Source organism: Esox lucius, chromosome 17, assembly GCF_011004845.1.
Source record: "Esox lucius isolate fEsoLuc1 chromosome 17, fEsoLuc1.pri, whole genome shotgun sequence".
Taxonomy (NCBI): Eukaryota; Metazoa; Chordata; class Actinopteri; order Esociformes; family Esocidae; genus Esox; species Esox lucius.
The window spans coordinates 8,271,144-8,383,869 of NC_047585.1; the positions used below are offsets into that span (position 1 = coordinate 8,271,144).

General features: G+C 40.0%; 4 protein-coding genes across 6 annotated transcripts; all 4 read left to right on the top strand.

Moving 5' to 3' along the window:
• Positions 1-1,029: 1,029 nt before the first annotated feature.
• appl1 (adaptor protein, phosphotyrosine interaction, PH domain and leucine zipper containing 1) lies at positions 1,030-29,655 on the top strand. Its single transcript, XM_010882090.4, has 22 exons — positions 1,030-1,222; positions 2,148-2,246; positions 2,410-2,469; positions 2,796-2,867; positions 8,224-8,311; positions 8,617-8,658; positions 8,750-8,808; positions 9,088-9,234; positions 13,105-13,187; positions 13,634-13,792; positions 14,054-14,242; positions 14,381-14,423; positions 14,556-14,612; positions 14,823-14,914; positions 15,281-15,466; positions 15,719-15,768; positions 16,043-16,217; positions 16,309-16,345; positions 16,462-16,608; positions 27,262-27,312; positions 27,494-27,583; positions 28,328-29,655. The coding sequence occupies exons 1-22, from the start codon at positions 1,169-1,171 to the stop codon at positions 28,481-28,483; spliced, it is 2,136 nt and encodes a 711-aa protein (XP_010880392.1). The 5' UTR covers positions 1,030-1,168; the 3' UTR covers positions 28,484-29,655.
• A 1,484-nt stretch (positions 29,656-31,139) lies between these two features.
• hesx1 (HESX homeobox 1) lies at positions 31,140-35,500 on the top strand. The gene is made up of 5 exons (XM_010882113.2): positions 31,140-31,384; positions 31,483-31,667; positions 32,508-32,609; positions 34,502-34,635; positions 35,389-35,500. Exons 1-4 carry the CDS (start codon positions 31,246-31,248, stop codon positions 34,607-34,609), a joined length of 534 nt encoding a protein of 177 aa, XP_010880415.1. The 5' UTR covers positions 31,140-31,245; the 3' UTR covers positions 34,610-34,635; positions 35,389-35,500.
• Positions 35,501-47,264: 11,764 nt separating this feature from the next.
• LOC105017463 (transmembrane protease serine 6-like) lies at positions 47,265-53,192 on the top strand. Its single transcript, XM_020055322.2, has 9 exons — positions 47,265-47,279; positions 48,165-48,342; positions 50,375-50,470; positions 50,635-50,806; positions 51,056-51,234; positions 51,774-51,869; positions 52,177-52,319; positions 52,400-52,555; positions 52,880-53,192. The coding sequence occupies exons 1-9, from the start codon at positions 47,265-47,267 to the stop codon at positions 52,937-52,939; spliced, it is 1,095 nt and encodes a 364-aa protein (XP_019910881.2). The 3' UTR covers positions 52,940-53,192.
• An 8,747-nt stretch (positions 53,193-61,939) lies between these two features.
• il17rd (interleukin 17 receptor D) lies at positions 61,940-108,114 on the top strand. 3 transcript variants are annotated; one of them, XM_010882089.4, is made up of 14 exons: positions 61,940-62,342; positions 88,252-88,318; positions 89,101-89,226; positions 95,178-95,296; positions 95,510-95,627; positions 95,954-95,998; positions 97,298-97,449; positions 98,553-98,618; positions 98,760-98,814; positions 99,012-99,122; positions 102,284-102,468; positions 102,949-103,123; positions 103,281-104,150; positions 106,203-108,114. In XM_010882089.4, the coding sequence occupies exons 1-14, from the start codon at positions 62,226-62,228 to the stop codon at positions 106,322-106,324; spliced, it is 2,328 nt and encodes a 775-aa protein (XP_010880391.1). In that variant the 5' UTR covers positions 61,940-62,225; the 3' UTR covers positions 106,325-108,114. The 3 variants fall into 3 exon arrangements, with proteins under 3 accessions (XP_010880391.1, XP_010880390.1, XP_034143390.1); XM_010882088.4 differs by having other exon boundaries at positions 61,941-62,342; positions 95,507-95,627; XM_034287499.1 differs by lacking the exons at positions 61,940-62,342; positions 88,252-88,318 and adding an exon at positions 94,091-94,146 and having other exon boundaries at positions 89,184-89,226; positions 95,507-95,627.
• The last annotated feature ends 4,612 nt before the right edge of the window (positions 108,115-112,726 follow it).

Sequence of the window (112,726 nt, forward strand, 5' to 3'; positions counted from 1 at the left end):
TCACCGCACCATGACAAATGTTTACACCATAATACTTAGTTTTGATTTTGAAGGGCAATGGAGTTAACCTGTTATGGTTGAGACACACCTGATAGCAGTATTATTTAATGAATTTATAAAAAAAAAAATAGAAAGCTTACCAGTGCTTGAGCAGCAAGTTATACAAGGGTCCTACTGTAAGGATATAGCTAACAACTTTCTATATCTGATTATATTATGTTTTTGTCGAAAAAATAAATCTGGGACACAACTTAAAGAGACAATATTTTCATAAAAAATATATTTTAAAACAAAGATGATTATAATTGTGCATTTTTACACCTATTTTATCAGTATGTATTGTTAGTTTTAGATTTTGAAGGCTTTTAACAAATGTTTTCTTGTTATGAAGTTGTGAATTATTGTCTGGGACAAGGGTGTTTTCTGGCACAGGTCAAGTTTACAAGTTGAAAAAAAATTAAAGATGCCCAAAACATTTAATAAACTATATTTATTTCATTTATACAGATCCTTAAAAAAACAAAAAATACAATTTAAGTGTGTTGATAAGTAATAATTATAGGTTTTATTGGTAGCACATGATTTGTCCCAATTTCCAAGAATGATCTAGTTATCTAATTATATACATATGTGAATTTATTATATAATTTCTTTGCCTATTGATGGGTGCATTTATTAATTAATTAGTTTGTTTGTGTGTGTGTGTGTGTGTGTGTGTATTTAATTATTTATAATTTATTTCGAATTGGCAGGATGGTGCTCCATATAGTAACTCATGAAATAGGTTATCACTGGTAAAACGGGTTAAAATAATTTTAATCCATATGTAAGTAACTATCTGTTTATCAGCATTACCACAGCTTTTTATTAGCATTACCTTCCAGAGGTTTTGAAAAGACTGGTAATAGTTTATGGGCGACGATTGTCTTGACTCAAATTGTCTGTCATTACAGCACAAAGAACCAATAAACTCTTGCAAAATATTTCAATCCAATCATAACCATTCTAGCTAACGGCGAATATCCGCATGTGGGCGGAGCTGTTCGGTTGTTGTGCATCTGTAAGGGGGAAAAAAAATCTGTGGGACAGATAAGCTAGCTAGCTATTTTGTTTCTTATCGAGTGATTACATTTTGCATTGTTACAATTCGAAACAGCTAGCTATAGCTATGCCTGGAATAGATAAATTACCGATAGAGGAGACATTCGAGGACAGTCCGCAGGTAATGCATCTGACGCTATATCCTGTTTAGCCTGTTAGCTTGATCTCTTTAGTCTTGGTACGCTAATTCGATCCTGCTAAAGCTGTCATGGATCAAAAGTGAATTCTCACTTGTGATATTTGGACAGCTGTCAATGGTATTACTTTTTTGTACAACTTTATAACCGGTTTTGCCTTTGCTCCGCGCCAAGCAATGCCATGGTTTTCTAGTGAAACAATTAATTGCACAAATCGCACCGTAGTTAATGATGAACGAAACAGTGCTGCTAGCTACGTGACTGTCCTGGCTGTAGTTGTCTGGCTATGGACGAAGTAACTGGCTGGCTGGCTACTTTACTGTACCTACGTCCACTGCCTGGATTTAATACTGTGTATGTGTGGAACTACTGTACTAGGCCCTTTATAAATGGTCGTTATAGGTTGTCTATGACAACTAAGATTGAAAGCCATCGCCTACACGAAGTACCTGTTCGATTTTTATTAGACTTTAACATGAATATGATGGATGGCAATCCAATACCTATCAGCTGCAACATATTGCAATCTAGCTACACCAACACCAGCATTACATACTGTGCGTGACCAATTTGAGAATGTTGCTCAGGCGCAATCTTTTACCCCTTAAAATAGCTCGGATTTGTCTGCATGTATCTGCTTGATTTGTAGTATTACAATGCTGGTGGATTACCTTCTGCCTAGATTGCTACTGGTAATGCATTTTTTGTTCTTGCTCTACACACTTCATTGATGAATGGTAGCTCTGTAGGAGGTCACCTTTAATATGGTGTGGAATTACTACATTGGTCTGAGGATGGTTATAGCTATTGATCTGGTCCCAAGTTTGCATTGCATAAGATATGGACATCTATGGTCTTGTCCGTTTTGTAGACCCAACCTGAATGTTTTCTGTATTGTTCTGTTGCCAGACGCGTTCCCTGCTTGGTGTGTTTGAGGAGGATGCTGCTGCTATATCCAGTTACTCTCAGCAGCTTTTTCAGGCCATGCACAGAATCTATGATGCCCAGGTGAGCAGTGAGCTTGGGGATATTTTCATGCCAGTTAGTGTACAAATGTACGAAAATGCAATCATGCTCTCTCTCTCTCACACACACACACACACACACCCACACACCTTTATTGTAAAATTGTTCTGCAGGTAGACAAAACCAACTTAAATCCTTTTTTCAGAATGAGTTGAGTGCTGCTACCCATCTTACCTCAAAACTTCTGAAGGAGTATGAAAAACAGGTAGGTTTATTTTCTCACAGTGCCAACATGCTGTTTTTGTGTAGATTTATCGTGAAACTTTCAGTTAGACTATGTGTTACATGGTACAAAGTACAAACTAAAATGTAGAAATGCATTGCCTTCAATCATGGTATTTTTATTTATCACCTGATAGTGTCCCCTGTCAGGAAATGCTCTTTTCTCCACATCTTCCAAGAAACCCTTATGGTTTGAACATCGCTTTTATGTACAGCACTGTTTTTAGGTCTCTCATGATAGGGGTGTCTGCTAAATGATATTCATGTGAATATAAATGGATTAGGGATGAGTTTTGGCCTTCTTTGCAGCGTTTCCCTCTATGCAGCGATGACGAGGTCATGAGCTCCACTCTGCAGCAGTTTGCCAAAGTCATAGATGAGGTGAGAACACAGACACCCATATCAACACCTCCCTGTTTGGCACACTACTGTTGAAATAGGACTACACCAAATTTCCAACATGTGTCTGTGCCTATAAGTTAGGCATTTCATTTGCGTTTAAGGCTGATGGAAAAACATCTAATTAGCGTATATTTGTTTTAATAACTTAGTATTAGACAATGAGAGACTCTGCCATTAATATGCGTTATAAGTTACATTAGCTAGCTACAGACGTTGACGTCTGGCTGCGTGTCATCTTTTCGTTGTCGTCAGTAGTTGCTAGATCGGGATAAGGCAAGATGGGGAGATGAAAGTTCAATGAAAAATGGTTGGAGGAAGATGTGTTTTGGAGGTGGTTGGCGCTGACAGGAAAAGAGTAAAAGGCAAGATGCAGTTTGGTGTAGACCGTGAAGTTGAGAAGAGCGCAGCAGAGCTATGCCACAAGTCTTGAGGAGAGTTTGAGGTGGAGTTACGAAACAATGGTGAGGGGTTATTGAACAGCTTACTTAGGAGCTACACTTCAGCCATCAAGTGTTCAGCGTTGCCATCAAACCTTTAGGCAACAGAGTAGATTTGGTTTGTACATTTAGGGACAACTTGCAGCGTTTAGCCTTGAATTTCTGGGTCTGTCAAAATCTCAGATTTCCTAACAATTTAGCAGCAACAATCCTGGACTCCCATTGAAGCCTGTGCTATTGTAGGGGAAATGCTGACTTTCTATATTACTGTCAATTTAAGGACAAAATGTAGGTATTATTTGATGACGGGAACACATCCATTCACATATACCAGCGTTCATACCACATTACATAATACATTGTATATTGCAAAAGTTTATTCACAGATCATATTTGCGGTTTACAAGACTACAGTTAAAATATTATAGCAAGATATTTTATTACAAAGGACACCTGCCAGATTTATCTAAATGGAACCACATTTATAAAAACATTTTCAATTGGTGACAGATTTAAAGCAATTGAACAGCAGTATTTATATTAATAACCCTGCTTGCAGTTTTGTTAACAGTAGTTTTTAAATTTTAACCTAAGAAACGATTGTAATAGTAAACTAAACAAGAAACCAGGCAAGCCTAGTTCAGCCGGCCTGCAATAGAAAGTGATGCCCTCTTGAGATTCAAACCTGGGTCTCCCACATGAATGACTGTGTTGTTAACCACTGCTGCATAGTTGCTGGGTGTCAGTATAGCCTCTTGTGTCTATCCTGAACAGATTCTCTTTTGCCACTGGCCATTCGTAAATTACATTGATATAGTTAAACCGTCTAACGTTTCTTACTAAGTTTACCTCCACCACAAATAGCATCTAGGTATGCCGTTTGCCACTGCCCGTTTTAACAGCGTATTAGCCAGTAATAAGCTTTACCGGTATCTACTAACTTACTGGAATAGTCATAAGAATTGAGCAATTGCTAGCGAGTCTGCCAAAGCTATTTCATTTCAAGGCATAAGAATGTATTTTTTTCATTCATAGCAAAACAACATACTTTTTTCTTTCATTTGTGAATGACATTGATACAATAACTATCAATAAAGGTGACAATAACTCACTTTTTCATCAAGTGAAAAGACGAGAGAATTGTGGACTCTACAGAAATAATTAATAAATGTTGTTGCTCTCAACAGATTCGAACTCAGGACTTCCACATGAGAGTCACTTTAACCACTACACCTCGGCATTACACGTTTCAGCAGTCGCTAGACTCCATTGAGGATTGTGTTAAACTGACTAACGTTATTTATTAAGTATACCTCCACCATAGCGTCTATGAACTGTGTGGCTTTTGCCACTGGCTGTTTTAACAGCTTATTAGCCATTAATAGGCTTACTTGTATCTACTAACTTCCTAGGAATAATCATAAGAATTGAGCAATTTCTAGCGAGACTGAAGATTAACTTTTCCATGCCAGAAACAGTCACAATATGACTGCATACAATTTCAGTTAAGGCTTCCATAACGTAACTACTGTATGTTGTAGCCAGCGAATGTGTGTGTCTATCCTGACCAAAAACGCATGTACGGATGCGTAATTCGAAAATCCACCAGAAACAGTCGCAATATAACCGTAAACTATTTTATTTCAGGCTTACGATAATGTAGTTACTGGAGGTTTTAGCCAGCGAAGTTTTCATCTATATGGAACAATTCATAATGCATACTTGGCTTTGCCTGCGAGGAGATACTAACTCGGGACCTATAGTTCACAGGTCCGCTTCTCTAACCTCTACGTTATTTAACAAGGGTCAGTCAGTCAGTCAGTCGCTCTTCTTGGCTGGCTCCTCTTACGCAGTCCTGCAAAAAGGATAGGTTTGTTGGTGCCATTTAGGGGAAATTGAATTGTAAGCATCAATCATGCCAGAAGAGACTCAGTGAAGGATTTTTTTCAATTCAATTGTATGGCCTCGCGCTAGCATTCCAGCTCAGCCAGCGTTCTTTGGTCGTTTTACCTCAGTGGGTAAATTTCTATGCGTTCTATTGTCCAGCCTATCAACAAGCTAAATAAATGATGATTAGCTAGCAAGTCGTTTCTCAAAGTAAAGTTTTTGCAATAAAGTAGATGTTCTCTTGTTCCAATTAAAAAAAAAAATCCGGGTATTTCAGAATCCAATACATTTTAAGGTATTGTTAATAGTACTAATATCTAAAACTTCAAGTCCTCCTTGTTCTTGGATATAACTCAAAATATACTTTTGTAATTCATGATGATTATTCTTCTGAATTAAATTGGAAAGAATCTTATCTAATTCCTTAATGACTTTGGGTGGCAAGTCATGGGACAGTAACACATATGCCGATCTTCAGCTTTCGACAATCAAATCCAACCATATAATAAGATATCTCTTAGCAGCCAGAGGTTCAGTTTCTTTTTTTCCTCAATAATTGGATAAAAGTTCAAATTACATCTTTGTTCAACATCCTTGCATATAATAATACCAAGATATGTTACCCTATCTTTAACCATAATACCTAATACATCCTGTAATACACTATTTTTGAGTGGAAATAAGAGATGTATTTATATCCATTCTTAAGCCCGAAACCACAGAAAACTCTTCAGTACAGGCAACTGCTTTAATAATATCATTCCTGTCCTTAGCTGATTGTGTCATCAGCTAGTTGACACAATGTAAATTCCTTGCCAAGTGCTGTAATACCTCAAAACCTTCCCTTCTTGATAGCTAGTAAAGCCACTATTTAAAGTCTGGACTACTCGTATTGCTAAACCCAAAAAAACGTATTGCTTTGAACATAAATACATATTCTATAGTATCAAAAGCTTTGTAGAAATAAGTAAACCTAAAAAGGCTGTTGTCAGTAATAAGGTCACGATAATCAACCATATCTAATATGAATCTTATATCATTACTAATGTGATGACCCAGATTGTTCTTTATCAATTCTATAATTTAAGCATTGTTTCATTCTATTAGCAAATACAAGAGCAAACAACTTCATCAGTATTCAACAAAGTAATTGGGCTCCAATCCTCTATATAAAGGCTATCCTTACTGGGCTTGGGAACTATGCCTTGTTTTAAAGGCATAGTTCGTCCAAAAATCATATTTTGGTGACAATCCCCTTACTCCCAGTTTGTCCTTCAGGCACATTGAGTCATTTTTTTAAAACAATTCATTATTCAGCTCTGTCTCAGTCAGTAATTAGTGTTATTAGCATTGTACAAATTCATGAATGGAAACCGTGCGTACCTTTATCACAAAGCTGCATTGCAAATCCTCTTCAACACAGCACGGATTCCCCTGGCATTAATAGAGAAAATAGAAATAGGCATTCACTTATTGGCTAGTTATAACAATATAAAACTTGTTTAACTTCACAATAATAGGGTTTTCTTACAACATTAGCGCTTTCAGCAGTTCCTTACTGGTAAAGTCAATCTGTTCTCCATAAAGTTAGTAGGTCCAAAATAAGAATGATTTGAAGTGAGAAGAGAAAAAAAAACAGTTCAACTACAGCCTTTTGTACCAACCTGATCTCAGGGGACTATGTAGAATGTTTTTTGTAAATCCATGGCAACCGATTTCATATGATATGTTATGTTAGTTTACATGAAAATGTGCTACCAAAACGTGTAATACATTACCAATTTCCTTCCTTGGTAGGGTGCACACGGAGTATTTTCTGCATTATGTATCACCTCATTTGAGGAGAGTTGAATGTGTAGACACAAGAATATAGACTTGGTTTCTAATTTAAAGCGCTATGACGATGTTGAGGTGTTGATGCTCGTGGCCCATCTGTACTCTTTTATTCATGCAATTTGCAGAATATACATGCACATATGCGAGTATGCAAATCGTGTGAAATGGCCTTTATATCTTTACAAAAACATATACCAAAGTAGGACTCAATAAATTCTCTTTTCTATCAAATAAATTGTTTGATTGGGTCAAGTGGTCCCAATGTAACCTATTCTTAGAGCCCTGAACAGAAATGGGGCCTGTGCAATAAATCCCACTTTCTTACATCTCTGCCATTTAATTCAAAATCTGCAGACATCTACACTAGACCAAATCTCAACCAATTACGGTGTTTACACTCCGATTTGGTCCAGTCGGAATATCTGTTGATGTTGAAATTAAGGCCAGATGTATTTTATTTTCTGAAGCCGTTAGTGTTGTGGAGTAACGACTGACTGGACTCATATTGGTTTAGACACATTTTAGAAATGTGCCGTTGTTGACCTTTCATAGTCGCAGTGTACACCTTTTTATTTTTTACATGTTAACCTATACATTCTTTCTCTCTCTCTCTGTCTTAAACTATCCTTCATTCACTGTAAGAGTTGAAACAAGACATTTTTAGAAATGGCATGGGAAGAAATGCCTGCTATTCCAGTGTTTTAAGGCTGGATGAAACTTGTAGATTTTTTGTGATGTTGCAAATTTGATGTGATTATAATAGACCCCGTGTCTGTTCATGTGGGCAAGGGGTTGGACTGTAGACCATCCTATCAGCAAAACCATGTTGTAAGTATCTTAAAACGATTCCTAATGGCAACACAATCAGACTGAGCTCACAGAAATAAATGACTGCAAATATAGTTGTTTTTATTTTATTTTTACTGACATAATGATAATAAAAAATACTAAACTGCACTGGACTTTTAATGTCTCCTATCATTCCCTCCACTTCTCTCTCATGCTTCGCTTCAACCCATCCCTTGCTGCTTTTACTCTGAATGTTCAGATGAGAGACAGGACTCATTTCCCTGAGGATATGAGAGACAGGACACATTTCCCTGAGGATATGAGAGACAGGACACATTTCCCTGAGGATATGCGATAATGGCTCTACCATATCTTCTGTCTCATAGCTGAGCTCCTGTCATGCAGTGCTCTCTACTCAGCTGGCGGATGCCATGATGTTCCCCATCACTCAGTTTAAGGAGAGGGACCTAAAGGGTAAGACTTTAAGGAGTTTTCTTTCTTTTTGGTAATGGTTCACAGAGTGTAAATAGGATATATATATATATATGTGTGTATGTGTGTATGTGTGTATGTGTGTATGTGTGTATGTGTGTATGTGTGTATGTGTGTATATGAGGGATTCATGGTGAAGAGGTGAACCTGGGAATCAATCCCTAATTTCCAAGGTCAAGGGGTCTAGACCAGCTTGTGGCATTTAGTATAGTTGACAAGTGCCAGCATGTGAGCAGGAATGTCAGCAGTTTGAAAATGGACGTTAACTTTCTTTCTCACTCCTGCAGAGATACTGACCCTAAAAGAAGTTTTCCAGATAGCCAGCAATGGTGAGCGAGAAGGATTCAGTAAAACAAATTGTGTTGGGATGTGTAGGATATTGTAATTTTAATAACCCCTCTACAAATCTGTTGCCTGCAGATCATGATATAGCCATCAACAGATACAGCCGCCTGTCTAAAAAACGTGAGAATGAGAAGGTACCGTGTTCTTTTTCTAAGGGTGGGGTTGATTTAATGAAAGTTCAGGCGATTGAGATATTAAGCTGCAGCTGTACATGTGTACCAGAGGCAGCACAATGCAATATTCACTTTGGAACAAGATAAGGAAGTAGATTTATTTATTTATCACAAAATAACAAAGTTGCTTTAGAACTCATGCGCCATGTCAATTTTGTTGTAGAATTTTATTCATATAATATGAGATTGTTGTAACAAGAACATCTAACCAAATGAAACCACCATCTGTCTTCTTTCCAGGTAAAGGGTGAGGTGATGGAGGATGTGTACACTTCCAAGAAGAAGCAGCACCAGACCATGATGCACTACTTCACAGCCCTCAACACGCTGCAGTACAAGAAGAAGATCTCCCTGTTGGAGCCACTGCTGGGATACATGCAGGCACAGGTACCAGCCTTACTTCCTGTCTCTCTTTACCTTTGTCTCTCTTGATCGGTCTTGCTCTCTCTCTTATAGCTCTCTTTTTTTTATCTCTCTCGCCAAATGTATCTGGTTGCTTCCGGGGCCCTCTCAAGCAGGGCCGGTGTGTGGAGCCTGTGGGCGGGACTTATAATGACAGTTTACACACACAAGTTTCAAGTTATAGTTTCAAGGTTTATTTGTCAAATGCACCTGATCCTGCACAATGAAATGATTATGATGTGGCACCCGACAACTATGTAGTGAGAGTTAAGAAGACGAGTATATAAGCAAAAATATAGACAGAAAATAATAATAAAATAAAGCAACAATATACATAACACTGTACACTAGCAGCAGTTTAAAAAGAGTACTGTAAACTTGCAGCAATATTGGTAATAGTATTGAGTATTGTAGGTATGGCAGTAATATACATAAAAAATTTAAACTAGCATCAATTTTTAAAGATTAGGATGGGGGACTATGAACCGTATGGTATAAGCATTGAGTATTATAGATACGTATGAGTGTAATATGCTTATGAATGGTACATGCAAAGTAGTATTCTAATGACCATTAAAAGTACCTGAAAGGACATCAGAGCATCTGGAATGTTCAGTGTTGCTGGTTGAGGGGGAAATAATTTTTAAGTGGATGCTCTGGTAGCGTTTACCAGATGGCAGCAGTGTGAACAGACCATGGCCTGGGTGGCTGTGATCTTTGATGATGTTCAGTGCTTTCCTCAGGCATTGTGTATGATAGATGCCTTGCACTGAGTGAGATGGCAGCCGATGATGCGCTCTGCAGACTTTGACACCCTCTAGAGCAGGGGTCTCAACTTGCGGGCCAATTGCGGCCTGTGGGATGATAGTTTGTGTCCCCCGCCTTAATATGAAAGTTCAATGTTAGTGCGGCCAGTGAGTTTGATATGTATGGCACTTTACAGTGTTGTGTGCAGAGCTGAACGAACCTACCAAACACGGTGGGGTATATTGCTCTCGGGGGCGGAACATCGGCCAGGCAGCCATTTCTCAATGTCAAGGATCCTTCCTTGGTAGGACTAGTCCTTCCAAGTCAGGTCCTTCAGAGGCTAGGCCAGGCTCCTCCTGAGCATTCGGAGAACACGTACAATGGAACAGGCTAGCAAGTACACGTCATTGCGTGCTTGCGTCATTGAAAATGTTTCGCCTTTTCTTCCGCGCTGCATTTCAAAACACTGGACGAAATCGAGTTGGAACTGTAAACGGTGCTGTTCAATTTTTTGTTGTGATGGAGAAGGTGAATCAGCATCAGTCTGCTTGCAGGCGTAGAAATACTCTATCGACAACTTTGCCCGCAACGTGCGAAGGTGGGTAACGTTACCGACATTGTTAAGCTATAATATAAGCAATAGTCGTTTTCTGTTATTAATCTCATGTCAATAAAGTAAAAAATCGTGGGATTTAATGTTTGTAGTTTTCATAACAATTACCGGTAAGGAGAATTGCATGAATTAATCTTAATTACATTAAGCTTTCAGTAGCTAACCGTTTACATTAGCTTGTAGTTTACTGCATGTATGTAACATTAGTTCATTGTCCAGTAGCTTCTAGTTTTCAGACAAATGAGGTGCAAAACATGAACAACAACTACAACAAGGTAAACGCTACCTGCTAATAAAGGTTCCCACAGGCAGTAGCAAGAGAAGCCATGTTCAGAAGAACAGTTCATGTTCTTCAATGTTCAATTCATGTTCAGGACAATTCATGTTTAGAAAAATATTGAAGACTGAGGAAACCATATATACTCACTGACTAGAGAAATCTATTATTATTATTATTTTCATTATTATTATTTTATTTATTTATTACTGATTTATTGATTTTCTTATTAATTCTTGATTTGTTTATAAATTTTGTCATCTTATTTTGTGTTAAAAAATGAAAATAAAGATTAGCATTTTTTTAACAAAGCTTTTCTTGTGGAAAACCTGATGCGGCCCAGCCTCACCCAGACTCTGCCTCCAGCGGCCCCCAGGTAAATTGAGTTTGAGATCCCTGCTCGCTCTAGAGGGACTTGCGATCTGCAGTGGAGCAGCTGCCATACCAGGCAGTAATGCAGCCTGAGAGGATGCTCTCAATGGTGCACCTGTAAAAGTTGGTGAGAGTTTTTTCAGACATGCCAAACCTCTTGAGTCTCGTCAGGAAGTAAAATAGTTTTTGGGCAGTTTTCACTGCTGAGTTTGGACCAAGTGAGGTCATCCTTAAAGTGCCCATATTATGAAAAAATCACTTTTTCTGGGTTTTGGGGTGTTCTTTTGTGTCTCTGGTGCTTCCACACGCATACAAACTTAAAAAAACAAACATCCATGCTGTTTTGAGTGAGATTTGGGTTTCTGAATGTCCTCTGTCTTCAGTCTCTTGGTGAGCTGTTAGAAAACTCCTCGGACTGTGACGTATTTGAATATTCCCACCCTCCACCCCCTCCCAACAGAGCATACCTATGTCTCCACCGTCTATAGGCTCCACCCACCAGGTACAGCAGTAACTTCTTCTCTGATATCCTCCATGTTGTTACTGATTCAGAAGCACAATGTCGAAGCACCACTTCAACTGTGCTGTTCAGCAAACTTAAACTGTGCTGAAGCAGGAGGGGACTACAGAAAGAGACAGGGAGAGATTGAATAAAAGCCTGCGCTACTTGGTCAGCAAACTTAAACTGTGCTGAAGCAGGAGGGGACTACAGAAAGAGACAGGGAGAGATTGAATAAAAGCCTGCGCTACTTGGTCAGCAAACTTAAACTGTGCTGAAGCAGGAGGGGACTACAGAAAGAGACAGGGAGAGATTGAATAAAAGCCTGCGCTACTTGGTCAGCAAACTCCCTGAGGACACGGCCTGGAATGCCTTCTGAGGGTTCACTGTCTGTCGAGGGTTTTGGTGATTCACGGTTCTGACTTTATCAGCAACCGATGCAATCTCCAATGTATCCTTCAATTCAAACGCTTGGGGTTTCTATGAAAACCTACATGATAAGAGTTTGAATTGGAAATCTAGCAAAATGAATAGGAAATATAGTCATTGATAAGATTATAAATAATTATTTTTAATTGAAATGGTAATTGTGTCCTTCAAACTTAATGCTTTCGTCAAAGAATCCTCTATTTGCAGCAATTACCGCTAATGATCAGTTAGCCTTTTAAAATGATGAACTTGGATTAGCAAACTATGAGAAAGAATGTCTGATAGTGTCGCAATCCCAGACGGGGGAACACATTGGTAGGCTATTTAACTAGTCTGCTGGTCCATAGATGCTAATGAAATGTACATTCTGAATTGCGATTGTGTAATGAAATTATTACGTATTCCAATGAACACTTATTGAAATTATTACAAAGAGGAAGAATCTAGAGTCATAAGATGTCATTTTATTTATCAATCCATGCAACACGTAAAGCAACCGAAGGAAGGACATACGAAGGAAGGACATATCTGTTAAGCAAATCCATATCGTAGTTATTTAATATGAATCGAAAATATGTACTTTGGACATTGCATGCCTATAATAACGTTAACTTTTATTGGTTGCTAATAATCAACAAAATCACTAGGCGACAGTTTGAGTCATCTGTAGTTATAAGTCCTGCCCAAAGCCTCCACACTGCCCCTGCTTGAGATTGCCCCTGCTTGAGATTGGCCCTGCTGCAGCCAGATACTTCTCGCTCAGTTTCGTTCTCTCACTCCATCTGCATCTCTCTTGTTTCTCTGTTTTATCACTCTCTCTCACACTGTCTAGCTCCCTTTCTGTCTTGCTCCGTCTTTCTATTTCTTTTTCTCTTGCCCTCTGTCTCACCAGAGCTTGTCTGTCTCTCTGTCTCTCAGATCAGCTTCTTCAAGCTGGGATCAGAGAACCTCACACAGCAGTGGGAGGACTTCCTTAGCGACATAGGAACCAGTGTTCAGAAGTAAGCTTCTTGATAAATCTCCTAACACCTCAGAGCTGGTGAAGGTCCCATAAAGATCAGACAACTGTAATCAATTGCACTGAGTGAGATGGCAGCCGATGATGCGCTCTGCAGACTTTGACACCCTCTAGAGCAGGGGTCTCAACTTGCGGGCCAATTGCGACCCGTGGGATGATAGTTTGTGTCCCCCGCCTTAATATGAAAGTTCAATGTTAGTGCGGCCCGTGAGTGTGATATGTATGGCACTTTACAGTGTTGTGTGCGGAGCCGAACGAACCTACCAAACACGGTGGGGTATATGGCTCTCGGGGGCGGGACATCGGCCAGGCAGCCGTTTCTCAATGTCAAGGATCCTTAATCAATCACGGTAGCTCCATCTTGCCAAAGGAATTTGGGGCCTTATTGCATATTATGTGTAAAGTTAATTTGTGTGTGGTTCTGGCAAGTGTCCGAAGGGAGATGGATGGGGAGGTTGATGTGATGCAACAGACCATCCAGGACCTGGAGCAAGCCAGTGACTTACTCTACATGCCTGACCCTGACCCCACCCAAGTTCCTGTGAACCGCAACCTCACGCGCAAGGCCGGCTACCTCAACACACGCAAGTAAGTCATTACTGTCCTGCCAAAATAAACCCACTCCCCTCGCTAAGCCCAAAAACTACTTTACTTCAAGACCACCAGTATTTTTGATAAATACTTGAGTTAGTTCGTCGTAGACTCAACTATTTGAAGACTGTTAGCGCCAGCTTGTTTTAACCCAATTTATTATTCATTTGTAATGTAGCTGAATGATGTCTGAAAGGCCTACACCAGAATGGGAGTATGGTAATACCTAGTTTTGTACTCTCTGATGTGGTCCTCTAGTAAAACTGGCCTAGTGTCTTCGTCCTGGGACCGGCAGTACTTCTTCACCCAGGGAGGAAACCTAATGAGCCAGGCGCGAGGAGACGTTGCCGGGGGTCTTGTTATGGATATAGATAACTGCTCTGTCATGGCCGTGGACTGTGAGGACCGACGCTTTTGCTTTCAGATCACATCTTTTGATGGCAAGAAGTAAGTGACTGCATATTAAAACTTCGTAGTATCTAAATATCGGCTTGTGATGCATTACCACCTAGCAGCAACAGTTTATGTTGCTTAAGAATGTAGACAGAACACAGATTTTCTCTGATGTTACTGTCATTGTTTCAGAGTGGCCATCTTGCAGGCTGAAAGCAGGAAGGATTGTGAAGAGGTGAGATGACAGTTCCAGCTAATGGAATTGCATTGTGTTGCATTTCATTTCTCTACTGTGTGAATATCTGTCTATACTGCAAGTGTGGTTTCTTTTCATAACTCCCAAATGTGCTCCTCTTTCATCCCTTAGTGGATTGCAACCATTAACAACATCTCAAAGAGGATATATCTTAGCGAGAATCCAGAGGTGCGTGTCATACTGTGGGAACCCCGGGTTTGCTGTTATGGTATTCAGAGCTTCCCTGTGACATCTCTGTTTCCGTCTGCAGTGAGACATTCACAGAGCCAGTGCTAGATAGGATGTGGTTGGCTGGCATCTCATCTCCCCTCTTGCTCTCTGGTGTTGAGCTGTTTCAGAGTGCATTTCCTCTCTGCTAAAATTCCCTCTTATTGCCAGGAAATCGCTGCCCGAGTGAACCAATCAGCTCTTGAAGCAGTGACGCCATCTCCCTCCTTCCAGCAGAGACATGAGAGTATGCGGCCGAGCACGTGGGTTGCACTACTGCTCTTCACACATCAGAAACTATTCAATAGCTAGGACTGGATTTGTTTTCCCCAAGTCATCCAAAACTCAGGTCCTACCGTCTCTCCTCAAACAATCAATTAGTATTTGCTGATCTGAGTAAAAACATTTCTAGGCTTAAATACAGTTTTAATACAATACAGCACCAATAGCCTAGTCTGGGTTCAGCCCATACCTTTTCGACCCGTGTTTTTCCCTGTTGACATGGTCTGGAAAAACTCCCAACCCTATTGTAATTAGAGATTTAATGATTATACCTTTCTTTCTTTTTAAAAAGCAGCTAGCATCTGTGCTCCATCTCTTTTCTTTGTTCCATCTGTTGATGAATCTAGGCATGGGCGGCCACGAGCAGCACGGACCAGCAGTGTGAGCTCAGGGGGCTCTGAGACAGCTTCCCCAGCCATCTCTGTCCTCTCACTGGACACCCTGGTAGCTTCAGACACACCCATTCAGTTTGACATCATCTCCCCGGTGAGCGAGGACTATGCAGGGCAGGCCAAATCTGCTGGACAGGGCAGGTCGGTTCTAGAAAATTACGTATTATGTAAAATTATGTAAACTATAGAGTTCCAAATTACAATCTGGAATGAAAATGTACTCCGTTGGGAATTTCTTAATAACACATAAAAAGACTTTGAAGGTTCAAGAAGTTGTTGAATTAGAAACAAAACATAATTTTACATGAAAAGCTGAAATGTATTGGTTGGGTAAGTATTTAATTGTCAGTCACGTTCATAAGGGTGTGTTTCTTTGTTCCCGGTTTCTGTTAGGACTAACCCGTTTGGTGAATCAGGTGACATGCCAGCTGAAGAGAATGAAGGTACGTGAGGGTGTGTTTGTGTGTGTATGACTCTTCTTGTGAGAAACAAATGTCCAAAAAGCTATTAAAGTTCTAATTTACCATGGATTACTATACTTGGGAACATTTTGCGTGTCCTCACTTTGACATATGGCTTTTCTAGGCTTGGGGTTAAAGTTAGTGGTTAGAGGAAATAGTTATTTGTTTTGTTTTTGTGTTTCTTTCTTGAGCAGTCTGGGTAAAGGAAATGTGAAAAGGAAAATGGACAATAAAGTGTGTGTGCGTGTCCATCTAGACTCCATCCTGCACCAGCTGTTCATTGTGCGTTTCCTGGGCTCCATGGAGGTGAAGAACACAGACAGCTCTGATGTCATCTATGAGACCATGAGACAGATCCTAGCAGCTAGGGCCATACACAACATCTTCAGGATGACAGAGTCCCACCTGCTGGTCACCTGCGAGTGCCTTAAGTGAGACACATGCTCTTTACCCCTTTTTATGTTGTCATGGAAATGTGTTCAGTTCAGCCTTCTTAAAGCCCTGTGTGTGTTTGGTTTTCAGGTTAATCGACCCTCAGACACAGGTCACGCGGCTGAGGGTAGGCATATGACTGGCTAACGGGCTGAGTGGACATATTGGCATTTGTCAAGCTACATGCGATTGCTGAGAGCCTAGACTTTGTGTGTCATATGAGGACTTGATTTTCTCTCACAGTTCCCTTTGTCCAGCGTGGTGGTGTGTGCAACCCACCAGGAGAACAAGCGTCTGCTTGGATTCATCCTGCAGACAGCAGAAGGCCAAGGGGACGGACGACCTGTCACTGTCTGCTACATCTTTGAGTCCAACAACGATGGAGAGAAGGTAGGTTGTGCTCGGCTGTGCAGCCTTTGGTTTTATTGTTGTACATGTCGCGTTTATGTCTGTGTCTGTAAGGTCAGTAGATAAGTGCTGTAACTAGGGCATATAGCTTTACTTGTTAGCCACCCGATTCTTGGTTAGGAACGAGTTTCGGCTAGACAAAAGCATCATGTCTTTGTACTGATGGTATTGCACTAGTGAGAGAGAGTTTGTGGACCATTTATTATTTTTCTCTATTCCTGCATATATTTGACTTAAAAGGTGATCAGAGCTCCTAATAATAGATCATGTGAGATTGATTAATCATTTCTAACCTGATCCAGCATTCAATTGCTTTGTTGGAACCTCTAGATTAATTAGCTCATTAAGGTGTGTCAGCATAGTCAAATTAATATTATATATATGCAATACTCTGAATGCAACTATAAAACACTGCGATACTCTGAATCCAACTATAAAACACTGCAATACATGGTTCTCCATAGGGACGGAGTGTCACTGTTCAGTGTAGGCAGGACACAAGGCACAGAGCTAATCCTTTTAATGCTTCTTTTTGGCAACAAAGAAAACAAAGAAGAGGTACAAACCGTTAACTGAAGAGCAGCAAAAATGTCCGACAGCTGAGGCAAAAACAGAGGCATTTGGGAGCAGCTGCCTCTGATTGGGGATAATGAAATAGTAGTGCACACAGAGATGCCACGAGGCACCCCAGCCAGGACCTGACCCAGAATGGGGCTCATTTTCATCCCGGGAGTTGCATGTTGCACCAGCCCATTTGGGAGGGCGTTGTAGTAACGGAAACGACACGCTTTTTTTGGGCACCTCACAACTATATTATGTATTATAATATACACATTTAAATACAGATAATACAGAAACGCTTCAATTGTTTTTTTGAAATAACAAGAACACAAAAATATATAAAAAGAAACATTTTTTTTATTGTATTGTACACTATGGCCATTGCTTGAATTGGATTTAACTAAATGCAAATTGTCACAGCCCTTAAATGTCAGTCCATAACTTACCACACTAACTGGTAGCTTCAATATGTAGCCCATGTAAAAATTATTTTATCCCTTGCAGATTTTGTACATTTGCCCACTGACAAAGAAATGATCAGTCTATAATTTAATGGTAGCTTTATTTGAACAGTGAGGGACAGAATGACAACCAAAAAATCCAGAAAAACACATGTCAAAGATTTTATAAATTGATTTGCATTTTAATGAGTGAAATAAGTATTTGATCTTCTATCAATCAGAAAGATTTCTGGTTCACAGGTGTCTTTTATACAGGTAACGAGCTGAGATTAGGAGCACATAGCTTGTTACCTGTATAAAAGACACCTGTCCACAGAAGCAATCAATCAATCAGATTCCACTCTCCTCACCATGGCCATGACCAAAGAGCTATCCAAGGATGTCAGGGACAAGATTGTAGACTTACACAAGGCTGGAATGGGCTACAAGACCATCGCCAAGCAGCTTGGTAAGAAAGGTGACGACAGTTGGTGAGATTATTCGCAAATGGAAGAAACAAAAGAACTGTCAATCTCCCTCGGTCTGGGGCTCCATGGAAGATCTCACCTCATGGAGTTGCAATGATCATGATAACTTCGCCGCATCAAAGGGTAAATAGAAGATTTCTGGTCCCATACCATAGTTTTTGTGCACCTGGTAAGGCATACGAGAGGATGCTGTTCATGGTCTACAGCTCAGCGTTCAACACAATTGTGCCTGCCAAGCTTGTTCCTAAGTTCTGGACCCTGGGATTTAACACCTTCCTTATCAACTGAATCCTGGACTTCCTGACGGGCAGACCCCAGGTGGTGAGAATGGGCAACATCACCTCCTCTACACTAACCCTGAGCACTGCGCCCCTCAGGACTGCGTACTCAGTCCCTTCCTGTACTCCCTGTTCACGCGTGATTGCGTGGCCCCACACAGCTCCAACATCATCCTTAGGTTTGCGGACAACACCACCTTCCTGGGTCTCATCTCCAACAAAGATGAGACCAAAAACAGAGAGGAGGTAAAGAACCTGGCTACATGGCGCCAGGACAACAAACTCTATCTTAACATCTGCAAGACTAAGGAGATGATCATGGACTTCAGGAAGTGGCAGAGGGGGGGGTAATGGCCCCATACACATCGATGGAGCTGAAGTAGAGAGAGTTTCTGCCTTCAAGTTTCTTCGATGTGTTCATCAGAGATGACCTCACCTGGTCCAGGCAAGCAGACTTGGTGGTAAAAACTGCCCTAAAGCGCCTGTACTTCCTGACGAGACTCAAGACGTTTGGCATGTCGGCAAAAACTCTCACCAACTTATAAAGGTGCACCATTGAGAGGCTGCATTACTGCCTGCTATGGCAGTTGCTCTGCTGTTGACCGCAATGACCTCCAGAGGGTGGTGAAGTCAGCTGAGCGCATCATCGGCTGCCATCTCCCCTCTGTGCAAGGCGTCACAGTCCATGCCGTCTGGTGGATGCCACTGGAGCATCAGTATACGCTCTTCCGCCCAAATGATAAGGCTCCTCAACCAGCAACACATCTGTTGATCATATGTACACTTCATATGCTCTGGTCACTTTCTATATACACTCACCTAAAGGATTATTAGGAACACCTGTTCAATTTCTCATTAAATCAATGATCTAATCAACCAATCACATGGCAGTTGCTTCAATGCATTTAGGGGTGTGGTCCTGGTCAAGACAATCTCCTGAACTCCAAACTGAATGTCAGAATGGGAAAGAAAGGTGATTTAAGCAATTTTGAGCGTGGCATTGTTGTTGGTGCCAGATGGGCCGGTCTGAGTATTTCACAATCTGCTCAATTACTGGGATTTTCACGCACAACCATTTCTAGGGTTTACAAAGAATGGTGTGAAAAGGGAAAAACATCCAGTATGCGGCAGTCCTGTGGGCGAAAATGCCTTGTTGATGCTAGAGGTCAGAGGTGAATGGGCCGACTGATTCAAGCTGACAGAAGAGCAACTTTGACTGAAATAACCACTCGTTACAACCGAGGTATGCAGCAAAGCATTTGTGAAGCCACAACACGCACAACCTTGAGGCGGATGGGCTACAACAGCAGAAGACCCCACCGGGTACCACTAATCTCCACTACAAACAGGAAAAATAGGCTACAATTTGCACTAGCTCACCAAAATTGGACAGTTGAAGACTGGAAGAATGTTGCCTGGTCTGATGTGTCTTGATTTCTGTTGAGACATTCAGATGGTAGAGTCAGAATTTGGCGTAAACAGAATGAGAACATGGATCCATCATGCCTTGTTACCGCTGTGCAGGCTGGGGGTGGTGGTGTAATGGTGTGGGCGATGTTTTCTTGGCACACTTTAGGCCCCTTAGTGCCAATTGGGCATGGTTTAAATGCCACGGCCTACCTGAGCATTGTTTCTGACCATGTCCATCCCTTTATGACCACCATGTACCCATCCTCTGATGGCTACTTCCAGCAGGATAATGCACCATGTCACAAAGCTCGAATCATTGCAAATGTGTTTCTTGAACATGACAATGAGTTCACTTTACTGAAATGGCCCCCACCGTCACCAGATCTCAACCCAATAGAGCATCTTTGGGATGTGGTGGAACGGGAGCTTCGTGCCCTGGATGTGCATCCCACAAATCTCCATCAACTGCAAGATGCTATCCTATCAATATGGGCCAACATTTCTAAGGAATGCTTTCAGCACCTTGTTGAATCAATGCCACATAGAATTAAGGCAGTTCTGATGGCGAAAGGGGGTCAAACACAGTATTAGTATGGTGTTCCTAATAATCCTTTAGGTGAGTGTACATTCATGTACATTAGCACATTTTAATGTATCCATTTATAGGCACTACAACACTTTATATTTATAGTATTTAGGATTTCTATTCGTACTATACCATATTCCCATTTCCACGTTATTTGAAATTGCTTATGCATATTCTGTATTTTCTGTTATTGTTTTTGCTTTGTATATTCCTTAATTACTACGCAGATGTCACAAGAATTTCACTGTTCAGAATGACGCATGTTATTCGGTGCACTTGACAAAAGACTGACTGTTTGAATACGCTTTCATGGAAACGCGACTGGTGATCACATTAGGCTAATGCTTAGATCAGATTAGCAAAAACAAATAATGACAGCTCACCAATCTACCAGAAAGGCGTTAGCAGGTGGATTCACGCAACACAATACCTCGGGACTGTTTGTGAAGAGGGTCCAACTTAAGGGAGGCACGGCTGGCCTTTTCGTTCTATGGGGTTTTGGTGGAAGATTTAGTTGCGGGACGCAACTAACTGGTGTTTAGCTTGCTAATGCGTTGTTATTCATTCATAAACTAGAGCCAGGTAAACACTAGTGTCGAGCATTCAAGACACGAAAGCCTTATCTCCAATGATATATTGAAGTCAAACGCCAAGACACAAAAGCCTTATCTCCAATGATATATTGAAGTCAAACGCCAAGACACAAAAGCCTTATCTCCAATGATATTTTGAAGTCATACACCAAGACACAAAAGCCTTATCTCCAATGATATATTGAAGTCAAACGCCAAGACACGAAAGCCTTATCTCCAATGATATATTGAAGTCAAACGCCAAGACACGAAAGCCTTATCTCCAATGATATATTGAACGTAAGTGCAAGGAAGTTGCCTAGAGCAATCCTGACAGCTCCAGCTAAAGTCTGGTGAAGTCAAGCATTAACTACAGTATGAACGGCTCTGAGGCTCAAAGATTACCAAATTAGTCGTAAGCGTTAATGCTTTAACTTTGATAGCCCTAATCAAACGTTAAATTACATTTGGTCACGTCTTGCTTCTATGCATGGTCATAATTATAATATATATTAGAGGGGACACATCTCCCCCAATATTCAGATATGGTTAACATGTACCCCCCAATATATTGATATAAAAATATTAATAAAATAAAAATACAGGCAACAACGCACTGCCGTCCTAAATAATCATTAGCAAATATAATCAAAATCATAACTAAACTCAACAAATGGACATTATTAATAATACCAGGTCTAGTATTCCGGTGTTCTGTGTGTGGTTTGTCCAAGTGGTGTGGCTGTGCTCCAGCAGAAGCCATTGGTTGACTGCTGTGTGTAGGTGCAATCAATGTCAAACACTGTACTGTCCATTTCATTACTTTCAGTTGTATTAAAAAGTGGAAAACGAGAATGTAATATGAGTGTCACGTTGGCTATATCACTGTCAATTGTGATAGTTTTAACGACAATGTCAATACATGATTTTGGGTTGGAACTGTAATTGTGGAAATTAATAATATTTTGCGAAATTAATGCAGTAATTGCATGTGGATAATCAATCTGCCATCATTAACATTAGCTTTCATAGCTAAGTCACCTGGACAGTGAATTAGCCACATGTTAGAAAGCCCACTTAAAGTCTCAGTAGTGTGAATAATTTATGTTGCCCTGCATATATAATTTATGTAGACAGTAGTAGCTTTTCATTTATTGCGTGTTCGTGTAGTATACTGTATAGTTGATAAATAGCATTATTAGTGTTTGTTTGATTAATGTGCAAGCAGTTTTATTACAGTCAGCTTTCATTCACAGTGCGTGTCATCATGAACAAGAGGAAGGGTGGCAGTGACATTCATCAGTTTTTTGGGCAGCCTCAGCAAATAAGAAAAGTAAGTTGAGTGCAGGGAGAAAATGATTACCAGTGTGGTGATAGTAGTGGGCTATACAATAGTACAAGGGACAAATCAATGTTTCTTGATAATAACATAATTGCCATTCAGATTAGAAATTATTAGTAATCCATTCCTGAACATCATGGCAAGAAACACTGATTGTTTACTGATAATATTGATTTAATTTTCACTCTTGTGCGTTGAGTCGAGAGGGAGGTCATAAGGATGCTGACAGGGCAGGGTCAGCAGGTGACATGGAGGTGAGCGAGAAATAGAGAAAATATTGATGACTGATCTGACATCACCATATAGGTGTTGTCATAATTAATGTTGGCACAACTGAGGTTAAGTTTAGGTCTCTGAGGTTAGGGTTAGGTCAAAGGGTCTGGGGTCCCCATTAATTATGATGTCGTAAGAACAACAACATGGCGATATCAGATTGTGCAAATATTGATGGTTAATAGTCTTTTTTGGGGGACCCTGTGTGTGTGTGTGTGTGTGTGTGTGTGTGTGTGTGTGTGTGTGCGTGTATATATGTGTGTGTATATATAATTTATTTTTGCTACCACCAGTGTTCTTAGAGTAGTATATAAACAATTAGTCTTTTCGTTTCTATTGCTCTTCTGTCTATTTTTACGTTCAACGGGTTTAATAGAACAAGTTTATATAGTCACCTGAAACCAAATCATTATGAACATTGAAAATAACTCATTAACGGTCATTATTTTCATTATAGGTAGGCTACTGTATGGCTATTAGCTAGCCATCTACAGTAATCGGTTTCTAATTTAACACGTTAAATGTACATTTTTGATTCACAAATGGTGTTCCATACACTAGGTTTCAGATTATCCACTTCTCACAACAAAGATGGCATTGGCCCATGAATAGCTGTCTTCAAACCCCTCCTTTGTACATCACAATCACTTCTACTTGCGGACCGGCCAAACTAGGCTTGTCTAGTTTTTCTTTTTCGTTAATCAACATCTCTATATCCATTTCCATTGTAGTGTGCTGGAATGCCCAAATGCTGCCAAACTGGAGATATAAACTAAGCTGGAGGATTCAAAAATCTTGGTTAATCAGTTACACCTCTCGCCAGTGAAGAACTAGCTTTTCCTCTTCGGGTTTGATTCACAAAACAACATTTAGATATGTGGCAACAATTATTATTTCAATTACAATGTTGTGGAAGATGGACAGTGTTCCCAATTTATCAAATAAAAACTCTTCAGTCGTTAGCAAAACAGTCAAGGTTTAATCATATGTACAGGAACAAGTATCATGACATAAAAGAGTACAGAGTACTACAAAAAAGTACAGAGACCAACACAAAGTAGTGTTGTGACAGTTCTGATTTTACATCAAACCAAGGTTCAAACTTATATTCCATCCCAACTGTACTGATGACACCACTAGTTCTTGCTGAATGCACATGCAAGGAATTGTTGCCACCATGGTTTGTTGCCCGGACAACTTGGTGAAAGCTCACACATGACAGCGGGGGCATGTTACTATTGGTGGTTTTGCTAACTCTGCTCTCCTAATGAGGAATAGAGTCCGGTTCACCTCTACAAAACAAGGAACAGGAGCCCCCTGCTGCTATTAAGACCTTCCCCCAAAAGGGAGACTTCTAGTGGTTTCTGTTGGACCCAAGGCCTAGTCTTCCACACATAGGTGGACTAGGAGCCTTGCTCAGCCGACATTCCATTCATTACAATGTGCCTGGATACAAAGAAGGGAAAGACATTGGCCACGGAAGACTTAGCTATTGTTATTCATAGTACATTATAATTTTTGTATCACAAGCCCAGGAGCTGTCTATGGATGTCAGAAAATGTGAACTTTAAAATCTGTGACATTTATCACAAAATGTATATGGTATATACCACAATCAGTTGGGGTTTCCCAATTTTTTATTTTTGTTGTGAAAGACAATTATTTTCAAAATGTTTATCAAATTGCATTAGTGTGGGGAGAGCAATAATCAAGTGATGCTGCACTCATGCTAGTTGGAGCATGCTCTCCCAGAGAGGACTGTTGTGTGCTTACAGACACAGTCCATCAAATACTTCAAGCGATTTATGAACATAGACAAATGTTACCCTTCAATAAACCAAGTAGTTTGATGCTTCGAGGCACAAAAACATGTTGCTGACCTGACTCACTGCAGAGGCTGGGTTTCCCAAATTCAGCCGCTATAACGGCTGTCCGGATGTTGCTGAATGCCCGTAGGTTACAACAACTACCATGTTGCAGCTATTTGAGAAGTGAAATTCAAGTACAAATTGAAAAGTGTGTAAATTGAAATGCACACACTGGAGATAATTATTTCAGAATCGAACAGTGACAAATATCCACAGCAGGAAAATGCACTTACAGTTCATCATGTTGGAGAATGCCTCTCTACCACAACTGCCAGACGAGTGTGGAACTGTGTTACAGAGACAGAAATGTTTGGATACAATTGGGCTCACGTGATGTGTGCAAAACATAGAACACAGAGAAATGGAAAGGGGCGTTTTATGTTAGGCTAGGCCTATAACATACAGTACCAATTCACGTTTGTTGGAGAATAATATTACTTTTTATTAATGTTGCCCCATTTTCTTACACAATGTAACCATGTACAATTTCAGTAGGTTTTAGGTGACCAATGCTCCAGCTCGACTAAAAATATCTTAGTCGACCAACAGCCTAGTGACCAAACAATCGCCAGATCAACTGACTGCGCTCAGCCTTAAAATGAAACAATGATTTTGTGGTTAAAGTGCAGTCTGCCAGCTTTAATTTCTGGGTATTTACATCCATTAACCATGAACTGTACAATTACAGCTTTTATACATAGAAATCAAAATTTTATGGATACAAAGTTAATTAACATCTTAAATAAAGTTGTCATATTTACTACTTGGTTGCAACTCCTTTGCAGTCGATGTCTCCCTGAATCTTGCGACCCATAGACATCACCAGACACTGGGTGTCTTCCCTGGGGATGCTCTGCCAGGCTTTTTCTGCACGCTGGCGAAACCACTGGGGTGGCAGCTGCCGCCCTAAAAAAGCCTTGCTAGCCCACTCAGCACCACAGTTGTCAGGAGTGTCTGCTATAATATATTCTATTTATTTTATTGAATAGTTTTCATATTTTTTCTATTTTCGTTGTTAATCTCTATGGTAACTGTTCCAATACGAGTCCCCCTTCCCTGTAAAATGTTTGAGTCCCGGAGTCCTCCTGCTCCTGTCACTATGCTGCTCCTCCTCCCTTTCACTGAAAACACTCGGTCCGTGATACTCTAATGGAGCAGTCAGGATGTCTTTAGACTAGCCTAGCAGTAATGAAAGAAGATAATGTTGTACATATTTACTAAATATACAACACAAAATGTAATCTTATAATTTTGCATTAGCAGCAGCAATTAATTATAGTTAAGATATGTCTGATATCGTCTACTAGCTAATGTTATGCAATCGTCAATGTTTTTGGTAAAGTTCGCAAGCTAGCAAAAAAAAGTAGCTTGCCACCATTGCCATGTAATGTTTGTCCTGATAGCTAGCTAGCAAAGAGGCATTGAACAATGTTGATGTAGCTTGCTATTGATAATTAAATGGTAATGTCAGCTGTGGTGACAGTTAAGGTTTATCTACACTCATTCTAAATTAGACATATTTGTAACATCAACAAAATGTGATTAACAGTTGTAATTTAAATTGTGTTAGTATATTCAATTGCTACTCTATAACATCAGTAGCCTATATTCAGTGTTTGTGTATTTCTGTGTAACACTCATTGAGATTTTGCACACTCGAAAGGCTTGAACTTTGAACACACAAACATAAGTGTAGAACATGTATGATATTTACTAGCAAGACATTATGCTGTCCGTTTTCAGTAGCTGGATTTGTATAATTAAAGTGGACATAACCAACAATAGAATGATATGCCATCCTAGAATTTCAACTTGCCACTCTCCTGCTACTTTTGTAAAGTTTTCTAGAAATGCCACTGGTACTGCAGACATCTTTAGGACCTTTATGTTTCTGGACATTTTTGCCTTTTATTTTTGTTCATCAGCAAGTGAAACAAATTGGATTCAGACTGGGTAATTCACTTTACCAGTCGAGCATTCCAGTTTTTGGATCAGAAAAAAAAGGTTGCTTCAGCACTTTGTTTGGGGTCATTGTCCTGCTGCAAGGTGATCCAATGAGTTCTGAGACATTTAGTTTGATGTTTCTGTAAACTTCAGAATGCATCCTATTGCTGCTGTCAGCTGTTGTATCGGTAATGAAGACAAGTGAGCCAGTTCCAGTAGCAGACACACATGATACAGAAGTTGGTGTGTCAGTTCCTTTTTGTTCTCCACACTTTCCTCATGCCATCACTCTGGTACATCCTATTTGTGTCATCCATCCACAATACTTAATTTTTTAGACTAACTAGTGTTTTTGCAGTTTGCAGTCCAAATTTAATAGGGATGTTTTCAGTGAATGGTAGTGGCTGACACATCCACCCCTACCTCTTGAGTGTTCCTGATATGTCGGAGAGTTCTTTTTTTTTTTTTTTACAATTTTTTTGGTCATCCAGTGTAGAGGCCTTGGTCTATAAGGAAATGTGCCATTACTGAGTTTTTTTCTTAATGTACCAAACATTTGATTTTGGCACACCTATTGTTTTGTTAAAGGGGGTGGACTGACTACATACAAAACATGCAGTTATTTCGAAATGTTTTTTTTTCAATTATGCAAATACCCTCAATTTAAAGCGGACAGTCGGTGCTAAAACGCCATCATCATTGTATCCTTTGAAATACAAAGTGCCAGAATTTAAAGTTAAAACAAAACTCATCACTGTCCAATTAATTATGGGCTGCATTATAGTTTGCAAATTGTGGTGAAAGTTTGTCTACAGTTAACCGTGGTTATTTCTTGTTTAATCTGAGAGTATATATTTCATGTTCACCTTTCAGATCTGTGACAGTGTGGGGCTCGCAAAACAGATAGCTTTCCACTCGGAAATGGTAAGAAATGTATATTTAGTAAATGCTAAAACTGAACCTCTGAAATCACAACAAATCAAAATCACAACTTTCTGCATATCCTACAAGAAACGTTAATTCATAATTTTATGTTGAGCGTGATAGATTTGTTACAAATAATCTTATTTACTAATGTTTGAGCTTTTTATTGTTAATGATTTAGGATCGCAAAGCTACAGAGAAGAAGAAGGAACAGGATAAGGTCAAGGAGAAACAGCAGGAGGAGCTGAGTAAACAGAAACAAATAGAGAAGGTAAAGGCAGTTTCCCAGCAAAACTAATACATTTTTATTAGTACTGTGAAATGATGAGAATAATACATTTTGATTCATCACAAAAACTTCTGTAGTTAATCACAATTTTAGAATGTGTTCAAATTTGGATAAATAAAAAGCAGTGCATTATGTTAAAGACATTCTGTTTCCTTGTAAACTATGGACAGTGCTTTATTTGAAATTAAATAAGTGCAAGAGCTGTCTTTTTCCATGTCATGACCCTTATATTTCTCCCCTCAAATTACCACACTAACTGGCAGTCTATTTGTAGCCCATGTGAATTGAAAGTAACTTTTCTCTGATCCCATAGTTCTACCATCTCCTACCATTGTGCTCTTGATCAAGGCACAAAGTACAATAGCTGCTATTTTAGGATTTAGTGAAAAACACACATCAGTCCCCCTATCTGGAAAGCTGCAGGCGTGTTGTCCAATGCTGAATCATACCAGTGCATTACGTAGTTACCTGACATTAATGGAGACAGCAGGTTCCCTAATGGTTTGAGCGTACGCCCAGTAAATGGAAGGCTGCTGGTTTGAATCCCTCATCTGATATGAAGTCAAATCTGTTGTGCCCTTGAGGAAGGTTGTTAACCGTAATTTCACACGTTTCTGCTAAATTACTAAAATGTAAATAATCATAATTGTATTACCCTCTGTCATCACTCATGTTACAGTAAATTGACATAGATTTTTTTATTAATTAATGTAAATTAACCTACAGGACCTGGAGGAACAGAGCCGTTTGATTGCGGCCTCCAGTCGCCCCAACCCTCCTGCTGCTGGCGCTGACGGACAGTTCCTTGTACTGAGCCACAGCCAATCAGAAGACAGTGATGCAGGAGTGGAGGGGCGGGAGAAGAGAGAGTCGGAGGCCTAACAGAATTAAAGACATAGAATGCTACAGTTGGCTTTCACCAGATACTACTTCAGACAACCAAACTAAAGCCATTTTATTGAAATGAAGCAACTGGAGGAGACCTTGAGAGATGCAATGGTTCAGGACAATTTTACTGAAGCTTAACAAAAGTTCAACTTCTAAACATAGTACCAAGAACCCAAGCGCTGGCCATGACTCTGAGCTAAATAGGGTACCAGCCAATGTGCTCTTGAAAAGATACACACAACTGAGATGACCTGGTACTAGTACTCTTTGTGCTTTGCCGACTCAGTTTTTATTAAACTTTTATTTTTACTTGAGACCAAGGTCTCTTACAGATTAGCTCTATGATTGCAAAAGAAACACATCAATATCCATTAAACAGAAAACAATTCTATAAAAGCATCGCATATTATAATTAAAAAACATATAGGCACCAATTCATTCCATTTTGAAGTGTTTTGGAGATTATTCCATCTGAAGAAAAAGGAAAAAAATATTCCCCAACATTCTCAAGTACGGAGCTGGCAAAAGAGCCGGAACAGCCCGGTACGCAGGCTAATAGGGACAGCTTGACAGTGTGTGAACACAAAGTAGTGTCTGATGTGAACTGACAGAAGAGGACTTTTCCAGAGCCCCACCGTGGCTCCTCAACCCCCAGGCCTCTGCAGACGCACAATCTATCTGCTTAACTCTGGTTCCTACTGTTTGTTGGTGAAGGACCAGGATTCAGAGTGCAGGTCACCTTAATGAAGGAGACAAATTACTTGCTAAAATAAACATTAGTGGGGGAAAAAAATAATAATGTTTGACTGAGCATTCAAATGAATCCATCCGGAACTTTCCTCATGTAAAGAATCATGTATTTTATACCGACACTAACATACAACTTGTATAAGAAAGATAATGGTTTAGGGGGGTTCTGTTCATTTGCAAAATAAGGTGTGCAGTTCTGACTAAATACTATGGCTTCCTAAAAATCTGAATATTATAGTGTTTTAATGGGGAGGGCAGACATTGCACATGTTAATACTGTAATAACAGATTTCTGTATTGTGTGAACAGTATACTACAGTACTACATTATTGTCTAATGTACATTAAGCCACTCACCGCTATAACAGTCTTGCATGTGCTTTGGATCTTATCATTAATATAAATAATTGCCACATACTTGTCATTTATCTTCTTTTCATAAATTACCTGTATTATTTCAATCAACCATATTGTTGTTTTGAGGTTTCACGATAATGACTTTGACCATCTATCCTTCCAACATTGATTATTGTAAGCGCTTCAGTATCAGACTTGTTGCCATAGTTTAACAGTCCTTTTGCCTGAGAAATTAATTTGATATGTTTAAGCCATGCACTGTACTACAAATGACTAAATCAAGGCATTGGTTCTAGCAAACAATGTTTTATCTATGTATCCGTTTAACAGTGACATTAGTCTAAATCAACAATGTTTTGGAATGGTTTGTATGTTTCTCAGATAGTTCCACAAGCGGTTTCTAAACTTTTACCCATTGCAGGTGTAGGTTTTTTCTAAGCTCTGACATCAGGCTAAACTATTATCAGCATCACACAACTATAGATAGTATATGAAACTATCTTTATCAAACGTGATATTTATTTGGCTTATTACTAACTGCTCAAGAAAGGTATTGGTTTGGGACATTATAAAAACTATATTTGTTTGCGGACAGGTATTCCAAAAATGTTTTAAGTCTGTTATTTCATGTGATTTTAGGGAAAGGTTTGAACAATGCTGGGTTATTGAGATATTAATATCAGGACTGCACTTTAGTCCTTATGCGGGGGAATGTAATCATATTTACTGTACATACTTCAGTAACTGTTGCAGTGTGTTATATAGCTTTTTAACAATAAATATACACTAACTCAATGCTTAGGTTTCATAACTCCTCGTTAAGATGTGTGGATAGGTGTTCCATGTCTCCTTTTACCATACCATGTTAAGTATCTTTCAAAACAAAAAGATGGGTGCGCCCGTGCGTACTCTCATCCCGTGAGTCCTCTGTTCCTTTCAGAGCGAAAAGTAAACAAGTGTGCTATTAGTTTTAAGATCGCGTTGTTCTACTAAAACACCTAATCTGCTGATGAATAGGTCGATTCGAGGAGGAACGATTATTACACTAGGACTTCCAGCAACATTTCAACCCGCTGCTTTGGCGGCTTTTGTTTCCCTCTTAACATAATTCACCGCACTATGCATCACAACGGCAGGCTAGCCGAATATTCATCAGGATTATACCCAATGGCATTAGAGGATTATTATTAGTTTACATTTACATGTCAAAAACAACGAAATTGGTTTATGTGATACTTGACTGGTTCAGCATAATGACGACTGCAGACAGTATGGGCCTGTGCTAAAAGCAACGTTGACATGGTGCCCAATCTTGACGACGTGTGAATGGGTTTTTTCTACCTTGGTAGTTTTGAAGAAAAGAATGCCACTGGTTTTTGTTTCAGTTATGAAACTAGATTTAATGCATGCACTCCACCACAAGTGAACACCTTTATGTCTAGGTGTTTTTGCATTCTCTAATCTAAATCGTGTTACCCGCGACTCAACGCGCCCTGTGGTGGGGGGTCTTCGATTCACATGCTAAACCTTTTAGACTCCAAGTTTTAAATTAGTGACGTTTAAGGAAAAAAAACAATTCCTTTAAAAGTCGCCACTTGAGGAGCAAGTTTCACAGGCCATTGCAATAACCTTTCCAAAGACATTGAAATAATGGCTTCATCTGTCGTTAGTTGCCAGATCAGGCGCGTTGAGGCAAGACCCGTTTTCACCATAGACCACATCCTTGGGTTGGATTTGAACCGGCCAGAACTACGCACAGTGCCTTTGAAGCTGTATCGACCCTGGGCAGGTAAGATACTATTTGTTTCGCTGAATTAAACTTTGATAATTCATATTGTCTGTTATATTGGGGTTTGTCTGCTTTTATTTATTTATTTTTTATTTTAGAATTGGAACTACCGCAACAAAGAAACCACACCATATTAAATGGTGAACATTTGTTAATGATAAAACAGAAAGAAGATGCACATGATTTCAACGGTAAACCACAGTTTAGGCCTACGGAGTCCTTCAGCAGAACATTGAACTGGTATATTGGGCGCAGGCCGCGAACGGCTTTCAGTAACGAACAGGTAACAACTATTTTACGCATAGGTTTTCCGCACATATGCCAATTGCGCAAAAGACTCCATTAGGTTGCCTCTGTGAGACCGGGGTTGGTTGGCAACAGGGGTTGTTTGGCACAGCAATTTTCTGTTCCCTTGAAGGTGTCAGAAACAGAAATATATCAAAATGTTACCTTTCCTGACCAGCACTCATCAACTCTGTTAAAATATCTGAAAGTCACTAACTTCTTTGGTGAGGGTAACATTTCAGTTTTATAGTGTCAAAAGGATATAAGTGGTCTGTATTATAAAACTGTTAGAGGTATTGGAAATGTTACTTCTGGTTGATATACATAGGAATAAGCTCCATTTTGATAAAATATTTTAAAGTCTGTGATTAATGGTGGCAGGTGGCTAAAATAATTTCATCACCAAGTTTGGTCAAATGTGAGTGGGGTTGGTTGGCACTGAAGGTATAGGTGTTTTATGAAAAATGTGGTAAGACATGTATTATACACGTGTCTCTCTCTCTGTGTGTGTGTGTGTACATTAATTTGTAGAAAACATTAATTGTAGAAAACATTTGTGTACATTAAAACATTTATTTATGGCTGAGATCTTAAACTTTCATTAGCTACAGAGAAATGTGGCAGAGAGTGAAAAGGGTGCCAACCAACCTCGGTCTCCCCTACATTATTTAATATGCACATTAATACGCAGATCAAGTCTTTGTTCTATAATTCTTGTTTTTGTGTTTTTGGTATCATACTGTACAGCCTCTGGGCTGTTGGTATTTATGGCAAATATGTTAAGGAAAATATAATTGGAATAATATGATTTATTAATACGATTACTTCTTGGGGTCAGATTGAAGTCTTGGAGAGTGTGTTTCTCATCAACTCTTACCCGGGAATTGGAATCAGAGAAGAACTGGCTCAACGGCTGCTTCTGGATGAGGACAGAATACAGGTAGGCCTAAAATCAGTTTTTAATTGCATATTAAATGCAGAGGTTTTTACCCTAACTTTATTTGTTTTGTGCCTTTAATTATTCTGTTATAATTACATGATGCATTGTAACAGTATTCTGCGGTTTTTCTATAGATACTCTGAACTAGTTTTCTAATAAAAATGAAATCACAAATCACTGAATTACATTCTTTTAACATGTACATTTTTTAGAGTACTTAAAGCAGTAACATACACAGGAGTCTTGAAATGATTATACAAAGGTTTTGCATAATTTCAGCCCTAGTTTAAAGGATACATATAAAAAGTATTGCTTTTTTTATTTTATTTTATTTATACAGGGAAAACCAGCTGAGACAGGTCTCATTTACAATGGTGCCCTGTATTACAACAACAAACAATAAAAACATGAATAAGAAAATATTTTAAAACTGATTAAAAACAGCAAGTACAATTCACTGTAAAATGTTCAGTCAGACTAAAAAATGTGCTATGAACAGTATCCATCAACCTAAGATAATCCTGTGGATTATTCCAAGTTTTAAGGGCAGAGAAGGAGAAAGATGTTGTACCTATCTTGACTTGGCCTGGGGTACTTCGAGAGCTATCCAACCTTGCGATCGTGTTTGATAAAGAGCTGTTTTTCAATTTAATTTTGGAGGTAAGATAATTTGGAAGTTTTTGCAGGATGGCTTTATAAACAAACAATAAAAACTATCTTGCCCTCCTGGAATACAAAAAATCACAACCAACAGCAGTATATAAATGACAGTGGCATGTATAAAAGCTTGACCCAGTAATAAAATGTAATGTGGCATGATAAACAGAGTCCAGCCTTTTAAAACAGAAGCTGAGGCATGCATGTATAGTATATCACCATAATCTAACTCCAACATGAACAATTTAATTTCTATGTTGAGATAACAAGCATGTTTATTTCTATAAAAGAATCCAATTCTGATCTTCAGTTTTTTTTTACCAACTCAGTAATGTGGTTTTTAAAAGAGAGTTTTTATTATATAACAAAATACTAAGATATTTGTATGAAGTAACACATTCTAAAACCAATTTGTCTAGAGTGGTAATTTGTCTAGAGTGGTATCCACACCTATATTTCCAGACCTTGAAAACACCATATACATGGTTTTTATTTGCATTTTAAACCAATGTATATAAGGGAATTTTGTAAACCTTGGAAGTCAGACTGCAAGTGCAAATATGGTTTGCAAGAGAAGGGGCTGTCACATACAATAATGTGTCATCTGCATAGAAGTTTACAAATATTTTTGATATACATGGTAAACAGTAATGGACCCAAATTCAAATCCTTTATGAACTGCAATAAATTTAGATTCACACCCATCCGAAACAACCACTGGAGTCCTATCACTAAGATAGTTTTGACCATAAACAAGTAGTGGACAATTTTTCCTGCAAGACAGAGTGGTCAACAGTGTCAAATGCCTTGAACAGGTCAATAAATAGAGCAACAAAACTCAATTTGGCGTTCAAGGCCTTAGCAATATCATCTACAACCAACATGGCTACAGTAATAGTACTGTGCCCTGGTCTAAAACCAGATTGAAATTTGTTTCAATATGCCGTTTTCTGTTAAAAAAGACAGAAAATGGCATACTACTAAACAATGTTGAATGTTTAGTAGTGACTCCAATATCTAGCAAGACAAGACCATTTAGAAATAGGTCAATAATTATCAAGGACACTAGCGTCTACACATTTATGTAGAGCCAGCACATGTTCAGTTTTCCAAATCATTGGAATGATCCTTGTTGACAAAGATAAAAAATATGCGTTATTGCCCCTGAGAAAAAAAAAAGAAAAAAAAGATTGATATTATAAGAAACGTTGTTGACAATGTTCCATTCTCCACAGATCTGGTTCCAGAATCGTAGGGCCAAGTTGAAACGTTCTCACAGGGAGTCACAGTTTCTCATGGTGAAGAAATCCATTGGAGATCTCGAGGAAAAAGAAGAAGAATAGTAGAGCTAATAATAAACACAGACCCTGTAAGAACTTTCATTATCATTATTACGGATCTGTTTTTCTCGTTCCCTCTCTTTTGATATTTAATATATTATATAAATGTACATTTCTCGAGGTTATGTCAACATTTTAATAAACAGATGACCATTGCTAAAGAAACAATAACCAAATACAATTGTTCAGCATTTCTTCATATTTTTGACTATAGGCTGAATATTTATTTCCTAAATTACTACATGATAGTTTGTAACCAGCTGTAAGCAGGTATTACCCAGAACATCCATAGATAAGCTCTCATTTCTGAAGAAACCCCCTGGTAGGGACTAATTTGTCTCCTTCTGTAGATCAGCCAGACGATTTCAATTCAGGGGAGCAAAGAAAAAAAGAAGTTGCAGGGAGCCAGTATGCCCTGCAGGCAACAGGAAGGATAGAGAGGGTGTACAGAGAAATAGTTTTAAAAACTGCACACTATATTGTTTATTTGCTACATTGCTAGCCTATTTTAATTTTGAATTACATCAAGAAATCAAGAAAGTTGGGATGCTGTGTAAAATGGAAATAAAAACAGAATGCAAAGATGTGCAAATAATTTAAACCCTATGGTAATTAGCCCCTGTTTAACTTCAGTCACCATTACACGTTAAACTTTCATCAAAATCAGTGTCTGTGACCATGGCAACAGTGACGTTGGTGCAACCTGGGAATAACAGTTTATTACTCTGTTTAAATGTATACATTTTGTCTAGATTATAACATTTTTAAACTTCTCTCCACAGATTGCATTGGGAAAGCAGTGATTGGAAAGGCTAAAATTGAGAAGTCAATGCCCAGATAAAGCCTATATGCCAATAGAGGCTCAAAACTTGGTCTTGAGAAAAGATGACTCGAACGGTGGGAAGAAATTGCAATCACAAGAATCAAACATGAAAAAAACGTCATCCACTTTCACCACGTTTGAATCACATTTTTTTCTCTATATTTAGAAATAATTATTTTAGTTAAGTTTTTCTTTACGGTCAATAAATTTTGAGCTCAGTTTGGCTCCATAATAGTGCCCCTATAAATCAGAATGGGACAGCCGTCTTACCTGGGACCTGTTGTAAACAATCTACAATACAAACACGTGATAGAAGTGGCATTTCAGTTCTTATAACAGTTACATTTCCTTAATGTAACACAATGGCCTACCACTTTAAAAAATAAATCACTTTAAAGCATGATTGCAATATGGAGAATTCAAAAATGTTGGCTATCCTCTGCTTATTGAATTATTTGCAGTATATAATCAAGCTTGTCATCAAAATGCATCACTCCCACTGAGAGATCATTTGAAAGACATCTTTTCAACTTGATTTCAACCAGGAAGATGTCTTTCAATGACATTTCATTGGCCTTTGCTCAGTGGTCTGCCTCTAAATCATTTTAAGTACTTTACAGATATGATATGAAATAATATATGCAAAATACATCAAATAGCAATGTACTTATGTCATGCAATAAAATGCTAATAAATTATTTAAAAATCATACAATGTGATTTTCTGGATTTTTGTTTTAGATTTCGTCTCTCACAGTTGAAGTGTACCTATGATAAAAATTAGACCCCTAAATGCTTTGTAAGTAGGAAAACCTGCAAAATCGGCAGTGTATCAAATACTTGTTCTCCCCACTGTATGTATAAAACATACTTTCATAATATCACAGCACATAATTACATGTGTAAATAAAGTATTGGGCAATTCAGAATAGATCAAGGCTGTATGATGTTGATTTCTACATGTCACAAGCATGGTTTGTAATTCCAATACAATCAAGACAAACATTGACTTTGAACATAGCAGATGGAAGTCGGTCGCGGGGGACTTTCAGGATTCCAGCACCCTATCTGTAGTATACTGTAGTGAAGCTCCAAGGAAGATATTTAGACAATTATATTGTGTTTCCTGATAAAAGTATCTGTTTTTCCACAGACTGATTCGCAGTTAACAAAAAAAAGAAATCTGTTTTATTATTGATATCCCAGCAAGCTTTGTGGCAGATCATTTTGTTAATGTTTATGTTTGTTGTAATTGATTTGAAGGTGACAAAGCTTTTTGCCATCTTGTTCTTTATGTGTTACCTTTTGGAATGTTTTTGGGGAATTTTGGTTGTGTTTGTGGGCCAACCATAGAAAAGGAGACGATTCTATTTGGTGTGATTTGCTGCTTCATATGATTAGCTTTGGGACCTCTGACTCTTGCGTATTTTTGCCAACATTGAGTCTGGTAGAAGTTGGTGAGGCGTGACAAATAGCTGATGTATAAATGCATTTAACTTGATGAACAAACATTTTAAAAAAGCTATTGATGACAGCAATGAAAGGGAGAATTTCTGGGAGAAAATGGATTCTTGCTGTGAAATTACATCAATATACTTTATTTGAAGTAAAGTTACTTTGCATATTTTTACAGATTAATTAATTAATTAATAATGTTATTGTATGCTTTGTAGTTTTACAACATAAATCTGTTTTTTTATTGTATTTTTCCAGCAACCCAGCAGCTAGTGTAGCTAGCTTGTTGCTTTTCTAAAAATACCTCTGGCATGCAGTAACATTATAACTCGTTAGCTCATCTCATCCTTGGCCGGATTGCATTGTCTATTAGGTGACATGTAATCGACTGCAGACTGAGGCAAACAAACTATTGTACACCAAAATCTTGGGATGATAGCTTTAGTGTCAGCTGTATCAGAAAGATATCACAGTAAATAAACGGCATTTACTGCTCATCAGTTGCATCTTTTGGACTCAATGTAAATGTACAATAAAATATTACATGAGTAGATGAAAGATATAAAATGGATACAGAAAAGTTGCATACCTGTAGAAGAAATATATAACAGTAAATAAAAGGCTTTTGACAAGATGTCACTGCATTCACTAATGGGACAGAGTACATGATATCTTTCAGCTATCTGCAAAACATTTCCTGGTTACACACAATAATCCAAAGGTTCTATAAAACCTAAATAACATTCAACCATATTTTTTTATATCTTTGTTAAGTACAATTGAAAATAAAAAGAGTGAAACTAATAGTGAATATCGAATTTCTAAACACGTTGTAGTTGCTAAACAAAGACTGTACCAACAGATGCCAGCTAAGCATTTGATGATCAGTCTATCCTCCACAGACAGCTACAAGTGTCGATTTATGAACAGTGTAAAAGACAAAAAAAGCATGCCTTCCTTTTTTGGAAAGTAACAAATACGCACTTTCACAATAATCCCTCAATATACCTGAATCATGCATTTAATTATTTAATTTATTTAACAACATTTTTGCATATTGAGTATAGACTCTCTGAAAGCGTCTTGTTTTTGCATTCGAAATGCATGTGGTTACAGACCCAGTTGATACAATTTGAAATAGACTCTGTGCACCAGCGTAGTGGCGAACTTCCACTTTTGTCTAGAAATCGGTATTACAGTTTCCGGTTTACTTACTAATACTCATCCGCATTAGTAAACACCTAAACTCACAACAAGATGAGTGATGCTGTTGTACGAAAAAAAAAAAAGAAATATAATATACGTGACTCATTTGAGTTTCAAGGTACAAGTGCGGCATCATTTTAATCAGAAGAATGTCCTCTTTTTAATAAAATAAAGTAACACTGGTTTAAACGCAATTAATACCATATAGGACCAGATGTTTACTTCCTATGCCAGTTGTTATTTTTCAGTTTCGTTGTATAATGAGGTTACAGTAGTAAAATAAAAGAGGAGACCTGTTTTGTTGCTTTTTTGAGGCTATGGAATTTTAAGCTTCATTCAGCGTTCCAGCCATAGACTGTAAAATAAATGGACGACGCCCTTTCGCTCTTTTCCATTGGTGAAAAATGAAGCCACCAGTGTCCTGATACGGCGCTGACATCTTGGCCTTGCGTCTGCGCAGATAGCGATCTTGGGACCAGTTCTGCGCAGTAGTTATGCGCAGTAGCGAGAAGGAAGTAAAGCCGTAAAGCCGCGAAATCAACGGCCCCACCCCTGTGCCCCGCCCTCACTCTCCCTCGCAGAATGCGCATACCGTAATCAATCGCAAGTCCAAGTACAGTACAACCTTTGCTTGTTAAACCTAGACGATATGTTATAGCCTAACTTACATCATGTTTAACCTTAATTTAGAATAGGCCTAATACAAAAATAATTGGTAACTTCTAGCTAACGATCACCTGCTAGCTATTAACATGGCTATTAACGAGGCTTGTTGTCTTTTAGCTAACGTTAGCTAGCCCATTACATTTATTTACTAATTAAATAGCTTATAAATTTAACTTACCGAAAAAAATTCAAAGATCGATTGGAAATGCCAGATCGGTTAGCATAATGTACTGCAGAACAACCCATTATGTCCGTGTGAAATTATATCAATTATAGAAATTTAGAGATTAAATGTAAAGTTCCAATCTCCTCAGTCCTCCGAAGATTCAGTGGCTCCTCGGCTCAGATAGCTGTCAATCACAGCTGTGAATCACGACGTCACACCACCGTTTTTAGAGCATTAAATAACTAACTAAAAACAAACTTATTTTAAAAACAAACTCTTGAATTTACATTAGCGTGATACAAACTACAGTAAATGACAGAAACCAGCTTCAGAAAAAATATATTTGAAGGGTAATTTAATTGTTTAGTTGGTCTCGCGTCCCATTGAATAACATGGGGAGGGCGGGTTTATGACCTATACTGGGACCACTCACCAGGGGGCGATCGAGACGTTTTGGCTTCACTTTTCAGGGCTTGTGCGGCACGCTTGGTCCTGCCTAATACTACACCAAAAAGGAACACGTCGCTAACTAGCTTAGCCGATAGCCTGCCGGCACACCACAGTAAACTACTTACCCTCGTAGTTGTGCAGATAACTCGATACGTAGAGTTTGAATCCCTTGTTCCGCTTGCTTCTTGGAGCAGGGGACCACGCATCAACACTTTGATGGACATCACTAATGCTTATTTTAGGCAGGTCTTGGAGACATCTACTAAAAACTGAAATTTTGGGCGACGCGGGTGATCGCCTTAAGTAAACCGGAAAATGATATGCCGACATCTGGCTAAAGCGGAAGTTCATCCATACGCTTGTGCACAGAGCCTATTAAGTTTATACTATGCAAGAAAGAATAAATATAGGCTGTCATCTGGATGAAGTGAATGTCCTACTGTACGTACTTCCAAGCTGACATTCACATGCTTCTGCAATGGATGGTTTGAAACACAGATGTCAGGAATAAAAGGGTTAGTTTTTCTTGAAATTCAATCAGTAATTGCCCGGATAGAATACATACATTTTTTTCATGAACAATGATTCACTTATACTTGGACTATTGGCCCCTGGAGAGATAAAAAATCCAAAGATTAAAATCACAGATCAATTAGGAAATTTGGCATAATTATGTGAATGCATTTTTCGGTTTCTAGTCTCTGTATCAATTTATACTACATGTTGGAAGCATTCTGGGTTTTATAGTGCTGGAACCAAGTACAGAACATGATTAGCCTGGTTCATGCTGAAACTGTGGTAGACAAAACTGTTGGCTTTTGAGCAGTTCTCTTTTGACAGATTGATTTAGTCATGCTCTGCCTTCTGTTTGTGATCATGCTCTGGGAATGGTAGGTTTGTAACTTAGGTGGAAGTACATTAGTCAAAAATATTATCACAGTATATCACCAAGTCAATTAAACTTTGGGCATATCTATCTCTCCAGTGAGGAAGCAAAAGCGATTGTGAATCAGTGTCACCTGTTTGGGTGCAAATGAAAGTGACAACAGGTGCACTAGTGGGGAAACAGCAGGAAAGTGGTGGCCACAGACAGTTGCTCTATCCTTATCCTTTCTGACTGATTCTTCTTTAGTTTTGCTAGTGTCCTTGTCACTACCGGTAGCATGAGGTGGTACCTGCAGTCCATTCAGGTTGCACAGGTAGTCCAGCTCCTCCAGGATGGCAAATCCATACTTGTTGACGCAAGAAGGCTTGCTTCCAGTACTGTCTCAAGCATGGTGGATGTTCCAGGTGACGGGCCGTTACACGAGGAGAGCTGTACAGTGTCGTAGAAGGGCATTGACCCAGCAGCAGGACCAATATCTTTGTGAGAGGAGGAGCACTGCCAGAGTCCTACAAAATGACCTCCAGCAGGCTACTGGTGTGCATGTTTCGGACCAAACTGTCAGCTCACTGATGCCCTGATCCAGGTCTGGAAGGAGATCCCTCAGGACACCATCCTCCATCTCATCAGGGGCATATCCAGAGGTTGTCGGGAGTGCATACAGGCATGTGGGGGCTATACACACTACTGAGTCACATTATGAGTTGCATGATGAAATTCTCACAAGTTGGAACAGACTGTGAATTCAATTGTTTACTTTGATTTTTGGTGTGAGTCCAGCCCTCAATTGGTTAGTGATTTTAGTTTCCATTGACTGTTGTTACATAATTTTGTTCTCAATGAATTATACAATGTACAGTAAAGATTTTGATCTTTAATACACATCTCCGGAAAAAAATAAGAGACCACTGCAATTTTTCATTCCTTTCCCAAAAATTTGAAAAGGAAGGTTTTGAGTGAGAAACAGAAGGGTTAAAATTAAGAGACCACTGGAAATTGAACATTTCTGTTCCTCACTCAAAACTTTCTGTTTCAACTTTTTGGAAAGGAAAGAAAAAGGTGCAGTGGTCTCTTAATTTTTTCCAGAGCTTATTTCGTTCATCGAGACCCGATGTGTGATGTAAGTATTCCCTTAATTTTTTTGTGCAGTGTATATAGGACAAAATGTCAGGATTGTGAAATTGGATTTTGTTGATACAACAGACTAGCAATGGTGTCCTTTCAGGGCTATTGTTAGGTCTTAAGGTTATGATGGTTTTGGTTATCAGTAGAGATAATGTATAGCCTGTTATAACACAGAGTGGAATATGGACTACTGGGACCAGCCATAGAAATAATTAACAATCCAGATTTCCTGTACAGTTACAAAACTATAGAAATACCAAGGACCCCCAGCTCCAGAGCTCCACAGCTGGTTCAACTGTCTCAGTCTGACTTGTTTTAGTACTGATAGGCAGTAGCAAAAGATAAAGGAGTTATGGCCGCAGCACAGTTTTTTATTGGCATTTGAAATATGTACATTAAAAATGTAATGAATACAGAGTCGGGAGGTCGGATCCAAGCGCAGAAGCACTGTGTTTAATCCAAGGCACAGAACAATAAGCCGGAGTCATAGTCTGAGAGTCAGGCAGAAGGAGTCAGTCAGTGGAGAGCAACAGTAACAAAGGGAGCCGGCAGGAGACAATGTTACCAAACAGATAAAAGTCGTAACTGGATAACCTAACACTGAAACCAGTGAAACGCTCAGAACACACACAACACTGGCAATATCTCACAAACAAACAGGAACGGAACTGAAAAATATAGGAACAGGAGTGCGTGCACAGGGATTCTGCAGCTACCTCCAATTGGGGAGCACCAAAACGGCAGCACGGAGATGCCTAAAGGCACCTCTGCTGTCAGGCCCTGACTGTGGCCCCCAGGCACATAGAGAAGGCTAGGGGAAACACAGCCAGGACCTGACAAAGGACCATAGATTATGAGATCCCCAAACATTATTCTTAAATTGTTGCAATATTTGCCTGCCCAGTCTGAACCCCTCCCATCTTTTGAAATACCAATCCTCTTCGTGATGCTATTTTTTAGGTTAGATTAGATTAGATTCAACTTTATTATCATTGAACAGTACACGTACAGTACAATAAAATGCAGTTAGAAAATAACTAGAAGTGCAAATAGAAGGGGGCAGAAAATGTATTAATTATAGTGTACACCGATCAGCCCACTTTTGCCGCCAAAACAGCCCTGATCCGGCATGGACAAGGCTTGGACTCCACTAGACCTCTGAAGGTGTGCTGTGGTATCTGGCAAGAAGACATTAGCAGCAGATCCTTTAAGTCCTATTAGTTGCGAGGTGGGACCTCCATGGATCAGACTTGTTTGTCCAGCACATCTTACAGATGCTCGATTGGATTGAGATCTGGGGAATTTGGAGGCCAAGTCAACACTTTGAACTCGTTGTTGTGTTCCTCAAACCATTCCTGAACCATTTTTGCTTTGTGGCAGGGAAAGAGGCCACTTCCATCATGGAATAACGTTGCCATGAAAGGGTGCACATGGTCTGCAACAATGCTTAGGTAGGTGGTACGTGTCAACACATGAATGGCAGGACCCAAGGTTTCCCAGCAGAACATTGCCCAAAGCATCACACTGCCTCCGCCGGCTTGCATCCTTCCCATAGTGCATCCTGGTGCCATGTGTTCTCCAGGTAAGTGACACACACGGCCATCCACGTGACGTAAAAGGAAACGTGATTCGACAGTGGACAGGGGTCAGTCAGCATGGGCACCCTGACTGTTCTGCAGCTACACAGCCCCATACGCAACAAACTGTGATGCACTGTGTGTTCTGACACCTTTCTATCTTTCTTTTTCAACTATTTCCGCTACAGAAGCTAGTCTGTTCGATCGGACCACACAGGCCAGCCTTCACTCCCCACAAGCATCATTGAGCCTTGGCTGCCCATGACCCTGTCACCGGTTCACTGCTTTTCCTTCCTTGGACCACTTTTGATAGGTACTGACCACTTCAGACCAGGAACACCCCTTCAAGGGCTGCAGTTTTCAAGATGCTCTGACCCAGTCATTTAGCCATCGCAACTTCTCCCTTTTCAAAGTCACTCAGATCCTTATGCTTGCCCATTTGTCCTGCTTCTAACTCATCAACTTTGATTAAAGAAAGTTAACTTGCTGATTATTATATCCCTTACTGAGGGAAGGAGGTTGTTGGCCAAGATCTCACGATACATGGCCCCATCCATCCTCCCCTCAATACGGTGCAGTCGTCTTGTTCCCTTTGCAGAAAAGCATCCCCAAAGAATTATGTTTCCACCTCCATGCTTCACGGTTGGGATGGTGTTCTTGGGGTTGTATTCATCCTTTTTCTTCCTCCAAACACGGCGAGTGGAGTTTAGACCAAAAAGCTCTATGTTTGTCTCATCAGACCACATGACCTTCTCCCATTCCTCCTCTTGATCATCCAGATGGTCACTGGCAAACTTCAGACGGGCCTGGACATGCGCTGGCTTGAGCAGGGGGACCTTGCGTGCGCTGCAGGATTTTTATCCATGACGGCGTAGTGTGTTACTAATGGTTTTCTTTGAGATTGTGGTCCCAGCTCTCTTCAGGTCATTGACCAGGTACTGCCGTGTAGTTCTGGGCTGATCCCTCACCTTCCTCAGATCATTGATGCCCCACGAGGTGAAATCTTGCATGGAACCCCAGACCAGTGGAGATTGACCGTCATCTTGAACTTCTTCCATTTTCTAATAAAAACGCCAACAGTTGTTGCCTTCTCAGCAAGCTGCTTGCCTATTGTCCTGTAGCCCATCCCAGCCTTGTGCAGGTCTACAATTTTATCCCTGATGTCCTTACATAGCTCTCTGGTCTTGGCCATTGTGGAGAGGTAGGAGTCTGTTTGATTGTGTGGACAGGTGTCTTTTATACAGGTAACAAGTTCAAACAGGTGCAGTTAATACAGGTAATGGGTGGAGAACAGGTGGGCTTCTTAAAGAAAAACTAACAGGTCTGTGAGAGCCGGAATTCTTACTGGTTGACAAGTGATCAAATACTTATGTCATGCAATAAAATGCAAATTAATTATAAAAAAATCGTACAATTTAGATTCCGTCTCTCACAGTTGAAGTGTACCTATGATAAAAATTACAGACCTCTACATGCTTTGTAAGTAGGAAAACCTGCAAAATCAGCAGTGTATCAAATACTTGTTCTCCCCACTGTACATGTAGCAACTGAAAAATGTCCTTATCAGGCTTTGTAAAGCAGTATCAGAGTCCAGTAGTACAAGGAAAGTAGTCCAATAAGGTCCCTGAGAGGCAGTACTAAGCGGTGAATGGGTGGGAATGGTTAGTGTTGGGCACAGAGTTCCGCTGGGTTACAGTAGTAGAGAAGAAAGTGTTCCTGAACCTGCTGGTGCGGGAATGAAGAGACCTGTACCGCCTACCTGATGGTAGGAGGGCAAAGAGTTTGTGGCATGGATGTGAAGGCTCCCTGATGATGCCGAATGCCCTATGCAGACACCGCTGGAGGTCTACGATGGTTGGGAGTTGGGCACCAGTGATGTGCTGGATGAGATCACAAGGATTGTGGAAGTCAAGGATCCTTCTTCAGCCTCCTTAAAAAGTACAGGTGCTGCTACGGCCTTTTTTGACCAGGGCTGTAGTGTTGAGGGATCAGGAGAGGTCCGCAGAGATGAAGACACCCAGGAATTTGAAGCTGAGCACACACTCCACCTCAGTACCATCGATGAGAACTAGGGTGTGACTGCAGTCTTTAGACTCCCTGTAATCCACAATGAGCTCCTGCACCACTGGGCAAATGACCTCCCCCCTGTCGGCTGACTCGTCATTTTCACTGATCAGGCCTACCACCACGGTGTCATCTGCAAACTTGATGTTTGCAGATGACATCAAGTTCGCAGTTTGCTAATAGCAGCCTACAGCTCTTTCATTGCTAGTTTAGCATTAGCATCCGGAGGTATGTAGGCAGAAGTTACAGCAATGGATCTGAACTCCCGAAGCAAGAAAAAAGGCCTTTACTTAATCATCCAGGACTCCAGATTGGTTGAGCAGTGACTCTCGGTTTGTTTACATGAATGCACAGGCCACCTCCTCTGGTCTTATTGAAGTCCTCTGTCGTTCGATCAGCCCTGAAGACATTGCCCCACTCTAGCCCAATTGTGTAGACAGGTATGATGTTGTGTAGCCACGTTTCTGTGAAAATCATTACGCTGCAATCCATAATAATTATTTTGTGAGATGATTCTTAGTCATATTTCGTCCATTTCATTCACCAGTGACCGTTCGTTAGTGAGGAAAAGACTAGGTAGTGAAAGCCGATGGGTGGTTAGCTTTAGCCTAGCCCAGAGGCCTCCTTGCTTCCCTTGCCTTTGTTTACGATCCTGCCTCCATGCACTTCCTGACGCAATGTAAATTGCATCTCCTGCTGCCAATTATGTAACTGACCTGTTGCCAATTAATCTAATTAGATGTAAAATGTTCTGCCAGGGTTTCTTTTAGCATTACTCAACTTTTCCAGTCTTTGTTGCCCCTGTCCCAGCTTTGTTTAAACGTGTTGCTGGCATCAAATTCAAAGTGGGCATATATTTTTCATGAAACAATGACGTTTCTCAGTTTCAACATCTGATATGTTGTCTTTGTACTATTTTCTATTGTACAGTTTTTTGCACATCATTGCATTCTGTTATTTTTACGCAGCGTCCCTGCTTTTTTGGAAACGGGATTGTAAATGGCCAATTCAAGACAGTTAGTCTTTCTTTCTGCACAAACTCCATGAGCCCTGTCTATCACACATCTCCAACTTCCCTGCTCCTCACTGTGCACCAGCTACCTGTTTTATGGCTTTTTAAGAGGAGTTGACAGTTTTCTTGTAGGGATGAGGGTCTTCACAGTGTTATGAATAACTATTACATAATACCTGTTGCCAAGCACATTATAGCAACTTATCTAAAATATTACAAGATCCTATTTTCCAGTTATCAAGATCACTGATAGCTGAATAAATAAAGTGGTATCCTTTACATCAGTGCATGTATCACATTCAACAGGACAAATAGTGCTTTACATCTGTCTACATTATCCCAGACAGCAGAATTTTGGTGTGTGAAGCAATGGGATACACCGAGACACTCCCTATGCCTGACTGCCAAAACTTAACACTGTCTGTGACAGTAACATGAGAGCCAAACAAATGCACTTGGAGATTTGAAATAGGACACACATGTACACGTTATTTATGAGATGTCATCATATACATGTAGACCAACCATGATTATTCCTCAGAGAAGACATTCAAATACAAGTTAATCGACTTTTTTATTTAAAACGTTACTATATATGTGGTCTAACTTTTTTATTTTGCATACACATCTAATGCTAAACTCTGACCATGGCACACAATTATCCACATGCATATTTTATTACCTGCAATGTCATGAGTGCACATATCCCTTACGCCACTACCCTGTCCTACCCTGCCAGCACTGACCTGCTCCATATCAGAGGTGAGAAGGTTTAGGGAGAGGAACATTTATAGAGGAGAAGCAAAGGATTGACTGAGAATGAAAACATGAATGGAACAGGGAAGGAAGGGCCGACATTCCTAAAAAGAGGTGCTAAAACAACACCTGGGAAAGAAGATTCATTTGACAGAAATGTTGGCATTTTCGCAAGCCTTTTTTTTTATTGTGACTGAAATCATTTTGCTGGAGGAATAATAAAATCACCTGAACAAGCCTTGATAAAACAAAGCTGGTGTGGAAAAAAATATTTGTGAAAGCTGAGAGAATCTGACTGGAGTGAATTTGATGCATAAGATAACAATCGTTCCAGAGTATTTGTTTTGCCACTTTTGGACTAATCGCAATACCGGGCATGTAAAGAGAGAGGCTGGAGCTCCTTGTTCCATTTCTGTTGGACATATTACAAGAGACTTTCTGGGCTGACTGAGATTAAGTGTGGACTCACAGGTCTCATGGCACTCATTCAGGTAAGATCAATTAAGCATATATCTACTCTTTCTGAATGACCAAATGTTGATTTCCAAATATTCCAGTTCCCTATAGCGCTGATTTAGAATGTATGTTTATTTTCTTTACTCTCCTTTATCTCTCTCTTTTTTGTCTCTAATGGACATTCCTCTGGCAAATACTGTATGTTGATTCAGAATTGACAGTAAAAGGACTTAATGTGTGTACAGCTCTCTTCGCATATCTTATGTGTATATCCACATTTTACTCATTGTGCATGTTCTAAAAAAAGTTATTCTCTATCTCAGCCAAAGAGCACCTGTAGTACCTCTGGTACTAGTTCAGCTGGGATAGGCCCAGAGCCCCCCTCTCATTCCTGCTACCTTACACAGTCTCGGCCTCTCTCTGATGGATCCCTCTCAGTGCAAACTCCCCATGGCCAAATCCACCATCTGCCACCAGAAGTACATCTCTCTCCACCACCTCACGGGTCCACAATCACCCCTTTTGCACAATCTCTTCTCTTAACTCCCCCTGAAAACCTCCAACACCCAGACCTCACAGGGGGAGATACCAATATCTCCATTGTCCATCCACATTTACAACATTCATTCCATGAACCCCTTTCCCATTCCCTTGAAACATGCCCCTCTATTTCCCTCCAAGTTGCCAGAAGTAGTCCCAAACTGGAGGGGGTTTCCCAAATACCATCCTTCACATTCTTTGAACTCATGAAAATTCCTACCAACCCCTATGGAATGGACATACTACCATGTAATCCCAATCAGAATGACACAAGCAGAACACCTCTCCCCTCCGAAGTTAATCTGAAGTCCCAACGTCCCCAAACACAAACACGCTTTGGTTCCCCTGCGTACTCCTATGTGGTGCCTACGGATCTCCAGCCACCAGAAGCAGCCTCCTCACCCCCTAACCCCACCGACACGGCCTGCTCAAATGCAGAGACCTCCGACTCGCTCCTACCTCCCAGCAATGGCCCTATGGAGGTCTTACAGAGGCTGCCTACAGATGTGGACGAAAGATCTGTTGGTCTGTCACTCCCCAAAGACGATGAAGTGACAGGTTAGTTACTGTACAATCCAGGTGTCAGGCTATTGGCTCATTAGCTTGTGTTCATGCTTTGAACACATGCTAATGAAATACACAAGTTTTGAAGAACACAAGTTTTGATGCAATGAAATCACTGTCACTATAGTTTCCATAGTTTTTTTTCTGTCACTGAAGCGATTGCTATCCGTAGTGACAGCCTGTATAAGAACTTGAATGGTGGACTGCTCACTGTGCTGGCTGCTAAAAGCTTATTATTTATTGTGATTTTTTTATATTACTGAACTCAAAGTGTCTGTGTTTGTGAAGTACAGTTATACCAGGAACTGTGGTTTTTGTATGCACATCGTTGATTGCATTAATGGGCAGCAAAAGCTTGCCAACATATCAGCCGGACAGGACCAGATAAAATACATTTGAAATGCGCTATTGTGTTTTTTCTATGAAATGTATGGTAAACATTTTCAAAATCTCTGAAATGCTCTGATTCAAATATTATTTTATTGAACACAAATGCCGAAGCAATAACAATCACTCATTTTTGTCTTATAAATAATGAATATATTAAATTCACAAGTAGAGGAGAACGGAATAAAAGCCGTAGTCAGTCTACAGAAGGCCTATGTGTTGTTTTGCCACAGCATGCTGCAGTTCATTCAATACAATTCCATGTACCTTTTCCCCCCATTTCTTTCCTTTCTCACTGTAGATCTGGAGCCCACGCGGCACAGCTGCACCTGTCTGACACTGCTGATGTCTTTCATTGTCATCCTAACGGTTCTGTTAATCTGCTCTGCCATATTAGGTAATATACCTGACAATACAGTGCTTAGCATTGTAGACATGAGTTGTGCTTGAGAAATGTTACCAACTCATTTGTAAAATCCTTGCATGATCAGGCCTTGAATTTTTCACCGAATGTTTCAAGCACAACTCAAAAAGTTTTTTTTATGTACTGTACACACCTTGAGAGGAAGTAAGGAAATATTGCTAGAGGGAGGAATGATTTGACGGCTAGTAAAATTTTCAGACATGCCCTGCATACAATGCCCAGTCTCGGTAGTGATACATTTTAAAGGGGAAAAAAAAAATCAACAATTTGTTTTCAACAAGCAGCTTCTTTTTGCCGGACTAAGAAGAGCGAATGTCTCTTAATGAGTGAGTCACTGCTGCTTGATTGACTACCTTGTTAAATACTGGAGTGGTTAGAGACGCAGACTTGTGAGCTGTAGGTCTCGAGTCCGTATCTCCTCGCAGGCGATGCGTAGTACGCGTTATGAATTAGCAATCTTGCTAAATTCTTACTATTATTCCTAGTTAGCAGATACTAGTAGATACTAATGAACCTATTCAACACAATCCTCAATGGAGTCTAGCGACAGCTGTAATTTGTAAAGCAACGACATTTATTAATTATTTCTGGTAGATTACACGATTCTCTCGTCTTTTCACTTGATGAAAAGGTTAGTTATCGTCGCCCTTATTGATCATTATTGTATAAATGTCATTCACGGATGAAAGAAAAAAGTATGTTGTTTTGCCATGAAAGAAAAAAATACGTTCCCATGCCATGAAATCAAATAGCTTTGGCAGACTCGCTAGCAATTGCTAAATTCTTATGACTATTCCAGTAAGTTAGTAGATACCGGTAAAGCTTATTACTGGCTAATACGCTGTTAAAAAGGCCAGTGGCAAATGCAATATAGCTGCTATCTGTGGTAGAGGTAAACTTAGTTAGAAAAGTTAGTCAGTTTAACTGTTAATAGCCAATTAACTATTAAAACGGCCAGTGGCAAAAGAGGATTAGTCCATGATAGTTCATTGACCCTTTTTGTCCGTGGTGTAGTGGTTAACAACATGGCCATTCATGTGGGCGACCTGGGTTCGAATCTTGAGATGGCTACACTTTCTATTGCGGACCGGCTGAACTAGGCTTGCCTGGTTTCTTGTTCTTTTCTGCTAGCTACAATAACTCTTGTCCTGCCTAATCTCTCTCTGAATTTTGTCTCCACTTTAACAGTTAGGTTTTTGTGTTTCCCATCCAAAGTAAATGGTATCTGTGGTGGGAACTTCAGTGTCCCTACATTACCATCTGTTCTGTTGCCCAAGCAACCCATCAACCAGACATGGAATATCAGCACAGGTAATGCCCTATGATCCAATGCCATATACAGGTTTCCTGGTTACGGTAAATGACTACACTGTACACAGTCGATCCTGCAAAACAATACGAAGCGAAGCACGACAAAAGGGGATGTCTATGTTGATAGATGGTTGAAGACTCCACCACTTTATTCTACTCTTTAGGCTGTTCACGTCCAATCCATGCTGGTCGAGAGGCTACGAGGATTGTTGGAGGGACAATAGCTCAGAAGAAGTGGGCTTGGCAGAGCAGTTTACAGTGGAAAGGGAAACACGTGTGTGGAGGCTCTCTCATTACCCCACGTTGGATCGTTACCGCAGCCCACTGCTTTGTCATGTAAGAGGGAGATGAAAAAATAGTAAACAGAGAAAAAAGTTTCAGGAAGAGAAAAAAAGAAAGACAAAAAATGAAAAAACACAGAGCCAGACAGAGATGCTTCATTTTCCAAGTCCAAGAAATTATTTTGATTATGTGGGGCTATGGTATCTGTTGTAGGAAACCAACTCTATTGACTCTGAAGTTGTCCTGATTTGGATGTTGACTCCCTGCGATATCAGATACTCTGTGACTCCCTGTGTCCTCCAGGTATAACATGCTGCTGGAGTCAGATTGGCAGGTAGTTTTGGACACGCTCAGTCTGACTGATGCATCAGCGGGCCTACGCTACAGAGTACAGCAGATTCATCATCACCCCAGCTTCTCCAAAGACACGGACGACTATGACATTGGGCTAATGCTCACCGTAGCTGAGATAGACATGGGAGGTAAGCAGGACAAATCATAAGGTTTTTGTTCAAGGGAAGCAGACTCCTTTCCTGTTTGTTAATTCTATGAGTCATTTTCATGGTTTTTAACAGGCACTCAAATTGACATCTTAAGACCATGCTAACATCCCAGAAAATATGTTTAGTGCTTGCAATTTTTATTATGAATATCTTTTCCCTTTCTTTTATAGCGTTGATTTTGCGGATAGCACCTTCATTGAGTAAGGTGTACATACTGCTACTGGGTTGTAGCTGTAGTGGGTTGCATCATCTTGCTATCTAAAGATTAATGCACTCTCTGGGTGAGGGCTGCTATGTGACTAAAATGTTTCAAAACACTGACTCACAGGACACATGTTCTTTAATCACTGAGTTTTTTGGGGACATGTGGCCCTGCTATCATTACAGTGCAGTGCTATGTTCATGGCGTTCTACTTGAGTAAGCATGAAACTGAAGAAAACAGAAACTAAGTGAAGTGAAGAAATTTTATAAGAAGCACTTGCATTGTGTCCAAAACAACGTGACTCTATTGTTTTAGGTGGGGCTCAACCAGTGTGTTTGCCCAGTCCTAAAGATAACTTCATCCCTGGGGCACCCTGTTGGGTGACTGGCTGGGGATCCATTGAAGAGGAGGGTGAGTCACATTCACTAACAGTGCTACATCAATTTCTTAAGATTTTATTTTTCTCTTAAAGGGAATGCATGGGAATGCATCTTAAAGGGAATGCATGATCACTATTTCATGACGCCTGTCATTTTTCTTCCTGCACTAACACTTCTGTATGTATCATCTCTTCCTCTCTTGTTATACCGCTTTTACCACTGTTCGTTTTTCCATTACTTTTTTCTCTATTTTTTTCCCCATCTGCTCTCCCACTCCTATCCTTGTATCTCTTTTCCCCTCCTCTCTGTCTTACTTTCACTTCCTCTCAATCTCTCAGGGGCTGTATCAACTGATCTGCGACAGGTCCAGGTGGAAGTGATAGCCCAGTCCACATGTTCCAGACCAGACATCTATGGCTCATACCTCAGTCCCAGGATGATATGTGCTGGCACTATGGAAGGAGGGGTTGACTCATGCCAGGTACAGACACACACACACAAGCATTCATTCATGCATGAATGAATTAATTCATGAAATGATTCATCTTCCCTGACTGTAAGGGAGACAGTGGAGGCCCTCTGGTGTGTGAGACACTGGAGGGGGACTGGAGGTTGGCTGGGATCGTCAGCTGGGGAGAGGGCTGTGGTCGGCCCAACAAACCAGGAGTCTACACCAGGGTCACTCAGTTGCTCCCCTGGATCTACAAATATGTGGAGGTACAAAGTCAGCAGCAGACATACTAGTCAGCACATATAGTCAGTAGAGTTGGTAGTGCTTCATTAGCAATAGGAATTTAAATAATGCCATTCAACTGAATTAGCCTCTTTAGCTTATATCTCACTCCTTGCACTTCACGTCCTAAACTAAAGAAGCAATGATAAGAAATAGCTATGATTGGAATGTTAGCTAAAGAGACTGGTACTAGAACTGGGTGTCTAGAATAATACAAATGTATAAAGGTTCTGGTCAATGAATTTCTTCTATGAATGTGCAAATGCACTATTTAATGTAATATTAATATGATTTTGACTCTTTCACAGATGGACACATTAAATCCACCAGGAACCACAACAGACATTAATATATATGATTACCTCTAATATTTTGATTTGATTAAATATGACAATGTACATTTAGGGACTATAATATTAATCAAGGTGTAAATTATTTTGCTCAGTTATGCCATACCTGACATGCTAACATGGGCATTGACATTAATAATTGATGCACACAATATATATCCATGTATATTTTCATTGATGAATCAGCCATATGCCACTAAAAGTTTCTATCTGGATAATTGGAAGCTCTTAGTTCCGAGTGGGAAATGTCACTTGGATGTTGTTTTCAGAGTTTTCAAATTGTAATGTTTCATAACTCATCTTTTTTACCTTTCCAACCAAATGGTGACAAGAATCACAATTAAATCCTTTATATATTATTTATTTATTTAAATATGCAGATGTGGATGTAGCTAGTGTGACTGTTTTTGTTAATGTTGTATTGATGTTAAAGGTGCTACACAAGAATTTTAGCATTTCAGAAAATGCCCCTCATATACTGAATTGCCAGTTACAGTAGAGTGAAGGTGTTTCACATTATTGCATATTCATGACTGATGGTCTACTAAACTGGAAAAAATTTATATACAAAATATAAATTGTTGCATTACATAAAGCTACAATCTGCTGTGCAATCTGATTAATTAACAGCAAATATTTTGTTATTATGTTTAAATTTGTTATTATCCTACGTTATTATAGCTCCAGTGTATCGAACATCACAATGTTTTTCAGATTTATAACACTTGCTGGTGTGGAAATGGCAGTTTTGAAACTGCACTATCAGCATTCAACTGGGGTATTTTGGATACAGTAAACGCTAACCCTAACCCATATTGCCCTTACAACACTTGTAACATTGCAGGCATGAGGCAGGACATAAGCACAGGGATAAGATAGGACTTTTAATATAAGAACTAAGAAATAATAAATCTAAAACCTCACATGAACAGAACAACATTGCAAAAGGAACGGAATCCAAGACAATGACCGATAAGAAACAAGAAAAGGAGGAACCTAACGAAGGACAGTGAATAGGAACACAGGTGAAGGCAATAACAAACAGATGTCCATGCTCCAAATGAGGGAGAGGGCATTTGACCTATCTGGTATGGCAGGCTTGCTGTGTCAGGAGGTAACAACACTTTTTTCTTGGTCAGGGACCATAAGCCTGGTCTAACTTGTGTTTTGCAATTCATACATTTTCCTGGTCAAGTTTAAAATTGACTGCAGGATTACTGAAGTCATGTATTTTTGTCCACCCAAATATTTGAAAAATCTAACCCCAGACTTTATATTAAAATGCAGGGATTCATGTGTTTGAATGGTGTGGAAGTACCAAAGCAAAATATTGTGTGTGTATACCGGTCATAAAGAATATTGAGCCAGCTCAAATAAGGTGATTAGCCAGCTCAGCCAATGAGCCAGTCAGTTCATTCACCAAGGAAATGGAACTGAAGTTTGGAGGTCAAACATAAATTTTAATTCCCACTTATAATTTATGTTTGACCATATACTAGTATAGTGTGGGAATAGTGTTGGGTATGAGAGATATGAGTTTTTAAAAGCGAGATCTTCAGTGGACAGTTACTTTTAGGTTATTGGTTGCTGTTCCATGTTTGTATTGAATTAAAAAGACGCTTTCAAGGACTCTTGCAAAAAAAGTGTTATTTTATACCTTCCATTTTGGACTGTGTGTAATAGGTTGTTCATATATATGTGCATAATGTATTTGCAGAATTCCTATCATACCTCAGCCATGAAATTCCAAGTCTGAAAGCAAGTAGAATTAATGACGGGGAAAATAGCGGGATTTGCATGACATACCAATTTTTTGGAGTCCCATGTTGGCTATACAGCACCACAACTAATGGCCAAAATATCCTGAAATCCAACTTAAATTTACTGTACCTTTGTTTTGCTTCCCTCGCGTTTGTATAACATTTAAATAACATGTATGTGAGTGTTCAATCAGGCCGTTGTGTATGTGAGTGTTGATATATCAACGTGTATATATCAACTGCTCTTTTGTTAGTTCTGGGTGGTTCTCAGTACTTTCGTTTTTTGATTTGTTTGAATTCAGTATGCCTACATGCATATTTTATTGCAAATTTAAAACATACATACAGTGCATATAAAAAGTCTACACATCCCTGTTAAAATGCCAGGTTCTTGTGATGTAAAAGAACGAGACAAAGATAAATCATGTCAGACCCTTTTCCACCTTTAAAGTGACCTATAACATGAACAATTCAATTGAAAAACAGACAGAAATATTTGTGTGGGAAAAAATCACAATAACCTGGTTGCATAAGTGTGCACACCCTTAAACTAATACTTTGTTGAAGCAACTTTAGATTTTTTTTTTTTTGTTTGAGGACATATCCTGTGCACAGCCCTCTTCAGATCACCCCACAGATGTTCAATTGGATTCAGGTCTGGGCTCTGGCTCGGCCATTCCAAAACGTTAATCTTCTTCTGGTGAAGCCATGCTTTTGTGGATTTGGATGGGTGCTTTGGGTCGTTGTCATGCTGAAAGGTGAACTTCCTCTTCATCTTCAGCTTTCTAACGGACGCCTGAAGGTTTTGTGCCAAAATTGCCTGGTATTTGGAACTGTTCATAATTCCATCCACCCTGACTAAGGCCCCAGTTACAGCTGAAGAAAAACAGCCCCAAAGCATGATGCTGCCAACACCATGCTTCACTGTGGGTATGGTGTTCTTTGGGTGATGTGCAGTGTTGTTTTTGCGCCAAACATACCTGGGTATTTCCCAGAATTCAGGCCTATTTCTGTCCACAGGATGTCATTCTATTAAAAACTAATTAAATCTAATACATTTTAGCACTAATAATTAGTATAAACAAAAACAAGCCTTTATGGCTGCTCTTGATGATTTTAACACATTTTATTGTTGTTTTGTTGTACAATATCTGTGTTTTGGTGTTGTCCGCCACCAGAGTTTTCACTTGTCGTGCCATATCTCAAATATTATTTATCACAAATTAATAAAATAAAATATATGCATATTAATTAAATATTACCTGAACTAATTAACTACATGCACAGATTAAGCATATACAGGTGCTGGTCATAACATTTTAATATCATCAGAAAGTTGAATTATTTCAGTAATTCCATTCAAAAAGAGAAAATTGTATATTATATTCATTCATTACACACAGACTGATATATTTCAAATGTTTATTTCTTTTAATTGTGATGATTATAACTGACACCTAATGAAAATCCCAAATTCAGTATCACCGAAAATTTGAATATTACTTAAGACCAATACAAAAAAAATATTTTTTGAAATGTTGGCCAACTGAAAAGTATGAACATGAAAAGTATGAGCATGTACAGCACTCAATACTTAGTTGGGGCTCCTTTTGCCTGAATTACTGCAGCAATGTGGCGTGGCATGGAGTCGATCAGTCTGTGGCACTGCTCAGGTGTTATAAGAGCCCAGGTTGCTCTGATAGTGGTCTTCCGCTCTTCTGCATTGTTGGGTCTGGCGTATCGCATCTTCCTCTTCATAATACCCCATAGATTTTCTATAGGGTTAAGGTCAGGCGAGTTTGCTGGCCAGTTAAGGACAGGGATACCATGGTCCCTAAACCAGGTACTGGTAGCTTTGGCATTGTGTGCAGGTGCCAAGTCCTGTGGGAAAATAAAATCTGCATCTCCATAAATTTGGTCAGCAGCAGGAAGCATGAAGTGCTCTAAAACGGCTGCGTTGATCTTGGACTTCAGAAAACACAGTGGACCAACACCAGCAGATGACATGGCACCCCAAACCATCACTGACTGTGGAAACTTTACACTGGACTTCAAGCAACGTTAATTCTGTGCCTCTCCTCTCTTCTTCCAGACTCTGGAACCTTGATTTCCAAAGGAAATGCAACATTTACTTTCATCAGAGAACATAACTCAGCAGCAGTTCAGTCCTTTTTGTCTTTAGCCCAGGCGAGACGCTTCTGACGCTGTGTCTTGTTCAAGAGTGGCTTGATACAAGGAATGCGACAGCTGAAACCCATGTCTTGCATATATCTGTGCATGGTGGTTCTTGAAGCACTGACTCCAGCTGCAGTCTACTCTTTGTGAATCTCCCCCACATTTTTGAATGGGTTTTGTTTCACAATCCTCTCCAGGGTGCGGTTATCCCTATTGCTTGTACATTTTTTTCTACCACATCTTTTCCTTCCCTTCGCCTCTTTATTAATGTGCTTGGACACAGAGCCTCTTTAGCTATGACCTTTTGTGTCTTGCACTCCTTGTGCAAGGTGTCAATGGTCATCTTTTGGACATCTGTCAAGTCAGCAGTCTTCCCCATGATTGTGTTGCCTACAAAACTAGACTGAGAGACCATTTAAAGGCTGTTGCAGGTGTTTTGGGTTAATTAGCTGATTAGAGTGTGGCACCAGGTGTCTTCAATATGGAACCTTTTCACAATATTCAAATTTTCTGAGATACTGAATTTGGGGTTTTCATTAGTTGTCAGTTATAATCATCAAACTTAAAATAAGTAATGAAATATATCAGTATGTGTGGAATGAATGTATACATTAAAAAAGCTTCACTTTTTGAATGGAATTACTGAAATAAATCAACTTTTTGATGATATTCAAATTTTATGACCAGCACCTGTATATGCATTTTGTACTTAATTTTGCTTAATTTCTACCTGTCCCATGGTTTAGCCATTACCAACACGCTCTGCATAAAGGCATTTTTCTACAGTTTTTTCATTAAATGTTTATTTGGTAGCCATGGTAACCTAATATAGTGGAGCACATGGATTTCAAGCTGCAAGACTGATGCCTTGATGTAAAAAAAGTAAGTAAGTCTACTCTTTATTCTTTGTGTTGGGCATGAACACTTATTATGCGAAATTACCATATTTGTTGTATTTCTGTAATTTTAAACATTCTTGGATTATTATCACTTTAATAGTTAAAATGGTGTACATTACATTTAGAAAGCTAGCCACACTTGCTTAGTCATCATCTTTGCTAGTAAGGCTAGTTTTTTAACAAAAATGTCATTACCAGCACATTACAGCTTGTGCTCGTAATGACAGGTTGTGGTGGTGATGACGGCAGATACATTAAACATACTGTTCTTTAAAGAATTTATGTTGAATATCTTAAATGAATTAATATACATTTACCAATCGAAAGTCACTATATTTTAAGTAATGCATTTGTTTTTAAAATACTAAATTAATTCATTATAATTGTTTTGTTTCGATCGACATGGCTCCAAAACCAGCTGCCCAAAGGTCCAAATCATACAGAAAACGTCTAAAAGATAATCCTGAGAAATATGCACAGTATCTGTAGAGTGAGAGAGATATCGTAGAAAAAGAGAAACAGGAAAATTGAAATCTGTTTCCCTATTGAAGAAAAGCGATGGAAAGTTCATCAACAAAGGAAGAGAGCTAAGGACAGAGAAAAAACAGAAATAGAAAATGTATCTTTCAACGAATATTCCTCCAGAATGTCCTCATGTCCATACACAAGAGAATCAGAATAGGGATTGGCCAAATGCAAGGAATGAAAGAGGAGTTATGGCGGATTCCGTCCAAACCCCAAAGCAAAGAGGACGCAAAAAAGTCAATAGAAACAGAAGAAACTATGATCTTCAAAAGTCTAAAAAAAATCTGGAAAATGCCTTGCAAAAGGTTGATAAGTATAGGGAAAAGTTAGATAGGCTGACTAAGAAGCATACCACTGAGCAGTCCCCAAGAACTAAAGCAAGAAAACAGATGAGGGAAGGACATGGTAATCTCAGGAAGACCCATAACACATTAGTCTCACAGCTGCGACAAACCTACCATCAAAAGAAAATTAAAGGAAACTAAATCATATCTCTTTTGTGGAAGATTTGGTATCAATGACACGTTTGTAGTTTTTCATTTTTTAAGCAATTATTGAACAAAAAGTTTAAATAAACTGTCAGATTAGATTCTAGTTGTTTGTGATATGTTATATGACTAATGTGTTATTTCAGCGTTTTACCTGTTCTCAACTGCCCTCCTGTTTCATGTATTTTTTATTTAACATGGCTATGAAATGATTAAATAGTCTGTTTAGACTATAATTATACTGAACCAATCATGTTCACAAGGAAAACAGTTCATGTTTGGTCTTCCATAATCAGATGAAACTATGTTTTGATGTTCAAACAGATTTTTTTTTTTTGGTCTGAAGTCACTTAGGCTCTTAAATTACAATAGGTTATGATCAGTGATTTGTCATCACCGCAACAAACTGTCATTACCAGAACTGCAATGTCATCACCATCAACATACATATTTTTGTCAATAAATTATGTATAAATTTCAAAAATATTCTACAATTATATACACTCACCTAAAGGATTATTAGGAACACCTGTTCAATTTCTCATTAATGCAATTATCTAATCAACCAATCACATGGCAGTTGCCTCAATGCATTTAGGGGTGTGGTCCTGGTCAAGACAATCTCCTGAACTCCAAACAGAATGTCAGAATGGGAAAGAAAGGTGATTTAAGCAATTTTGAGCGTGGCATGGTTGTTGGTGCCAGACGGGCCGGTCTAAGTATTTCACAATCTGCTCAGTTACTGGGATTTTCATACACAACCATTTCTAGGGTTTACAAAGAATGTTGTGAAAAGGGAAAAACATCCAGTATATGGCAGTCCTGTGGGCGAAAATGCCTTGTTGATGCTAGAAGTCAGAGGAAAATGGGCCGACTGATTCAAGCTGATAGAAGAGAAACTTTGACTGAAATAACTACTCGTTACAACCGAGGTATGCAGCAAAGCATTTGTGAAGCCACAACACGCACAACCTTGAGGGGGATGGGCTACAACAGCAGAAGACCCCACCGGGTACCACTCATCTCCACTACAAATAGGAAAAAGAGGCTACAATTTGCACGAGCTCACCAAAATTGGACAGCTGAAGACTGGAAGAATGTTGCCTGGTCTGATGAGCCTCGATTTCTGTTGAGACATTCAGATGGTAGAGTCAGAATTTGGCATAAACAGAATGAGAACATGGATCCATCATGCCTTGTTACCACTGTGCAGGCTGGTGGTGGTGGTATGGTGTGGGGGATGTTTTCTTGGCACACTTTAGGCCCCTTAGTGCCAATTGGGCATCGTTTAAATGCCACAGCCTACCTGAGCATTGTTTCTGACCATGTCCATCCCTTTATGACCACCATGTACCCATCCTCTGATGGCTACTTCCAGCAGGATAATGCACCATGTCACAAAGCTCGAATCATTTCAAATTGGTTTCTTGAACATGACAATGAGTTCACTGTACTGAAATGGCCCCCACAGTCACCAGATCTCAACCCAAATAGAGCATCTTTGAGATGTGGTGGAACAGGAGCTTCGTGCCCTGGATGTGCATCACACAAATCTCCATCAACTGCAAGATGCTATCCTATCAATATGGGCAACATTTCTAAAGAATGCTTTCAGCACCTTGTTGAATCAATGCCATGTAGAATTAAGGCAGTTCTGAAGGCGAAAGGGGGTCAAACACAGTATTAGTATGGTGTTCCTAATAATCCTTTAGGTGAGTGTATATTATAGTAGGTTGACTGTAATCAAGACAGAGGAACATTAGTGGGCCTTTGATGAACAAAAAAAAAAAAAAAGGATTTAATGTGTAAAGTGGCCAAGCTCTTTATTTTTATTTTATGACGCAGACCTGACTGAACATATTACATAACAACGCTACTTGTAGGGTTTTTGAGAATTAACTCTTCCCCAAGCCACATTATACATGTGGTATACAGCTTGTACTTCAGTGTGTTAAAATTGACCCCTTTATTTCCTGCTTTAGTGTACAGTACTTTTCATACATAATTGGAATTAGTGCACTCTTCTTCACCTCCAAAACAATTGCATTATTGACCCACCATGATCCAATGTACAGATAGTTGTCTGTACTCTTTCATTTTGGTAGCAGTGTAAGGGGATAGATCGTACACATCCCCAAAGTTCAGCTCCGGCAGGGATTTCACTGTTTTTAATAATGTAAATAACACAGTGGGTCCTGTATATGGGTCACATGTGCCTCATATAAAGGTTTTCATACCTTTGTTTTTCATGTTTTGTGAGGTTATCTAAACACTCACGGGCTGTAGAAGTAGAAAATTAGACCGACTTGGGCAGTAACTTGATATAATTCCCAGTGTTAGCCGCCATGTTTCAACAATGTTTTGCCCGCCAGGCTGTCAGAGAAACCACGTGACTGAAAACTATGAATGTTCCCTACAGGACACTAATCAGATGTAGCAGTATATATGGCAATATGTATTTCATATCCATTGAGTTACATTGTGGCCAATGGTATGGCCTGAGTAAAATGCCAGCAACAATTGCAAATACACAGTGCCCCTTGATTATCCAGCATATAATTACTTTATACTGTCTCCAGAACATTTCCTACAATGCATTCACTGCGGCCTATAGAATATTTTCCTATATGAGGCAATATTTATCCCATGTACAGTTATATTGTTTTGCATTAGGGGCTAAAGTGGATGTGGAAAATATTGTGCTGCTAGATGTAGCACACCATTCCCCATGATTAGACAGGTTTATCTTTCTCTACACACTCTCCTGAACATTTCCTATTCCGCTTTCCTTGTGACACATACACTAGTTTTTGAGCTATGGGGCAATATGTATTACATATTCAGTCATTCGCATTGTCTGAATCTTGACCTTGTAACGTGTTTTAATACCCAGTTTTTATCGAAATTTCTCAAACAAATAAGCAAATATTAATTGTTGTCAATGTTTTGAGAGACACATTTCCTTAAACAATTCATACATTCAATTAATGTGAGTTTTGAAATAAGATCTTTATTTTGAAAGTTTCCAAATCTTGTTAACCCGGAAGTGTTTTCTGTAATGTTGCTCACAATGCGCTGATAATATATTATTATTTAACTATTTGAACCGAGTTTCAGATAATGGAATTGGTAAATAGAATTAAATGCATTACACGCAGATATATGGATTTCACATGATTGGGAATGCATACATATGCGTATGGAAAATGACTAACAAAAAGTAGATGAACAATATAGTTTTTTTTTGGTACCAAAAACAAACTTTTTGCCAACCAAAAGCAGCACTATTCTAGACCGTAAAGTAGGCGTGTGGGCCACAACCCCACCTTGCGGCAAACACCAGCCCACTCCAATATGATCCAACTGCAACACGCAGAACTCGTATCACAGACAACATTTTGAGACGGACCGCTCGTGCTTCATAGTCAGATCAGATGGTCTTCATGGACTAGCGGGGATGGCTACGCGGGCGAGACTATTTTACCTATTCACTTTTTTCCTGTTTGCAACCTACTATTCGGCATCACCGGCCCCAGAAACCAAAAAAGGAATCTCGGAAAAATGCAGTTATAAGGTAAAAATATATCCGAGACTTGTAAGTGATGAAACGCAAACGCTGTCTGAGTGCCGGTCAAGTCAAGTTTCAAGCTTTATATCTAGCGGACCTGCATATTTCTGATTCATTTTTACATTTACTCACATCTAGGAAATGACATCTGTGTTAGTCTTTTTATGACTATATTGGGTGAAACGAAATAGGCCTAGACAAAGTATATTTTGAAACTACCTGGCATATTGAAGTAGGCTATCTCTTTTAGCTTGCCTATGTTAATATTTTGTATTAGACTATCCGGATGCGCTTCAGGGATTTACAACCAACTGTTACCTATGAAAACATGGAAAGAAAACAAACTTTTGTTGGCCATTAGCCTTCTGACAATAATTGCAAATGGCTAACGGTTGTATAAAATGTGAAACTTTTTGTTTCAAGGTAGAGGTGTTCCACTATAAGAGACATTTTTTCAATGACCTGATAATCTCACAGTGCCACTTTACATTCGAATTATCATTATATAATTCTGTGACAGTAGACATGGCATCAGTAGGAAGCTGATAGAGTACAAACGGATGCGACAATAGCCAATTGACGTATTATTTATCAACTTGAACATGTCAATATGAAATAACCAGATATTTATAAACTCACAACATTTGAATGAGAGCTAACTGATTAAAAAAAGATATTGTTAAATAAGGTAGGCTATAGCAAGAACTAGCCGGGGCAACCCAGGTGTTGAAGATGTTTGTTTTCCTGAGCAGTGTCGTGCTTCTTGGTTGTAGCGTGATTGACTGACGTGCTATTGAGTGATTGCCCCCTAATGCATTGTCTCTTTGTCTGTGGGGAACAAGGCGGCCTTTGATGTGATTTCCCATAGGAAGTCAGGGAACTATTTGTTCTGTTAAAATTCCTGGGCATTTCCTCTCCTTGCAACCACAGGCCACCATCTCACCTCAACAGCCACTTCAAACAGCTCTAAGGATTCTAGTCTTTAATCCACAGTGGCAAAAGACGCACTTAAAATAGAAAAAACAGATCGGGCAGGTGTCAGTTCGTTTTATTTTTTTATTATTAAATGGGAGGTAAAAGGCCACTTTTGTTATATGCAGACATTGAATTACCTAAATAATGTTCATTTATTATGCATGCACGTTGCATTTCATAAGGAGAACAAAATAAACATTAATAGAATGTTGATCCAGGTATGGCTCGTTCAAACTGTATCCTTATTAATAAAAGAATACTGATAATTCCCACTTGCTGAGTACATGTTTTGATTTTGTAGAATCTTATAACGAACATAGACTGTGTGTGCAATAAGGAGTTACACCTGGCTACTTAAACGAGCGTTTTTCAGAATAAAAGACTGTAGCTAATTTTGCCTGCTCCATCTAGTTAAGTGTTCCCCATCCTGCATGTTTTAGATCACTCCTTGCTCTGTCACACCTGATTCAAATGAGCAGCTCATTATCAAGGCCTTCATTAGCTACATCAGTTATGTTAGGGCAAGGAGAGACCTAAAACATGCAGGGCAGAGGGTTGTACAGGAGCAGGTTTGAGAAACACTGAAACATTAGCCTTCACACTAGGTAGTTAGTTCCTTGGTTCGTACATTTTATCATGTATTTAATTAGCAAATTTCTGTCAATGTTTAGTTAAATACGCAGATTAACAATGTTTGGTGGCTTAAATATGATAACAACAAGCTTTGCGCAAAAATTTGTCTCAAATAGGTGTGCATTAGAAGTCTTCATCTGATCTGAAATGATATCCAAGCCAAACTGGATTCCCTTTTGGACCCACCCACAAGTTCTGTCAGTTTTTGTGTAATCACTACCCAATCCGAGAGGGATCCGAGGTGGGCTATATCCAATCTGAAAATATGCCAGTTTAATCAGATTTAAATTGTGTCGGATATATATCAGACCCAAATCTGTCTGAAAGATTGAAAATTACTGTTCTATTCCAATATAGGCCTGTCAAATGTTTTAACTTTTATGGCAGTGAATGTTACATTTTGGGGATCCTTCCCCCCACCAATGGGGGATGAAAATAATTTTGTTTAATCTCTCTTTGCCCAATGTTAAAAGTGAAGGTTATTCAAGCAATCAGGATAGTGACCAAGTCAGTTTTTCTCCTGGGTGTATCTTCCCTTCTCTCGCCCTCCATCACTCTCACAATCCAGCTGACTGTATGCAGCAGCCAGTCTACCAAAAAGCATACTGTCAGCTGTCAGAACGGAGTCTCTATTCGTCTCTTTTTTTCATAGCTGACGCTCAATGGTAATTTGTGAGTATCCTCTATATAAGTAGACAAATAGTTGGGCAAGGTCTTACTTAATTAACCAAAGAACAAACTAACTAGAGCAAGGGCTAGCTAGATGAAGGCAACGTTAGCTAGTCGTTTATTCTGAAAACTGCTAGTTTGTAGTGGGGTGTATCCCTTCCTCTCCGCACACACAGTGTCTTTGTTCAGTGTTCTATCTTGTGGATGAAATTTGAAAAATTAAATCAGGCATTGGGAATGATTATCCGTCTTCGTTGATTAATAAGACCATAGTTTGAACAAATGATACAAGGATCAATGTTCTATGTAAAAGTCATACGCAATAATCAGTTTTGTTATTTTGGTCTGGGTAGTGGTTTACATAAAGGATGTGTTACTACAATTTTCACAATATGAAATATAAAGCTCAGGATGATGTTTAAGTAGGTGTAGGAATTGAATTCAGCAGAGCTTGGCTCCAATTTAGGGGAGAAGTCTGCTGGAGGTCCCATGGGGCAGAGATTGGCTCTAGATTAAAGTGCTTATCCTCCGGAACCTCCGCTCCATTCTTGTGCTCACTCCTTCCCCTCACTCTGTTCACCTCAATAGTATTCTGTCTCCACTTCCCCATGGGCTCCCTAAGAATGAAGATTATTAATTTATATTTCCTTTTTCAAAATGAGCTCAACTTTCCATCCATTCCTCTAGAGATTGGCTGTTGTTGTAATACAACTTGCTCATATTCCAGATTTCTGAAAGAAGAGCAATGAGTCACGCATGTCAGGTTTAGTTGGACGGATATTACCAGCTGGGTAACCTTTTTAAACCAAACCACATTTCCCTCAGGTGAAGTTATGTGTATAGTTGAAGCCACTGGAGTCAGAGCCACTGTAATGTTGGCCAAATTACTTAATTTATTTGTTGAAATGTGAGCAAAACTTGAAGAATTTGCCTCTTCCTAGAATTTCTGCGATTGGCATGCTAGATTGCAGGTCTAAACGACTAATGCAATAGGTTTTTATAACAGGATTCTTGGACATATCCAAATGTATGTGTCCCATAAATGACCTTATGCCCAATGTACCATTTTAATTTTTTTTTATTGTTTATCCTCTTGAGCTTTCATTCAAAATATAGAAAATTGAAAGAAAAAACTATAATTATCATAAATATTTGTCTCGAATATGTGTGTCACAATTATTGCACCCCTTCATTTAATACTTTGTGCAACCTCCCTTTGCCAACAGCTTTGGGTAATATGTAATAACCAAAGCTTCTATAATATGTAACAAGGTTGGAGAACACATGACAAGGGATTTGAGATTCCACCATACAGCATCTCTCTAGATCCTTCAGATTCTGAGTTCCATGCTTATAGACTTCTCTTTAGCTCATCACACAGACTTTCTATGGGATGAGCCTTGATTCTCTGGTCAGTGAACAATTTTTTGTGCTGATTTTGAGATGTGCCTTTTGATCATTGTCCTGCTGGAAGAACCAACCACTTCTCTGTTTAATCTTCTTGGCAGAGGCAGTAAGGTTTTGGTTTAATTTACTGGTACTCAATGGAGTCCATGGGACCATGTATCTTCACCAGTTTTCTGGGGCCTTTGGAAGAAAAACAGCCCCACAATATCAAATATCCACCTAATATCCACATAATAGGCAATGTTATTGATAATGACAATGTTAGCAACGTTTAGCAAACTATAGTCACTTGAGTTTGTTTGATGACAGCAAAGTTTTTTTCTATGGCAACCCTCTCAATTAACTTATGGTTATATAGGTGGTTTCTAATTGTAGGATTCAAGACTTTCTGACCCCAAGACCAAACTAACATCTCAAATTCCCCCGCTGCGATCCGGGGAGATTCTTTGGCCTCTAACCATTCTCCTCATTGTGCATGGAATCAATGAAGACACGTCCTCTTCCTTTAAACTTTATTATTGCCCTGGTGGTGGAAATAAGATATTTTTCATAGCCATTTCCTGATTTGTGCAGCTCATCAACCTTTTGTTGCACATCATTACTATATTCTTGGGTCTTTCTCATAGTGATGGATGCCTATGGGAATTTGGCATATGTGTCACCTCGTATTTGCACCCCAATAAAACAGGAAGTCATGGCTTACCACTTAAGTGTTCGTAATCACTCAAGTTTAAAACATGAATGGGAAGATTTTACTTGTATTTCTAGGGGTGCCAATAATTGTGGTACACATGTTTTGTAGAAAAATATTTAATTCATTTCACATTTTTTTATTATTTTCCTTCAATTAAAAGTTCAATTTTTGTTAATATTTTGAATGACAGTCTAAGCTCATATTTTGCTTATATTTACCAAGGGTGCCAATATTAGTGGAGGGGACTATAGGGTGTGACTTAAGACAAGAGGAAGCAGTGCAATGTAATGGGAATAGTGCTCCAGATAGGTTTGAGGATAGGTGAATTGACTCTTATTGGTTTCCCGCGGTGCTTACAACCACATGAAAGTCCATCCATTCACCACCTGGGACAATGACCTAGTTGTTTGAAGAGACTCGCTACCTTTTCTCCCTCCGCTAGTTAAAAATCTGGAAAACCCTGCAGAGAACTCAACACAATTCAACTGAAATATTTTCTGAACTAAATCATGTAGCAATAATATTCTGAAGGGTTGCATGTCCATATGTTATCAATAATTCAGATGTAGTTGGCATAACAAAGAATATTGTTCTCAGTGTGATTTGGAAGACTTTCAGTTATCTGCTTTAGTCCTACACCCTATAATGTGGACGTGATGTGGTGCTGCTATCAATATCAATATCAGCACCACACTAATCACTATACATTTTAGTTTTTTATGGACACAAATACAAAACGGTAAAGTAAGCTGCCTGTTGTGAGTAATTTGGCAATTCATGGATTGCAACACTGCATTTGTTTACATCATCTGTTAATGTCCCAAGATTTTCTGTTGTGCTTTTGCTATTTAGGCTCAAAGGGATGGAAATAAAAAGAAAAGGTGGGGAGAAAAGGACAGTATGTTACAATGTCACCAGACATACACAAACAGAGGCCTGGCCAAATCTTTTATTATGGTAGCTTTGGGATATCCTACCTGCCCTGGCTTGCCTTCACAAGTCGGACACCTTGCCTTTGTTTAGTCTTTTTTAATCACAAAGACCTCTAACATCTGGCTGCAGATGAAGGATATCAAGGAGGAAGGTGCATTTATTTCACATTGTTGGCGGAGGGAGGTAGCGCGAAAGAAGTTGTTTTCGTTCTGGTAGTTTTGTGTGTGTGTGTGTGTGTGTGTGTGTAATAGGGTAACAAGGTTTAGAGTTATTCCTCCCCACCTCCTTGTGGGAGCATTGAAACCCACCCAACCAGCGCGTAACCTTGGAGGCAGTTTTGTCTGTTCTGTGGGAAAGTCCCTGGTTGGCTAGCTCTGAATCGAGACACAGCCATTGCCCTGGAGCTTTTCTCAATGAGACCTGGGCCTTTCAGATGCACGGCTGCCTGCCTTTGACTGGCAGGCATGGAGGGAGTCCTGCTGCTTAAGAAGAATGGCTGCTTGGCCCTGGTAAACTGGAGGTATGTTAAAAGTGAATTAAAAATCCAGGGTGTCTGTTCACCTCTCTAGGGCTGCACTGCAGTGTTGATCAGCAAGTTAGGAGCTAGTAGTTTTCTGCACTACTCTTGCCAACACATTTTATGAATGAGCACAAGGAATAAATCAATATTTCTATTGGTCAAAGTTGTCAATTTCTTGGATTCTGTGCAGTGTTTTAGATTTCTGTCACTTCTCAGACACATGGCACAAGTTAATTCGTTTTTCTTGTTGTGGGGACCAGAAAATGGATTCTCCTAATCCTAAAAACAACCCTAACCTCACCTTTAACCTAACCCTTACCTGAACCTGAATAACCTATCCTTTATGCTTAAACCTACCCCACTAAGCTTAACCTAATCTTAACCTCAATAGTCTAATATATGCCTAAACTAGACCTAACAACTAAACCTGGCCTTAAACTTAACCAATAATGGCTACATCTAACAGTTATCCCAATTCTAACCCTAACTGAAATTGTATGTTTTACCCTAAACCTAACCCCTAAGCTGTAAATAATTTCTGTCAGAGTATGGCCTGACCAAAGAATCTTGTTAGTATCTATACCCACATGTATTGTTAGATTTGGATCATACACAAACACGCACACACACATATACACACATTATTTAAATGACTGTCTGAGTCTGACAGACTGAAGTCATTACAATCAATTAGCTGGCCTTTCCTCTTTTACCTCATCAGTGATCTGCTACCCAGGGCAGTTCTTACTTCCTGCCAAAGGCTCAGAGCCCAGATTGAGATAGCACAGTGGTCTCTTCAAAGGCTTCGGTATGCGGTACCTCACTGTATTTCAATGTGATCTGACAGACCAGTCATTTTATCATGACTGCTCAGTAGTTGTGTTGTCATCTTGTGATGCGGTATTAAATGTTAAAGCACTTTGTCTTCTGTGTTCAGTTTTTTCAATTAAATTAAACTAGTGAAATTAATACCTTTTTATATTTAAGTGGGAAAGGGACAAATGTTATGCATGTTAGTTCCCATGTTCTCCTTAGTTCATATAACAGCATTGTAACATTTTCAGAGAGTGGAAAAGAGGTTCTTACTCTTGTTTCCAGGTTTGGAGAAATGTATGCCCCAGGGTAGCGTGGGGTTGACCACTCTGAATCTCACAAACACTCTCTTTCACCATAAAGACATTTATCCACTTGCTGTGTGTTTGTGCTGTGTTCGGTAATGTAATTTGGTGGCTCAACTCCCTCTCAGTCAAACCTGGCTGGCCAGGACTAGAACAGACAGATTAAGTCCTTGAGCATTTAAAATTTCTTTGGTCCCTGAATCACTGAGTCATAACGCTTTAGATCATTACTTGAAAGTTTACTGATGTGGTTAAACACACCTTATTAAAGATTTCTTCCCTTCTTTCCTACTTCCTAGAGACAATGACTTCCCATATGATATGGAAATGTGTTCCTAATTTTCCTCTTAATGGAAAATAATGAAATCGTATTGCTGTGTAAATACGCCCTTTCTATTTTGCTTTCAGCATTTTTAAAAGGCCTGTCTTAACTTGCCAATATCTCAAACCATTAAATTGAATGTCATAAATAAATCCACAAAGGAAGTGCAAAATTATAAAGGAAATAATTGTATTAGTAGATGGTAAACTGCAGTTTTTTATTTTTTTATATAAATATTTTAACGCATTTAAACTTATTTTTAAATATCCAAAACTATTAGTAGGTTAATGTCTTCAAGCCATTGCTGCTTTTGCTCCTTTTAGCACAGACCATGGCCAAATGAATCGATTTTCCCCCTAGGAAGATGTGTTCATTTGTTTTAGTCTCTGTCCTGCTCTGCCGCTGTCTGGTAGAGGTGCAAGTGGGTCACCCTGCCCTGCCCTTGTTTATTTGATGTACCATAGGGTCACCCACTCTGCCCCTCACCACGGGCGGTCAGCACTACCTCTCAGCCGCTGTCAGTTAGACAAGCCAGGGGGTTGGCTACTCTCTGTCTGCATGTAAGGACATGGGGTTAGCGACCTAACTGTCGGCTAGTGGCACGTGTGGTGTGACTGCTAAGGTCATTTTTGCACAAGCTCCCTGGATCAATTTAACCAGGAGATGAGATGTGTGTGTGTGTGTGTGTGTGCGTGCGCGGGGGGGGGCAGTGGGTCAAAGCTGGAAAAGCTATCATCTCTGCAGAGGAGCTGGACAAAGAAATCAAACCTTTGGAGTGTGTCTGGTAAAGGCATGATCTTGAATGCATGTGTTGGCCTGCATTTCACATCTCAGCGTAGATTTTGGGCAGTCTTCACTGCCATGTTGATTTATCTCTTGTTGATTCCTCTGAGATCCACAAATTGTGTGCGCGCTCATTCTTCCATGTCTAAGTTCACTTTTTGCCAGTGTTTGTGTTAAACCCTTGGGTCCTTTGCAGTCACTCTAAAAATGATTGTGTAAAGTTTTACTAGCAAATTGCAGCGCTTCAAACTATGGGTCAGACCAACAGGCCTACAATAAATGTGCCTTGTCCTAGATGGCACCATATTTACCACATTACTATTCTGGTCAAAAGTATTGCACCAGATTAGAAATATGATTCCATATGGGAAAACAAGGTGGGAGTGAACCAGGGAAGAAGGAACATCAGGTCCTTTTTTGGCTACCAAATGGAGCACTTTATACGCAATAGGAGTTGATTTGGCACTTTTTAAGTCTGTATTACACTGACTGGCTTGCTGCATTTGACAAATGGTTGTTGTGCAGAGGCCTATCAAGAAGCTGGGACTCTGTGTGACCCCTGCATACCTCCCAGCCTGCCCCTGGGGATTTTCTGTGTACACACCAGTTACAGACTGAGGCAAAATCACAAGAATGTCCATGATCAAACAACATTTCCTCCAGGGTGTCTCTCACACAAACAAATTATTAAAATAATCAATTGCAATTAATCTTATGTAGTTAATTGCGATTAATCACAATTTTAGAATGTGTTCAGATTTGGCCCTTTTAATAAAAAAATTATCTTAAAAGGAGTGCAATATGTTGAAGACCTACCATCTTTCATTGACACTATGGACATAGCTCCTGTACCTATTTAAATTCAAGTCAAGCAATCTTGTTCAGTCTGTTTGTTGGGGCAGGGTGTGTCACGGCCCTTAAATCTGTTTTCAAATTTCTAAATTATAAATTATAAATATAAATGCAGCACTTTTGTTTTTGCCCCCATTTATCATGAGCTGAACTCAAAGTTTTAAGACTTTCTCTATAAAACACAAAAGGCCTATTTCTCTCAAATATTGTTCACAAATCTGTCAATCTGTGCAAGTGAGCATCTCTCCTTTGCCGAGAATCTCCATCTACCTCACAGGTGTGGCATATCAAGATGCTGTTTAGACAGCATGATTATTGCACGTGTGCTTTAGGCTGGCCACAATAAAAGGCCACTCTAAAATGTGCAGTTCCATAACACAGCACAATGCCACAGATGTCGCAAGTTTTGAGGGAGTGTGCGATTGGAATGCTGACTGCAGGAATGTCCACCAGAGCTGTTGCCTGTGCATTGAATGTTCATTTCTCTACCATAAGCAGTCTCCAAAAGTGTTTCAGAGAATTTGGCAGTACATCCAACCTGCCCCACAACTGCAGACCACGTGTAACCACACCAGCCCAGGACCTCCACATCCAGCATCTTTACCTCCAAGATCGTCTGAGACCAGCCACACAGACAGCTACTGCAACAATCGGTTTACACAACCAAAGAATTTCTGCACAAACTGTCAGAAACCGTCTCAGGGTAGCTCATCTGTATGCTCGTCGTCCTCATGGATTTGTACCTGACTGCAGTTCGTCATCATAACCGACTTGAGTGGGAAAATGCTCGCATTCGATGGCGTCTGGCACTTTGGAGAGGTGTTCTCTTCATGGATGTATCCCGGTTTTCACTGTACAGGGCAGATGGCATCGTGTGGGTGAGCGATTTGCTCATATCAACGTTGTGGATCGTGTGGCCCATGGTGGCAGTGGGGTTATGGTATGGGCAGGCGTGTGTTATGGACAACAAACACAGGTGCATTGATGGCATTTTTAATGCACAGAGATACTGTGACAAGATCTTGAGGCCCATTGTTGTGCCATTCATCCACGACCATCACCTCATGTTGCAGTATGATAATGCACAGCCCCATGTTGCAAGGATCTGTACACAATTCCTGGAAGCTGAAAACGTCCCAGTTCTTGCATGACCAGCATACTCACCGGACATGTCACCCATTGAGCATGTTTGGGATGCTGTGGATCGGCGTATACGACAGCGTGTTCCAGGTCCTGCCAATATCCAGCAACTTCACGCAGCCATTGAAGAGGAGTGGACCAAGATCCCACAGGCCAATATCAACAACCTGATCAACTCTATGCGAAGGATATGTGTTGCACTGCGTGAGGCAAATGGTGGTCACACCAGATACTGACTGGTTTTTGGACCCCCCCCCGACCCCCCCAATACAGTGAAACTGCACATTTTAGAGTGGCCTTTTATTGTGGCCAGCCTAAGGCACACCTGTGCAATAATCACGCTGTCTAATCAGCATCTTGATATGCCACACCTGTGAGGTGGATGGATTATCTCGGCAAAGGAGAATTGTGCACTAACACAGATTTAGACCGATTTGTGAACAGTATTTGAGAGAAATAGGCCTTTTGTGTACATAGAGAAAGTCATAGATCTTTGAGTTCAGCTCATGATAAATGGGGGGAAAAGTGTTGCATTTATACTTTTGTTGAGTGTATTTGTAGCACTTGTAAATCTAAGTAGAAGGTTGCTGGTCTCTGATCCCGTACTTCTAACATTGCTATTATTGTGTTCTTGAACTACAATGATTATATTCTGTTGGTAATTTGGATTTGGTTGCTGTTCACAGCATTTGGTCATACAGTACTATACAGTACAAGCGTCCTGCAATATTTCAGTTTTGTTGAGTAATGGTTTGACACCCTGTTTTTGGGTGGGTGGGTGCGTGTCTGTGTGTACGTGACGTCCTGTGTGTTTAAATTACAGAACTCCATAATCTGGCCACATCTAGTCCTGAACACTTCCTCTTTCTCATCAGGCTTCCTCCGAGTCTTCTTGATCTCATCAAAGCCACTCTCTCATGTGTAAAACCTCTTCCAAAATATCAGGATGTTTCTAATTGCCTCCCTTCACGTTAAAAGACTTTGGCTCTGAAGTGTAATTGCAAAGATTTGGGAAACTGATGCCTGCGTCATTGATTCAATATGTGCACCTGAGGCTGGATGGGACCAGTGAGAAGAAGCAAACAACTAAATGACCATGCATTTTTCATCTAGAATTAAGGCTGGGATCCCAACAGAAAACAGACAACTAATTTCACATCATCCTGATTCAAGAATGGATTTTCAACTCTTTTGTAAGTGTTACGTTCACATGCAGAGAGAATAAGTTCAAATTTGCTGATTGGAATTAATTATTTCTGCCCATGAATGTGACGTTTATGAATTCCCAAGTTGAAAATTGGTATCTGCACATGATCGTGACTTTTATTTTCATTAATGCTAGTACGTCAGTCCTAGAGTTAACTGTGCCTATACTGAAGCACAATATGTATAGCAAACACGCATTAGTTTACACTGATTGGCTTCACATATTTACACGTGCGTGCACACACCGTTTGTAGAGCAAGGGAGAGAACATTTTTATTCAAGCAGGGTAAAATTTGTAAATAATGAGTGATGATTAATTAGCATTGATAATGCTTGATAAGGGCCATAAAGGCATTTGTCCCAGTGAAAAAAATGGTTGGGAATGTGAAATTAGAGCCACATGTTGTGGTAATGAAAACCGCATGGTGGATTAGGTATTTGAGTGGAGAACAGAGCAGGGAGGGAGAACTCTGATTAGTCCAGCCATGCCCGGTTGAAGAAGAGGACCTAATTTCCTTCTGCCCACGGCCTGGGTTGGGACAGAGGTTAGGCAAAGAACCATGACAGACCGTGGACCACTATGATCAAGGATAGAAAAGGGCTGAAAAAAGCAGTGGGGAGGGCTCACACCAGCTTGGACATCTATGGTAGGAGCTGAAATATGCCAGCAGCACAGCACACTGGCTCCTAATGCTGGTTTGCTTCTGAAATCAAGCTGCCATAGTGCTGATTGGTTCCTGGGTGGGAGACATGATGTTGCTGAAAGTGGTGTAGCAAGGCCAGTAGGGGGCTGTCTTCCCTCTGGTATTAATGTCATATCCCAATGCCCCAAGGCAGTGAAGGGGACATTGCCCTGCATGGGTGGCACGTTTTAGATGGTGTTAGCCACGATGTCATGGTCAAATTTATGGCCGTCATACCACCATGGCTTCCTAATTATCCCCGGTTCATTGCTGTAAATGGGAATGTTTCCATTCAACTTACCTGGTAAAACAGCTGTAAATAAATGCGTTTAAGCATGAAGGGTTGTAGACCGTGTCTAGGGTGGACTCCTCATACTTTCATAGCAAAACCACATTTTAATAAGACTCACCATAGGTATATAACGTGATCTGTCATCACCATTCCGCTGTAAAGCCAGCATCATATCTGCTATAGTGAAACTCTGAAACCCATCCATCAGGCATAATCTTTGTTTATTTAGACTGCTTCACGGATAAACAAAACAAAACAAAAGCATAATTGACCCATTTATGTATTTTTTTTATCAAATAATCCAAATGAAAAATAATCAGATGAGGTTGCTTTGTGTGCTGTAAATTGTTGGTTGGCTTTTCCCGGTGATTAGTTGGACAAACAAGAGATGAAGTGGTCTGCATGGTCGAGTGCCTGGGGTTGTTAGTCCTTCTTGGACCAATCCAATTCGGTCTTGATCTTTGTCCCACTGGGAGCTGGCTAGCTGGATGGATGCTCATCTGAGCCAACCAATTATATCATAACATCACAGAATATGCCTGAGTGTCAGTCTGTTATATAGTTTGGCTGTCCTCAGAGAATGTGGTGAAATGACTGAAACAAAAGTTTCATAATTGTCTCCAACAACACATAATTTGTGTTGTTTCGTTTCTAAATACAGCCAGATGGCATCCATCTGGAGGTCTGCTCGTCCCTCAAAAGTGGGGTGATTCGTCGCTGTAGTTTGAGAGGGTTCAAATCTTACAAGTTCAACAAATGTTACCGATTAATTAAGAGCACGTTTTTCCTTCCCTCCCTCTAGGCAGTAAGGTCCCCTTCTCTTTTTAACCCTCCTCCTGCCCTCTCTCTCCTAACCCTCCCTCTCTCTCCTCATTCTCCCCACCTCCCCTCCTCCTGCCCTCTCTCTCCTTCCTAACAGTGGACTGTAATTTAACTGTAATTAATCAGTGTTTGGGAAGTCTCAAAAATGCCTGCATTCTTTTCCCTTAATGAGAGGCGATAACATACATGTTTCTTTTCAAGAAAATAAAGTTTAAAAAAAAGCCATGTTCAGAGTGGTAGACTTAGAAATACTTAGCAAGGTCTGATTTCACTGAAACAGGACCCAGACAGTATAAAGAACCAGTCAGTTTGAAAAATCTGTAGCCCGTTAAGCTTCAATGTTAGGATGTAAAACTCCTGGCAAAATGTACAGTGCTTAAAAGCAAAAAGCTTTTAGTGGATATTATTTATTCACATCAGGATTATACATGTATGAGAAAGATGACATAGTACAATGGCAATTATTTGAAACAATCACAAAAGAATATAAAGAAAACATACAAAAACATACCGATGCTTTGAATATTAAAAGGTTAGGAAATGTCTTTTTTTTTTTTTATAGACCACCCCCTTTGAGCAGTGTATCCTTGGTATAGCAACTCAAGGTTTAATACTTTAAATGGTCTATACTTCTCAAAGTATTCAACTGTTAAAGATGTGAGAAACAGTGTGGCTAAACTAAAATATAAAAATCAATAAGTCTGTGTTTATATTTGAAAGTTGGCTAAATCAGAATGAGGCTGATAACAAACATTTTGGCAGATGAACCATATTGATTTTAGATTTTTTGATTCTACTGCATACGGTTTACAAACTGATACATGAAAGTCCTTATTCAACTCTTAATGTTGTATACTTAAAATGTTTTGCCACTGGTTGTAGAAGTGCTGCTGTCGAGCCAAAACGTGTCCTCGAAAATGGTGTACTATTTATTGTAAACAAATCACTTAAAATTTTCACCGCCAGAATTTCATAGCTGGCCGAGGTATGACAGTGATTCTACTTATAGATTATCCACATATACAAAAAGAAATATAGTGAAACCCCGACTGCATCTTTAAGATGGGCCTAGAGGACTGAGGGCTGCTCGGGGGAGGGGGGTTGATGGTGGTAGAGAAGAGGCCGGGGATCAAACAAATAGTTGCCTTTTTACAGGTTTCTCAGCTGGTTCGAGTGGAGTTGTCTCCATGTGTTGAGCTGCTAATGGGCTGTTTAAAGAGAACCATCTCCACTTGTAACGCTGCTGGATGGGCTGTTTTCTGCTGTGTACTCTTGAATTCATTACAAGTGCTGTGGGGTTATGGGATGCCAGAAATGAAAAACAAGACCTCTTTAATCCTCTTGGCTCCTTTGAACACTTTATGCAATTGTGACCAACCAACAAACAATGTATCTCTCTGCCATTAACTATGTTATCATTTTGACTAACTTAGGTTCTTTAATGCAGGTGAGAGAGCATGTTTCCCTCGCCAAGAAACTTGAAAGGTCTCCCTGTGCCCCAGGTGGCTGGGCTTTGAGTTGAGGACTGGTGGGTGTGTGTGGGTGTGTGTGTGTGTACATGCGTGTTAGCTAGGAAGTCCGTCTGTCTCTCAGATTATATAATTATAGTTATTATTGGCAGAGGAGCAGGAAGGAACACCTGGTCGAGATGGGTCTGGTTCAGACTGCTTGGGAGAACGCCCATAAATTGTAGCCCTCTCCTGTCTGTGTGTATATGGTTCCGTGTTTCCCTTCACCTGCTGCCTTCTGGAACTGGTGCTATGTTGAGACATGTCCCACCCTGAGAATCTGCACACTGCTGACTTCCTCCTGGCTGGTTGGGACAAAGGGTACTACTTTTATGGCCTGAGTTGTCTGGCGGTATTACGAAGCACTTTGGAGCAGCATAGGTGTGAGGACTTTATAAAGCTCTTAAATTCAACATTAAGTGGGGGTGTCTTTTAGTGGGCAGAGCTATATTATGTAAAGAACTTCAACCCTCTTTTGAAAAAGCCCTAGAGGATAAAACCAAATCTACAGCCCTATAATATTTGGGGCAGTTTGACCATGACCTGACCCCTCTATCCAACCGCAGCAGCCCAACAACGTGGCCACCCGTCAGGACGCCACATGATATGCAGTTAGTTAACCCCACCATCTTCAGCTGTTCATTTGAAGTTTTAAGGTCCCAGTTGGCTCTAGGTGCTGGGAAAGGAGAGCGGCAGATGGGCTAGTGGTTAGTGTTGGGCTGCTGGCGAGTGAAAGGTTGCTGATTTGAAATCCCATAGCTATATATATATATATATATATACATATATATATACATACATACATACATACATACATACATACATACATACATACATACATACATACATACACACACACACACACACACACACACACACACAGTTAGGTCCAGAAATAATTGGACACTGACAAGTTTTGTTATTTTGGCTGTTTGCAACAGAGATGCGTTTGCTGCGTCTCTGTTGTTTCATTTCAAATCCATTGCGGTGGCATACAAAGCCAAAGTTATGAAAATTGTGTCAGTGTCCTAACATTTCCGGACTTAACTGTAATTGTGCCCTTGAGCTAGGCACTTAACCCAAATTGCTTGCGTAGGTCGCTCTAAAATGTAAAGTGAAAGTGAGGGCCAACATCAGAAGGACCAGCGCAGGGGACCAAACGGACATCCTGTGACAAAAGGAACAAAGCCTGGGGCCTGTATATAGGGGCTGTAAAAGACCAGCATGTGGAGAGGTAGAAAGGGTGTGTGGCAGGCTTATTAAGAGTCAACCCCCTCCACACACACACCTCTCGGCCAGTTTCAGAGGTGTGATGCTGTGTCAGGGGTCTTCAAGCTTACTGATTGAATACAGGTGTGGGGGTATCAAGGCCCTGTTGCTAGCAGCTATTTGTCGTGTGTGTATAGTGTTTGGTGTGGGTGGATTTGTGTGAGTTTGGGTGGATGTGTGTGTGTGTGACCTCCACCCTCCTGCTGAGAGCAGGGTGTTAAACCCCACTACATCAGGCCCAGGAGCCCATTAGTACAAGCCCAAGGCACCGCTCCAACACTTTATTCTACTGCTAAATGAGAAACAAGCTACTGGCTTCCTCTCTCTGGCAGTAAACATTTTGTAGCCAAGCTTGGTAGCGTCCTCAGAAATTATACACTACCATTCAAAAGTTTGACCTAACTTAGAAATGTCCTTATTTTCCATTAAAACATACATTAAATTAGTTTGAATAGGAAATATAGTATTTGACAATGATAAAAATAATGATTTTTCATCAATGTAATAATTGTCCTTCAGACTTTGCTTTTGTCAAAGAATCCTGCATTTGCAGCAATTACAGCCTTGCAGACCTTTTGGCATTCTAGTTGTCAATATGCTGAGGTAATCTTAAGAGATTTCACCCCATGCTTTCTAAAGCAGCACACACAAGTTGGATTGTTGGCTTGATGGGCACTTCTTACGTATCATACAGTCAAGCTGATCCCACAGCAGCTCAATAGGGTTAAGTCCATTATAGACAGAATACCAGCTGACTACTTCCCTAAATACACTGTTCAAAAAAAATGTGGGAACACATAATCATCAGAGTATAACACCAAGTACAACTTCAGGGATATCAGTCTGTCCAGTTATGAAGCATTAGAGATTGTGAATCATTGTCACCTGTTTTGGTGCAAATATAGTGACAACAGGTGTACTGGAGAGGCAACAGCAAGACAACTCCCAAAAAGGGAATGGTTTTGCAGGTGGTGGCCACAGGCTATTGCTCTCTCATTATCTTTCCTGAATGATTATTCCCTAGTTGTCTAGTGTGTTTTGCTAGTTTTCTGACTGCTGTTAGGTACCAGGATTTAATTCTTATACCCATTGTCAGACCTTACGCTGGTGCAGTGGGCCCTGGGTTCCTCCTGGTGCAGGACAATGCCTGGCCTCGTGGCCAGAGTGTGTAGGCAGTTCCTGGATGAAGAAGACATTGATGCCATTGACTGGCTTTCACATTCCCCAGACCTGAATCAAATTGAGAACCTCTGGGAACCTCTGAAGCCACCAAGTAGTGCCGCTGACTGTCCAGGAGCTAACTGATGCCCTGTTCAAAGTCTGGGAGATCCCCCAGGAAACCATTCTCTATCTCATCAGGAGCAGGCCCAGACATTGTCGGAAGTGCATACAGGCACGTGGGGACATACTCACTAATGAGTCACATTGGCCCTCATTTATCAAAAGTGCGTACACCAAATTTCCAGCGTACACCTGGCGTACACCCAAAACCACGGTGACTTTGAGATTTATCAATATGGACGTTGGCGTACGGCACTCTCAAATCCTACGCCAGCTCAGGAGGTGGTGTACGCACGTTTTGAGTTAGTGCGGAAATGCGCAGGAAAAAAAATCCTAACGTACTGACAAACTAAAAGATATGATATATTATGACCCACTGTAAAAAAAAAAAAACATAATTACAAACTTCAGTGTTTATTTTTGTGCAACATGGACTTCAAGGTTTAATTTGTGTGACTTTCCAAAGCATTTGATTTATATGTATTCCTTCAGATGCGAGCCTGTGCGCTTTACATGACGTTTCAGGGTTAGGCCCGGCAGTTGCGCACGGACTGGGTTCCGTAATAAAAGGCTTTTAATGACCAAAATATAATTCAGACTGACAAAATAATAAAAATGACATTCTTCTTCTTTTAAATAATAATATAAATAATAATAATAACGACATTCTTCTTCTAAATAACAATAGACGTCATTAATAATAAATATGAAATAAGACGAATATTACAAATTGTCATGCAATTATTAATGTGAATGAATGGTACTCCACATCACATCATCTTTTATTCCGCTTTTTAAACTGCAAAATGAAACAATTTTATTTATTTCTACTTCCCTGGTGATCGTCTCAATCTCCACGTCAGAGAAGTTTCTCTTTTTTGCCGTCTTCTGTGTGTCCATGGCGTAAAATGAGGGCGTGGGGGAAGCGGAGACTTGAATATATAGGGGCGTGTTATTCTAATGACGATCGTTTTCAGCCGCGGCATTTATCAAGGGCAGGTATTGAGTACACCTGGATTTTAAAGGTACGCACAGATTCATAAATCAGGCGGTGAGAGTAGTGTAAGCAAAATCTTACGCCAACATATACGCCCGTTTCTACGCAAGAATGATAAATGAGGGCCATTATGAGTTGCCGTGATGAAATTCATGCAAGTTGGATCTAGTGCTGTGCCCATCCAACGATTTAATATGAAATCGCGATTCTTTTTTTCACAATATTGTAATGATATTCTGATCTCTAGAATCTATGTTTATTTATTATGCTGTCGACAGCAGTCTTTTAAATTACTGTAGCGGTCACTGAACAATAATCGTTGCATATATATCACAAAATCGACCTGATAAAAGCCTGTTACTGTATTCCCATGGATGTCGTCATTAATAAGAAACCAGAAAAGGGTATGCTGTCATTTGACTTTTTTGTTTTTTTGTTTTATTAATTTCATTACTCAAAATACTTACGCCAAAGCGGCCACAACGTTTTATGTCAGAAGAGATTGTTTCTGTGTTGTTTGGTGATACAAGGTTAGAAATGTCCTTGCTCTTTTAAAGCGATAATGATGGCGAGGTGAGTAAGAAATCAACTGTGGTAAGTTTTGTGTTTATGCTGTGAAATGTTGATAATATCTTTTAGGTGACAACTGTAACCCTGTCATGATAACTTGATATACAAGCACGTCAGCTGTGGAGCTCAAATTATTGCTTGCTCAGTCTTTTAATGGAAAGCGATTCTCATGTTTCTTCCGATTTCATTCAAATATGGAAAATACCATTTCTAACTAGACAACTAATTGTCCAGTTTGTTTTGTCTGTCAGACTAAAAGAAAGTTGTCTGCCCGCAAACGTTTCACTTGTGCAGCAACAAACTTTCATTTTCACTAGCTAGCCAAGAAGCAGTAATGTTGTGCTTTGCTGATGATGTTGTCACTTGATCGCAATGATGTCCTGCATCTGCCAAAAGATGTATGCCACATACTTCCCCTTATCATGTATAAAATGAGTTTTGCCTTGTGCTTACTTTATTATAATCACATTAGCTGTACGGACCTAATTTGACTGCTGGCTCAATCTCGTCGCAATATATCTTTTTATGTAAACTTAGACGTTTGTTCTTTCTGTTGATTGTTATTGGGAGAAAACAAATTATATTATTCCAAGTTATATTAATGTGTTGTTAAATTAGAGTATGTGCTCTTTAAAACAAATTTAACTTGTTATTTGGTTTTGGTTTTTGTGCTATGTCTGTTTGTTTGAAATGTGTGAGAAAATATTATTTATTTTGAGAATTGTCGGTTAGGGGTTGCTCATGGGGATTAGCTAAATATTGTCCTTTTAAGTATATAGCTTAATATTGAGTTTTTCTTTAGCATTTCAGTACATTTTTTGATTCAGTTGTGATATCGTGATGAATCGTGATGTATTGAAAATGTGTATCGTGATATATATCGTATCACAAGTTACATGCCAATACCCACCCCTAGTTGGAACAGCCTGTGATTTCAGTTGTTTACTGACTTTAAAAAGGGCTGCAATCGACATTGGCTTGACTCACTGAAAATATTAGGTATTTTCCCATAAAATACAAAAACAAAGGTGTCCCTAATGGGCAGAGGGCTAAAAGTGTGAAATGTGGGAATACCTGTTTTAGAGTATTTAAGAGCATGCTGTATGACCTTTGGGGAAATATGTTGATGAAGGGGCAATGTTTTGGCTAAGAGCAGAGAGGAGTGAGTGATGAGAATGATGAAGGCTTCTACTGTTCAGCCATGGTGGTCTACTCTCTAGCTGCTCAGCCTCTTTCTGCTTCACTTCAGACACACATCTGGAGGTCCCGGTCGGAGGGTGGGGGCTAAGGAAGTGAGGGGCGGGTGTGTGCATGTGAACATCAGTGTGTGTGTGAGACTGTATGTATGACAACCAGAATCTGCAAGAGTGCATTTGTGCGTGTGCGTTTGTGTGTTTAAAAACTTGTCTATATGCAAGTGAGACAGAGACATTTACTGACTACATATGCAACCAAATATTCACGGGATGACCCGGGGAGTCTTAAAGAAAATGCATGCCAAGCAGTTTCCTTACTTGGTAGGGCAAAAAGAGTATTTTCTGCACTATAGATCAGTAAATTTGAGCTAAGTTGTGTGCACAGATCAGCTAACTTGATAGTAGTTATATTTGTATTAGCCTACAAATAGTCGAACACTCACTTAACCACAGCGCTTGACTTCAGATAAAATAAGTGCAGGAATGGACAAATCACACAATGGACTATGTTAATAATGATGTACATTGATCAGCCATAACATTATGACCACTGACAGGTGAAGTGATTAACACTGATAGTCTTGTTATCATGGCACCTGTCAGTGGGTGGGATATATTAGGCAGCAAGTGAACATTCTGTCCTCAAAGTTGATGTGTTAGAAGCAGGAAAAATGGGCAAGAGTAAGGATCTGAGTGACTTTGACACGGGAGAAGTTGTGATGGCTAGATGACTGGGTTAGAGCATCTCCAAAAATGCATCCCTTGTGGGGTGTTCCCGGTCTGCAGTGGTCAGTACCTATCAAAAGTGGTCCAAGGAAGGAAAAGCAGTGGACCAGCGACAGGATCATGGGCAGCCAAGGCAGGGTCATGGGTGGGGATCCATCAGACAAGCTACTGTAACTCAAATTGCTGAAAAAGGTCATGCTGGTACTAATAGAAAGGTGTCAGAACACACAGTGCATCACAGTTTGTCGCGTATGGGGCTATGTACCCAGTCAGGGTGCCCATTCTGACCCCTATCCACTGAAGAAAGCGCCTACAATGGGCACGTGAGCATCAGAACTGGACCACAGAGCAAAGAAAGAAGGTGGCCTGGTCTGATGAATCATGTTTTCTTTTACATCCCTTGGATAGCCGAGTGCCTGTGTGTTGCTTACCTGGAGAACACATGGCACCCGGATGCACTATGGGAAGAAGGCAAGCCAGCATAGGCTGTGTGATGCTTTGGGAAATGTTCAGCGGGGAAACCTTGAGTCCTGCCATTCATGTGGATGTTACTTTGACATGAACCATCTACCTAAGCATTGTTGTAGACCATGGCAACGGTATTCCCTGATGGCATTGGACTCTTTCAGCAGGATATTGCGCACTGCCACAAAAATAGTTCAGGAATGGTTTGTGGAACACAACGAGTTCAAGGTGTTGACTTGGCCTCCAAATTCCCCAGATCTCAATCCAATTGAGCATTTTTGTGCTGGACAAACAGGTCTGATACATGGAGGCCCCACCTCGCAACTTACAGGACTTAACCCTTTGGCGTGTATGATCACACCGGTGTGATTAGAACGTCATGTTTAGAACGCACCATTAGCATACCGAGCTACAAGTGACGTAACAATGGCTGGTAAAACCGCGCTATTATTTACTCACATTTAGCTCAAACAGTGTTTATAACTTTATTTCCTGATTGTAATTGTTTCAAGACCATACTATGATATTAACCAGGTAGAAAGCATTCAAATCGGGACAAGAAGTGTTACTTACGTACCAACAGACAGCCAACACTAATACACAAAAACGAATTATATTAGCGTCTACTACCGATCAAAACCATTGCAAAAACTTTCTAGAAGTTACGTTCCCCGTTGTATGCATTTTATATAGTTTATTCATTTTCACTGCACTGAATTACTGGTCACGATTTGTTAGCTAGCGGTTAGCTGACGTTTTCTAGCTAGCTACAGTAATACATCAACCAACTTTTGCAGCTCTTAGAATTCGAGTCAACGAGAGAAGCTTGCAATGCAATGCAAGCAGTGTTCCTTACCTAGCAAGGTGACTGTTCAAATGCTGGCCTGAGTTCAAATGCTGGAGAGTACTGAAGTCACGTGCAAAAAAACTCACGCTGGGGGGTCGGTAAGGAATATTTGAAACTCACGCGTGAAAAGTTTAAAGGATCTGCTGCTAACGCCTTGGTGCCAGATACCACAGCACACCTTCAGAAGTCTAGCGGCAAAAGGGGGACATACACAATATTAGGCAGGTGGTCATAATGTTATGGCTGATCAGTGCATATGTTAATAGGGCATGCCCTAAAAAGGAACCGGAACGCTCTTTGTCTAAAATTAGAAGGCCCAAATCAACCACTGCTTAACCATGATAAATACCACGTGTTCCAAAGGGTCCTTAGCAAGGTGTCAATATTGCTAAATACAGTCCTGATTGGGGTTGCTTTGAATCCCAGGTTTAGAAAACGTAACTCATTGTATGCTGACGAAGCATTCAAATTCCAAAGCACAGTACAAGCCATGGTACTTGCTGCCAAAAAGGAAGGGAGGCAGGCCAACAAAAGTTAAAATGGAGCCTACATCCCCTGTCCAAGAAGGAGAATCCGCTGTATTGGGGGAAAACAAATGCAGCGCGCCATCCAACACAGGGTTCAACATTAACGATGGCCCGGGTCTGTTTTTACCAATCATAGTTTATAGCGCATTCCAGAGCAGGACCCAAATAAGATATTGTACGAGGCAAAGCAAATGCGAACATCTTTGTTTTCTATGAAAGAACAGGTTGTGTGTGTCGAAAACGATAATGGCAAGGGACACCTACAGCCATTCATTTTGTGCGTTCCCGACGACAGCCGATAAGGCAGAGTCGTTAATAAAGGGACGAACAACTATGAACAATGAATGAACGTCTCACAGTTGCGAATGAATGAGGTGCCGCGTATCCAAATTTAAAATGTAATTACGACCGCCTATCATGTTGTGAAGAGGGACTAGGGACTATGCCCCCGACATATTAAAGTGCATCATATTAATGTGCGTTGCATCATATTTATGTCCATGACATAGTCCGTGAATACGGATAGAGAAACCATACGGACATGGCTGGTAAACAGTAAGCACCTGCAAGTAGCCTACTGTATTGCTCCATATTTATGTTACCATAAATGATATTAACTCAGTTATTTTATTTTCATGCTTTTATGTCATATCAAATAAGCAAGGCTCTTCATGAAAAGATGACATTTATAGCCGCGAATATTTTGATTAAAAAGTAATGATATATGTTGCATTATATTTATGTAAACAGCGATTGCTTGCATCTGCTCTCATGTCTCATATCGCATGTAAATCTGTGGTATAAATCAATATTCTGATATGATATTTACATACTATATGTCTGTAAAATACAATTATATTATTATTATTATTGTAATACAGTTTGGGCCAGTAGAAATTGAGTCCGGGCCAGTACATTTCTGACCAACTGGCCAGTGAGAAAGTTGTGTTGGACCCTGCAACATTGACAAAGCTGGCAAAGTCCTTACTGTGTATTCCGGCAACATCCTTGCCATTAGAGCGTCTGTTCTCTGTAGCAGGAAATATTGCATCAAAGCGCAGAACAAGCCTCAGTTGTTAGCATGTTGATATGCTGATTTTTGTACATTGTAACCACCACATGGTCCTTTAAAAGCTTATACACACATGCATGCGCACACACATACTCTTGAATGTTTGGCCTTGTTACAGACACACAAGGTGACACACGCAGGTGAAAATGTCAATTAAAGGTGACTTTCCCACGCCTGTGGCTTTTTAAATTGCAATTAGTGTCTGTGTATAAATAGTCTGTTTGTTAGCTCTCACATGGATGCAATGAGCAGGGTAGATACTGAGCCGTGGGGAGCAGAAAAGTCCTGTGTAACAAGGTAATGGAACTTTATAAAGATATCCAAAGCCAAATTCGGGGAGCTCTTGATACCAAGCCAAGGTCAGGTAGACCAAGAAACATTTCAGCCAAAGCTGGCAGAAAAATTGTTCGGGATACAAAGCAAATCCCACAGGTAACCTCAGGAGAAATACAGGCTACTCTGGAAAAAGACGGTGTGGTTGTTTCAAGGAGCACAATACGACGATACTTCAACAAAATGAGCTGCGTGATTGAGTTGCCAGAAAGAAGCCTTTACTGCACCAATGCCACAAAAAAGCCTGGTTACAATATGCCCGACAATACCTTGACATGCCTCACAGTCTCTGGCACACTAATTTGGAGTGACAAGGCCAAAATAGAGCTTTATGGTAACAACCGTAACCACTTTGTTTGGAGAGGGGTCAATAAGGTCTATAGTGAACAGAATACCATCCCCACTGTGAAGCATGGTGGTGGCTCGATGTGAGCTCTAAAGGCACGGAAACTTGTGATAATTGATGGCAAGAGGAATGCAGTATGTTATCAGAAAATACTGGCAGACAATTTGCATTCTTCTGCACGAAAGCTGCGCATGGGACGCTCTTAGACTTTCCAGTATGACAATGACACTGGGGAGTGTCATTTTTTGCTTCCTACAAATGCCACAAAGCCTTCCAAGAAGTAAGGCTTATGCCTGAGCTGAATTTTGGTTGAAACGTGTAGTTCTGAAAGTTAAGTTGCACCAACTTAAAGCGTACGTATTTATGTATTATAATTTTTTATTATTATTTAAATGTATGCCTTAGTTTTAAGTTGTCTTTAGCTTAAATTAATTTGAAATTGTATTTATTTGTTTAGATATTTTTTTCTTTAAATCCCAGAATGTGATATGGCATTGAAATGCACTAAATGGGTTTAGTTTAGACGGATAATATTTTATGCAATTTAAGCAATAACATTTTAGATTTTTCATAAAATGGAAACCAATTATTTGTTCATTTTAAGAGACCAGTCTTTTCCCTTGTGCATTTACTATTGCTCTTTAAGAAGGCACATTTATTTCTTATCCGATTCATCAGCAAAACAATCGGTAGAATACTTGATTATTAAAATAATGGATAGCTGCAGACCTAGTATGTTGGTGTATGTGCAAAATTGTGTTTTTGTTTGTGTGTGTCCAGGTAAGAGTTTGTGTGCATAAGTGAAAGAGTGTTGTGGGAGAGGGGTTTGAACTAGTTTAGGACATGAAAGTGGAAGTGGGGTAGAAATGGGCCTATTTGAAGACTTAGAGTTAACTTCTATTTGGATGTCAATGGAATATGTGAGAAAAGGTGAATTTGAAGTTATGTTGATCAACATTTTTGGGTTTTCTTTATTTGATATCTGAATGTAAACTCTGCTCTGGGACAGAACCTTAAACATTAAAAAAAAATTTTAAGGAAACAATTACAATATTGAGCTACAAATTTAAAGCACTGTTTAACAGATTTGATATATTGCACAACTAATCTTTCCTCCAAATAGTATTTCAGTGAAATTCAATTTCTGTGAATATTGGAACACCCTTGTTCAATTTTGGTCCTGAGGCAAATCCATTTCAGAACCTATGTCCAAAACTCAGCTTTCGTGTTACTCATTTGTTTGGCTGTCTAGAAACACTTATTTCACTGGCTGGTTTATTTCATACTGCTGGGAATTATCATTATTAAGTACCAAATCACTGTGGATTCTGTAGTCTGATTAATACTTTTCAGATATTTTGGAAAATAATATTGCTGAAAATAAATTGATATAGGACAACCAATGAAGGAAACTGTATTGTGATATTGTTAAATAATACTGCTATGCATATATTGCCAAACATAATACCTTTATCTATCGCAATTTTCCCCAAGTTATATTGTATACTGATACAAGTATGCAGTACTTGGTTATATTTTGTTCAGGAAATTTAGATCACACTGCTTTTAACATCTGTGAGCTGGCTGATTTTCCTACTTTTCCAGCGAGTCTGCAGACTGACTGTCGGAGGTTTTGCTGGCATAATGAGCTGGTTGAATTATGATGATATTTATCACTGTCTGCCAGTTGTCCTTGTCTTCCTACAATTTCTCCTCCTGTCCTCCATAGGGGCTCCAGGTCCAGTCAAGTTCTGATGAGAATGGTCGGAAGCTTGGGGTCACATTCCGAACAGACAGTGAGTCTTTTTCTCTCACTCTTCATAACAAGGCCTTTAAATCTACGTATATGCAATGTCCAGTTTATACTGTTGACTTTCTTACATGGCCATGCATGAACACTGCCTGCCATTTCCTTTCTATATTAACATTGCTATTTTACCATCTTAAAAATTGCCACTTCTCCATGCCACCCCTGTCCAAGTGAAGTTAATTTCTACAGAAGTCAAGGTTTTTCGTATCCTGTAGCAAATCCCGATTTTCCCAGTAGTCGGCTCCCATTGTCTGTGACTGTCAGAGGGAACAGCTTTGCTGAAAAGCCTCTCTCTGGTTTAGCATTACAATCGAGCCCAGCTCAAATCCAGGGGCGTGGGTGATACAGGCTGCTGCTCCACTACCTCTACCTGAGAGAGAAGAGAAGACATGGGGATCATAGTAAAAAGAGATGGGGGGACCATTCTTTGCATGGCTGCACATCCTCTTCTTCAGGCTTGACTCTGAGAGATCCCCCCGCTCGTCTGTCCTTCTGTACCCCCCATAGGGTCAAGCCTTGATCCAGGCTACCATGGTCTCCGATTGGTCCTCCTTAATATTGGATTGTTTTTGTTCTATCTGTACATGAGCATCAGCTAGAAGGTACTAAAAAGTGTAAATGTCTTGTGATTGGTGAGGGGGGGGCATTCTCTTTGCCATAGAAGATGAGGGGGGCTGGGATATGTAGTTCTCTGTGTAGTTCTGTCCACTACTTCTCTGTTGTTAACATCCTCTAACTGTGATTTAACTTCTCTCTGTTCACTGATAGACTGCTCTGTGACCTGGAGCCAGTTGGGGAAGCACGCCATCCATGAGGTGAACAATGTGACGTTCAGTCACCTCTCCTGTGACAGCCAGGCTGCTGTGCTGGTCCACTGGATGCCCAGTCCGCTAGGTATGAAAACCAAAGGCAATTTAAAACCTTCTTATATGACGAAATAGGGATACAGACTCTATATCAATGGGAAAATCTACACCAGTGACTGGTAATTAAGATATCAGCAGCCATTCCAAGTGAACGGAAATCCGTGGCCATAAGTGAAGTATTCGGCCTATTTGTAAACGCTCCTCTCAAGATTGTTTTGGGGAGTTTGTCTTGCATCCAGGAGACGCCAGAATTTTTAAACCCACACGTGTGCTTCTTACGGCTGGGTGCACAAGGGGTGGGGGTTGTGTTTATCTTATTTCTCTCAGGCCGAAAGAAGTGGAATGTGTAGATGGAAGAGGTTTGGCGTCAGGAGAGGAAGGTAAAAAAAAAGGTTTTAACGTCAAAGCCCAGTGCTGGTGCTTTGACGTTAGTGCCGGTTCTGTCCTGATCAAAGACACCAGGCAGGTTACCTCCCCCTGGCAGGGTTGTTCCTCTGCTGCCCTGACAGTCATGCAGACCTAAGAGGTGGAGGATGGGATCCATACCCTTCACAGCAACGCTGTTATTGGTGTGTGCCGGGTATTTAAATAGCTTCCGTCTACTGAAGCGTTGTTGCTGTTGGTAATGTGACTCCTTGGCTGATCTTTTGGACAATACGGCCTCTTGTTCCCCAGGACAAAGGCCACCACTCTACACTACTCAGGTGTAGGGTTAGAAAAAAGATAGGGAAAAGTAAAGGGCAGAAGACAAACTGGGAAGTAGATCGCCAGAGAGGCAGAGTGAGGAAAGATGAAGAGACAAAGATTAGAAAATATTATTTACATATTTCATAGAACAGCAACAAATGCGTGATTGAAATTACCAAAGAAGCTAAAAAATTCTAAACTATTACAGGTTGGACAAGGTTTGCAAAATTCTTAAAATAAAATTAAGGAAATGATTAAACCAAAAACACTACCTGAAGCACTATTACCTGAAGTCCAGTCCCAACATCACATGAATTTATTGAGCCCAAACCTATTATAAAAAACATCAGGACCTTTCCTTAGACCATATTGCGGTTTCGGTAACAAAGCAGAGACTGCAGCGAACAAATTGTGAAGAGGCAGGGAAACTTGTATAAGTTAAGAGGGGAAGTATTTGAAAATAATCAAAAACTGTTGATTTTGGGAATATAAAACATCCATGGCCTTGGAAATCTGACCAATTCCGTGTCTGTTGTCTGGGATTGTTTCAATCAGCTCCAACTCCAACAAACTCATGCAACCACTGACATAAACTGTTTTATTAAATTCCATTATATTTTTACACTTAGGCATGTTGTAATAAAGATAGTATAGTTTAAATAACAACCATTTCATTACAATTTAGTTTATTTAATAGTGTACAATATGCCATACTAGGTTACTTTGATCTTTAACTGAAATATAAAGGTTTGCTGCTGACTTATCACATTGTTCTAAATACATTTTGACAATCATTATACTACTGATTAATTTAATTATAAATGAAAATGCATTCAGTTTTGTTTCGTTTTGACGCGTCAGGTCAGATCATTGATAGATTATTTTAATTGGTAAAGAATTATTAGACTAATAAACAAACAAATACCCGAAATTCACTTTTACAGTGAGGGTAGCCAATAATATTTTCGAAATGAGCCTGTGCTGAATTTAGCATCAGGTTTACAAGGTTGGTAGTGGCACACATTATGCATGTAGCGTCATGTTTTATTCACATTCTTCTTAAGATTATAATGAACTACAATCCCGTTTCCAAAAAAGTTGGGATGTTGCATGAACTGCAAATAAAAACAATGCAGTCATGATCAAATAATTTATCCCTATATGTAATTAAAAATAGCTCAAAGACCACATATCAAATGTTGAAACTGAAATCTTATTGTTTTGGGAAAAATAAATGCAATTTTTTTTATTTGTTGCCCGCAACAAATTTGGGAGAGGGGCACGTTTTCCACTCTGTTGCATCACCACTTCAAACAATACTCTGTAAACGTTTGGGAACTGAGGAGACCAATTGCTGTAATTTTGAAAGTGAAATGTGTTCACATTCTTGCTTGATACAGGATTTCAACAGTTCAGGGTCTCTTTGTCGTATTTTTAGTTTCATAATACACCAAATGTTTTCAATGGGGGACAGGTCTGGACTGCAGGCAGGCCAGTTTAGCACCCAGACTCTTTTTTAATGGAGCCATGCTGTTGTAATGCATGCATAATGTGGATTGGCATTGTCTTGCTGGAATATATAACACCTTCCCTGAAAAAGACAATGTCTGGATGGCAGCTAATGTTGCTCCTAAACCAATATACATTGTTGAACATTTATGGTCTCTTCACAGATGTGCATGTCACCCATGCCATGTGCACTAATGCACCTCCATACCACCACGGATGCTGGATTTTGAACTGTGCGCTTATAAGCCAGATGATCCCTCTCCCCTTTATTTCCAAAGGACACGGTGTCCATTATTCCCAAAAATTATTTCATTTTTTAGACCATAGGACAGTTTTCCACTTCGTCTCAGTCCGTCTTTAATGAGCTCAGCCACAGAGGCGGCGGTTCTGGATCTTGTTTATATCTGGTTTCTTCTTCGCATGGTAGAGTTTTAACTTGCTTTTGTGGATGCAGTGACGTACTGTGTTCACAGACAATGGTTTCTGGAAGGGGTTCCTGAGCCTATGCAGTGATTTCGACTACAGAATTTTCTTTTCAATGCATTGCCATCTGAGGGCCCGAAGATCACGGCCATCATGGCCTTACATACAGAGATTTCTCTGGATTCTCTGAATCTTTGAATGATATTATGTTCCGTAGATGATGAGATCCCCAAACTTTTAGAAATTTTACATTGAGAAACGTTATTCTTAAATTGTTGGACTATTTGCTCCCAGTCTTTCACAGAGTGGTGAACCCTTCCCCATTCTCATTTCTGACAGACCCATCCTCTCTGGAATTATCTTTTAATACCCAATCATGTTACTGACCTGTTGCCGATTAACCTGATTTGCTGTAAGATGTTCCACCAGTTTTTTTTGTAGCTCTAGACAACTTTTCCAGTCATTTGTTGCCCCTGTCCCAGCTTTTTTAAAACGTGTTGCTGGCAACAAAAACGTGGCCATATATTTTCCAAGACACAATAGCATTTCTCAGTTTAAACATTTGTACTATTTTCTATTGATTACAGTGTTTAAAGGATTTGCACATCATTGCGTTTAATTTTTCTTTACATTTTACAGTGTCCCAACTTCTTTGGAAACGTGGTGTATAAAGCTGATCTTAGATCTTAGTGGAGATTGAGGTATCTCTATAGTTAACCATCCCTGAGACTGTTTGATAGTTTGTATTCATGTATATCAGCAGAGAAGTAATGTAAGGTGGTAATTTGTTCATTTGTGGAGGAGAATCATGTTACTGACATATTGCCAGTTGACCTAATTTGCTGTGTGATATTCCACCAGGTTTAGTTTTTTACTTTTCCAGTCTTTTTTTGCCTCCGTCCCCAAAAAATGTTTTAAACATGTTGCGGGCATCAAATTCAAAGTGGGCATATATCTCTCAAGAAACCATAGAATTTCTCAGTTTCAACATTTGATATGTTGTCTTTGTGCTATTTTCTATTGAATATGGGGTTTAAATGATTTGCACATCATTGCATTCTGTTTTTCCTTACATTTTACACAGCGTCCCAACTCTTGGAAACGTGCTGGTACTATAGCAGCATGTTGTATATCAGTGTGAGGAAAGGTAGACTTCCTGGGTGTCCATGGAAACGTGGGGTAGGTACAATTAGCCCAAATTACATTATTTTGCTCAAAGGGACTAGTTTGACAATTATTTCAGTCAGAACCAAGTAAGCAATTAGTAAATAACTTTTATTAGTAGCGACGTCCGCATCACACCTGCTTCTGTCATTGCAGCTGAGAAGGAGTGCAAGAGACAACGCACCTATCAGTCACACGCCATGTGAAAACTTGGGACGGCACATTTCATGTTTTTACAAAATGAGCAATTTCAACACCATACATTTTTGTCAGAACCAAGTAAGAGACTAGTTAAGAATTGTCTTTCATAAAGACTTTAGTACCACACCTGCTCCTGTCTTAGCTTTTTTTATTTTATTCTGCAAGCCCAAACCAAGCCTAGCCCAATGACATTCTTTAGAACACAGGCCAAGCCAGTCAGGCTGTCAGATACCCGTTGGGTTTGGGCTGAAATTGACAACCCAAGTGCAAACTGCCCACTAAATTAAGTGGAAGTAGAGCTGCACTTCCTAACTTTCTGCCAACTGTATGACCACTTTTGAGCCACATCATTTCCTCAGATCCTACAGACAAATAAAGAATTAAAACCATATTTTTTAAATTCTTTATTGACCTGTAATATTTGTTTCATTGAGAAACTTGTGTATTTTAGCTGACATATCGCAATGTGGAATCACAGCAGAATTGTGTGACCCTGTTGACATTAGGAAAGGACGACCAGTACACAGAAAACACTGTGAACTTACCGATGTCTTTATTTATTCTGCCTTGTCATTCTTGTAACTGTTGGTACATTTTTACATCAATACATCAATAATATCAAAGTCAGCTTAAAATTGAAGCCTTTAGATTTTTCACTTTTGTTATTTTATTTTTTTTATATTTATTTTTTATTATTTTTCTTTTTCAGATGCTTTGGCAATGTAAACAAATAAAGCCCTTGAATTGAAATGTAGAAAGAGACGGAAAATGAGAGGCACAGAAAGAAGGCCTCTTTCCTTTGAATCAAGAGTTAATGCTATCTGCGCTGAGACAAAAACATGTCCAGGGATAGACAGCCCAACCTGTTAGACAGCTTTTTCCTCTGTTTTTCTTTCCGTTCCCTGAAGCTCTTCTCTCTGTTGACGATGAGACTGATGGTGTCTGTGTGGAGATGGAGGAGGAGGTAAGGTGATGGGGGTGGAAGAAAGAGGAGGTGTAGAGTTACAGCCACCACAAAGAGGGAGCTCTTTCAGATCCTAAGCTTGTACTCGCACGCATGCACACACACACACACAGGTAATACAAGCCACAGGGAATGTGTGGGTTCTGCCTTGGACTGATAGGGCAGAAATGTAATTAACAGGGAGTTGCGCTGGCACACTTTGAAGGGCACAGGAATGCTTCCTTGGCACACAGACACCCTCATGCTTGTCCTCTGCATACTTGGGTTACAAAAACTATTTTAATATTGCATATTTAAAAACGCTTAGCTGTGCTTGCTTGAGCTTGCCTGTTTCAGGATCAACATAAAGTCCCAAAACTGCAAGGCATTCCCACAGTGCTCTGGACAGGCTAAAAAGTACCTGAATGATTTGAAATAGTATATGAATCCAGTCTGGTCATCTGCCAGGGCATATTACTCACTGCTGCTGGCTCATATTATGGTCTCTCATAAAAAGAACAAAAAAAAGGGTCTTGAAACATATTTGATGTCATTCTTCAAGCTCAAATTATGAAGAGGAAACTAAATCTTTACCATTACCAGTAAGAGCATCCACTTAAACTAGGATGGCATCATCACTACATAATGTTAAAATGTTCCCCCTTAATATTTGTCCTTGAGTAATATTCTGATGTAAATCCCTCTTTCCAGTTGTTGTTCGTTGTTCTGGGATATTTGAAGGTTAATATTGCAGTTGTGGAAGCGTTTGTCGTGATGTCATTGACACACGGATTGACCTGTGGTTTTTGGTTTGGGTCCTGAACATTTTAGGTGACAGGGTATTGAATCGTTGAGTCTGGGATGTGATAAATCTGTCAAGTCCCTGAGCAAACTTTTTTAGCCCTAATTCCTTCCTGGTTGTTGGTGACAATTTTTATGTTTTCTCAGTCATATTTTCTGGGGAAAATAAGGGTAAAAAATAAAACCAAGGTGTAATTGTGTTAATCCTTCTATCGGTTTTGAACCCATGTGTTCTGTGTGGTTCTTTCCAGGTATCGAGTATGTGAAAGGCTTCAGAGTGTACCTGGAGGATAAGAACCCAGAGGATAAACAGTGTCAACACATGATCCTCAAAGACCCGCGACAGCTCAACTTCTCCTACAAGATTCTGGTAAGTCACACCGCACACACAATTCTCTCCCCCTTCCATCTACCCAAAATGTATGCTCTTAACTCTTACAAGTTATGAAAGTCTTTGGTTGCTGAAGTCTGAAACAAAAAGCAGCTTTATGACTGCTGAAAATAAATCAAAGTAATTATACTTATAATAATACTATCAGTATACTCCTCCCCCCAACATATACCTGTTGTTCCCTAACAGAAGATGAGCTCCCAGCCCTTTGCTGGCCTGGCCTTTGAGACAGACTATATGGTTCGAATCGTTCCTTTCCCCACCTTCATGAATGACAGCTTCTTCCCTCCATCCTTCCTGCGCACCAACTGTAAGTGGAGCCCAGCCCAAACTACAGAGCTTAGCTTTTGTTTTTTTTCTTCACAAAACTTGTTTTTCCTTTATTTACATGGGGTGTCAAACTGAGGCCTGAGGTTTCTTTCACAGCAGAGTCCGGTCTTTCATACATATGCAGAAATAAACACAGACATTTAGGCTACAGCTAGAGTCCAGAGTTTAGTCACTATTGAGGAAGAGGTTTTCCTTAACTATGTAACCTTATTGGGAGGAAAATGATTGGCTTTATTGGCAGTGTTGTAATAGTAAATAAAGTAGTATTTTTGAGTCCTGTTATAATTGCTTTTGTTTGTTTTTCAGCCTGCGAGGTTCTACTGGGCCCAGACAACCTAGTCTGCAAACCATGTAGGTTATGATGTTTCCCATACATCTGTGTGCTAGTTATGTAATGACTCCAAGAACATTGGTTCTAATTCATGAAACGTGGGTACGATCAAATGTGATCTTAAAATGATCGTACGATCATTTCACCGACAGAGCTGCTATTCATCAATATTATCTTTGTCGTATACTTACGATCAAACTCACGTCTGGTCAGAGACAGTGTAAAGCAATAAGACCTTCATTATTACGAAAAACAACAATCGTAACTGCCTCAGTAACAACAACCACAAATATAATATTAGGTAGGCCTAATATAAAATAAGATGACGATGAATATAACACAAACAAACGTATCACAATATTAAATATCACTACCGGAGGCTATTATTGTATTATTTATTTCAATTTATTCGGCATTTTCTCTCTTATTTCTGTTCATGCGTTTGTAAGGTTTGAAATGCCTTTGTTTGTGTAATGCGTTGACAAATAAACTTGCTTTGCCTTGCATTTCCTAAGTCACTCAGGCCGTATCGACATAAATGGTCGTTATCATTTCGGTGGCTGGCATCTTGATTAGCTAACAGGTCTTAAATTGACCAGTAAAAGGATAAATAAACCAGTGGTTCTGGGTCGAGCAGTAACCCTACCAGCTCTAGGCTGAGACTCAGTGTTCCGTAACTGCGCTGATTTTGTCACGGAGAATGACGAACGGTTAATTAGCCGTTTCAGGCTATAGTTTATGTTGCAATTTGTCAATTCATAGGTTGCTGATTGCCGTACACGCATCAAGTACCGGTGTTTTTTATGTAAATATGGACAGGTGCCGGGCGTTCTCACGTCCACGGCTTTATCCGATTTATCAGTCTATGATGACATCTACACTCATTTCGACCAGGTGCGACTGTTTCATGAATCACACTTAGAGATGTTCGTAAGTCTCTCCCAACTTTTGAATCTCAGATCTTTTCTGAGAAGGTTTCATGAATGATGGCCAATGTGATAAAATCCTAATCGCGAGTTCTGATAAATGTGCTATATGAGATGAGTTTGACATCTGCTTTAGTTGCTTTGGTAAAACTTCATAATTGCAATAATGAATCTTGGGGGTTTGTGTAATATGGCCAATAAACCGCAGGTAAATGCTGTCTCCAGGCTCTCTGCTATTCATTGTGCCTAAGAACAGCTCTTAGCCGTGGTATATTGCCTATATACCATGACACTTCATGCTTTATTGCTTAAGTAGACAGTGTAATTGATTTGTTGCTGGAATACTCTCTTATACTATGTCTTTTACTGTTTCTCACTCTGGGGTGTCACCAGTCTGGAAGCCCAAGACTCTCAGCATCTCCCAGCTGGGCTCCAACATCCATGTTGTCTTCGACCATGCCCCATCCACCTTTGGCTTCACCGTTTACTACCTGTATTACAAACTAAGACAGGAAGGACCTTTCAGGCTCAAACGCTGCAAACCGGTAAGAACAAATAAAAGAAAGAAAGAAAAGCAGGTTGGCCCCCAGAAGCTGTGTCATGAAGGAGGCAAGCCGGTGGTGGCAGTGTGATGCTTTGGGCAATGTTCTGCTGGGAAACCTTGGGTCCTGCCATTCAAGTCCTTATGTCCATGTAATGGTTACTCCCCAAAATATAGTCTAAAAAGTCAAACTGCTCCTGGGTTGCTCATGTGTTTTCTAAACACTGAGGATGTAGTGCGGTTAAGGCATATTAGTGTGTTTTGGCCTTGGCCTCTTTCTTCAGGGACTCTATCAGACATTTTATGGCCTCCTGAGAACCATCCATGGACCATCCTCCTTCCACTCATTCGGTGACAGTCACAAGTATTCTTAGGCTGACCATGGTTGAAACCCTTCTAGATTGGAATAATTGAATCTACTGTTGAAAAAAATTATTCAATTGACCTGCCCTCCCTGACCAGACAAATAGCATAATCTTATAATATGTTCATTACTCATGGATACAGAAACCCCATTTGTTTCCTCGTTCTTTTGTGTTTTTGTACTTGCCTTTCTAATGACAGTACTCATCTTTTTCTCTCTCTCTTTCAACATTACTCATCTCTACCTCTCTCTTTCTCTCTCTCTTTCAACATTACTCATCTCTACCTCTCTCTTTTTCTCTCTCTTTCAACATTACTCATCTCTCTCTCAACAATTCCCTTTCAAGATAGTCCTTGTATACCTCACTCTCCACCTTGTCTTTGGTGAGTTGAGGGAATAAAGCATATCATCTCCCTGTTTCTCCTACAGTCATTTAGGTATTTGAGCTGCCATGCCCTACTTGTTCTGTCTCTGAACAATGAGGAAAGCAGAAAAGCGAAAGCCCCCCTAGCTATATCTATCCTTCTTTCAGGAGACTCACTGTTGTTAGAAACATTATCTGCTTATGTCATCAACAATGGTAATGTTTAAGACAGGAAAAATATTTCGGAATGTCACTATTTCAAACCCCTTAAATATGCTCAGCTCTTAAATATGCAAAGTCCTCATCTCTGGATGTTATATCACTTCAGAAACAGGCTCAAGTAGATAACCACGCAATGTTCTGCTCTGTTTTTGCACAGGAGTTAAATCTGCCCAAAACAACATGCGTTCTTCAAGATATGATTCCAGGCACATATGCTATTGAGGTAAATATCAATTGGTCCTGGAAGAAATTTGGAGACAGTAGGAAATAAGGCGTTGTTTTGGCTGCAACACTAATACAAAACATTAAGAAATGCCCCCAAAAACCCATCTCAGCCAACTCATATTTCCTTGTTGTTCTTCAGCTAAGAGATGAAACCAACATTACTAGGAGACAGGCCCAGTACTACGTGAGTCAAGGTGAGCTTAGCCGCTGGCTGCTAGCTACAATCAGTCTGGTTTCTGGACTGACACCCTTTTATAAAACCCAGATTATATTACATCAGCCTGGGTTACTGGTGGGAGTTAACCACGCCTTGCAGGTGTTTATATTCACTTTGGTAAACAAAATGGTTTTTTTTACTGGTTGCTTCCTGTGCCCCTGTTGTCCATCTCAGTCCACTTCCCATGGGCAGGGCCTATTCGAGCCATGGCCATCACTGTCCCTCTAGTCATCATGTCGGCTTTCGCTACACTCTTCACTGTGATGTGCCGCAAGAAACAACAAGGTACAATTGTTTATGCCTTTTCAGATTTGCCTTCTGTCAACGCTACATTAGGTTAATACCATGGCATTGTAAAATAGCTGTCTCTGATTGACTTGTGGGCATTCTAAAATGTGCACTTATTCCCAATAACACACTGTAATATTTCATGGCTTTAAAGTCCATTGTTTGAGCTGCTTTTGAAAGCAAAAGTTTAATTTTGAAACATTTTGTAATTTTGAAATAATTGTTTTATTAAGTTAGGTTAAAGATTAGCTAATTCTTTTTGATTATTCAGAACACAACTATAGTCTCTATAGTCAATACTGGGTGCTATTTACTAGAAATACAGGTTACCACGTCATTTTTGGCAAACAACTACTATAGGCTTGTAAACCTGCTAGCTATGTTAGATGTTTTTACAATTCTAGCAGCAAATAAAAAATTATAGTCATGTTAGCCTCACAAAAAAAGTTACAGTTGGAGTGCAGTACACTGCAGTTTTTATCTAATTTCGTCTTGAGTTCATTTCACTTTAGTTACTGAAATTGAACTGCAGTTTCCACACTAACATGTTGTTTTTGTAAGGCTATATAAAGTACCATCACCCCAGTGCTTTGTGTACTCTGGAAAATAATGCGATGGCATGTGCCTTCCACATTGTCCATTATCTTTCAGAGAAGGCCCTTCCTTTACCAATTCACTGAGTGTCTTCAGTTAATTAATATTATAACCTTGTTTCCAAAAGAGTTGAGACACAATGATGTGTAAATCATTGAAACTATATATTTAATAATAAATACTACAAAGACAACATATCAAATTTTATAACTGAGACATTTTATTCTTTCTGGAAAGATACACCGATCAGCCATGACATTCTGACCACTGACAGGTGAAGTGAATAACACTGATAATCTTGTTATCATGGCACCTGTCAGTGGGTGGGATATATTAGGCAGCAAGTGAACATTCTGTTCTCAAAGCTGATGAGTTAGAAGCATGAAAAATGGGCAAGCGGAAGGATCTGAGTGACTTTGAAAAGGGAGAAGTTGTGATGGCTAGATGACTGGGTCAGAGCATCTCCAAAAATGCAGCCCTTGTGGGGTGTTTTCGGTCTGCAGTGGTCAGTACCTATCAAAAGTGGTCCAAGGAAGGAAAAGCGGGGACCAGCGACAGGGTCATGGACAGCCAGCGACAGGGTCAAGGTGTCAGAACACACAGTGAATTGCAGTTTGTTGCGTATGGGGCTGCGTATGCTTATGCTGACCCCTGTCCACTGCCGAAAGAGCCTACAATGGGCATGTGAGCATCAGAACTGGACCACGGAGCAGTGGAAGAAGGTGGACTGGTCTCATGAATCATGTTTCCTTTTACATCACGTGGATGGCTGGGTGCGTGTGCATCGCTTACCTGGAGAACACAGACACCAGGATGCCCTATGGGGTGGAGGCCGTGTGATGCTTTGGGTAATGTTCTGCTGGGAAACCTTGGGTCCTGCCATTCATGTGGATGACCTACCTAAACATTGTTGCAGACCATGTGCACCATTTCATGGCAACATTATTCCCTGATGTCATTGGCCTGTTTCAGCAGGATAATGCACACTGCCACAAAAATAGTTCAGGAATGGTTTGAGGAACACAACAACAAGTTCAAGGTGTTGAATTGGCCACCAAATTCCCCAGATCCTAATCCAATCGAGAATCTGTGGGATGTGCTGGACAAACAGGTCTGATCCATGGAGGCCCCACCTCGCAACTTACAGGACTCAAAGGATCTGCTGCTAACGTCTTGGTGCCAGATACCACAGCACACCTTCAGAAGTCTAGTGGAGTCAACGCCTCGATGGATAAAGGCTTTTTTGGCGGCAAAAGAGGAACCTACACAATATTCGCCAGGTGGTCATAATGTTGTGGCTGATCGGTGTATGTGCCCTCTTTGAATTTGATGCCAGCAACGTTTCACAGAAGTTGGGACAGAGGGAACAAAGGACTGGAAAATTTGTGTAATGCTAAAAAACTAAACCTGGTGGAAAATCACACAACTAATTAGGTCAATTGGCAACAGGTCAGTAACATGATTGGGTATTAAAAGATCATTCCAGAAAGGATGGGTGTGTCAGAAGTGATGATGGGGACGGGTTCACCACTCTGTGAAAGACTGTGGGCCAATTGTGCAACAATGTAAGAATAATGTTTCTCAACGTAAAATTGCTAAGAGTTTTGGGATCTCATCATCTACGGTGCATAATTTCATTAAAAGATTCAGAGAATCTGGAGAATTCTCTGTATGCAAGGGGGATGGCCATGATCTTCGGGCCCTCAGATGGCACTGCATTAACTACAGACAGGATTCTTTAGTGGAAATCACTGCATGGGCTTAGGAACCCTTCCGAAAACCGTTGTCTGTGAACACAGCAGTCGCTGCAAGTTAAAACTCGACCATGCAAATAAGCAACCAGATATACACAATCAAGAACCGCCACTGCCTTCTCTGGAACTGAGCTCATTTAAAATGGACTGAGGCGAATTGTAGAACTACACTGTCCTGTGGGGGGGTGGGGTGGGGGGGGGGGGGGGATAATGGATGCCTGTCCTCCAGACTAAAGAGGAGAGGGACCATCCTGCTTGTATTCAGCACACAGTTCAACAGCCAGCATCCGTGATGGTATGGTGTGCATTAGGGCACATGGCACGGGTGACTTGCACATCTGTGAAGTTTGAAAACATTTGGCACCTTATGAAACGAAGAATACAACGGAGACCCCAAACTGTTGAGCAGCTGAAATCCTATACTATGTAAGAAGAGGAAAACATTTCACTTTCAAAACTTTAGCAGTTGGTCTCCTCAGTTCCCAAAGTATTGTTAAAAGAAAAGGTGATGCAACACACAGGTAAAATGTTTCAACAGTTGATATGTTGTCTTTGTACTATTTTCAATTAATTAGGGATATGGATTATATAGGATTATAATAGGGATGAATGATTTGTTCATCATTACATTCTTTTTATATTTGCATTTTACACAGCGTCCCAACATTTTTGCAAACAGGGTTGAGCAACATTACAAATGTTAGTAGATCTTAATCAGTCCAACAGTGTCTATACATTTCCCTTCATCCGTCTGTAATTTATTCAAACATATTGTATTTATTCTTCAATTGAACCCGTATCTGTGTGCAGAGAATATCTACTCTCATCTAGATGAGGAGAGCTTTGAGTCTTCTTCTCACACCACGGCACTGAATGCAGACAGAATCTGGCCTCGGACGAAGGTGTTCGTTTGCTACTGCACCAAGGACTGCCCCAAACATCTCGCCGTCATACAGAGCTTTGCCTTCTTCCTCCAGGATTTCTGTGGCTGTGAGGTAGGCCCTAACCTTCAAAAATAATGTTCTTTGAAATCTTATGTTTATATGAAAGCTTGATTAGGTTAGGTCTATTAAGGGTTGGCTTAGCCCAGAAAATGGATTGTGATGAGGTTGAGGAAAGCACATCAAGAGTAAATGTTGTGTGCCACCTGCTGGCTGATCTCAGGAGGAGTGTGAATTCATAATGAATCAGTAGTAGCATATGAAAAAAAAACAGGAACTGCTCAGAATTAGTCTCATCGACCAACCGAATGTCAGGAGTTAATCCATAATAGTAATAATGCTCTGTACTAAGAAACAATTACATAAACAGTGCAAAAGAATGTATGCACTAACTAATGTCATTCGCTCTGAATAAGTGTGTCTGCTAAATGTCTTAAATGTGAATGTACAGTTGTGTTCTGATTTCATCTGGGGTTGTGTCCTGGAGTTGACTCTCACAAAGTACATTCCTCCCATTAACTCCATTTGTCCCAGGTGACTCTGGACCTGTGGGAGCACCTGCAGATCTGTAAGGAGGGCCAGATGTCCTGGCTGAGCCGGAAGATAGATGAGGCTCACTATATCATCACCGTGTGTTCCAAGGGCCTTAAGTACTACGTAGAGAAAAAAAGCCGTAGAGGGAAGTCGCCAGCTAGAACCAGTGCTGGAGGTGATTGTTTTGGACTTACCCATTTGTTTAAAACCAAGAGATTCCAAAACTGCGTTTGCTTCGTTAACAGTAGCAGTTTGTGTTTAATACATATACAAGCAGTAAATTCATAAAACAATCAACGATAACAGAAAGTCACTGTTTTCTTTTGTTTTAGGAGGTGGGGCAGCGGCGGTTGCCAGTGGATCTGAGCTCTTTATCGTTGCCGTGGCCATGATCGCTGAGAAACTGTCCGAGGCGCGCCAAAGAGACCAGGACCTGTCTCGTTTCATGGCTGTCTACTTCGACTACTCCCATGAGAGCGACATCCCGACTATACTGAGCCTCGCACCCAAGTTCAAGCTCATGGATCAGCTCCCTCAGATGTTTGGCCGCCTCCACTCCCTGCAGCTGAGTTTACCGGAACGTGAGCCGCAGCCACTCAACATCAGCAAGAGGAACTACTTCCGGAGCAAGTCAGGGCGCTCTCTATACGTGGCCATCTGCAACATGCACCAGCACATCTCGCTGGAGCCCGATTGGTTCGAGAGGCAATTGATGCCCTCTCCTCCGGCGCCGCCTCCACAGCAGCATGACACTGCCCGTTTATCATCATCATCGTCTCACATGGAGAAGTTTGACTCCGGGTTGGTGCTCAATGAGGTTTTATTCAAAATGCCATCAGAGAGCGAGGGTAGTGTGAGGAGAAATGTGTTGGTCACAACTCTTCCCCCTACCCTCAGTCTGGCCCACTGCTCCCTGGACAGACCTGGAGGACCTGGGCCCAGATTCAGCCTTTCTCAAACAGAGCCTGGGGACTCGTCCGGAACTTCCTCTTGTCCTTTGGGTCTAGGGTCTCTGAGGCCAGTTGTCCTGCCCTTGACTGGCGACGGTTCGTCCAGTCCCCCAGAGATGCCCAGGGACTCAGGGATCTATGATTCTTCGGTGCCATCCTCTGAGCTTTCAATCCCCCTCATGGAGGGCCTTTCACCTGATCAGGCTGACTCCTCCTCCCTAGCTGACAGCGAATCGTCTTCTTTTGGACTGGGTAAGAGACCAACAACCTGAAGTTGTGATGTTTGACATTTTGACAATAGACATGGATAGGGCTGTTGCAATTATTACATAATTGCCTCATTGCAATTATTTTTGTGATGACATTCTTTTTGCACAATATTTATATTCCAAAGTCATATGTTTCCAAACTGAATAAGGGATCATTTTTACGCTGATGTTAGAAACGTCTCAACAAATACCATGGGATTATGTCTGTTTCAATAATTTAAGATGTCTAGACTAAAATATGTTTACTGATATTTTAAGTTGAATTTTGTCATTTACATCCATATTTTCTAAATAGATAATGTACATTAAAATGCATATACAGCTCCGGAAAAAATTAAGAGAAAAAAAAGTTGAAGGGAAAGTTTTGAGTGAGGAATAGAAGTGGTCTCTTAATTTTAACCTTTCTGTTCATCGCTCAAACCCTTCCTTTTCATCTTTTTTGGAAAAGAAAGAAAAAGGTTCAGTGGTCTTTTTTTCTGGAGCTGTATAGATGTATCTGTTGTCCATGTCCTGACTGGGGCCCTATAGGCATCTCTGCGCTGCTGTTTTGTGTGTCCGCAATTAGAGGCAACTGCCCCATGGTGCCTCAGATTGGGGACCCTATTCAAGTTTCCACACCTGGTGTGGTTCATTGTTTGGGTACTGTTGGCTTGCATGTGGAGGTCTGTGCGACCCTCTAAGGATATGCCTCCCCAGACCATCACTGACCCACCAATCCAGTCATGCTGGATGATGTTGCAGGCAGCCTAACGTTCACCACGGCGTCTCCAGACTCTTTCATGTCTGTCACGTGCTCAGTGTGAACCTGCTCTCATCTGTGAAGAGAACGGGACACCAATAGTGGACCTGCCAATTCTGGTGGAGTCTGTTTCTGACAATTTGGTCAGAAACATGCACACCAGTCGCCCACTGGAGGTCGTTTTGTAGGACTCTGGCAGTGCTCCTCCTGTTCCTCCTCACACAAAGAAGCAGATACCGGCCCTGCTGCTGGGTTGATGCCCTGCTACATTCCTGTCCAGCTCTCCTCGTGTAACAGCCCATCTTTTGGTATCTTCTCCATGCTCTTGAGACTACTGGGAGACACTGCTAACCTTCTTGCAACAGCACGTATGGGTGTGCCATCCTGGAGGAGCTACCTGTGCAACCTGAATGGGTTGCAGGAACCACCTCATGCTACCAGTAGTGACAAGGACACTAGCAAAACGCACTAGAGAACTAGAAAAGCATCAGCCAGGAAGAATAAGGAGAGAGCAATTGTCTTTGGCCACCACCTGCAAAAACCATTCCCTTTTTGGTGGTTGTCTTACTGTCTCTCCAGTGCACCTGTTGTCGCTTTCATTTGCACAAAAGCAGGTGACACTGATTTACAAATCACTTATGCTTCCTAACTGGACAGATTGATATCCCTGAAGTATAATTGATTTGGTGTTATACTTTGATGATTACTTGTGCCCTTAATTTTTTGGAACAGTGTATTTAGGCCTATATTTGAAAATAAAATCAATTGTCCTTGTACATGTTTAACTGAATTAATCAAATCATCATTCAAACACTTTTCTTACATTAGGAAGGCCTAGATAATGGTTTTAGAATGAGCTATTTTAAGTAACTAGTGTATAATAATATATGCTATGCTGCAGAGCTAGAGGTGAAATTATGATGCCATGGAAAATGTAATTGTCATTGCTTTGCAGTTGCATTTTGTGTAGAGCAGGCCTAGACATGGACCAAATGAATCCAAATTACTTGAACAATGTTTTACATTTCACATTTATTATACTAATAATAAACCATGAAGATGAGTCAGATGATTCATTGTGTTGATTCAGACGATTTCATGCTATAAATTGTATCTCAATCCACTCCTCATGGAGCCGCACATTTTAGAGGTGGAAATTTACAAAAAAAAGCAAATGATTTCAATGCTGTTTGATTCTAATACACTCAAATGGTCTGGAACTGGTCCTAATGTGAAGAAATGTTTGTTAGTTGTGCTGCCAATAGCGGCTCATTTTCTCATCTTGTGTGTCTCTAGGTGATGAGGAGCCCCCTACTGACAGCTCTGTGCACTGTGCCATGCCCAACATCTGTAAAGCTGAGCTCCACCACCATCTGGAGCTGTCGGGACTAGGACTGACTCCAGTTCTTCCTTTGTAATGAACTTAACAACAACATTATTATACCAACATTATATAACATTCAAACCTTCAACAATACTGCCTTGATTGCAATCCCTGACTTTGACTCCTACTTGCTATCTACTCACTGTATACCATATGAACAGTGACCAATCGAATGGATTCTCGTGAGTTCATCTGCTTTAGACTCTTTGAACTGCAGCCTGATTATGTGACTTTTATGAACAAAGAGGATGATTTTAGTGTTTTGTAGACCTTCCGTAGCTGTTGTGTGGGCTTTTGTCAAGCAGTTAGGGCAAGACATTAAAAATGGTTGTATGTCCTTCTGCAGTGCTTAACTGTAACTGGTGTAATGGTATTTCCTTTAGACTAGACCAGATTTTCCGTTTGAAATCCTGAACCCCATTCCAGGTTACAATTTTTTTTAATGATAAACCTGCACCTCTAGTGCCTTTAAAGGGGTTACACATTTCACCTGGTTCAACAACAAATTAACCCTTGATAACTGAATTTGGCTATGTTAGTGCTGTTTTGAATTAGATAACTTTTTGTTTGATACATTTTAATTTATTTTGATGAAATAACTTTACAGTAGGTGTCAAAGGACCTTTTACATTTTAATAATTTATCAGAAACTCCTATCCAGAGAGACTTACTGTAAGTGCATTCATTTAAGAAAGCTAGGTGAAACAATCACAGTTTAGTAGTAGTAGTTTGAGTGCCTGTTAATCTCTGACTTAGTTATTGGCATGAGTCAGTGCTGGAAAGAATACCATATAAATAATAAACATTTAATAAAATGTTCACACCAAATTGATTTGAAAACTCTTGAGTTAGAGTTCAGGTATTTTGGGACTACCCAGAGTTTTTTGTATTCCTATATTTGCCACCAGCAGTCAGTTTTTCCTCACTCACTGCAATGGATAGGAGAAGGACTTTAAGGATGTTATCATTTAACTGAAACTTGGGAAACATACTGTTATTCAACTCCTACAGAAGAAAATGGAACCCAGTCTGTGTGGGTCTACTCCAGTGTTTGTTATATGTTGTCAGTGCCAGTTAATTTGAAAAGATTATGTAAATGTGCAAAAGTGTGATTTTGAAAATGTTTTATTACAATTTTGTATCATTAGTTTTTTTCCTACATTATATATGAACTTCGTACTGTTTTATAGTACTCTAATGTAGGAAATAAGCTTTAAATGAAATTAAAGTTTTTTTATTATTATTGAATACATTTTTTATTTCTGTGATACCTTAGTTAAGGTCAAACAATTTTGAAGGATGGCTGTGCGAGGTTATATTTGTTCTATAAGTGGAACTAAACATGTCATTACAAAAAGGTGATCTATTTTGCACTTTTGAGTTTTGATGTAAACACTAAAATCTGCCCAGTTGAATTGGTACTTCAATGCATCACTAGATTATTTATTTTTCCAGGGGGTGGCAATAGTTTTGACAGATGCTGTGGAGCTAGCTAGCCTTTTTGAGGTTGCGATACAATGACTCCTTCTCATGATCCAAAATATCTATAAAATCAATATAAATTCTGGATATTGCTTGTGGCCAAGAAATGTAGGTGGTCTATTTCTGCAGAAGTGCACTGTTGTAGCAATGCCAATGTAACTGATTGGTCAAGATTAGAAGGCCCACCCCTCTTGATTGTGGGATTAATATTCTCCCACAAACCTTGAAATATAAAACTTACCACCTAGTAAATCTGTCTGAGAGTACGCATAGAAGGATTCGCATATGCATCTCAGCCTCACAGAAGAAAATTTGTTGCGGTGAATGCTCTTGTAAATCTGAAAATAAAATATGCTTGCAATAATGTTTGTTAAATTTGTTCAAACTTCATTATGCCAGTGTGTCAAATATAGCTTGCAAGCACGAACTAAATGTTCAAACTTGCAAACATTAGCTTGCAAGCACAAACTTAAATGTACAAGTTTGCGAAATGTAGTAGCACATTTGAACAACTTTTGACCAGAGCCCCCAATATATGAACAAAACATTTGAGACAGCATTGCATAGACATTTGACGTGTTTAATATTCCATATATGTTTTCCAATGGAACACAGAAAAGCCTGTATTTGCATGAGATGAGGAAATTCACAATTTTTCTGTTACATGATATGTCTGTTAAATATATATCAAATACCAAATTTACAGACATATACACTGATGAGCCAAAACATGACCACCTGCCTAATATGCTGTTGGTCCTCCGCGTGCCGCCAAAACAGCATCCACTCGCCAGGGCATGGACTCTGCAAGGCCCATGAAGGTGTTCTGTGGTATCTGGCAGCATGACATCGGCAACAGATCCTTCAAGTCCTGTAGGTCGCGTGGTGAAGCCCCTTTGGATCAGCCTGTTGGTCCTGCACATCCCACATATGCCCAATTGGATTGAGATCTGCAGAATTTGGAGGCCAGGGCAACACAAACTCATCATCATATTCCTCATATTCCTGAACAATGTGTGCAGTGTGGCAGGGCTCACTATCCTGCTGAAAGAGGCCACTTCCATCAGGGATCACCATTGTCACTAAGGGGTGTACCTGGTCTGCAACAATGTTTGTGTAGGTGGCACGTGTCAAATGGACGTTCACATGAAGGCCACGACCTAGGGCCCTCAAAAAGCTTATATAATGTTGCGTATGAACAGAAGTGTTCATAAACCATGTGGATGATCATTTCTAAGCAAAGTGTGAGATTTATGCATTTTTCCTTAAACTCACCTCTCACCATGCGTACGCACAGCACCTTGTGGCAGAAAAGTCCAACTGCTAATGAAATACCATCCACCAAATGGAGAAAGGCTGACATACTGGACCAAATCATGATCAAGAAAAAAGATAATACATGAATCGTTTATTCATGTATTGCTTTTATAGATACCTAATATAATAATAGTTTTCTCAGGGTGCTATCAAATTTATAAACATGAATCCATTGAAGCCAAATAGTATAATTAAGTAGATTAGAAAGAGAATGTAATGTACAGGTGCATCTCAAAAAATTTGAATACTGTGGAAAAGTAAATTTTTCCCCGTAATTCAAATCACAAAGTGACACCTTCATATATTCTAGATTTATTACAAATAAAGTGAAACATTTCCAGACTTCTTTTTGTTTAAATCTTGATGAATATGGCTGACAGCTCAGAAGATCATTGCTGAAAGGGCTGGCTGTTTGCAGAGGGCTGTTTCAAAGCATGTTCATGGAAAGTTGACTGGAAAGGAAAGGTGTGGTAGGAAAAGTTGCCCAAGCAACAGCAATGACCGTAGCCTTGAGAGGATTGTCATGGGTTGTCATTTTGAACAGCGATGAACCGGCGACAGGGTCATTGGTGGCCAAGGCTCACTGATGACCATAGGGAGCGAAGGCTGACCTGTGTCTGATCCAACAGACAAGTTACTGTGGGTCACATTCCTCAAAAAGTTAATGCTGCTACTGATGGAAAGGTGTCAGAACACATAGCGCACCACATTTTGTTACATATGAGGCTGCATAGCCGCTGACCAGTCAGGGTGCCTATGCTGACCCCTGTGACCACTGCCAAAAGCGCTACAATGAGAACGTGAGCATCAGAACTGGACCACGGAGCAGTGGAAGAAGGTGGCCATGTGCACCCTTTCATGGCAACGATATTCCCTGATGAGTTTGGCCTCTTTCAGCTGGATATTGCGCCCTGCCACAAAGCAAAAATTGTTCAGGAATGGTTTGAGGAACACAACAACAAGTTCAAGGTGTTGACTTGGCCTCTAAATTCTCCAGATCTCAATCCAATCGAGCATTTGTGGGATATGCTGGACAAACAGGTCTGATACATGGAGGCCCCAACTCACAACTTACAGGACTTAAAGGATCTGCTGCTAACGTCTTGGTGCCAGATACCACAGCACACCTTCAGTGGTCTAGTGGAGTCCATACCTTGACAGGTCAGGGCTGTTTTGGTGGCAAAAGGGGGAGCTACACAATTTTAGGCAGGTGGTCATAATGTTATGGCTGATTGGTGTATATCCCTTTTGTGGATCTTAATTTTTTCTTTACATATGTATTCAAATCAAACAATTTGTATTAACTGTTCTGCACTCAGAAGAGGCAGAATTTACCACATCACTAACTTGCTCCCACGCAATATTTGTTCAAAATGAGCTTAAAAAATTATGGCTCATTTTGCTTCCACTTCGGTGATCAAAAGTTCTATTTCTACGTCAGATTTTTTTTTCTTTGATTACTCCAGGTTGGCTGGCAGAAATTGGTTACACTTCTTGCACAATTAAAGGGATGGTTTGTGCCCATAAATGGTCATTTATGGTTGGTTCTTTATGTAAATGAGACTTGATGTGCACTAGAACAGTGTTTTAGAAAGTGTCTGAATTATCATGGCAAAATACAGGTGTGCATATATCAAGCGTATGAGCAATTGATAAATATCAACTTTTCTGTACTTGCGAACATTCCAGATATTCTTCATACAAGTTAATTCAGAAGTATTTCTACGCAACATTGATAAATGACGGCCCCGAGTTTTTCAGCAGAACATTGCCCAGAGCACCATATTCCCTCCACCAGTTTGTCGTCTTCCCACAGTGCATCCTGGTGCATCACTTCCCAGGTAAACGGTGCACACAGATATGGCTGTCCATGTGATGTAAAAGAAAACAGGGCTCAGGCGATTGGATTGGATCAGGCGACCTTCCACTGTTCCAAGGTCCATTTCCAACACTCACGTGCCCAAAATAAGCACATACGACGGTGGTCACAGGGGTCATCCTGGGCACTCTGACCAGTCTGCGGCTAGCAGGCCCTCACACAGCAGGGTGGGATGCACTGTGTGTTGTGACACCTTCCACCCATAACCAACATTAACATCTTCGGTAACTTGTGCCCCAGTCGACTTTCTGTCAGTTTGGACCTGAAGGCATAGCCTTCGTTGCCCTTGCACATCGCTGAAACATGAACGCCCAACACCCTGTCACTGGGTAGTCACCATCTGATAAGCCTTGTCGTTTTAAAGACGCTCTGACCCAGTCGTTTGGCCGTAAAGATTTGGCTCTTATCAAAGTTTCTCAGGTCTTTACTGTTGCCCATCCAACACACGTTGACTACTAGAATTTACTGTTTGCTTACTATCTAATCAACTCAGACCTTGACATGTGCCATTGTTAGGAGAATACTTAATTCGCTTCACCTGTGAGTGGCTATAATGTTTTGGCTCCTCAAGTGTATAGGTAAATGGAGCAGGAGAGAAAGGTCTCTTTAAGTGGGTTACTCCAATCCACTAACTCACAGTGCCAAGTACACCTGTTAGTGAGGACCTACTGCAAATACAGGTGCTGGTCATAAAATTAGAATATCATCAAAAAGTTGATTTATTTCAGTAATTCCATTCAAAAAGTGAAACTTGTATATTATATTCATTCATTACACACAGACTGATATATTTCAAATGTTTATTTCTTTTAATTGTGATGATTATAACTGACAACTAATGAAAATCCCAAATTCAGTATCTCAGAAAATTTGAATATTATTTAAGACCAATAAAAAAAATATCTTTTTAGAAATGTTGGCCAACTGAAAAGTATGAACATGAAAAGTATGAGCATGTACAGCACTCAATACTTAGTTGGGGCTCCATTTGCCTGAATTACTGCAGCAATGCTGCGTGGCATGGAGTCGATCAGTCTGTGGCACTGCTCAGGTGTTATGAGAGCCCAGGTTGCTCTGATAGTGGTCTTCAGCTCTTATGCATTGTGGGGTCTGGCATATCGCATCTTCCTCTTCACAATACACCATAGATTTTCTATAGGGTTAAGGTCAGGCGAGTTTGCTGGCCAATTAAGAACAGGGATACCATGGTCCTTAAACCAGGTACTGGTAGCTTTGGCACTGTGTGGAGGTGCCAAGTCCTGTTGGAAAATGAAATCTGCATCTTCAAAAAGTTGGTCAGCAGCAGGAAGCATGAAGTGCTCTAAAACTTCCTGGCAGACGGCTGCGTTGAGCTTGGACCTCAGAAAACACAGTGGACCAACACCAGCAGATGACATGGCACCCCAAACCATCACTGACTGTTGAAACTTTACACTGGAGCCTCTCCTCTCTTCCTCCAGACCCTGAGACCTTGATTTCCAAAGGAAATGCAAAATGTACTTTTATCAGAGAACATAACTCAGCAGTAGTCCAGTCCTTTTTGTCTTTAGCCCAAGCAAGACGCTTCTGACGCTGTGTCTTGTTCAAGAGTGGCTTGACACAAAGAATGAGACAGCTGAAACCCATGTCTTGCATATGTCTGTGCGTGGTGGTTCTTGAAGCACTGACTCCAGCTGCAGTCCACTCTTTGTGAATCTCCCCCACATTTTTGAATGGGTTTTGTTTCACAATCCTCTCCAGGGTGCGGTTATCCCTATT

Bases quoted from the DNA above. Each gene is read 5' to 3' on its own strand.
- appl1 (XM_010882090.4), top strand. From the start codon at position 1,169: ATGCCTGGAATAGATAAATTACCGATAGAGGAGACATTCGAGGACAGT. The intron at 14,243-14,380 runs GTAAGTGACTGC...TCATTGTTTCAG, and splicing joins ACATCTTTTGATGGCAAGAA to AGTGGCCATCTTGCAGGCTG. The intron at 16,609-27,261 runs GTAGGTTGTGCT...TTCACCTTTCAG, and splicing joins CCAACAACGATGGAGAGAAG to ATCTGTGACAGTGTGGGGCT.
- hesx1 (XM_010882113.2), top strand. From the start codon at position 31,246: ATGGCTTCATCTGTCGTTAGTTGCCAGATCAGGCGCGTTGAGGCAAGA. The intron at 31,385-31,482 runs GTAAGATACTAT...TTTTTATTTTAG, and splicing joins GCTGTATCGACCCTGGGCAG to AATTGGAACTACCGCAACAA. The intron at 32,610-34,501 runs GTAGGCCTAAAA...CATTCTCCACAG, and splicing joins TGGATGAGGACAGAATACAG to ATCTGGTTCCAGAATCGTAG.
- LOC105017463 (XM_020055322.2), top strand. The intron at 51,235-51,773 runs GTAAGCAGGACA...CTATTGTTTTAG, and splicing joins AGCTGAGATAGACATGGGAG to GTGGGGCTCAACCAGTGTGT. The intron at 52,556-52,879 runs GTACAAAGTCAG...ACTCTTTCACAG, and splicing joins GGATCTACAAATATGTGGAG to ATGGACACATTAAATCCACC.
- il17rd (XM_010882088.4), top strand. From the start codon at position 62,226: ATGGCTACGCGGGCGAGACTATTTTACCTATTCACTTTTTTCCTGTTT. The intron at 62,343-88,251 runs GTAAAAATATAT...TGTCCTCCATAG, and splicing joins CGGAAAAATGCAGTTATAAG to GGGCTCCAGGTCCAGTCAAG. The intron at 88,319-89,100 runs GTGAGTCTTTTT...GTTCACTGATAG, and splicing joins GGTCACATTCCGAACAGACA to ACTGCTCTGTGACCTGGAGC.